General features: G+C 38.4%; 2 protein-coding genes across 3 annotated transcripts; one reads left to right on the top strand and one right to left on the bottom strand.

Annotated features, from left to right (window-relative positions):
- Positions 1-31065: 31065 nt before the first annotated feature.
- LCBK1 (long-chain base (LCB) kinase 1) lies at positions 31066-90028 on the top strand. Of its 2 annotated transcripts, none has more exons than XM_089167506.1 (9): positions 31066-31266; positions 43873-44401; positions 44497-44865; positions 48514-48607; positions 48700-48737; positions 61708-61854; positions 75008-75107; positions 88064-88986; positions 89327-90028. In XM_089167506.1, the coding sequence occupies exons 2-9, from the start codon at positions 43976-43978 to the stop codon at positions 89474-89476; spliced, it is 2247 nt and encodes a 748-aa protein (XP_089023632.1). In that variant the 5' UTR covers positions 31066-31266; positions 43873-43975; the 3' UTR covers positions 89477-90028. The 2 variants fall into 2 exon arrangements, with proteins under 2 accessions (XP_089023632.1, XP_089023631.1); XM_089167505.1 differs by having other exon boundaries at positions 43856-44401.
- Positions 90029-94769: 4741 nt separating this feature from the next.
- LOC149006156 (mechanosensitive ion channel protein 10-like) lies at positions 94770-120435 on the bottom strand. The gene is made up of 6 exons (XM_089164962.1): positions 119403-120435; positions 118973-119307; positions 113570-113693; positions 112975-113268; positions 112652-112854; positions 94770-95135 (listed from the first exon to the last, which is right to left on the bottom strand). The coding sequence occupies exons 1-6, from the start codon at positions 120309-120311 to the stop codon at positions 94862-94864; spliced, it is 2139 nt and encodes a 712-aa protein (XP_089021088.1). The 5' UTR covers positions 120312-120435; the 3' UTR covers positions 94770-94861.
- Positions 120436-144179: the final 23744 nt, after the last annotated feature.

The raw sequence follows: 144179 nt of genomic DNA, 5'->3' as shown, positions 1-144179 counted from the left end.
ATGAAAGAGCCTATGGGTCCGTTCGAGATTATAAAGGAAGGATGATCAACACCATCCAATTAGAAGCGATGATACGAAGGTCATGATTGAAAGTATTATGAGCGGGAAAATCTATATAAAAGGGGAAGGAGGATTCGTAAGGAGGTAAGTGTAAAATCCAGCTTTTACCTAACCTTGACCCGACCCGGTCATTGTTGTGTTTGTAGGTCCGAAGACTTGAAGTGGTGGTAGGAGGGACTTGTGGGCCCTACTGGTTGATGACGTAATGTCGGAACTCCAGTTTATGGACATTGATGATGCTGCTCCTTCCTTGAGTACATTACCAGTGTTAGGTTAGAATCTGCGCACTGATGAAGAGTGAGACAGTTGAGATATCAAACGGACTCCGGTGCAAAATCCAAAGGTACTCCCTAAAACTAGACCTCTTGAATGAACTGTAGGAGAAAACATCATGCAAATTGACCTTGTATAGCCCTCCAAGTCCGCACCTAAAGTTGCTGAACTATTCTGTGAAATTCTGTAGAAACTGTTTTAGTCGATACTATTGGTCGATACTATCGACCAAATGTATCGACCAACAAGCTTGCTGAACCCAGATTTAAAGATTCTTGGAATATTCTTTTCTAATTATTTATTCCTCGAGACTGGAGCCCTATTCTCGCGTTTTTAACATCTAGGAACGTGGGAGAGCCTCCCAAGAACTCCTCCTTGGTAGTGGTGAAGCATCTTCTTCATCAATCATTGCCAACCACTCCTTCCTACTTTCTTGTTCCACTTTAAAGGTATGACACTCTCTCTCCTAATCACTTTCTCACTCATCTTTTCTCTATTTTACTGTTGGGACCATGGCCAAGGTGCTGCAACCTTGCATACACCTTGCCATGAACCTTCTAAACCCCATACAATGATGTTTTCACCGATATGACTATGATTGATTCACCTCATGATCATTAACTACACATTTCCATGATTTATTGCTTACCAACTTGCTTTATTTACCAAAACTGAGATGAAGCTCATGAGTAACCTAATCTATGCCTTGCATATGTGTTCCATGTTACTTCTAAAGGATTCCCTACCTAATCCCCCATGTTTTCCCCTAATTTGCATTGAGATGTAGCCAATGCCATGACCTACAACTCTTAACCTTAATATGTCGATTTGGGGATTTCCAAATGGACCATTGGATTATGAAAGTTTCTTGATAATTAGTGTCCCCATGTTGTGCTTAGACTATCCTCCAAGTTTCGTGTCAATCCGAGACCCGGAAGGCCAAATCCGGGCAAGAATCCAAAAAGCCGCCTTGCTGTCCTCGGAATTGATTTGGTCGATACTATTGGTCAATACTATCGACCAAATGTATCGACCAATAGAGTTGCTGTCAGCAACTTTTGCCTAGTTCTGATTCGTTTGATCTCCAATTGTTCTGATTTCTTCTCTAACCTTTCATATATGCTTGTTTAGGACTTTAGGCTATTTGGGCCACTTGCTTGTGATCTTGGACCATTCTCTTCTCCAATTCAAGGTAAGGATAGTTATCAATATAATCACCTAAGATATGGAATTTTGACTTGGTATCCCTAACTTAGTAAATATAGTTTCTATTTCATATTCGTATCATGTTAGACTTGCTACATATGTCTTTCAACAGTAGCTTTGTGTTTACATCATGTTATTTCAATGTCTTATCATGTTTATCAATTTCAATATATGATGACTTATGTCAATATCATGAATTGAATGTTTATTATGATGTTGTATATTGTGAACTGATATGATGAACTTGGGCATGTGATTGCTTAAGTATAACTTGGGATTGAGGGGTACCCTACTGGTGCTTCTGTCCTTGGACATCGGAGGGAATAGTATGGGATGTTCTCCGAAGGTGTCCATCGACGCTTCCCGGGTTATTGAGTGACATACATAGGACTTGTCTAAATGTATGGCTAGGATGTCCCTATCATATCAGACCCGATTCGGAAGGGCATTGAGACCGAACAACCCGTGGTAGTAGTGTGGATTGTGGGCGCTCAAAACCGGTACCCACTCCATGAGAGGACATAAATTGCATTACGGTTACCCGAAAGGGGCCATGTATTGGTAGGGTTGCAAATGGCTAGACTTGGGATCACGGGCACTCAAGACCGGTGAAATGATCCGTGAGAGGGACGTGAGAGCTTCCCGTTTACCATTTGTGGATGACCAATAGGGTTGATGAGTCCGATGAGTAATATCCGTGACTCTAGTGTGAAGGATACCGGAAAGGATCCCGAGAGGAGAGGAATGGACGTATCTGGAACTGCCGTGATATGATTAGTAGATGACTTGCATTGGGCTAGGCTATACCTTGACATGCGCCAATACTTAGACCAAACGGTGATGTGAGAGAGTGGTGACCAAAACCCCCAACCATGGATTTGTCCGAGAGGGATGCAGGACCCAATTTCCCCCGGTGATGAGTGACTGAGACTACCTAAAGAAGTATGGTGCTATGACTTAAAGCATGTCTACCATAGATGACCAGCATACTTAGAATAAAATCATATTGCATTATATGCTTCATATCATCTGCATCATGTTATGATTATCTTGTGGTTTATGTGTGATGGAATAACTTCCTTGCTGAGTTCTTTTGAACTCATTCCTTTTCTGTTGCAATATTTTATTAGGCTATTCTTCAGGTGATTACTCTGATGGCACCCTCCCTGAGGCGGAGCCGGATACCTCACACTACTATCCGGAGGCTAGCTATATTGAAGACTTCGGTGACCATACCGAAGAAGATCACCCGGCGTACCAAGGTTAGCCCTGGAGTTGTATTGGAGCAGTCATGTTGGATCTCCATGGTCCTCACCTTTGAAGAGGACATATCCATTTTGGAGGAGACTTATGAGTAGTTACCCCTTCTTTTTGTGACAGTTAAACTTAGAAGAATTGTAATAACTTTAACTTATCTTCATAACTTGAGACTTGTACTTAACTAGATTTTGACCTCACTTCCGCATGGTGAAGGAGTGGATTCCGCCCTTTGCCTTCTTAAATTATCCGATTTGATATTTATTTCCGCACTCTGATTATCCATGATATCTTATTCCTGAATTCTATTTTATTGATTGTAGCTTAATATTGATTGGTCATGATTGCGTTATTGTCGATGTGGCTGATGTGGTCTCTGAACTATTGATCTTCGGGGCTGTGGATCACATCCCGGGTATGCCAGATAGGGTACCGGCTGGGTGGATGTGACAGTAAGTCTCTCAGATCAATAAAAACACTAGATTCTTTCTTGGTTTTACTCCATTAAAAACACCTAAAGAGCTCCTTCGAGTACAAGAGAACTGTCTTCATAAATATAACTAGATTGTCGGAGATGCAACGCCGATCAAGATGATCGGCTCCGTTTCTAATTGGTGTTTTATTTTTCCGGAGTGAACGAGAGACCGACAGAGGAATCAAACCAACCAGATCAGTCCCGGATCCGAGGAGTTTGGTGTGAAGGTGGCGGTTCAAGGCCATTGGCAATTTTAGCACCAACATTTTGGCGCCGTACGTGGGAAAAGTAACTTGAACAAGTTCAAAGCGGAGGTTATGGCTCAATCACCTAAGCGAGAGGAGGTATTACCGACTGAAATGGCAGAAACAAGCCAGAGGGAACCAAGGAGAGTAAATCCAAAAAGAGAACAAGAGAAACGGTTCCAGCACTATAAATTTCGACTATGCAGACTCGGCAGAGACAAAGAATGACTGAAGATCGCTCACCTCATCCTACTGAGATGTTCGAAAGACAGGAGAAGCAACTCGCAGATACGTTGATGGCATCTCATTTGGAGCTGGATCAAAATCAAATTACCGAACGATTCGAAAGTATGCAACATCAAATACTTGGAAACTCAAAATCTGATGAGGACGTTCATCAAGCAAATTGGAATTCATCCAGAAGGAAGAGTTCCGATCTCACCAGCTAGAAGACCTCGAACTCTTTCTCGAGCTGAGACGATCTCTATTCCGTATCCTTAGATCCAAAGGTCAAGAGAGGGCCAAAGAAGATCAATTCTCAGAGAAGGATCAGGAGAAAGTGCAGATCCGAATTATATTCCTCTGAAATCTGAAGATCAAGGATCATCCAAGGACCATCGATTAAGCCACATTCAAAGTAAAAAGAGTAGAAGTCTTGGAGATCGGGGAGATAAAAGAGAAACAAGGAGGTCAGAAGGTAGGAGATCTTAAGTTCACGGATTGGAAATCAGTAAAAGATTTCATATCCCGGACGATCAAATTCAACAATTGACGAACAAGGATAATGGAGAAAAAGTGGAAGAAGCGATGAATCAAAATCCATTTTCTAAAGATATCATGTCAGTGCCATTGCCACACAATTTTAAACTTCCGGTATTCACAATGTATGATGGAAGCACAGATCCGATGGAGCATCTGGCTCAATTCAATTCCGTTATGATGCTAGCAGGTAATTCTAATGTTTTAAAGTGTCGATCCTTTCCATCTTCATTGAATGGTCCTACAACAACTTGGTTCTTCAGTTTATTACCAGATTCTATTAGAGATTTCAGAGATCTGACAAAAATATTCTTGTCGAGATTCCAAAGTAGTATGAAGAGTAGTAAAACTGTGGATAATTTGGCTGCAATTCGCCAAAAATCAGGAGAATCAGTTCGAAGTTATAAGAAAAGATTCAATCAAGAATTAATTCAGATAAAGAATTTAAATGAAGCAGTAGCGTACGATGCTATGTTCAGAGGTCTGACGGATGATCATTTGTTAGAATTCCTGATCATGAACAAACCGGCAAACATTGCAGAGTTGACAACTCACTGTAATCATTATGCTAATATGAAAGAAATCCTTCAGGCGAGGAAGGAGACTGATGGCGACGGAGGCAAAAGGAAAGAAGATGGAGTCGTGAGATCTGATTAGAGGGATCGAAGGAATAACAGAAATTTCCTAGGAAATGGCCCTGATTGTCAATTCAAAAGGGATATTCCGAGGCCATTTCAAGAAAATTACACTCCTCTTAATACTAGAAGGTTGGAGATTCTGATGCAAATTCAACATCAAGGAATTGTAAAATGGCCATTACCAATGATAGCAAAGGCAGATGAGGGGAATCCAAATAGATTTTGCAGATATCACAGGGATCATGGTCATGATGCGATGATTGCGAGAATCTTGAAAAATGAGATTGAACGATTAATCAGTCAAGGGAGACTAGATCACTATGTTCAAAGGAGAAATGGAGGTAACCAGAGAAATGTTGCTGATCAACTGAGAAGATGGAATAACCGGCTACCAGCAAGGGAGGATCAGGCAAAAGGAGATTTTCAATCTAACTCTCCAGATGAAAATGCTAAACATCAGGAAAACCAACAGGTTCAACAGAAGCAGTCTCCTGTCATGACCATCCTGGGAAGTTTAGATTTAAATTCAATTTCAAAGTCTAAGGCACATGCCAGGTATGTCAATGTTGTCAAATCTCATGTTATTCCTAAAAGAATCAAAAAGATGAAAGAGATAGTCTTCACAGAGGAGGAGATGGATGGAATTCATGAGCCACATGATGATGCCATTGTAGTAGTTACTGAGGTGGCAAACAGGGATATTCACAGGGTTCTAGTCGATACAGGGTCTTCCGTAGACATTATGTCTTATGAAGCCTTTCAACAATTGAAGATGGATACGGTCAAGATAAAACCTTGTGGGACAAGATTATTTGGATTTTCTGGAGAATCTACTTCGGTGGAGGGAACTGTGGAGTTAACAATCACATTGGGAACGCATCCACAAACAGTAACTATGGTTACTAAATTCTTGTTGATAAAGAATCTGTCGGCCTACAATATAATTTTGGGAAGACCAACACTGAATGTTGTTGGAGCTGTAGTTTCGACGAGGCATCTAAAAGTGAAGCATAATGGCAAACAGCGAATGTGCGTTGATTATACTGATTTGAACAAAGCATGTTCTAAGGATTGTTATCCTTTGCCACGAATTGATCAGTTGATCGATGCCACATCAGGTCAGCAAATGTTAAGCTTTATGGATGCTTATTCTGGTTATAATCAAATTCTTATGAAAAAGGAGGACCAACCCCATACAGCATTCATGACAAATCGGGAAAGCTATTGTTATAAGGTTATGCCTTTCGGATTAAAAAATGCTGGTGCAACATATCAAAGGGCAATGAAAAAATTGTTTGCTGACCAGATTGGAAGAAATATGGAGGTTTATGTAGATGATCTTCTCGTAAAAAGTCAATTTAGATCTGATCATCTCACTAATCTAAGGGAGTGCTTTGATGTACTCAGAAGGAATGGAATGAGACTCAATCTTGAAAAGTGTGCATTTGGAGTTTCATCTGGTAAATTCCTTGGTTATATGGTTACACAGAGGGGTATTGAGGCAAATCTAGAGAAAATCGGGGCCATCTTGAATATGACAACACCCAGCAGTATAAAGGAAATTCAAAGTTTAACAGGAAGAGTTGCGGCATTGAGCAGATTTATATCAAAATTAGGAGATAATGCGCACCATTCTTCAGGGCATTAAAAAATCTAAATGCACTTAAAGAATTCAAATGGTCAGAGGACTGTCAAAGTTCATTTGAAGAATTGAAAAGGAGGCTGACCAGTCCACCAGTTCTGTCTCGACCAAAGCCAGGAGAGGTCTTGCAGATATATTTATCTTCTTCGAAGGCGGCAGTGAGCGCAGTATTAATTCGAGAAGAAGGTACTATCCAAAATCCTATATACTTTGTAAGTCATACATTGTTAGATGCAGAGTCTAGATATCCAGAATTTGAAAAACAGGCTTTAGCTTTGATAATAGTGGCCAGAAAGCTTAGACCCTATTTTCAGGCTCATCCAATTATTGTTCTTACTAACTGGCCTTTAAAGAAAATATTGCATAAACCTGATCTAGCGGGGAGAATGGTATCATGGGCAGTAGAGTTAACAGAACATGATATAGATTATAAACCCAGAACTGCGATAAAGGCACAAGTGTTGGCTGATTTTATTGCTAAGAGTATTTCACCACCAGAGGAAGAAAAAGATTCCAATGAAATATCTACCGAGTGGACTCTACATGTGGATGGATCAAGTCATTCTCAGGGATCAAGAGTAGGCGTGATTTTACAAAGTCCGTTAGGATTTGTAATTCGGAATGCACTTCGATTTAATTTTCACGTTTCAAACAATGAGGCAGAGTATGAAGCTCTCATTGTGGGCTTGCGATCGCCAGATCCTCACGTGTGCAGAACATTGAAGTAAGAAGTGATTCTGAGCTGGTGGTCAGCCAAGTTACAGGAGTATATGATGCGAAAGATGATCGGATGATCAGTTATCTTAAGAAGGTGTTGGAGTGTAAAGGATGGTTTTCACAATTCTCGATCGTGAGAATATCCCGAAATCAAAACAATGAGGCAGATTCTCTGGCGAAATTAGCATCTGCAAAGTCTACTTCTTTACCGCAGGCTGTATATATTGAGTAACTGGATATCCTGACATATTCAGAGCCAGAGATAATGAAAATTGATGGAGAAACATCTTGGATGAATCCTATTATACAGTATCTAATAGAGGGTATTCTCTCTGAGGACAGAGAAAAGGCCAGAACTGTGAAAAGAAGAGCTGCCAAGTTTATTCTAAAGAATGAACTTTTATATAAAAGAACAGTTTCGGGACCACTTTTGAAATGTTTGGGACCATCTGATACACAATATGCTCTAGCAGAGGTCCATGAAGGAATCTGTGGAAGTCATCTAGGCGGGAAGGCTTTGGCTTATAAAGTTCTAAGACAAGGATTTTATTGGCCACGCATGCAGTTTGAAGCAATTGAGTATGTAAGGAGATGTCATCAATGTCAAATTCATGCACCAATTCAGAGCCAGCCGGCGGAACAACTGACATCAATTCTCAATCCCATTCCATTTGCAATGTGGGGGATGGATCTACTTGGTCCATTTCCTGTTACTACCAGAGGAAAGAAATTCGTGGTAGCTGCAATTGATTGCTTCACAAAATGGGTGGAGGCAGAAGCCTTAGCCACGACCACCACAAATCAAATTGAAAAGTTTTTCAGAAACAATGTTATATTTAGATATGGTCTGCCGAAGATTTTACTGACGGATCATGGAACTCAATTTGACAATGAAAGATTCAAGGAATTCTGTGCAGATTATCACATCGAATGCAAGAACTCCTCTATCGCGTATCCTCAATGCAATGGTCAAATCGAAGTAACCAACAGAACACTTTTACAAGGAATAAAGAGGAGACTGGATGAGGCAAACAGCCTATGGATCGATGAATTACCTCATGTACTGTGGGCGTATAGGACTACAGTCAAAACACCAACAGGAGAAACACCTTTTAAGCTGGCATATGGGTCCGAGGCATTGGCTCCAGTGGAGGTTATGGTGGGATCAGACAGATCGGAAAGGTTTGATCCGATGACTAATGAAGAAGGGTTGAGGGCAAATCTTGAATTTTTAGATGAAGTCAAAGAGAGAGCTTTATATCGCAATATAGAATACCAAAGGAGAACAGCGGCGTATTATAACGCTTGTGTCAAACCTAAATCTTTTAGAGCGGGAGATTTGGTCTTGAGAAAGAAATTAGCATCAGATCCAAGGAACTGTGGAAAGCTTTCTGCAAACTGGGAAGGACCATATGTGGTGACAAAAACTGTAAGCAGAAATAAATATTGGCTTAAGGATGCTTATGGGAGTTGTTTGAAACGACCGTGGAATTTAATTCATCTCAAGAAGTATTATCAATAGAAAGGAAACAAGATTTTCTAGTATTCTTGAAGAAATCATTTTATGAATCATTGTCATCAAAAGATTCTTTTTCATTTAGTTCAAAAGGTATTTTTGGTGGACCAGTCTTCTGATCATGCCTTTCAACACTGATCCAGGGTCATTCCTTCCGAGGATCACCGACTTTCCAAAGTCAGGCTCTAGAAAGCCAGCCTAGAGGCAGGATTATGCTAACTGATCACGGATCATTCCTTCCGAGGGTGGTCCCGACTTTTTGTAAGTCAGGCTCAAGTAGCCAGCCTTCCGAGGCCTGGTCATGCTTTCCGAAGCTGATCACAGATCATTCCTTACGAGGGTGGTCCCGACTTTTCGTAAGTCAGGCTCAAGTAGCCAGCCTTCCGAGGCCTGGTCATGCTAGCTTAATCATGGATCATTTCTTCCGAGGATGGTCTCGACTTTCCGAAGTCAGGCTCAAGTAGCCAGTTTTCCAAGGCAGCCTTTCGATCGAGAGCAAAGGAGCTGATCAAGAAAATTTCTCACAAAGCAAATTATGTGGAGGATTTTAATCAAAAATGCAAAGACTTTCTCCAAGCTATTATCTAAGGATATCTGACCAGTTATGAAAGCTTCATCAGCAATTTTTATCTAAGGATATTTGATCATTTATAACAGCTTCATCAGTTGTATTCTCCTCAGGAATATTTCATTGGAAGCTAATTAAGGGTACAGATTTGGTCAGAAGGGTATGTCTGATAAGATATGCAATAGCCTAAAGATGGTGGTCATTTAACGTCTGTGGTCAACATTATAAAGAATCTCTTCAAAGTACTATTTTATCAAAACCACAAGGAGCAAAAGAGAAGAAAAGGAAATTCTATTGATATAAAAGATTGACAAAGTTAGAAATCTTATATATTAAAGAGGTTAACAAAAAGGTAAATTGAAAAGCAAAAGAGAATGTTTTCTTAAATCTTTGAACTTGCAAGTGGATCATCATCTGCGGCAACTTCTTTATCACCTTGAGAAGGTGAGTCATCATCATCATCTTGATCACTGGCAGAGTGATTATTGCCATAATTGGAAGACTCATTATTGTCATCATCATTATCATCTTCTGATGAACTATCTGAGTTCGGGTGTTTCAAATTCCTGAGATCAAAAAAATTTCTAGATGGGAGAAATTCTGGGGGCAGCAGCTTGAAATCTATGTTGGGGTGAATATTGAGGATTTCCGAGAAGATTTGGTCAAACCAATCCTTTACCATACTCTTGCAAAATCCAAGGAAAGCTGGGTTATCTCCAACTTCCTTTATAGATGAGGTAACTAAACTGAGGACAATTTGATTTTCATCTTGCATTCTTTTCTTTTCTACCTCAAATCGTCTTCTTTCTGCTCCATATCTTCAAGCATAAAGGTTTTATCTTTCAGAGTCTCATCTAAAAGAGCATGTAAACTTTCTTTTTCCTGTGAAATCAAACTCAAGGAAACCTTAAGATTATCTTTTTCTGCTGCGACCTCGCAGAGTCTCAATCCCAAACTATCATTTTGATTTTCCAAAGTAGACTTTTTCCTGCAAAATTGAGTTAAAGGCTTTAACATGGTATTCCTGAGCCAACTCCAAATTTGCATTCAATTTTTCAATCTTTTCGAACTTTTCCAAAAGTTCATTCTTCTCTCTTTCAACATCTTTTGACCAGGCAAAGGCTCTGGTTAACTTTTCTTTGAAACCTTCTCTCTCCAAGTGGCAATTACCGGCCCTTTCAAGGGCATTATTCTTTGACATCTCGAGCTGAAGAAGCTCATCCTTATGTTTTAAAACAGCATTCCTTAACATGGAAACCTCTTCATGCAAATCAGTGCATAAATCAGAGCAGAGTTGATAGTCAGTTTGCAAATCATCTAGGTCATTGATCAAATCTATCTCTCTAAATTCAGCAGCTGTCAGTTTTCTCTCTAAAGAGTTCAAACTTTTTCGAAGTTCTTGTACCTCATTAACCAGTTCAAAATTCCTCTTAATCAGGCTGTCATTTTCCTGAGATAAAGTTTTTTCTCTTTCCAGTACTTCAGAAAAAGCATTGAAAGCAGCTCCAAAACATATGTAGGTTAATCAATAAAGACCAAACAGAATAAATACATAAAATCAATAATAAATCAGTTTTAACAAAAAAGATAGAAATTTGTTCCTTACCCCCATCGTGAGAGTAAAGATCAGGGTCAGACATTTGGGGTATATCTCTCTTGTCACGAGGAATCGTGCCCTTGGTTCCCCATTCTCTGGCAACCTCCCAATTATGGTTGGCTGTATGATTCTCTTTCAAAAGCCATCCAAGGTTAAAAGGGTTTCCCGAGTCAGCAACACTCTGGGTATCATCTGGTTGACCAGGGATTGGTTGGAGATCGGCAACTTCAATCATATTTTGGGGATCTACATTCACGGCAGCATCATTTGAATCAGCCTGCATAACAAAATCTTCAACCACAATATTTTCTTGATCTCCAAGACCAATTTGGGGATCAATTGCCATATGGGCTTCTTGGGGAGCAACAATAATTTCTGGAGGGACAACTTCATGGATTTCTTCAGGTGGTTGGGACATTCTGGTTATTTTCTTCAGGAATAGGGGCTATATTGATTTCTAGAATGACATCATCCATAGCAAGATCTGATAAAGGCAAAACAAAAGCAGAATGAACATTCATGGAAATATTTTCTTCAGCAACAATTTCCAAAGGAGGATTGGAAACATCAACATTCACATCAAATAATTGATCAGCAATTTCTTCAATAATATCACCTGCAGCATGAGTGAGTATATCTTCAGCAATTTTCTTCAGAATGATCAAAAGAGTAGTCAAAAATTTCCTTACCTTGACCTTCATTCTCGACCATCTTTTCTGGGAGAATTGAAGTGTCATGGGGTAACTCAACTGATATGTTTGGCAGTATGTGTTCTATGTTTTCTTCAACATTGGTTTCAATGGCAGTAGGGACTTCTTCTGGAGGATTGTTTTCTTCAGTGGGGGCTTCAATGGGAACAGAATTGGATTCTTTTTTCTTCTTTTTCTTGGAACCAGATACCCTTGACCAAAAGCTGGACCTGTAGACCGAAGTCTACATCTCAAGGTGTTGGAAGTTCTGGAAGTCCTCATCTTAGGACCAGGAGTTTTATTGGCTACAGTCTTAACAATTTGAACATCAGGATTTTCTCTAACAAACCTTCTGGTGCCTGGTCAACTTTCTCCTGACCAGGGGAAGATTCCTTCTCATTAGACTTTCTTTTGGAAGAACGGAGGGCATTGTGCTTTCTTTTCTTGGTGGGTTTGGCAAGCTTGGGATCAGTTTTTTCTTCTTCTAAAGCAACTCTTCGAAGTTCAGCAACACTGGGAATTGGATGAGCAATAGTTTCTGTATATGCATAAAACGAAGATAAGGTTTAAAGAAAAAGTAACGATAAAAGGAGGAGAGGTATATCATTGTTATTATCCTTACCTGGGAAGAGACCGTGGTTGACTAGGCCTGCATCTGTTTTTAGGTCAGCCGCATCAATTGGAGTTCCAGCAGGAATTAAGCCCCAGGTCTCTCGGTGATACTCACTAAGTTCTAGACGCTTATTCAGAGGAAATAGAGAGTTCAAGGAATGTAAACACCATCGGGAGCGGAAATTTGGATTTGGAATGGCACAGAAAAAATATTTTTCTTGCCACTGTTTGTTATCATGAGGAATGGAAGAGTCAATGAAAATCTAGGATTCTTTACCCAGTTCATTCACAATACAGGTTCTTCTCGGCAAAATGAATGTATCCGCGTTCATGGATATTTTCAAAGTGTAGTAGTTCCTAAAAAGATCAACGGAGGGGATGCGATTCATTCTAAGAATGAAAGCGAAAAAGCAGTAAACCAACCTCCAACTATTTGGAGTGAGTTGGGAAGGACAAACATGATAATAATCCAACAAAGACTGGACTATGGGGATTAAAGGAATTCTGAAACCTGAATCGAGATGGTCAAGATAAATGGTGATGACTCCTGGATCAACGGTATAGGGACGATCAGAAGGTTCGGGAGCCCATATTCTAGCATCGGAAGGGAAGTGGTAATTTTCTAAGTAAGAAACCAAGTGAGACTTCTTTACCTTGGTAGGATACCACTCTGGACCTGCATATTTCAGGTCCATTTTCTCCTTGGACATGTCCACAGGTGTGTAAGCAACGATAGCTTCGTCATGAGCGTACGGAGAGGGTTTCCAGTCCAAAGGATTCTGATAGGAAGAAGAAGCACCAGACATATCTTTTAGTCATTCGATACTTGGAGGAACAATGGGTTATGTGGAGGTACTAGGTGCTGAAGGGTTGGAAGCAGGATCCATGGTGGAAACAGAAAAGGAAGAGGAAGAGAATTTCAAGGATAAAACTTGAAGAGAAGTGATAGAAAATGGCGGATGAATATATTTGGTATTCTCGAAAGAGGAAGACAGAGTATGGAGGAGAGCAGGTGACAGTTGACAGTTGACAGATAAATATATAAAGAATGAAGAGAGGCAAAAGGAGGTTTCTTGAAAAATGGGGGGAAATATACGATGTTCCAAGATCAATGGTCATTACTTTTCATAACCGACGCGTGGAATCAATCGATGGATTTAGGGGAATTGCGGTTGAGAATACGAGGATGATGTATGAAAAGTGAGGGAGGACATGATAACTATACGTGGGGAAGAGACAAAATTTATGATCAAACGGCACAAGAGGAGATAACGTTAAGGAAGATGAAAAGTTATATAAAAGAATTTATGAAAAGTCTGACAAGAAGGAGATTTCAGCTGGTCTGCAAGATGATTTGGGGGCTAAGCACAGAGATGTAATAATCATGCAAGATGGTTTGATTATTAAGAAAGTTATGATTTTATAAGGAGGGTGAACCATAGATCAGCAGGCTTGGGGGCTTGTGTTGTGACTAAAATATCCACTTCCGGTTGATACTGGTCCAATAGGTTTAACCGGATCCAACTGATGAGATGAAAGAGCCTATGGGTCCGTTCGAGATTATAAAGGAAGGATGATCAACACCATCCAATAAGAAGCGATGATCCAACGGTCATGATTGAAAGTATTATGAGCAGGAAATCTATATAAAAGGGGAAGGAGGATTCGTAAGGAGGTAAGTCTCTCAGATCAATAAAAACACTGGATTCTTTCCTAGTTTTACTCCATTAAAAACACCTAAAGAGCTCCTTCGAGTACAGGAGAACTGTCTTCATAAATCTAACTAGATCGTCAGAGATGCGACGCCGATCAAGACGATCGGCTCCGTTTCTAATTGGTGTTTTATTTTTCCAGTGAACGAGAGACTGACAGAGGAATCAAACCAACCAAATCAATCCAGATATGAGGAGTTCGGTGTGAAGGTGGCGGTTCAAGGCCATCGGCAATTTTAGCACCAACATAGACATGTTATTTGTGATGTGGTCACTTCTTGCCCTAACATCAAATTCATGCCTTGACCACAAACTAGGAGGGCTCTTCATCAGCCACTTATAAGCATCTATGCTTAATTCCTTAATGCAGCCCATCTCTCTCTCAAATTGTCCTTGAGTGTAAGCTCTAGATGCAGCCTAGAAGTGCTGCTTAAGCAATGGGCTTGGGTACATCTTCTTGAAGTTCTTATAAAAATGTTTGCTGCATATTCTTTGGCTAGCATTAGGGAAGACAAGACTGATTGCATCTGATAAGCTCTACATAAACACAGACATTGAAAAAAAGAACCTATCAAATTATATGATAATGCAATGTCAATTGTGAATGTTAACAAATGACTAAAAGAGTCATACCTTTTGTCTGTCAGACATGAAAGTAAGCCCATAGTCACCATTATCCAACTGGAGGGAATGATGCAGACAATCAAGGAAATATAACCAGCTCTCCTTGCATTCAACCTCCATGACTCCAAAAGCAATTGGGAATAAGGCATTGTTCCCATCAAGGGCTATGGCAAAAATGTAGATTCCCCCATACTTCCCCTTTAAATGGCATCCAGCAATGCCAATGAGGGGTCTACATCCATTCTTAAAGCCCAATTTACACTCTGGCAAAAGCACAAACAACCTTTGAAACTCTGTTGGGGCTGACATGTCTACCCTAGGCTCATAATGTAGGAACATATAATTACCCCTAATGTGCTTCAACAGTAGATTGGCATACCTTGGTAATAAAGCATATGATTTTTCATAAGACCCTCGCACCATGTCGGTTCCTATAGTTCTTGCCTGTATAACCTCATGTATGACACATCGTGGACATTCATGCCAGCCAATATAGCCCTGATAGACTTGATAGTCACTTCAAGCACATCTCGAATATGATCCAAGATCCTTTTGGAAATCCACCTAGAACTCACTACCTTGCCACGCCCCTGTCGAATACATGAGTGATTAGGGAAATATCTTTTCACTTCAAAAGTCAAGTCAGTTTGACTCCTCTTGGACCTAGATCCAAGTATCCTCCAAGTACACCCACTGGCCTTGCATACTGCCAAAACTCTGTGCTTCTCATTCTTACATAGAATTCTTTCAAAGCCTTCTAGAATAAAATAATTCTACAGTACAGCCCTAAAATAGTTAACATCATCAAACTTATCACCAACAACAAGCTCCATTCGGCTAGTTAATGTGATTGCATCATCCTCCACCTCATCCTCAAATATGTCATCGCTACTCTTTTCTATATTATTATATTGTGGGAATGCCTGCACACCACCCTCTTCATCACTCTCATCCTCATTACATTCGAATTCATCTTCGTTGTCCTCACTGGAATTGTGTTGTGTCCAATCTTAATCATCACTTGAATTGCGTGAATCATCTCCCAAATTTACCACATCTTAACACCAATGCAAGTAGCCCTCAATACCTCCCTAGTCTACCTCTTACCTAAGCTCGTTGCATCCCCTTGCGCAACACTTAATCCTTTAACAACTTGACCAGCTTGTGCTTGTGGTCTATACAAACCAAAATATGCAAAAGGAGGCACATTTTTCATCCAAAATATTGTGGTGTTGGGGAAGGAGTTCACTTTGTGGTTTCTAGTTGTAGAAGGTAGGTGTTCTAGGTTGATGACCTGCAACCTAAAGATATCCATATGACTTTCGGTGAACAACTTACATAAGCTCTCATCATCCTTCACCTTAACCATTGCTCCAGATGGAAGTTCACACAATACCTTGAACTTTACATCATGGCCAACTGGGACATGGTTAATGATAATATTGTATATGTCAGAAACCATGACTCTATAGCTATAAGTGTACAAATCCACCCACTTCCTATACAGTCTCCTGCTCCAGTCAAACTCAATTGGGTGCCTGATGTCCATTTTCCTACAACCACAAAAAGGATATAAATGACACAAAAATATAACATATGAATTGTAATGGGACAACAAGCATCAGTCATCTATGTCACCCTATTGATCATATGACTAGTGACAAAATAGGTATACAAGAGGGGGGGGGAAGGAAGAAGAGAGAAAAAAGAAGAAGATTGCATGGCAATGAATTTTCATAATATTACAGTAATAGCTAGTCTTTTAATCATATGACAGATTCATGAATGGAGACACTATCAACATAAGATCTTTACTGCTTAAACTAAAAGAAAGATTAAATGGTGAGTGGGGAGCCAAGAGTAGATTAACTATGTCAGTCACATATATAATTAGTTAGCTACTAAGGTGCATTTTCTCCTTAGCTCATGCATATATTTAGATTAGAAACTTCATTAAATTTTATTGATTTCTTTGACAGAATTGGTCAAATATGTTTTATCTTTTGTTAAATAGATAACCTATTTCCTCAGATGCATTTGTCCTAAGGTTATGCATGGGAGCCAGAAATTAGTACATTGATCATTCTTTCAAAATTGTTACTGTAGTATTTTATTTTCATTACCTTATTAGGCTCCCTTTGTTTTAACATTTCATGCTTAGTTTATGTAGGTTTATGCTTAGAGGTAAAATACTACAGGGACAATTCAGTAGAGGTGGGAGGCTGGGTGTAGGGCTTATTGTGACAGTGTGCAAGTGGGCTGCATGTGTACAATAAAGAGGATAAAGAATAATGAAGATAAAACTTGGGGGGAAAGTGGAAGAGAATGGCGTGGGAAGAGAGAGGGCATATATTCAGTAACTTGCAAGGGGAGATAATGAATCACATCAATTGCAAGGGAAGAAGAAGAAGAAGAAAACTGCATGGGATGAAATCATTTAAATTAAACCCCAAACTTCCCCTGTTCCAATGAAGTTGAGTCCAAATTCAGTTTTTTCATGAGCAAACTCATCATCACTGGGGGATTATGGTTCATTGAAACAACAGAAAACACTAGACAAAATTTTCAGTTTTGTGGTTAAGGAATTCTTCCATTGTTGCAAGAATTTTGTAAATATATATTCAAGCATTTGGTTTAAATAAGGCATCGTGGTAACAGTATTCATCCATATATGAAAAACATTCATTTTCCAGAGTTGGTCAAAAAGACAAGGAATGTGAAATGTACAAGAAAAACTAGAATAAAATCAGATCAACAACATTAGACCAACATAAAATCGAATATAAACCTAAGTAAGATTAAAAAGAAACATTTCCTTATTGAAACGTTGCAGGGGAAGGAGGAGAAGAAACCTTGCAGAAGAAGAAAAAAAATGCAGGTGAGGTATGCATTGCTTCTCCTTAAATGTTCCTCCGGTGGTAATCGTGGTCATTGATTGGCAATGGTGATGACGAGGCATGTGAGAGGCATGGTGAGTAACTGTGAGGAGTGAGGTGGTATGGCTTTGAAAATAAGAAGTTCAAACGTTATCATATTTGAGGGTAATATGGTCATATTAAAATTTTTAACACTCCTAAGTAACAGGGTTAACAGTGGAGGGGGAATTTGCAAGGTTTTGATTTTAGAGGGTTGCACCTTGTTTCCCATGAAAATGGAGGGGGCTCATGTAAAAAACTCTTAATTATATATATCAAGGTTTCTAGTATATGTATTAACACATATTCACATATTAAGTAGCACTACTGGATAATTGAAAAAATGAACAAATTACTGTTGAAATAAGCTGGCTAGCTCGAGGTCCAAATCAAGTTGCAAAAGGTTACTCTAGGTTAAATATCAACGGTTTTAGGTTTCATACTCTAGAACGGTCAAAGAGGTTGAAAATCCAAAATTGTGGAGATATGACTATTGCAAATACCTCAAGCTATTCAAGTTCAAGAGACAAACATCCAGTCACTGGAGATGTCATATACTATGGGAAGCTGGTGAAAATCATTGAATTAAATTATTATGATAGTTTCAAAGTTATGTTTTTCAAGTTTAATTGGGTTGATGTTGGCCATGGTAGAGGTATAAAGGAGAATGAACTTGGATTCACGCTTGTCAACTTCTGAAACTCGATACATACTAGTAACCAACCTAGGAATGACCCTTTTGTGCTAGCATCTCAAGTTCAACAAGTACATTATGTGATAAATCCAAAAGAGAAAGTCTGGTCTGTTGTTATAAAGATAAAGCCAAGGGATCTGTTTGATATTGGTGGAGAGGTTTCTGAAGAGATGGATCGATCATATTTAGAAAATGAGTCGCACCATATCCCACTTTTGAGTGATATGAATGAGGCTACTGAAGACAATTTGGGTGTTTGAGGGGATATGTAGTAGGAATAACAATTGATGGGCCATTTATCTCTGGGAACGGGTGATTGAAGAAGATTATAAAGATGAAACAAAGTCAAATGATGTTGAAGCAGATGATAGCAACTAACTTTGATTTTTTTTTTTTTTTTCCCTTTTCAAGTAGTGATTCTAAATAATTTTCAAATTGTGGTTAGTTGATGATTAATTTATCCTCTTTTTTTTTTTTCTTTTTACTTTGTAATCATAGGGGTATAGTACAATTGTTTTATTTGTTTTTTATAGACATTAAATTTTTTATACTAATGAAATATTGTACGAGTAATTAAATGAATGTTTATCATGTCTTTTCCTCATAGTATATAAATCATGGTTAATCTCACGTCTGAGAAAGCAGTGTTCAAGTGGTTCACAAGTTGATCCTCAAACAAATGAACAAAAAACTGATGCTATTAGTATGTCCAATAACAATGTATCAATACACATTTTAATGTATTTCATAACATAGTGGGTTATATTATATCTTTTGATATATTTGTGTTTTTATTTTACTTTTTTTTCTTTTCTTCATTCATGTGTTGACTAGATAAATCTAAGATAGAGAATCATCGAGAGCAAATAGTGTTAACAAGTGTACAGAACTTACATGCTGAGAAAATTATGGTAGACTGGAATGATGAAGGACAACCTATTGATATTAAGGGAGACTTGCTAGGGCGGTTCTTGAGTACTGTAGTTATGAAGGGATCATTATGCCCTCTAAATTTCAATGATTGGAGGGAAATGCCTAAGATCTTAAAGAATACATGTTGAAGTCTGCGAAGGTAATAAAACAATAAATGTTTATAAGTAAATGATTTTTTTTAGTTAAATATAAATGAAACTAGTTTTATTTGTTTTACAAAAATAAAATTTGATTTGGAAAAAGAAGATCACTCAAGATGGATTTTGGACTCCATCAATACAAAGTGGAGAAATTGGAAAAGTGATTTAAAGGCACACTATTTTGATGTTCACAAGTCTCAAAAAGAGATTTTAAGGATGTTCCAAATGCTATGAATGCTGACCAATGGACTAGCCAAGTCCAATTTTGGTATTCAAAAGAAGGGAAGGTATTGTTACTACATTTTATCATCTTATTACATATTTTTTAAGGTCTACATCATTATTGTTGTAGTTGTTGAGGCCCAGTCGTCTGTGAACCTTATCTCTTCTTCTAGATGACATGTTGTTGTGCTTTGCAAGTTATTTACTTACAATTTGAAGTCTGCTTTGTTGTTTGATGTTCTGTTGCTATGAGCGTGCTATCCAAGTTACAGTTTTTAGCCCTACACTTAGTTCTTTTCATAGGGAATTGTTTCTTTTTCCTTTTTCATTGTCCATACAATCTTGTGGTGTTTTAGAGGCCCTTTCACTGGTTTAATATGAGGTGTTATTGGTATATTATCATCTAGAGTTAGTGCATTGGGGGATATGCTCATCTTTCTCATCTTTTTATGGTTGGGTGTAACCCCCAAATCAAGGGCTAATCTTAAGGGTCACTCCAAGTGAACTGGCAATAACATTAGGGTTTTACAACCATGCTGTTTAGGTGTTGGATTAACTTGAGTGGTTCTAGGGCTTGGGAATAGGGCATATAGATCAGGGAAATGGCTGGGGTCTACAGTTCATTTAATTCTATATATGAAGCTTATTGTAAATTGAAATTCAAAACTGATCTTCAGGTCTAAGGTTTAAGAATTTAAGTGTTTTCTTAAAAATTAGAGTTTCTAGTAACCGGGTCTACTGGAGTTTGGCAAGGGCTAAGATTAGGGGTCAAAGGTAAAGTATGGGGAGGGGACGATGGATCTTAGAAATAATTTGGTTTCATTGAGGGATTAGGAGATATAGGTATTAAGGTGTTGCTATGGTTTTCTGGAAAAGAATATGAGTTGCAGAATTTTAGGGGTGGGTGAAAAATTAGGGTTGAAGTTGGAGTAAAGGGTGGGGGAGGGGAGGTGTTCCACTGATAGTGAATTATCACTTAATTTGGAACAATAGTGAATTAGGGTTTGTTTTCTAGGTTTCTTACAAGGCGAAGATGAGGGGAGTCTATGTATTTAAATTTTCAATTGAGGTTGCAACTTGGACTAATTTAAATGAATTATGAGGGTGATACAATCCATTATTGTATTTGGATGGTTGGATTGGTGTATGGAGATTGTTGTGGATGACTTCCTAAGGTGAGTGTGTGGTTTAGAGGATTAGAGGAAATAGAGTTGGGTTCGGAATGATCAATTATCGGTTACCATCTTGACCACAACTTAAATAAATGAAGATGTTTTTGGAGTGGGTTTGTCTTGTTTCCAATGGAAACGAATGGGCCTTATGTAAACGTCCTTAATATATTTATGAATATATAGCCTAATTAGATAATTGCATATGGACAACAGGAAATGAGGGTGGCATGTGCTATAGTAATGGTGCTTATTTGGTTTAAGAATTCTCTTATAATAATTCACTACTTATTTAGTATTTTCGCTTGTAAAGTCATAGTAGAAGAAACAAGGATAATTGCAAAAATGAAGTTCACCACATACATCAAAAGAGTTTTGAACGAATCCGTCATGAGAAGGTAATATTTAAAAACGCTGACTATAGAGTTTTTATATTTTATATATTTATACATATAATAGTATCAAATATTTAGCTGTGATATTTACAATGTTAAAACAACATAAAGAAATTGGGGTACAAGTAGACCATGCTAGTTGGTACATAATCACTCATAAACATGTAGATGAACGTCCAGCTGATGAGATTGCACAAGAAACAATTGTATGTTTTCCTTCGTTTATTATTTAATTTTTTTAATCAAAATTGCAATTCAACCAATTTTTTTTCAGAATAAAATCAAAAATAATAAATGTGTATGATATGTAATTTTATATGTTAATTGTATGAAAAAAGATCAAGGAAAATAAAGCATAAATTTTTGCCTCTCAATACATTGACAAGAGTTTATTATTGGCATACCGACATCTTTTTGTAGGTGTTAAAAAAAGATAAACGTTGATGCATTCAAGGGCTAGGATTGAGAGCTAGGCTTAACTCTAAGGAAAATAGAAGAGAAGATGATATAAACAAGTTACTTTCCTAAAAAATAAATTTAATATGTTAGAAGCTTAAGTCACTAGGATTTAGGCTTAACTCTAAGGAAAATAGAAGAGAAGATGATATAAACAAGTTACTTTCCTAAAAAATAAATTTAATATGTTAGAAGCTTAAGTCACTAGGATTTTATCTAAAATCCATATTATCACATGGAAGATTTTTCATCATAGGAACTACTAATTTTAACGTTTAATGTTACTAAATTTTATCAATCTCTAAAACTTATTTAATTTATCAATCTCTAAAACTTATTTTATTCCTGAAACTTTATGATTTTTATTGTTATTGACTTTTTAAATATTGTATCTGTGTGATAGGGGCTTAATCGCTTTAATAGTCATGAAGGAAATCACTCTTCAAGAAACAATGACTTACGCGCACCATGATTACTTCCTCAAGGGAGATTTTATATATATATATATAATTAATGCCTATGAGATCCCAAGACCTCCCCTAGGGAAGTTGAGCCTTTAACCGCTTTAGTAACCTGTCATTGGCCATTATTAATTGTTATTTATTTAGTTTTGGGAAAATTACAGACTTCACGCTTTAGTGGGGCTTAAACGCTCGGTTGCATGCTTTAGTGCCATAAATTACAAATTGCACACTCTCAAAATTACAAGTTGCACACTCCTAACATTCCATCCAAAATTCTGTTAAGTTATGAATAAAATGACTATATTACCCACATAAAAGTTTGTGAAATGGTTATTGTAGATTATAAATTATAGGCTTTAATTGCAGCAAGATACAGACAAGTGTTTAGAGATTTAGGGTATTCTATTTTGTTTTTCTTCTAAAAATCACAACTAAAGTTAATTTTTTTAACTGAGTTTTGCATGTAGAAATTCGAAAGATGAACATCATAACTACGATCATGGAATCTCCTTCAATTGAACATTGTGAAATGGCTGAAAAGACGAACTTCGTCAGAGAATTTTCATCTTCTTCTGTAAATCCTGTTTGAACTTTGCTCGAACTAAGTTTCACAAAGAGCTGGCGATGACTTGAGCTATCGCTAGAGCTACTTGAAAACGACTAAGAACATTCCATCCCACAATCATTGGAAATTTCCGTCGTTGAGGAAAGCATTAAGAGACAGACAAATAAGGAAAGTGGCAGAGTTAGACAGTCTGTAATGTGGGACCATCTAAGATAAATACAAAAGCCACTAGCCATTAGAGTATATAAAACTTCTTTACTTTGTATGCAAGTGTTAAGAGTTCGTGATTTTGGAAAGCGTATTTGTTATGAATCTTTGAATTAGAAAGTTTTAATTATCGAAGGGTGATGTAGGCGTCAGATCTTCATCACTAACTATTATGCACTGAGTCAGAAGATTAGAATCAGAAGGTTTCCAGAACTCTAATATGTGTCGTTGAAAGGGAAACCTCAGTTTTCTAATTATAATCTAATACCATAAGAAAGCAAAGAAAAAGAAAGAAGAAGAATAAGAAGAAATAGAGAGAGAGAGAGAGAGAGAGAGAGAGAGAGAGAGAGAGAGAGAGAGGCAAGGGAAGGTGAGGCAGTGGTCACTAGCAAGGGAGGGTTGGGGTAGTTTCCAGCAACAACGGTGAGCAATTTCCAGCCAGCTGTAGGTAGAAGATGGGTGACCCTCCTATGGTATGGGAGGGTTTAAATGAGGGTAATACGGTCATTTTACTCATGACTTAACAGAATCTTGGATGGAATGTTAGGAGTGTGCAACTTGTTTTGAGAATGTGTAATCTGTAAATTAGGGCACTAAAGCGTACAACCTAGAGTTTAAGCCACACTAAAGTATGCAATCTGTAAAGCTGATTCATCCACTATAGAATTCTACATAGCATAAAACACAAAGGCTTGGATCAAGTAGTTGATTCTAATATTATTATTTTTTTTAGTACACTTTGACTTTAACACAAACCTTATATCTAGACTTAAGTTTTAATTTGGAGTTATTCTAGTTTGAGTCAGCTAGATGACAAATAACTTCTTCTTTTTTTAATTTATGTGTATGAATTTTCAAATGAATAAATATATATTTTGTTTCCATACATGTTGTGAAGAAATTTATATCTACTAATCCATATCTATATATGTTACTTATAATATCTATAAAGAGATTGCAACTATAGATTTTATAAGGGCCTGTTCGGTTACATGAATCCAGAGATTTCAAATCTCTGGATTCATAAATCTGAGAATTATACCCGTTTGGTTGCAAAAATCTCTAGATTCATGAAATCTAGAAATTCACCATTTTACACTAAAAACGTGAATCTGTAGATTTATGGGTAATGGGTGAAATCCAGAGATTTCAAAAAAGCTATACATTTGCATATTCACAAAAATCACATCGATCAAATAGTTTTTTAGAATGAATCCACAGATTTCATTCCACAACCAAACATCTAATTTTATAAATTATAACTCCATAGATTTGAAATCTATAGATTTCAAATCTCTAGATATTTGAAATCTTCAGACTCGTGTAACCAAACAGGCCCTAAGACAATCCACACTAATATCAATACCAAGGAAAAAAATCATCTGCTGTGCACAGCAGTGCAGTTTCACAAAAGGACACGTGTAATATACCAAATTAAGGATTCAGATTGAAACTCTATTCTAAATGCAAGTTTAAATGGATCTCATCTTCTTCTACCCATTAGAATACCCAATTCAACTCTGACGTTTCCTCTCTCACCTCCTTTTTTCGTTCCTCCGTCAAGAAACCTGAACTGTATCATTCATCCTCGTCAAATGAAAATTGATCTCTGTTGTTCGTTTTTCTTCTCTCCAGCATTGTTGTGAAATGAAAAATCAATAGAATTCCAGGAAGTTGTAGAGGTTATTCTAATGGAATAACTTTATTCTCCCCAAATATATTTTCTCAAAAACAGTTTCCTGCTTAAGATAAATGCTTGTTGCTTGGAGTCTTGAAGCAAATGACATCAGACGAGAATTGCTAGGGGTCCTGTAGCAATTATCATTGAAGGTGGGTTGGGGCTTAAAAGGTAAACCCACCTGTGCTTCTTGCAGGGTTTCCAGATTCAAATCTTTGAGCGGTGAATGCTCATCTAATTCTTGCATAGCTGATTCTTTATCAGTCATGGTTGTAGCAGTTGAGATTGGAAGAACTCAGGTACGAAACTCCTTTGTTGTAACCAGGAAGAATCAGTGAAAGAACGAAGACATCGTCGATCTAGAGTTAAAAACCTTAAGAGTCCTGATCTAGACCGTAAAACATTGTCATTCTCAGAGGTACTAATGACAAAAAGAAAATTAGCACGCTTCCATTCTCAAAATATGTTCTTCAGCTTCTGATGACACTAACATTTTCTTACTCTCTGGATTAACACGATCCTTTGACGGGAAGAACAAGCAGTGGAGCGGTGGTTTTCTTTGCTTTAGTTTCCCTTAACGGTTTTCTCTGCTTTCAGTTTCCCTTGGACGAAAATTAATTTTCTTTGACGGAAGAACGGGAGGAGGAGGAGGTGAGACTTGTGAGAGAAGCAAGAGCGGTGGAGTTGAATCAGGTATTCTAATGGGTAGAAGATGAGATCCATTTAAATTTACATTTAGAATAGGGTTTTAATCTGAATCATTAATTTGGTATATTACACGTGTTCTTTTGTGAAGCTGTGCACTGTTGTGCACAACAGAGAGATGTGCACAGCAAATGATTTTTTTTCCAATACCAATAGATGACCTATGGATAAATTTTGCAAAATAAAACTTGTAGCTACATCTTCATTGATGATGAAATACCTGTAAATAAATTTTCACACCTACAGCGTTGTAGCAAAAACACCCGTAGTTAATATACCGAAGCTATAGAATAACCACGAAAACGTCCATCGCTACGATATGTATACCTAGAAGTGAGATGCAAAAACATCCGCAGCTAAAAGATATATAGCCATAGAAACATCTGTCGCTACAATAAGTGTAGTTAGAAGTTAGCTGCAGAACATTCACAAATTATACTTTTCGTAGCTATAAGGTAGTTGCGATAACATCTGCAGTTATACTTTCCGTAGCTAGAGGATACATAGCTGCAGAATCATTCGTCGTTATAATATGTCCAGGTAGACGTTAGATGCGAAAACATCCACAATTATATTTTTCGTAGCTATAGGGTACTCGTGGAAACATCCGCAATTATATTTTCTGTAGCTATATGATATATAACCGCAAAAAAAATCTGTCACTTCAATATGTATAGCTAGAAGTTAGATGCGAAAACATCTGCAACTAACAATTTGTAGCTATATCTATAGCTACAAAGACATCTGTAACTAAAAAACCATAGCTATGGACAACCTTGTACATGCAGTATTTATGTGAAGCTATTACGTTTGTGACAAAGCCTGTTGCAACGGATAGTAAACTATATGTATTCGCAACTATAGGCTAGTACTGCAGATTTCTTTACATTTCACTGCAGAAAATTCCACGGTTATATGCGCCTTTTGTTGTAGTGAACCCTTCATCTTCATCCCTGTTTTTTTTTTTTTCCCCCCCCCCCCCCCCCCCCCCCCCCCCCCCCCCCCCCCCCCCCCCCCCCCCCCCCCCCCCCCCCCCCCCCCCCCCCCCCCCCCCCCCCCCCCCCCCTCCCCCCCCCTCCCCCCCTCTCTTTTTTTTTTCTCTCTCTCTCTCTCTCTCTCTCTCTCTCTCTCTCTCTCTCTCTCTCTCGCTAATGGGATGTCTAAAGAGAAATGTTGTTTTGCTACATGCATTATGGGGACCAAACCTTATTTATTGAAAATGAGGTACCCTTCAGTTGCCCCATCGTTAAGGCACATTAAATTGCCCCTTTTGGTTATTTCCATTTTAGCCATCATAGAAATGAAAATTACCCCTCATGTTCTATACATCAAAGACTCACACCTTATTAGATACATTAAAATCCAGATTATTGAAACCGTATCTGATCACTTTTAACTAGACTTATATAATTTGACAGTTTTCAATCACACTATTATTTTACATATTAATGCAACATTGAGCTCGTAGGCCATTCATAAGAACTATGTTGGGGTTTCATTACCACTGCTACTCAACCCATATATGTATACATAGTCCTTACGTAATTAAATTACACAAGATGGAATTTTACCTAATGGAACCATCTCATAGGTGCAATTCTTGGAATCTAACTATCCATCTCCAGATTCTCCACATTCAATTTAGGTGCGAGCCACTTATCATATCCTCTTGTATGGTTGCCTAGGATGGATCCTCTATCTCCATATCAATAGGTTGACTTGTGGGATTCATCCTTAGGGCACACATCATGGCAGCACTAGCTCTCCTAGGTCTAGACCTACAATATATATATGATTAGGTGTTTGAAATCCCCTAGAATCTTAACTTGGAAACCTAACACTGCAGGTTTAAGAACCCGAATTGTCGATAGAAGGCAATTGTGGGCCATCCGAGGCGAGATCATAGATTCGGGAGTCAAACCCATTGACGCAGATGACGAATGAGATGGCATGATCACTATAAAAGACTTTGGGAGAAGAGATAAAGCCAACCCAAAAGGTTTTGGAAGTAGATTCGGCACACACAAAAATCGAGGTTGGAAGACTCCAATGCCCAAGTAAATGTTACACTGATTCAAACAAGTTTAGGAGAGTCTACCAGTCGAAGCTTGATGAAAACCCTCTTCAGATGACTAAATTAGAGGGGCAGTCACTCAGAGGCGGTTGATCCAGTTGATCGACTGCCCTTACCTAGAAAAGGGCATTTTTGAGATTTTCACTTTGAAAGCCCTATTTTATTGCTCTTCGCCTCACAAACCAATTATTTATCATTGTTGGAAGTTGAGAGCTCAAGGGGAATGTAGAACATTGGTGTCACACCCCACTCGATAGTATTAGATCCTCCCCCCTGGATGTGATCCATAGCTACAAGATCCAAAAACACTATCAATAATAAATAAAGCACCAATTCCATTATAAGTGCACGAACTAAACAGTTCATCATTTAATAACAATAAAAAGGTTCTAAATTCCCAAAAATGAATGATAAGGAATAATTGAAATAGAGTGAGCAGAAGCAAAGAAAATGCATCCTTATTGTTTATAATTATCCTCAAGCATTTTATTAGTCTTCTTTAATTGTTCTATGAAAGGGGTCATGAAACCCTCCTTCATCACTTTATCCTAATGACACAAGACCAAAGCTCTATCCTTATTAATGGGTGATGTAAGAGCACTACAATCATCCACATGAAGCTTCATGCTCATCGTAATCAACTCCCACTGGCATCTCCAGTATTTCTTCAGTGGCGTTATCCTATGGATACGGGATATCTTCTGCTCTTGCATAATCATTTGAAGAAACAAGAAACTCAACAAGGAATAAGTTCTAAAGAACTCAGTAAGGCAGAGGGAATTTGGTTTACAACCCCTAATGATTGACCTAATTTACCCTTTTGCCCACGTGGTTGATTCCCTAAAATGCCTAACTTCATCTTTCCATGCAATTACATGTGCCACTTTCCATAAATAAATAAAATACATGGAATTACAAATGAGTTTCTTCAACACTCTTGAGTCTTCATTATGTTTTTGCACATGGTGAAGTCCATTTCATGCTCTTCAACACCTTTGGTCCCCATAGATCTTCTTTGTGTTGCTTCAGGACAGCTTCCGTGCAATGCACACTCCCTATTTGAGGATGTAGTGTTTATGTATAGCTATGCTTCTCTTAGTCACAGAAGTATGTTTAGCACATGAATATATGTCTTTGTTATCATCAAAACACCTAAAGGGTAGTGGGTCAATTCCCAAGTGAATATCCTAGGGCTAGTGAGGTCAATTCCCCAATAGATACCTAGGCACTCAGAGAAGATGAATGGCGTAATAAGCGAGAAAAATGCTTTGGGAGTTGTAAATAAGCATAAATCCAAAGAGTCCCAAATAGATTCTTTACTCATTTAAACTAAAAGGATGAATTTAAAGTAAGAAATAAATAAAAGATTAATAAATATGACGAGTACCAAAAAGAAAAAGAAACTCGTCCGTTATATAATTAACCTTTCATTCTATGAAGAAACTTGCATCACTAGTACCATTCTTAATTCCCAAATTACTCACTGTTGTACATATACTGGCTCAACCTTGGACCGATAGTCCAATTGGCTAAACCAGCCGAGTGGATTGGGAAGCTTGACCCCTTGCTTCTTTGGGAAAAGATAGTGCGAGGTCGGGAATGAACCTACACCTTCAAGATGCGAAAGGCCAGAGCTCAGGAACACCGGTGCCGTAATAGGAAAGGACATGTGGGCATAAACCGTGTCCCATAGAATTGAGATTCTCGAGATAAACATGGATGATGCATCCACTAAGGAGAGTGGCAATTAGACAAGGAAATTAAATATTGCGTCGAGACTTACTCCAACAAGGACACTGGCGTGTTGAGTGGGGAAGAGTCGAAGATCCAATGGACGATCTCTAACAGGTTAGTCTCTGTACACCGTAAACCTATTTCAACCAAGGGTAACTAAATCCTTCCCACCCCTATACACATAAATTTATCTTCTTCTTTAGTTTAGAGTCCTTAGCAAGCCAACTGCTGGGGAAGGTATTGCTTTCACATACGAAGTTGATCGTTGAAGGTGGCTGCCTAACCCACATGGTCTGCCCACTTTCACCATTTGACTTATTGAACAAGTGCAAATTCGATATCCAGGGCCAATCCCTTGTTCTTCTATATCCTCAATGAAAGTTACTAGATAAAAATTATAGAATAGTCCAATAAAATAGGTTAGGAAATAATATAGAAGGAATGAGTTTTGTTGTTTTCATATTGTAAATAACATTATTAATTTTTTGGTTGCACTTATTTCAACAGGGTGGAACCAAGGTTTAAAGTATCGGTGTCGAGTATTGTATCGGTCAGCTATTTTAAGAGACGTATCATCCTGTATCGAGTATTGTATCGCTCTAGCTAATGTATTTTAGCGTAATTTAATAGAGAGACGTATCGAGATGTATCGTATCGGTTGGGTCAAATATGGATACGTATCGACTAGTATCGTGAGATACTTTAAACCTTGGGTGGAACAATATATTATGTTATAGTATCGAAAATGAGATCGTATCAAATTTAACAAGAATTGAAGGAAAAAAAAAATCTACCAAGAAACAATTAGGTAATAAATAAATAAATAAATAAATAAATAAATAAATAAATAAATATAGCTAATATGTTTATATTACTAATGATTAGTGAACGTTATCTGATAATATTGTGGGGCCTTCCTTTCTCATTGTAACGAAAATGATGTCTTTTCTTTACCAAAAAAGAAAATGACGTCTTTTGAGTTTTGACCATGGAAGGAAATTGAATCGGGGGGAAATACGGATTCGGCCGTGTGGGCGAAATAAAAAAATGGATCGAAATCGATATCGCAACTTTTCGCCGGAAAATCGCCGATTTTCAGGCAAAAACCTCCTTTCGCCGGAAAATCATTGCCTTTCGGCGGAAAATCGCCGATCGCCGGAAAATCGCCATTTTTGCCGAAACAACCTATGGTGTGCCGTTTAATCTTTTGACTCAGGATTCTTCTGTGGTAGAACAGAAGAGAAGAAGCCGTCTTTAACACTTCGTTATTCATTCATTCTTCTTCTTCTCTCTCTTTCATCTTGGTGCCCCTGAAGCTCTGAGAAGCAACTAAAGATTAGCGGAACAAGTTTGTTTGGTTTCCTATTTTTCATCTCTGATCTCATCGTCGGAACGAAATGCCCTGCCGCAAGGCTCCAGGGGGGGGGGATGGTGGTGGGGGGGGGGGGTGGTGGGGGGGCGTTGTTTCATCTCGTGGGAACTCCCACCCTCCCCCCTTGTGTGTTACACTGTGCTTTAAGAAAAGAGAAGAACTGAAGAAATGAAAGAAAAAGAGGAACACAAGTTGATACGCTGGAAACTCCCTGCTGCTGCTTCGTCTGCAATAGAAGAGAAGAAGTTAAGAAATGAAAGAGAGAGAGGAACGACTACGACCAGCTTTTTAGATTAAAAAAAGATAATAAAAAAATGAAATATAGGATGGGCTTTTGTAACCATCCACGTGGTTGCTCATTCTTCTTTTTGTCAAATCAACATTTAATGCATTTTTCACTTTCCCCAGCCATTTTGCCTTTTCATATTTTGTATTTAATGCATTTTCCCCATCGAGACTTTCACCAAATTTCGCCGAAATTTTCGGCGAAATTCGCCAATTCGTCTTGTTCGCCCATGAGCGAACCACCGAATTCAACCGAAATATCGTTCCTTGGTTTTGACTCAAAAAAGAAGAACAAAAAAATAAAATAAATTCTAGAGCCTTTAATCTACCAAATAATTCCCAACCCTACAAAAAGCTCCACCGGATGAGGTCAAAGGTCAATTCCAATCTGACGGTTGTAACCAAGTCATAAATGTACGATATGATGGTACCGTCAGTGTCTACATTTTTGTTTTTTTGCCGTAATTTTTGGGAAGAGCTGCGGTACGAAAGAAATGGTTTGCGACTTGCGTCGTCTGCAAGACTTCATTTTTTAACCTGGAGACTCGACAGCGAGACAGAAAGAGAGCGCGTGAGAGATTCTCGCAGTACCAGTCGCTGCTCTGGTTTGCGATTTTTCCCAATGGAATCGAAAATCTAGTCGTCGATTGAATTACTCACTTTTGCAGGTACAGTGTATCATCTTCTTTGATTTATTTCCTGGATCTGTTTAGACATTCTCTCCACTGGTTTCTTTTCTTTTCTCCTCGATTGGTTCGCCGTTTATTTAGTTCGAATTCCCCTTGTTTTCCCAATTCATTTCTATTTGTGCGCCACTTAGATCATCGGATCATCGTTATAGTTTTCTTCCCTCTAAAATCTAAACGTTAGTTTATTACGGTAGTGTACAACTCTCTATTCCGATAATCAACATTATTTAGTCGTCCATGAGGACTGAATTGTTTATTAATTTTGTCGAATGGACTATATCTTTCCTTCTGTCGTGGTTGGTGAGCTCTGGTGAGGTGGGGAAAGAGTTCATGTGTAAGGATCCTATTATTAGAGGAACAACCTGATTCAGTCGTCGACAAGCAAGAAATATTATTTCTTTCGAGAAACAATCAGGTATTAGTTGTTGGAGGATTAAGATCAGTCTTGATATATGGATTAGGTTGTCATGGATGTTACCAATCTACCAGTACAAGGGATTATATCACTTGGTTAAATGACAAAGAAAGGAAATACAAATAGAAGATAGAACCATGTGAAGTACTTGAGAGAAGTAAGATAGGATTCGGGTATTAAGTTTGTGGAACTTTGGGATTCCTTTCGTAGTTGGAATTTTTACATTATTAACGAGGATGTGTACTACGTTGAGAAATCCCTGCAGCTTGTTGCATAGTGGACTCTGTAGTGGTCAGAATCTATTATCTTTTTAGAGGGTTGACCAGTAAATATCACCTCACAGATTTTAGTTCCTGAGCAAGATGATTTTTTCTGGGTTTAGTTATGCGTAAGAAACAAGAGAGTCAGCTGAGCTGATTGTTCATGGATTTTATTATCTTAAATAAATTGAATGTTCACTTCTTGAAGTCTTGGTAAATCATAATCAACTGAGTCAATGTCTTGTTGAATTTTTATGCTTAATAAATAAATGTAACTATTTGTAGTCATCTACGGAGATCATTCTGAGCCGTTCTTGTTCTTGTCTGGATGAGAAATTTTAACTGATGTTTCTAAGTTGTCTTGAATAATTTTATTTAATAAGTAAGATCATTGTAGTAGGTTTATTCAGTACTTTGACCTGTAGTAAGTTATAGGTTGTACAGTAAATTGGGGGATTTGTTTTGCAGGGAGTCTCAAGAAGTGAATTACAATCTTTTATGGGTAGGGTCCTAACTCCTAAGGTTTGAGATATGATGGGATGGTTTTGCTGGCGGTAATGATGGAGATGCTTTATGTACAATTGCTTGGAGATTTCAAGTGAGATGGTTAGGTTAGGCTTCAAAGAGATTAGGTTAGGTTTCAAGGGGTGTTCTGGAATACGGGGTTTACTTAGGGAGATATGGGGTAATTCTCTTGAGATTTTTTTTGTTTTGGGATTTGTTGAGCAGGGGTGTCTAACCGATACAGAGTTGGATGAAACATGGATTGAACCTAGAGATTGTTACATAGGTGATGCTCAACATAATTCATCAAATTTGGATGGTTAAATGCCAAGGCTTGAAGATTCTTGATGTTAGGGTTTCAAGTCACTGGAAGAATTAATATTTGGCTGGTCAGAACAGGGTGAAACTGGGATAAAAGGAAGGGGCTTTGATGGTGGTATTGTGGCTGTAATATGAGAGGATGTTGGTTTTTTTTTTTTGGGGGGGGGGGGGGGCTTATGAGATTTAAGGTTTCTTGATAATGAAGGGAAACAAAGTGATTTGAACTGGGGATTGTGGGTGTAAAACATAAAGGGGATTTGAACTAGGGCGGTGGGGCACACTGCCCATACTTGGGTGGGGAGCCTAGGTGCTTGTTTGCGTGGAGATGGAGTCTTAAGGGGTGTCAATTCAGCCACTGTGAGTACCTAGTCTTGATCACACCTTAGAATCATGGGGTCTCTTCGAAATCTTGGGGTCATATTAAACCAAACAAGAAGTTGCAACAGCAAACACTCATAAAAAGCTCCCCAAGCTGAAGGAATTAATTAATAATCTGAACTGTAGGCCTTCCATTGAATTAAGGGGCTATTTATAATTAGATAGGAGAAGTCCTAATTGGATTGGGAGTCCTAAATTGAGTCTGTTTAGGGAATAAAACGAAGGCTACTTAGCTCTTACAATGGGACCTTTTCACGAACTAAATGTTCGAGGCTTGTTGGTTCATTGAGGCTTGCAGGTTCATAGCAGTTGCATGGCTATCTCTGGGTCTTCTGCCAGTTCTGTTGAAGTTCACAGCAGTTTCCACTGCAGTTCTTCTCGACTCCTTTATAAAACTAAAAACGTTGCAGTTGCAGGTTCACGGAAGCCTTGAAGTTCAAGTCCTAATCAGTTCAACAACTTCAACTTTGTTTTTTGTTTTTGTTTTCCACTTAGTTCAAACAATTAATTTTGTTTTTATTAACATACAAAGGTAAAAATAATGTAATTGATTCAATGCGTCTCACTTCAATTAGAATTTAGTACGTCATCTAGTGATAACATTTAGATTAGAATCTCTAGCATCAGCCAGTAAGAACTTTCAATTTAGAACCTCTAGATTACTTTATTAAAAAAAAAAAAGATGGTGGTCACCTACACAGTGTAGGTGTCCAAGGCCTATGCCTTTTGGATGCCTAACAAAGCAATACACGCTCAGCCCCTGACAATTGTAGTACCATTTAGGGGAACACTTGTCTGTCTCTACTTGCTTGAATGAGGGTCATTTCTCCTCAGATCCTTTTTAATAGAACCAACTTATATGGGACGAGGAAAGGGTTTTTTGAAATTTTGGTTATTTGTGTTAGGAAGAAACCCCCTTATACGCGCAACGGATCAAACACAAAATCAAAGACAAGAGGCAGCGATTTATTTGGTTTGGTCAAATGACCTACATCCAAGGAGGAGTCCAGAGGACTCGAGATAATGTGCACAACTAAATCAATGTAAAGTTGGGTACAGAGGAACTCTCAAATAACATATACAATTTCTCTGAGAAAGAACCCTCAAGAGATCAACCAAGAACTCATGGCATCACAACACCGAACACCATAGAATGATCTCACCTTGAAACACACAACACTGACGCATCCACAAGCAGCATGAAGCTCAACTGAAGACAAGATCACCTTTGAAACACAGAGGGAACCAACCACCAAGCCTCAAACCAGAGAGCAAGAGAAGAGAAGAAGAAGAATCACATCTCAGAGAGAACGAACACCCAATGTAGATTACATTTGTATGAAACCCTAAACCCAACATGGGGTTTATATATACAGCACTAGAAAGGACATAAGTGACCTTCTAAAAGACAGAAAATACAAGTAACACCTAATAGAGAATGACAAATATTCCCCTGTTAAGAGAGATATTCCAACAATTTGATATGGGGGTTCTTTGTGATATGGCTGTGACGGGATGATTTTTGAGGGAAAAAGGTTAGGGTGGGCTTTTGTGGTTAAAGATTATACTTTATTAAACGATATTTAGGGTATCAAGGACATTTAGCTTATCCCACGGGAGCTGATAAATTCTTGAGATGCGGAAAGGGAGGGGTGTGTATATTCTAGAATGGTTGAAACTTGGAAGGAATATAGGTAATAATATAAAGTTATAATCCTCCAAGTTGGCTAGACTTAGATGGCGAAATTAGAATATATGAAGAATTTTGTTTAAGGGGTTGTCAGGAGTATGAAAATTCAAGAAACAATCTATATCTTGAAATTTGGTGGTTAGAATGGGGTTAAATTGGAATCTAAGGTCACTGTGTTGGGGGATGATGTGCCTAAAGTTTGGGATAGATCAAACAGTTAGGTTAGCGTAGGTCTGACCTTAAATTTTTGGACTTCTGGGAAATTAGATAAAAGATATGACAATAGAAGGGGATTGATGTAGGCTGTCAGCCATACCTGAATGGAGCCTTGAGGATGGAATACTTGGATGGAGAATGAATGTCAAACTTTGATTTTCCTCCAGTCAAGTGTGTAGGCTTGATGTTGCTTAGAACCTTTCGAAGGTTTGGATCTTCAAACTGATTGATAGAAGCAAAGTAAAGACACACAAGAGTGCTCGAAGGAAACTTATTTTCACTAATTGAAACAGAGTAGCGAGGCTTGCAGACAAAACAGAGAAAATAGTGAACCAAAAAAGGGAAAATACAACCAATAGGAGAGGAAGAAAATCGAATTACTGAAGAAAATTAATAATTAAAAACAAGAAATTATGGTTGAAGCTTGTAGGTTCACGGCGGGAGCGAATTGTGGCTTGTAGGTTCACGGTCTTCACTGGGTCTTCTGCTAGTTCTTTTGAAGTTGACGGCTGTCTTTTTCCACTTCAATTTCCCATGGTTCCTTCAGAAACTAAAAGCCTTTGAGTTGTAGGTTCACGGAGGCCTTGAAGTTCAAGCCCTAATTAGTTCAACCTCCTTGATTTTGTCTTTTGTTTTCTACCTATTTTGTTTTCCATTTAGTTACAAAGGATTCACGTTTAGTACATTATTCAATTTAACATTTAGATTAGAATCTGTAGCTTCAGCTAGTAAGAACTTTGGATTTAGAATCTCTAGATTTCTAATTAAAAAACAAAAAAGAACAAAATGGTGGTTGCCTAGATAGTGTAGGTCTCCCAAGGTGCCCAAGTGGTGACACCTTTTGAGCCAAGGCGCATGCCTTTTGGACACGTAACAAACCGATGCATGCCCAACCCCTTTACAACAAGAGAGTACTGTTTAGGGAACACTTGCCTGTCTCAGTGTGCTTGTCACAATTCAAGACCCTATTGCAGACCTAATTTAATCAGGGCCACTTCTTCTAAGATCTTTTTTAATAGAACCACTCATATGGGACCGAGAAAGGGTTTCTTGAAATTTTGGTTATGGGATATGGGGGGGGGGTTGATATAGCTCTGAAGGGATGATTTTTTAGGAAAAGGTTAAGGCTAGGGTTTTCTGGTTAGAGATAATACATTCTTAAATGATATTTGGTGTATCAATGATATTTGCTCAGCCCACAAGAGATTGGAAAATTCCTTTAGGTGCCAAAATGGGTTGGAACTTGGAAGGAATCTAAGTAATAGTGAAATTAGAAGATATAAAGAATCTTGTATTGGGGGTTCTAGGGAGCATGGTTGTCCAAGCGTCCGCCTAGGCGGCAAGGCGGTTTTTCAACCGCCTTGTTTTGAACCGCTTAATTGACGCCCAAACTTCAAAGGAACTCCAAGCCCCAAAGTGACATAGGACCTATTTTGCCCGTCGGCAACAAAATGTGAAGCATGAGCCATAGTCAACATCAAGAATCAATGAATCAATAAATGCCTAGGTGGACGCTTTGACAACCATGGTTTAATGAAATGAACTTATATTTGTGTTCTTTTTTTGAATAATTTTTCATAATTATGATTCTTGAATGCTTTTTTTTGGGATGAATGTAACTATTGAATATTTTGTTTAGCTTATTATAGAAAGTAGTTGTATTGAAAATTTTTGACCCAACCGCTTTGGTCGCCTTATTGCCGCCTAGGCGTTGCTTTGTCGCCTAATCGTCTAGGCGAAGCCCAATCGCTTTGGTCATCTTGCCACCTTGACAACCTTGCTAGGGAGTACAAAAATTCGAGAAACTATCTACATCTTGAAATTGGGTGGTTAGAATGCGGTCAAACTAGAATCTAAGGTCACTAAGTTTTGGGGGATGATGTACCTAAAGTTTGGGATATATCTAAAATTTATATAGCGTTGATCTGACCTTGAAATTTGGGTTTCTGGAGAAGTCCGTAATTAAAAAAAATACATAAAAGAAATGATACTAAAGGGGTTCGATGTAGACTGCCAGTAATACCTAAATGGAGCCTTGAGGATGGAATACATAGGTGGAGAATGAATGCTGAACTTTAATCTTCAGCCAATTGTAGGTATGTAGGCTTGATTTGACCTAGAACCTTCATAGGTTTTGAATCTTCAAACTTATTGATTGAACTGAAATAAAGACGGACAAAGTGTTCGATTTACTTATTTTTGTTCATTCAAATATGTTCTCAAATTTAATAGATGAAGGGGCTTACTTCGCCTTACATAAGAAGCCCTACTGGAATTAGGACTTAGAAACTGATAGGAAAATAGAATTTAAGGAAAATAGAAACTATGTAGCCTAGACTGATATAGACTCTTAAAACTGAAATAAAACATATGAAAATACTGTTTTTCCCTTGTAAATTAGGCAAAATTTTCATTTATTAAGGCAATTAATTAAACTATCTCGTACTTAGACTAGACACTAAACTCGTGGGTCCATAGAATAGGCCCATGACCACACAAATATATTAAAAAAGGCCCAACATCCGTGTCTATCAACCGTCGGCTGATTTCAAAGGAAAATAGAACAATTGGATTAGATATAGATGAATTTTCGTTTATTGTACCTACAAAAAGCCTCATTAGGACAGAACCGATTTGATTAATGAATTTTCTGGGTTGCGTAGGCCTCAATTAGCTGTGGCATACATCGGGTGGGAGTCCCCAATCTGGGTAGGTTTGTCAACTTCAAGTTCTTCTTTCCCTTCCATTTCCCCTGTTCTTCTGCAATTTCCATACTGTTTTGAGATTATTCGTTTGATTAAGCTTTCTTTGAAATTTATTGTGGATTTCATTAAGGTCAAATGCTCATTGTTTCAATGCCATTCCCCATCATCAGGCAAGTCCAATCCTGGTTTTAGCTAGAATTAACCTAATGTTTCTGACAAACTGATCTATTTTGTTGATGAAATAGACCAGCGTACTCTGAGTTAGTTCTATCAATAGAATAGGGAGTTTCAGAAGTGTCCTAGTGCTTCTGGAACTGTATCAGTCAATAAGAAATTCAGAGACCAATATCAGATCTCAGAGAGTTAAAAAAGAAAATGTGACATAGAACAACTTGAAATACGTAATAATAAGAAGTAGAAATAGTAGCAGAAAGAGAAGAGGGGGAAAGATCTTACTTGAGAAGAAAGATGGAGTGGTACTAGAAGAAGGAGGGATATCAAATAGGGAATACCAATCCCTTATGCCAACTCAATAGCCACAAATTTATTAAGAGCTCAATATTCTTCTCATATCATGCTTAACTAATATGGGTGTTCACATGCATATAGCTCGTAGAATCTCCTGTATAGACTCGTAAAAGAACTTGTATTTACTCTCTTTTGCTGATGGGAATTGATAGACTCAAGATATAACACTAAATAACTATCTGGTATCCTAATTTAACTCAACACTTGTGTCTTAACTACTATCCCTTGTAATAGCTTTTACCAAACTTTATTATAAGTTATTCCAATTACAATTAAACCCATGCATGGTTCCAAATCATGGTTTCACGAGAAATCAGAAACCCAATCGAGACCAATTTGTACTTGGTTGTCATCAGATTTCTGCATGTTCAGTAATTTTACAACTATTGACCTGAACCTGGTTTAACTACTTCCAGTTACTTGAGATAAATTACTTCTAGTGTCTGGGTATGGTCAAATGTACGCCGCCTGTAACAACCTGCCCCACACCAGGCCGGTTCGTACCTATGAGCACTAATGTGGTACCATAATCAATATACAGCTTCGAACACATAAATTAATAGCACAGGAAATCAATCATAATGTCATTGTTACATGATTAGGAGGTCTAATGATAAGTAAAGTATTGACCCGATATTTAATACAAGATAGTTACAAAGTTTGTACGTAAAGTTCATAAGTCTCAAAGTGAAATTCTCTCATAAGTAACTTTACGAAATATGTATATTTCTACGGTCCATAAGTGCAAGTGTAGCAAACACAAAGGGTGTCATGTAAGGCCACAAAATCTCCTGTTTCCTTCCCCCTGACGTTTGCCCCACTGTACCAGCCATTGGCTCTCCCATGGGCTTTATACCTGCATCACCATCTAAAAGAGAGGTTTTCGAAGGAATGAGTTCCACTAAACTCGTGAGGGGAACACAACAAGTCAATGCAAAATGAATGTTGTCTTGTATGCCACCGAATTAACATGTTAATAATATGAATGCTGGTTTACCACATATTATCATGTATCTTCTAGCAACCAACCCCTCATGGATTCGATCATCGCTTTGAGGCTAGCTCTTTATCTTTAACCCTACTCGATTGCCATATGCCCCTTGCAGATTCGGTTGTCTCGTTGGAAACAACGAACACAATCTGGTTAATGGTGCCTTGTCATTGTCATATGGCCCTCACGTATTTGGCCGTCCCTTTGGAAACCAAACATACTACTAGACATGTGTCCTCTATACGACACCACCCTCACAATCACTATGGGTTACCCATCTTTCTATTACCCCGATTAGGTAGGGCCTCGACATGGGACATTCCTAGCCATGCATTGATCATCTACTCTTCATGCTACACTGAGAAAACATGGGACACTAATCCTCACGTACATATTTGTCAAGGCATCGCTTAAGTGTTCGGGCGGTCCTTGCGCAGTCAAAGCAACTGTTGCTTTTTTTTTTTTTTTGAAGTCAATAAAGTGGTCGCTTTGTCGCTTAAAGTGTTGCTTAAGTGTCCGAGCGGGAGCTTTGGTCGCCCATCCACCGCTTTATTGGCCTTTTAATTATATTTTAAATATCTTTTTTTTCTTTCTCCTTTCTGCTTTGAGATTCTGAAATAATACTTCTATGTTAAACCCAATATCAGTATATCACATCTTTGGTTACTAACAATGAACCTAATATCACATCTTTGTGATTCTGAAATAGCATTTCTTCTTTGAGATTCTGATATTGGTTTATTTTTTATTTTTTATTTTTTTATGTTACTCTTCGTGGTTATCAACTGGAAGTGAATGCATGATGCATAAGTTATTTATTCAGCAGATGTTTGAGTTACTTTTTGTCTCCCAGTAGGGTTGTTTAGTTTTGATAATTTGGTTGTCAAACTTTGAAGTTTGATTTGTGACTTTGATGTTGTTATATTTGAAGTTAATGACTACGTTACATTTTCAATCTCATGGACTAATTATATGAATGAACTTTTCATTAAGTAAGCAAAATGCTTCATACTTAAATGCTAGGAATTTTATATAACTTTTGATATTTGGTCAAATATAAAAAAATTAACACTAGAATGCTTAGTCATCGCTTCATTGGCGCTTTGTCGCTTTAGTGCCTAGGAAGTCCTCCATCGCTTTGACGACCTTGCTCATGTATTTGGCTGTTGCTTTAAGTTAGCACCCATAATGACCCTACCTCAGGTTGCCGTTACCGCTACCCCCTCATGGATTCGGCCATTGCTTTGGGAAATTCGCAAGTGACGCTTTTCTCATCTTCACACCTCACTTCATTTTCTCACTCCAACTCTTTTAGCACCTCACACCTCGAGCACAATACAAAAATATAAATAAAATCTGTGCCATAGGCATCCTACAAAATTTGATCGAAACCATCGAATTTCTGATCGAAAATTTGCACTTTGAGAACCTCAAAACGAAACCATGGGGGAGCGAAAAAAGGTTCCAGGTTTTGAATCGGTCGAGACCTGGAAAATTTCGACGAAACCATGCAAAACTGAGAAATTTCCCCAATTGGGTCGAAACTTGGTTCGACCCAGATGGACTAGCCGGTTCAGGAGAAAAAATTAGAGGAGAACTTGGGAAATTTTGGGGAAACCTAGGAAGTTTCGTGGAAACCTGGGACTTTTTCATGCAAGTTCCATGGTTTCCCTAAATTTTCCTTTCTTTTTTTCTTTCTTTTATGGTTCCCCAATTGCCACAACCAATACCCCCTCCATTAGGACTTGCCTATCCAAATTGTGTATTCCCTCACACTGGTTGTCTTAGGCATGTTGATGAGTAGACTTATAGAGCTGCAGTTGTCGATTACCTCGACAACCATAGGCATAATATGTCATGTGATGTCTATGTTCGTTGGTTAAAGAAGAGGATGTTACAAGCACAACACTACTCGCTTCACGGGATGGATCCACGAGACATTCCTCTTGGCACTGAGTTGTACTTTCCTTTTATTGTCAATTACTTTGCAGTTGATGTTTTGAACTTAGAAGTTATTTATTGAATGTTATGTAGTTAAGTAGTTAAGTTTATAGTGTACTCCTCGGACAATTCCACATAGATGTTATGTACATTGAATGACATATCTACATTGATTTTTTTAGCAAAATGCATGTGCCAATGTGTTATGTATACTCTAATTAGCGTAAATGCAGAGTCCTACCCCAAAGTACTCCCTAAAACCTGTGAAAACTTGATGTTGAAACTTGCACGAAAAAGTCCCAAGTTTCTTTGAAATTTCCCAAATTTCCACTTAAGTTTCCCATTTTCACTTGGTCGAAACTTGAGTTTCCCTCGAATTATTTTCTATGGCCACGGGTTACCAAACTCCATTACCTTTGTTGGTCCAGTTGTAGCATGTTATACATTTATACTATCCTAGCTATGCATACTAGTATGATGTCATGCATATATCATGTAAAATAATGTTAAATGGACATTCTCAAATGCATATATGTGTTCATCCTCATAAGTACATTCATAACCCTCTCCTTCATATCATATTTCACATGCTCACAATCAACCCGTACGCAAAATGACTCTTTCACACTAAGAATTATAATCAATAGCTGAATTCAAGAACATGAATGCAATTTTCTCACTAATACCTTGTCTATCTCACATTCTCGAGTCATTCTGTTCATAATACTGCATATAAGCAATTAAGCATGTAATCACAGTAGAAATGCAATTATACTGGAAAAAATGATCTAAATCAAAATTTAAAAACATGAAATAGATTCAGCAAATATCCTAGGATCCTAGCGCACATCCTCTCACCTTGATGTTGGAGTTCAATTTCTTGGTTCAATGTGTGATCCTTCCTGAAGTTCCCCTAATTTGAGGTTCCAGTCCCTAAACATGTTGAATAGTTGTTAGTGTGCATGTTGGAACCCTTCCCTTAACCTAGCCCCCATTTACTCATCCTTTGCACCCCCTGGTCGACTGGCGGTGCCACAGCCCAGATTTGGCTTGGTTGATTGGGGCTTTCCTTCCTAGGGTTCATTTGAGGCCTTTTTCAAGCTCAATGGTCTTATCCCCACTTTTAAACCTGCATAGCACAAAAAAATTGAGTGTGGGGTGGTAGTCTTGTACATTGAATCCACCATGCTTATGCATTAGTTTGCAAACTTGAGGAATGGGGTTCTAGATTATGGTCCCTATGGAGCCTTGACTTCTTTAGGTTCATTTTAGTGGGGTAATCACTCATCCACTCTCATTCCATATAGATTGCATAGGTTTCCCCCCTTTTTGTGTTCTAGACATTGGTCCATTGGGTAGGTTTTACTAAACCATCCAAAATTGGGATAGAAGTATAGAGGGACGTGATGACTGTGAATCCAATTATGTTTGTTGAATTCCAGTAGTTCTTGATAACCTTCCAGCCTTTCGCCACTCTCTTAGCCTCCTTGTCTCTTCTTCTTCCACTTCTCCCTCGCAAGGTGTTTCTAATTAGTAAGTAAGCTTTGAGTAGGGTGTTAGAATAGTCTCTTAAGGGTAATTAGGGTATTCTAGGTTTCGTGATTTCGCCCCATACTCAACTTACCCCCTCGAGTAGGGGTGGTGGTTGATGGAACAGTGGTTATTGTTTCAGGTGTAGCTCTCTCGTTACATGTCCAAATAACTTGATTCTTTTTGCGTTGTCTCCAGGACTTGAAGGGCTACATTTTTTGTAAAGAGCTTGTGGTTTAACTCCCACTCTATCATATCCTAAATTAGTCCGGGACCCGGCTGTAGTGCAGAGCGGTAACTGTTAATGAATTCGTCGAGTTACCTGAGTGTGAGCTTTGGTGATGTTTATGGCCTGGAAATCTGCAATCCATTTCCCAAGCCTAGTACTCCCTTGCACCTCCTTTCTGACTCAATCACCGCTACATGGTGGAGGTCTCCTCCCTGGTCTTCAAGGGTCTCATTATCCGGTCCGACAGTATCCACACCCGTATTGTCCACTGTTGATGTGGGTTTGATTCTCTTGGGCTTGGGTGCCACACATAGTATCTGGTCAGTAATCTGCCTGGATTACTTCACAGCCTTTCCCCTATTTCGAGAACCTGAACTGATGAGGAAATCTTTAGCGCATGCAGGAATGCTTGGAACCTTGCTTGAGTCTTTACTCTACTTGTGGTAATTTTTTTTTTTTGGCAATAAAACTTTGTAGTGCTGGTAATTATACTTGGAATACCTTATCCATTCTCATAGAGATCATTTTTCTGTAAACATTCCTGTTGTGGATTTGAGATTCGTTTGAAGGATGTTACCTTTATTTTTCTCCATTTGCTTCCCCTCTGTGATTCATTACTTGTGGTAGTTAGGGCATTAAATGGTAATTAGGGCAATAAAACTTTGTATCCATCTGGTAATTGTTATACTTGCAATGAGCTACCTTATCCATTCTTTTGGAGATCACTTTTTCTGTAAACATTCATGCTGGGGATTTCATATTTCTTTGAAGGCTGTGTCATCTTTCCTGTTCTCCATTTCCATGTGTGAAATCTTCACTCTGCCCTGAGTCTTCTGCCACGTAATGATTGTACCATGCAGGCTGCACTATTTTGCAGGGTTTTGTGCTGTTGTTAGAGATATCGTCTCTACATCTTGCATGAGGTCCTTCTTTTCACCCTTTATGGTTTATTGCTGTTGAGGTTCCTGTTGGGAACAGAGATGCCAAAGAACGGGAACCTTAGCCAGAATATTAGTACTTTGAGAGTGTCCCCGCAACGGTCTCTTCGTCGTCTGGGAAGTAGGTGTTCTCAATTAGCAACAGGGCAGCAGGCCTCCCCAACCATCTTCCCAGAAAAACGGAGTAAGATTAAGACTTCGAGGCGATGTGAGGCCAATGCTGTCAATGGTGATCCAGAAAAAATGAAGACGCAAGGGCACAGGATTGATATAGGTGACGAGAAGTCTGACTTACTGGGACATATCTTGTTTTCTGGGAAGCTAGTTTTAGACAAGAAGAGGACCAACTCAAGTGCTGATGTGCAAACATCCACAGAGATTACTGATAAGGATCTTGTTGATTCCAAACTTACAAGCAAGGCATTGGTTTGGGGATCAAATATGTTGCGTGTGGAGGATGTGATTTCTGTAAGTCTTTGGACAGGCTGGTTACACTTTCTTTCTGAAGAAATATGTTCTTGCAATAATTTGGCTGAGCCTTGAAATTGTGACTGACCTGGCAGGTAACCTACAGTGTAGGTCTCAGATATTTTACTGTGCATGCATACCCAATCAGAAAGAGATCATGTGGAATTTCATGTTTTATGAAGCCCCAGAGAAGTCGGAAGGACTTCCGTTTCCTAGCTAGTAGTTCAGAGGAAGCTTTTCAGTGGGTTAGTTCGTTTGTGGATCAGCAGTGCTTTGTGAATTGTTTACCACATCCCTTAGTTTCTTCCAAGAAGCAGGCCTCAAACATGATTGCAAGTGATTTTCCCCCTGAACCAAATATCAAATGTAAAAGTCCTCCAAAAGTGCTAGTAATTCTAAATCCACGTTCTGGACGTGGTCGTTCGAGTAAAGTTTTCCATGGCAAAGTTGAACCAGTATTTAAGGTTTGTAGTATTTGCTGTGACTTATTTATTCATGTTCTATTTCTCATGCTAGCATATATTCCTGTATGGCTGCTTTCCCGGATTTACATACAAATGTTCTATGTATACACAACTTTGTAATGATTTCCTGTTACTGCAGGAAAGTTGATGTTACTGTGGTATTCTGCACTTCAAGACTATGGTTTTGAATTTTGAACCTAATTCGGGAATTTTTTTGGTTTTACTGAGGGTTTAGATTGGTGAAGTTGGGTGAAACTTAATCGAAATGTTTGAAAATGCTTAACATATCTTTGGTAGCAAAATATCAGCACCTAATCTGCCCTTCGTCATCATCTTGGAACTTTATTTCCTTGATTTCATTTTTAAAAGGCTGTACTTTTATCTCTAATAATGTTTCAGAAAATGCCCTACAAACATTTATACAGCAAACACTAAATCTCATCTATGTTCTGACAATTGACAACTGTAAACAGGAGTTTTATGACATTTATGTGGAATTCTCAAACAGAAGACCTTTGGGTCTCTACTTGGATGGAAAATAATAGTGAAAGCTTCAGTAGTAATCGCATGCATATTGCCTAAGCATTCTCATGGGTGTTGGTGGATGAAAGAGAATTGCCTGGCCATAATTTTTATTTGAATGTGAGTTCAGGTTTAGTGAAGTAAAAAAAAAAAAAAAAAAAAAAACCCTAGAAAGATGACATCTTCACCGTTTTGTTTGGGTGGATTTCTTTAGTAGGAAGTTTAGAAAGCAGAACCAAAATGAATTTAAATGAAACTTCTATCAAGTAAGGTTGACTAGTAAGGTTGCACGTGCAAATGCACATTATTGATGTTTATTTAAATATAAACTACTTAAAAAGTATTTATATAATTCACTTTTACATTGCATAGTATCCAAATCAAACTTGAACAAGTTCCATCTTTTTAATTGAAATAATTTATTTATTTTGTATGAAAGAAACAATTTATGTTACCCATTAGGTGTACCTTGATTATTGAACCGACAAATTTAATATATAACTATTTTATTAGTGTATTACTGTAATAAGCATTTATCTAGGTACAAGTGTACAACTAGGAGAACAAATAGAGAGTAATATGAAGGGTAAAGAAGTATATTAAAATTTACTGAGAAGCATAAGAGTCAAAAGGTAAATAAGGAAATTAGTAACAATATTTGAGGGTATTTTAGGTAATAAAAATGTAGTCATGTTCTTTGAGCTCATGCTTTTACAATAGTAGTATGATGTGATGATGTGCAGTGCAACTGGAATGGGCTGCAACTTAATAGAACTATGAATGTTTGTCTTAATAATGACTAGTACTATAAAGGTTGATGGAGTGGATGTCTTTAAAGGGTATGCTTGTAAATAAGCTGAGTTGACAGAGAATTAGTTGACTGAAAACAGGTTTAGAAACTTTTTGATAGTTTAAGTTGTGTTCATATTTCCTGTAATTGATCAGTTGTAATTGATCAAATCAAGATCTGTAGTACTGTTAAGTGTAAATATGTAAAAAGCAAAACAAAAAGGAGAAACACCACTGTTTGACCTTAGTCATGGCGGAGAGAGCTGTTCTCTTCACTGTATCCTGACCATACAATAATATTATTAGGAATTAAAAATAGAATAACTTTTAGAAAGCATTTCAGGGACAGACCCAAACTACCACCCAACTAATTGTCCTATGACTCGAGTGTTTTTCTAAGTAAGACTGAGATTAACACTTCAATTGGTAAATCAAATGCATCCTATTCCTAATCCAACTTTGACAAATGAGTCGGACATGGCCTAGGTTATGAATATATCACAGAGAGTAAAAAAGAATAATGGAATTGGACTAATAAATGAAGGAATTTAAGTGAATTAGGAGAGACTTAGGTTCTCTTTAAAGCAAAGTTTGAAGTCACAGTAGTGGAATGAGTTCTAAAATCTCGTTTATGGGTTTGGCTTGTTGGGCTGGAATTCTATGGAGAAACAGATATGTTTTGTTTTCTGTTTGGCTCTAGTAGGGTTGCAGTAGGTTGCTTGGATGTCAAAAATCAGTCATTGGGTGAGGTTCAACGGAAAATTGGTCTTTGATAATCATGAGGTTGGCTGATTAAGCGATAGGTTGATTGATATAAAAAAAACTGAAGAAGAATAAAGGGAGGAAATTAAAAGAAAATCCAAGGACCCTCCACATTCGATTACGCCTTCTCTCTGAAACCAAATGTTTAAAAGGACATGGAAATATGGTCCATTTCAATGGGAAAAAACACCTATTTGAGGAGCCTTAGATTTATACACTGTATTTAGGGCACTGAAATTTTGTTGGGCTTCTTTGCTTGGGAATTGGTCTAGGGTTAGTTACAATGTTACATACACGTTGGGCCTTTGATTGCATGGGTTTTTTTTTTGTGTAATAAGCCACTCTTGGTTGTGAAATAGAAAAAATTATATTTTTCTCATAAATCACAAATTTGTTGGAAGAATTGAAGTAGAAAGAAATCTTACAGCAGAATTTTATTTTCCTGTTTAAATTTTCCTTGGTTACACCTTTTTTGTGTGAATTTCTCAGTCACTTCTCTTCAGACGACCAATCAATTTCTACTGATAAAAATGAATTAGGCTACAGCATCATGTGATAATCAAGAAGACACACAAAGGACCACACCCGATAAATATGAAAGGATCCAGTCATAAGGGAATGGTACTTCCAGAGGACTCAGTCAAGGACAAAAAACCCTCTGGTCTGCCAAAGAATCAGCCACCTCATTAGTGCTTCTTGGATTCCATTGGAACATGAAGTCAAATTGGGAAGCTAAACCTTTTATGGTTTTGGTACCACTAGCAGAGTTCCAAGGCACATTTTATGGTTTCCTCATCCACCTATAAAACTAGCTTAAAATGACATGAGAACGTCCTTAAATTAAAAGCCATCAACTCTGATCCTGTTGCGCATCCTTCTCCTACTGGATCAGAGTACACCACTTACTGTGCCATTATAATCTGATAATGCCACCAGCGCCGATGTTGGTTTGCTTGAAAGTTCATATCCACGTTTCTGCTTAATGAACGCCTTCTGTGGCCCCCCCCCCAAACCAAACCAAAAAAAAAAAAAAAAAAGAAGAGAGAGAAATCAACTCCTTGATAAAGCTGCCAGACTCATCTTACCTGACAGCTTCAGCTTACACTGCCTAGGGAGTGGTCAGCAAGTATAGCCCTAAACAGATTTTTTTTTTGCCCCTACTCAGTGCACCACGGTAACCTTGATTCTATCAAGAACTCTTGTTGAATCTTATCTGTGTAAGTCTGCGGGCTTAAAAAATTGGTTGTACCTACCTTTTATTGAATCTAATTATATTTCATTAATGAGATGTATGATTTAGATTCCTGTACCTGTTTTTGTATTTTCTTTTTAATTTCTTATTGTACTGAGGTTTAATCAATCCCTGCAGAACAATGCCACTGGCATCATTCTTTGACTCAATATTTAGGAACTGTCCATAAGTTTAAACAATGGTGGTGGTATGAAGATCTATGCAATATGCGATTGTCAAGTAATTTTTATTGGGACAAAATTCAGTTGCACACGGAATCTTTCAAACACGGAATCTTTCAAACAATTTTTAAAATGTAATTTAGGGGTGCAAACTGGTGACAGCTTGCAGGATTCAAGATGGAGGTGATAAAAACAACATATGCCGGTCATGCTAGACATCTTGCCTCAACTGTTGATTTCAGTACCTGCCCTGACGGTAATACTTATGCATGCCTCTAATTAAATTCATATTATACTTTTTGGTGCTTTATGCTTACATATTTAGACTTGGTTGGTGAGATTCCACAGGAATCATATGCGTTGGAGGTGATGGAATTGTGAATGAGGTCAGTTATCTGGTTCTGATATTTTGGTTCTAATTCATTTTTTCTTTCGTGTAATTAATTACCCTACACAATTACTCTTACTCGTGGTAGTATTTATGTCTTCCTCTTATCTCTTCGCTTCTTATTGCTGACCTGTTGGAAGTCAGTAATTCATTATCCTTCTCTTTTTGTGTTTGGAAATGAAACAATGTGAAATTTGCTGTTGTTTTGTTCCCTTCTCTTTTAAATTTATTAGTTTTGTCTTCACTAGGATCCATGTAGCCAACCCCATTTTATTTGGAAATCTTGGGATAAGGTTGAGTTGTTTTTTGGGCTCCCAATCTTTTGCAAAGCTTGCATGCAACCAGTTTCAAAATTCTGTTGTTATATAACTTATACCTAATTTTTCATCTAGGTAATGTGATTTCAGATTTCTTTTGGTTTGCTGAAAACACACAGAATTCCAACACGAAACTACATGCCTAATGGTAGTCTACTATTTCCAGATTGACATGTCCAGTTCATGATCAGCTATTGTGAATTATTTGAAGACATACAGGTTTAGGGCCCGTTTGGTTACATGAATCTAGAGATTTCAAATCTTTGGATTCATGAATCTGAGAATTATACCCGTTTGGTTGTAAAAATCTCTAGATTCATGAAATCTAGAGATTCACCTTTTTACACTAAAAACGTGAATCTGTAGATTTATGGGTAAGGGGTGAAATCCAGAGATTTAAAAAAAACTATACATTTGCACATTCACAAAAATCACGTCGATCAAATAGTCTTTTAGGATGAATCCATAGATTTCATTCCACAACAAAAAATTTAATTTTATAAATTATGACTCCATAGATTTGAAATCTCTAGATATTTGAAATCTCCAGACTCATGTAACCAAACAGGCCCTTAGGCAATGGTTGGAAGTTTAATGGGAACATTGATTGACAACTTTTAGTTTTCTGTCTCTTTTGGCTTTTGATTGATTGATCCTTGTTTAATGAAATATCTTAAGCATGACACTTTGGCCTTTTATTTGTGTGAATGTACACCTGAATACATGATTTTACAATAACAACAACAACAAGCCTTGTCCTAACTAGATGAGGTTGGCTATATGGATTCTTGCCTTCCAATCAGCTTTATTGGAGGCCATACTAGATACAAGGCCTAAGCTATGCATAGCTTATCTCACTTCTCTTAAGGTTATCTTAGGTCTGTTCCTAGTTCTTCTAATTCTTTTAATTTGGATTAGATCACTTCTTCGTATTGAGGCATTTAAGTGCATTCGTTGAACGTGGTCATGCAACCATAATTGACTTTCTTGTAGCTTATCATTTATTGGGGCTACTCCCATACTAGCTCTATTATGATCATTCATTACTTTATCCTTCCTAGTTTTGCCGCTTATAAATCTTAGCATTCTCATTTTTGCTACACTAAGTTTATTAATTTGATATTTCTTAATAGCCCAACACTATGCACTTTATATCATAGCTGGTTCTGCGGCGAACCTATAGAATTTTCCTTTGAGTACGTCGATCACATGAGACCCTGGACACACCTCTCCACTTCATCCACCCTATTTTAATCCTTTAGAAAACATCAACTTCTATATATATATATATATATATATATATATATATATATCATCTTTTTATATTTTTTATATTTTATTTTTGATTGAGCCAAGGTACCTAAAATAATCACTTTGTGGAATCTTCTTCTCTCTTTAAGTTCCACCACCCCTATTATCTATCCGATCACAACCACAGTTATACATTAGATATTTTGTCTTCATTCTATTTTAGTTTAAAGCCTTTTGATTCTAAAGTTGCTCCCATGATTCTAACTTAGTATTTAATCCCAACTTGTGTCTCATCTACCAAAATGTTATAATGTAGTACTGTATTTGATTGATCAAAACAGTAGCCAAATAGGACATTTCACAGGGAATCAATTTCAGATTTGATAAACTTAAGATGAAACATAATTCAGATGTTGTGAAAGGGGGCTGAAACTAGAGTGGTATTATAAGGATAATAGCATAACAATACGGGCTGAAAAACAGAGGGCAGAACTATGATGAAGAAATTGAAAGGACAATATGAAGGAATTGAGAATAACAATGTAACACCTGGGCTTCACACCGCAAGGTGGATCGATTGGAGAACACCAACCTACCTTGATCAAACACGAGGATTCTCCATTGAGAAGGAATGCTAAGAAAGCAAATTGATTTCAATTGATGAGTTGTGTCCTCACCTCTTACATAGGTCTTTTTATATAGCATTCTAAAGAGACATAAACATTAATGGTAACATCCAACTATTAGCTAACACCATCTACCTATTAATAACTCAACTACTACCTAACTCTTGACAAAGGAAAACTCCTTTGACAATGAGTTCTTTTATTGACTTTTCAAGAACTAGACTTGGGCTTAGGTCTAGACCAATGAGATCAAAATATGTGGGCCAACTTTAACCTACTAAAACAATCCTAGTCCATGAAAGCCATGTGTTGTTTTGGATCATATCTTTAGGCTTTGATGGGCTTGACCATTGGGCTTTTCTCTTCCTTGTATATGTTGTCGATTCTACATCACGTTATCTTCAACAAAAAGCATTCACCAAGGAACCTTATCTTGAATGTCTTTGGTTAAATCTTATAATAAGTTAAATAGCTTTTGTTGGATCTTCTTGGCATTATTAATAGTGATTTCTTGTATCAAACGAGTTTTAATTGCTCTCCTTATAACTTCGTAGTATGACTTATCAATTTTATGCCTCTATAATTATTGTTGTTTTGAATATCTCCTTTATTTTTGTAAATTGGGATCATAATGCTTCTCCATTCATCAAACATTTTTCCTATGCTCAAATTCTTATTAAACAACTTAGTTAGCCAAGCTAAACCATGGGTTCCTATGCTCTTCTATACTTCTGTTTGGGATTTCATCAGGACCTTGTGCCTTACCTAATTTCATCCTCTTTAGAGTTTCTTTTAGTTCAGACATTGTAATTCTCTATATATATGTTCAACAATTGGTGCCGTGACGAATGGTGTAATCATCCAAGTCATAGATACCTTAAGTATTTCCTTTTAGTAGGCTAAAGAAATAAACTTTCCATCTCTTGTTGGTGTCCTTGTCACGTACTCGTACTTTACCGTCCTCACTCTTGACAATCTTATGGTCTAGACCTCTAGTCTTCCTATCCCTTATTTGAGTTGTCTTATAAATAAAATTTCCCCTTATTTTGTGCGTAGCTTATCTTATAAATCTTCATACTTCTCCTTGGTTTTCCTTCAATTTTCTTAACTTCATTTATAGCCAACTTACCCTTGTAGATCGTCTACATCTTTTGTCCTTTGCCATGTCTTAAAACTGGCTTTTTTATTTTTAATGGCTGCTTGAATCTCACCATCCTAGCACCAAGTCCCTCTATAGGAATGGTGCTTTTCTTTTGATTCACTAGTAACATCTTCAGCCACCTCCCCAACGAATGTAGCGTCCTCATTCCATAAAGTACTAGTGTCCCCTCAAATTCCCCCAATCCTACTTAAGGTGCATATGTGCTGATTATTTTTATGATCTCTATCTCCAGTATAAGCTTGAAAATTGTAACTTTAGTCTTTCATCTAGTTTCCACTTGAGGTGCATATGAGCTAATTATATTTACGACCTCTTTCTCCAGTATAAGCTTGATAACAATAATCTTATTGCCTAATTTTTTTATGATCCACCACATCATTCTTTAGATCTTTATACACTATTATGTCTGCTCCACTTTTATCGCTTTTATACCTAGTATACCAAAATTTAAAGTCATCTAACGGCTTAGGTTTTTTTTACCATTCATCTAGTCTCTTGGGTGTAAGCTATATAAATTGTTCTTTTCCTTATAACATCTATTAATTCTAAGCCTTTATCTGTTAAAAGATCTCATATTCCAAGATTCCATTATGATCCTACATTTTTGGATTAACTTCTTTATCTGTAGTCCTCCAAAACATAGGAGCCTACTTATCACTACATTCGGGCGTTGACGCGAAACATCGCTAATGAGGATACCCTAACTAAACCTTGCCTACTAATCACTACACCTAGGCCATAAGGTAGCGTGACACATACTTTGTTGGGAAATGCTCTAGCATAGCATTTATCATGTTATGTTGTAGAATTCATATATAACGGGTTTGCTTGGACTTTTTTGAGTGCCAACTACCGATCAGACGCACCAGGCCTCATTCTTCACCCGGGCTTCAGATTGGCAAGAAACACTCGCTGCATGGATCTTGCCTTCCATGAGCTCTATTTTAGGATAATATTAGATACAAGGCCTACTATGCATATCCTTTGTCACCACCCCTGAGGTTATCTTATTTCTACGCATAGCTCTTCTACTTCCTTCGATTTGGATTAAATCACTTCTCTGTACAGAGACTTTTAAAGTCCTTCATCAAATGTGACAATGTCACCTCAATTGACCTTCTCATGGCTTATCATTTATTAGAATTACTTCCGGACCAACTCTAATATGATCATTTGTATTTTTTTTTAATTTTTATTTATTTATTTATTTTTTCACTCATCCATAATGGCATGCTCATTTTTGCTACATTAAGTTTATCTATGATGTTTCTTAATAGCTCAACACTCTGCGCCATACATCATTGCTAGTCGTATGACAGTTTTATTAGAAATTTCTGTTGACCTTTAAAAGAATACGTCGATTACCAAGACCTTGATGCTTCTCCACTTCATCCACCCTATTTTAATTCTTTGGTAAACTCCATCCTCTAATCTTTTAATTTGAATAGCCGACTAGTTAATTTTGCAGGTTAAGTGCTTGAAATCCATCAATATTTCTTTTGAAAGTCCTAAGATACCCTCCCTCAAGACGCTTTTTTTAGTTGAAACCCCAAAATGCCCTCTCTTATTTATAGAGGTGGGGGAAGTTATACCCCTTTTACCCATCTTGTTCCTTCATCCAAAAAGCAACTTCCCACTTCTGCTCCCTCCCAGCTCCATGTGCTAATATGTCATCAGGTTGAGATCTCCGATGGAGGACCTCTCTGTCTACTTCACAATCTCCGTCATAGTCACCAATACCTGCCTCCTAAGCTCAGATTTTCTTCTGGCAGTGGTTCTCCAGTATTCTTCTGTTGTTGCCAGTGTTCATGTCAACAATGGTGCTTTTGGACCATTCGTTTCAGTTACATTAAATTTAACTCTGGCCTGACCATTGCTGAAATACATTAATTTCTGCACTTAATTTTATCTACAAGGTTCATTACTGGAGTAGAAAAGAGAAATTTCTCAATTGAGCTTTCATCTGAGAAACACCTTCCAGAGCTGCTCATCTAATGGGAGCAATTGAGTGGGTTTTGTCAAAAAGCAATGGAGTTAGCATTGAAGCTGGAATGGAAAAGCAATGCAAAGTAGCATGTGGAGAGAACACCCTAAGTTGCAATTACAAATTTTTCTGTGAAATGGAACAAATATAACGGAGGTATTATAAAGGGGAACCAAAGAAACTCTAAAATAGTGCATCTATTAGAAATGACACACAAAACCTGAACATGACAAACCATAATCATGAATAGATGTCAAAATCCTAAATCTGTTGGCAAAAATGAAGTGAATCAATTAAAGAAATGTGAAGGTGAGTCTCTCTTTTTGCAGTGGTGATGAAGTTATAAAAGAAGGGGAACAGGTCTTGAGGTCTTCTACAGGTAGGTGGAAGTGTTTCCAGAGATGACGTCCACATCTTGTATCCACAAAAAAATAAAAGAAAACAGGATTTAAAGTGTCTTTTAGGTAGTATTATATTAAGGGGTAATATAATGTTTTACAATTAACAGGGGTAAAATTATCATCTCACACCACTTGACATCTAAAACTAATGGTATGGGTGTCCTCATTAAGTTTTCAAACTAAGAGGGGAGGTACTTGTCACTCACCCTTTTATTTTTCCTAAGTAATGAAGTTTTAGGATACCTGATGTAACGCAGGGCCTGGGTTAGACCTTCCAGGACCTTCTTTAATTAGAACCACCAAAGAAGGGGTATCAAAGGATTAGGATTTGTTCTTTGGGTTGATATGGAGACATTATTTTTTGAGATCTTCGGAGTCTATGGGTATCTGATGAAACCCTAATAATATTTCCCAAAAATTCATACAAGAATGCCAGAAATAACAAGATAATACTGGTTTCTATGGTGCCAGTCACCCCCCACACCTCACGGTGTTCCCTCAGCCTACGGCTGCCCACAAGACTCTCCAAAATTCGATCATCTTCCTTCCCTCTTTCCCTCTATTTATTATTTCAAATAACCCTAACTAACCCTCATTCCACAAGGCCTCTCATCCTAGGGTCCTAACACTATCGGCCCCTCGAAAATCACCTTGTCCTCAAGGTGATGGAATTGTTGAAGTTTAGTCGTGTGATGGTGCCGCATGACTGTAGTAAATCAAAATCATCCTCCCAGGCTGAATAACACACCCACTGCTCAAAATCAGACTTGGAGTGTTTTGTTTTTTGTTTTTTTGTTTTTTTGTTTTTTTTTTTCTACAACGAAATTAATCCCCATCGCACCGCTGCATCTCAAGGAGCTTGCGTGCAGCTGTTGGAAGACAATGGGTTTTCCTCAGTCGCTGCAGCCCCAACCTTGCCGCCTCCCTTTCTATTCTGAAGTTCATAGGTTGAAGAAAATGGTTCCCCAACTTGTTGGTTCGGTTGGACCATTTTCTGGCAAGTTCTTGGTTCATGCTTGGTTTGGGTTTGGGTTTTGACCCGTTTGAGTTATTTGGGTTTAAAGTAATGCTGAAAAGGCTTGGATTTTGGGTATACGAAATGGGCCAGGCCCATGAGTGATGATGAAAAGGAGTAAGGTCCAAATATTTAAACCCATGGTGAAGAGTAATGGGCTGATCGTTGGTTTGATTGTAAGGATTAGGTTTTGGGTTATGAAACTGTAATGGGCCCAAAATAATTCTATTAAATGGGCTATACATGAACACTTAAAATCATGGGTTAACAAATATGGGTTGGATATTGAGTTAATGAAATACGATGGGCTGGGGATCAATGGGCTGGCCCCAAGGGGGTTTCTTAGGAAAACGTACGGCCCAATATTTGAACTTGGATCTCTTGGGCTCTAAATCTGATTCTAAGCATACCTGAATTGGGCCCGAATTAGAAGCTCCTTGGCCCTTAATGTTTGAACCAAACTGATTGACCGGGTTGGGTTGAGCCGAACCAACCTCAAAAACCCTAAAACTCCACCGTCTTCTTCCTTTCCTGCGAATAGAATTTTTGGCCACTTGCAACTTGCCGTCGATTGTACCTGGCCTCCTTTTATGCTTCTTCACTTCACTGCATCTCGATTTTATAGCAGAATATTGCTCCTCCACTCTGGTCCGGTAGGTATCTTCACTTAATCCTATCTTCATCTTTTTGCTCCACGTTTGGTGATGTGTGACTTCCGTAGCCGGCAGTACTTCATCCTTCATTCGATACTTCTCAACCTGGTTGTTGTCTATCTCCAAATTTGATGTCGGTTATCTCCCGTCGCTAAACTCACACCTCAGGGCTTCTTTGAATCCCGTCCAAGAAAATACCGTCCAATTCTTGTGATAGATCCAGTCAAGTGCTTCTCCTTCCAAATGCTGGATCGCAACCACCAACCACTGCTCTTCCTCGATTTGGTTCTCCCAGCTGAAGAGAAGAACCTCTAAAATACATCTCTGAATTCCTCCTTCACCAGAAAACGAAGGCAGTGTCATCACCTCCCTGGATCGTTACAGCTTTGATGCCAATTGATGAAACCCTAATAATATTTCTCAAACATTCATACAAGAATGCCAGAAATAACAAGATAACACTGGTTTCTATGGTGTCAGTCACCCCCCCCCACCTCACGGTGTTCCCTCAGCCTACGGCTGCCCACAAGACTCTCCAAAATTCGATCATCTTCCTTCCCTCTATTTATTATTTCAAATAACCCTAACTAACCCTCATTCCACAAGGCCTCTCATCCTAGGGTCCTAACAATATCCTATGGTAGAGTTAAAAATTATGGGATGCCCTATGGGATGACTTGAGTGGGAGAAAAGGTCTCTAGTTTATGTATCTTGGGTTGTGGGAATATCCCAACGCCCTATGGGATGACTTATGGTTGATTAGAAAGGGATGGTTAAGAAATTGGTATGGGTAGGGATTTTAGAAGTTAAGAAAACCAAGATTTAACAATTTAGGGAGAGGGAAAAGATGTGGGAGACGCTTTGGAGTAACAAAAGGGGAGATTAGGGTTCCCCCCAACTAAGATAGGATAAGGAAATAAAAGACTTGATCAGATGGATGGGATGAATTAGGGATTTAACAATCTAGGATGGGGTGGGAAACGTGTGGAAAGTCTACGGTTGGGAGGGTGGTAGTTTGCGATTAGGGAGGGAAGGGGGTATGGGGGTCTTGTGGTAGAGCCTAGGGGTGCAAGTTTGGCCCTGGCAGCCCTGACCCGCCCTAGGCCCGCCCTGAGCCCGAATAGGGCTTGGGCTGAAGATTTTGGCCCTAAGGGCGGGTTAGGGCCAAAATATTTTGGCCCTGAGCTAGGGCCAAGGGCGCGCCTGGGATTACTCTTTGGCCGGCCCAGCCCATCCCGGCCCGTCCCTGATTTTTGGCCTTGACCCAGGCCCTAATTTTGGCCCTGACCCAGGCCCTGATTTTGGCCATGATCTTGGCCCTGATTTTGGCCCTGACCCAGGCCCTGATTTTGGCCCTGACCCAGGCCCTGATCCTGGCCCTGATCTTGGCCCTGATTCTGGCCCTGATCTTGGCCTTGATCTTAGCCTTAATCTTGGCCTTGATCTTGGCCCTGATCTTGGCCCTGATATTAGCCCTGATTTTGACCCTGATCCTGGCCCTGATTTGAGTCTAAAGACTCTGGACCCTCCACCCACATGGAGAGGAATTAATTGTAATACATATGGGTGGATACTTGACACGTGTCAAATTTTAGAAACATGATCATGTTTTGTAGAAAATTAATAAAAATAAATTATAATCTCATTACCAATGTAATAAGCATCTATTTGATTTTGGCCCTGATCCTGACCCTAATTTTGGCTCTAATCTTAATATTAATTTGACGATGATCATGTACTACAATACTAGATTTTTACCTTGATCTCTTCATACTAACATTGATATGAGTCTTGATTTTGGCATTTAGTCACTTTGATCATATTAGACTATAAATTCACTTTTTATATTATTTTTAAGGTAATTTTTATTTTTCCAACAAAGTCATTTTTAGTTCAATAAAATATTGATTTTGTTTTTTGACTAAGGCGAGATAATATATTATAAATAATAAAAATTATTGCATAAAGAATTAATATCTAACAAATCTATACCCCAACTTCTCATCATGAATATCTAACAAATCTACTGTGATATTTCAAAAAAATTTATTAAAAACATATAGCTATGTTTGTAACTAAAACATCATTTTCTTTAACTATGAAAAAAATAAATTTTTTTTTGTTGAATACTAAATTATCGTCGATTTACTTGTTAACAAGGTTTTGAATATGAATTTTTTTGTATTGAATAAAAGATATCAATTTATTGAACAGTTTTGAATGAAAACATACCTACCTACGGCTTAAGTTCTTAACTTTGAAGATAAAATTTTCATTTATCAGATTCCTTTTGAATTATGAATCTCTGATGTTTCTAAGTTTACAAAAAGAATTCGTGTGACATTCTCTATAATTGACTTGACTTTCAAATATGCCTAAATTTGAGTGAGTGAGTGAGAGAGACTTGGGGGAAAGACAAATTGGAAATTTGGAATGAAGTTTGACCATTGTCTTAGAAGTTAGAAATTAATTGAGAATTGAGATAAATCTTTTTCTTTTTCCCTTCGAGCTTACATATAATAACCATAATTTTCATCGAATAGCAAATTAAAAAACCCTAGAAATTTGGATTTCTCTATTTCTCTAAAATCTAAATGGGTATAAATAGTTAAATACATATTGAATATAAGTTTTGGATTATTTGTTGACATCTTTACTATTTTATTTTCCAGAATTGAGTTTCGAATTTAAGAATTTAATTACTTTAATATGTATTTTAATTACTACCTATCTTACATTTGATATTTACGACCAAAGATATGGCCAATTAAAGCTAGGGACAAGGCCAATTAGGGCCTGGGCCAATCAGGGCCAGGGACAGGGCCAATCAGGGGGCCAGGGACAAGGCCAATCAGGGTCAGGGCCAGGGCCAATCAGGGTGAGGGTTAATCAAGGCTAATTAGGGCCAATCAGGGCCAACCCATCCCAACCCGGCCCAATTAGGGCCAATTAGGGCGGGAATGGGCTTGGCTTGGCCCTGTAGGGCTTAGGTCAGGGACAATAATCATTGGCCCTGAACTAGGGCCAGGGCGGGAATGGACTCAAATTATACCATATAGGGCTGGGCTTGGGATTGCAAAAGCCCGGCCCAGCCCGGCCCAGTTGCAGCCCTAGGCAGAGGGGGAAGGGTGTTTTGATTTTCTCTTCTTCTTTCTTTTCTTTTCTTTTCTTTTCTTTCTTTCTCGCTTTGTCCTCTCTTTTCTTTTCTGTTTCAGATCTGCCGCAGAGTTCAAGAAAGGGAAAAAAGGGGGAAACAAGGCTGCCACAAGGGGAAAGGGAAAGGGGAGGGAAGGGTTGCTGCTGCTGGGTCTGGGAAGGGAAAGGGAGGGTTTCTTGCTGCCACAAGAGGGAAAAGGGGGCTGGGTTGTTGTGCAAATGAGGGGAAGGTCTGGGGGTGCTATGCAATGAAGGGGAGGGGGCTGTACTTAGTTGGGATCAGTGTGGGACTGCTGGACCTTCAAGTTGTATGTCGGGATTTGATTTTAATTGGCTGCTGAGAGCTTCAGGAAGCAGATGACTGCTGGAACTTGCTGAATTTGCACAAGAATCACTCTTCATCCCATGCTGCAGGCTGTCCTCCCCCAAGGTCCAAGCCTCGGATTTTTCTTAAAATCGAGACTGATTTCAGTATGAACTCCATGGGCTATGAATAGCCTTACCTAAGTAATTTGACTAAGACTCAAATTGGGGAACTTTATGCATAAAAGGACTCCCCTAACAAAGATTCAATTAATTAAATAAAAAGACTCTTAAAAGAAACCCCTAATTGGACTCTTACGTAAACTGGGACTTCGTCATAACTTGCAAAATACTAATCCAAATAAATACACTAAAGATAGATCCAGGACCTAGAAGAGCCAGGGTAGACCTAAGATAAACTTAAGAGAAGTGGTGAGAAAGGATATGCATGTCTTAGGCCTTGTATCTAGCATGGCCTCAAACAGAACTTGATTGGAATGCAAGAATCCATGTAGTAGACCCCATTTAGTTGGGACAAGGCTTATTGTTATTGTATAGATTCAGGACCCTTGGTTCAAGAGGATTCCAACCAGACCCCTCTTGAGCCCTAAAAGGGCTGGGAAAATGACAAAAATACCTTAGGGTATTCAGCTACCTGTAAAGTGGGCCCTTTGGGTCTGATTTTTGGGGTCCAATTATAGGGGCCTCAACCCTGGTTACATCAATATCTAGGAGCAATTGATAGCAGATGAAGGCTCTATTGCAGAAGCAAAGTATGGCTGGCTGGCTGGTACCAGAAAGTTTCTTTTAGCATCCACAATATGGCCAACAGATAGGTTCTAAGCTTCGAAATTTAGATTTTGACATGCCACAAAAATCCAAAAAACTGAAATGCTCATTTTGGTGTTCAAATGGTTGAATTTTGCCTTGAAATTTTAGGGTAAGCCGAAGTAAGCATGGTTAGCATGGCTACACATTTCCAATCCAATTGATTGAAGGATGACAGACCAAAAAGATATTTTGGCTTCAGGCCCTAGGTTGTCTATGTTGTAGCCTATTTTATCCTCATAATTTAGTATTTGAAAGTCAACCTTCAATAAAAATAGTTGATATTTGTATTAAGAATGAAACAACCATTAAATAGTACATCAATGTCCAAAGGCGGAAAATCATGAACAAGTTGATGTGTATAGGCTCCACTTTTGACACCCCTAGTACTGTTATGTCAGTTTAAACTGTGTAGAGTTTTGAGTAAGTTCAATAACATCGGGAAATATGTGCAGACAGTGGAAATGTTCTTCTGACTATCACAACTGCCAGCCATGTCATGGTGTGCCTGGGAACACTCGAAGTCGAACACAGCAACCTTGAATGTGTAATCATTAACATAAGATAGGTATCCCAACTTTGGATATAAATTACTGGTCCAGGAAAATGTAAATGTGGACTCACCATGGCTACTTAGACTAGGCTGATGTGGTGAGGGGCTGCGTATAAGAATCAGTTCTCCACAAAAGAGTGACTCACTTTATCTGAAGGACTAAGGCCAGTTACAGGATCTAAAGTTAAACCAGCATTAATTTGGGGAAAAAGAGGCGGGGGTTAGCCCAAAATTGGTTTGAGAGTTATGGTTTTGGTCTCCGATTAACGAGCTGCTGTTGTGGGTTGGTATGGATTGATGCAGAATTATGTTGATGGAAATTGACATTGTTATCCCCAACTGGTTAGGGTTGTTTCGTGTTTATGCAACTACTCTTTTCTTATTATGGTTGTTTGGTTAAAGGAATTGACAGATCCGCTTAATAAGAAAGGAAAAATAAAATTCCTAGAATTATGTTGATGGAATGTGACATCGTTATCCCCAACTGGTTAGGGTTGTTTCCTGTTTATGCAACTACTCTTTTCTTATTATGGTTGTTTGGTTGAAGGAATTGACAGATCCCCTTAATAAGAAAGGAAAAATAAAATTCCTGTGAGACTTGTGTTGCTGTTTGTACTGCCTTTCTGTTGCTAGTCATAATTAGCAAGTTTTAACCTTGTGTTGTCTGATAATGTTTTTTAAGTTGTCTCATGCATATGCTTAATCTTTCTGATATATAGGTTCTGAATGGTCTACTTAGTAGAAGCAACCAGAAAGAGGCAATTTCAATTCCAATTGGAATCATTCCTGCTGGTTCTGATAATTCTCTAGTTTGGACTGTTTTGGGTGTTCGAGATCCTGTCTCTGCTGCAATTGCAATTGTAAAGGTAACATAACTTCTCTTTTTTTTTTTTTTTTTTTTTTTTTTTTTTTTTTTTTAATTTTTATATAAAAAGTTAACTTTATTAAGAAATAATAAAAGAAAATAAAGAATATTAGGAACGAACACTCAACCTTTCAATATTAGTTGCCCCAATACACCCAAGCTCACTAGTTTGAGGGCATTGCTCACTGCCTTCTTCTTCATACCCCTTATATACAAAAAAAATCTTCCTAGAAGATTAATGCAAGTTGGTACCTTTGCTCAAGCCTCATAAGACTTGCCAGCTTGCTTTAAAGCCTCCTTCACTAGTTCTTGATCCACCCTCTCCAAAATTTCAAAGGCATTCTGCAAGGAAGTTAAGGAACCACCATCCATCTGAAAGGGTTGGGAAGACTGACGATGTCCACGCCCACGATTGCAACCCCTCTTCCTGACTTGGGTGCATAGCCAACTCCTTTCCTTTTGGGGCTGGCTGCAGGGCCCAATCGAGAAAGGTGGTCACTCCTTGTTCTTGGGAATTTGCAGTTACCTCCCTTGAGTAATTAATCACCACATTTTCCTTTGATGGACGTAGAACAACCAATTCACCCTTTTTACTTCAGGTGGGCCTAGAGTGGGACACATCTGCAAGTTAATCCTCATCTAGTGGATGAGATTTATATGAAAGTGACAACTCATCCGAATTTTGAGATTGAGGGTCTACATCCTTATCCTTATTGGCTTGGATCACATTCAAAAATTGAATTTGTGGTAGAGATTGTTTAATCACCTCCCTTGATCAAGTTGATCCCACATTTTCCTCCTTTGAATGTAGATTAGCTTCTACCAAAAAAGAATGTAGATTAACTACTTCACCCCTTTTACCCTAGATGGGCCTCGAGTGGGACCCATCCACAAGTCTATCTACATCACAGTGATGAGAATCGGATGAGAATGGAACTCATTCTTATATGAATTACCCGCATATAAATTTTGAATTTGTAATTGACAATATTCCTGATCTCCACTAGGCCTGTGGGGCCCAATGTCATCCAATGGTACTTGAGCATCAAAAGAATGAGAGATCAAAGGAGTCTTAACCACCTTTGACACCTCTGAACTGAGAGTCCTTGCTTGACTAAAGTTTCACCAATTGAATCCTCTCTCTCCTCCAAATTGCATGAGTCCGCTGCTTTTAGTGTCCTTCCTGGACTAAAGTCTCCCTCACCCGAATCCTCTCTCTCCTCTAGATTGCCAGAGTCCGCCACCCTCTTTTCTTGGTCCAACAACGTGATTGCCTGTGCTTCGCCGAAGCTGACTCCCTGACTTGCATTGATTGGCTTGGTGTCTAATTCTTTTGCAGCAGAAGCATTCAGGTAACATAATTTATAATGAAATCCAATAAAATTTCTATTCAAACGTGATGAAGCAATTTCCACTCTGCCCATATTTTTGAGATGGTTATGAGATTTCTTTACTTGTTGGAATTTTTGTTATATTTTGAGCTGTTGGTGTTATCTCTCTCAATGATGGGGGATTTTATCTTTAATTTGTCCCATAGCGATGACTATATGACAACAAAGAATATAATCCTTTGATCTCTAGGTGGTAATACCACTGGTTTTGTCTTATTTATTATTATTATTATTATTCTTAATATTTTTGCAATAGAGGGCATTATAATATAAGAATTGATTAGAGAGCTCATTATTTCTGTACGTGTTGAAATTAAATGTAACCAAAGTTGGTTATTTGAGAAGTTGTGGCCTTCTTTCAACTTTCCTAAACTTATTCCATGAAAATTGGGGTAAAGAAGGTTTTCAAATCAATTTGTAAGTTATTTGCCATTATAGCAGGTGTAAAAAGGTATTAGGTACTTGACCAATGCACTAAAGGCTCCATAGTTGATTGAATGAATTGAGTCAAGCCCCCTTTAACCTATTCCATACTAGGCTGGTTAAATCTAGCGCCCATATACTAGAGTGGGCCCCATCAGGCACATATTTAGCACCACACTTCCGTAGGTGTCGTCCTCGACCGCTCTTACCCTAGGCAGGTCACACTTCGGCAGTAGGCAGCCCTCTTCAAGTGGCTATACTCTGCTCCTTCAATTATTATTATTTGGTGGCAGGTAGCACTTTCTTGGCAGCTTTCACTTTATTCTAGGTAGGCCTTTTTGGGATCTGAATACTTGATGTGGTGCCATCTCTGACACCAAATGCTAGATACTTGACCAATGTGCCAAAAGCTCTGAAGATGATGGAACGAATTGAGTCAAACCCTTTAACCCATCCCATACTAGGCTGGCCCAATCTAGCCAATCTAGCGCTTACACGCTAGAATGGGCCCCATTAGGCACATAACATTAACTCATCCTGTACACGAAGTGTCACACTCTACAAAGCACCGGCTAGGGATTAAGTACGTAGCATTCCTAAAGAAAATATTAATGTAGCATTGTTGTGATAATGACTGACTAGACATAATTAAGCTACTGAATATGTAATTAAAACAGTCAAAACATACACTAGGTCATGGAAATACAATACGCACTGCTCAATACCGCACGGAATTTCTGGGCAGGTCCGATCCATGGGCTATGTGCCGAAGATCTTGTTGATATTCCTCTGGATGCAACACATTTGCATCGTCACATATTTTGTGCTCGGTTGTTCTATTAGTAACTTAAAGATACCACAGGTATCCCAACCTAATGAATTGCTGATTGAGATCAGAACCAAGTGGGTTGGCACAAATGATTGGGCTGTATATGGAAGATGTCAACAAAAGTTAACCTTGCAGACCCACCTTGATGCTCACTGCTGTGTTGTGAAGCACAAGATCCACATTCCACAATAGCCTTATACCGTCCAAATGCTGAACCAATGCTCTTGAAGGATGGTCCACCGGCATATCTCTTAATGCGCATTAACTTGAAGTCCTGCGATCATTAAGTTTAGATTTTCTTCTTTCCCGAATTTTATTGCTGATCAAAACTTTAAATGAGAAAATTCAATAAATAAATCAACAGTCAAAAAAAATAAATTGAAACGGCAATATTACCTACATATGAATTCTTCCAAGAATCAGATTGTTTTTTATTTTTTTTATTTTGTTTGTTTGGGGGGGGGGGTGTTGGGGAACTATTACCTCCAAGCTCTAATCATACAAACCTAAGTTGTAGAAGGGCCCAACAAATAGAAGAGTAGGCAAAATCTCAAGGAGCTGCACCGACAGCTGTGGCAGGAGATGGCCTTAGTTACAAACTTGGATTGCACTAGTACCACCCCTTGGATTCATTTCAGTTGGTGTTGGAAGTTAGAACTGATTTAATTAAAACTTGGGTAATTAGTATGTAAATAGATTTAGTTAGAATAGTCTATCGGTAATTAGTATGAAAATAGATTTAGTTAGAATGGGTTGACTAACAGTGTGATTGTTTTAGCCTTTTAGGTACCTTGAAATTGGATTCCAATTAGGACTCCTAATTACATCTGGTTTCTAACTGCTAACTTCATTAAGAAAACAAAAATAGATCCCAACTCCTGACAGCATGGGGCAACTAGCTAGACCACTTTGGTCTCAAGGGAAAGGTGATAAAATGACCAAAATACCCCTTAGGGAATTTGGCCAGCTTTGGTGCTGCACTGCTGCGTGAATTCTTGACTATTTTGTGCCCAAATTATGGGGGTGCCCTATACTTGCCAATCCTGGTTACATCAGGGCCTTGGTGCAATGGTCAGTGGATCACAGTTGTCGCTTGAGATCAAGGTATTGAAACAGCCTCTCAGCAGAATTTGTTTGGGTAAGGCTGCATTGGAAAAATGCCCCCCCTCCCTTGGGACTTTGCTTGTGAGGAAGCCTTCGGCATTGGTTTTGCCTTTTTTTGTTAATTAAAAAGACCTAATTAAAATGGAAGTTGCTTGTTTATAGAACCCCCCTCCTTTTTGGCCTCTCCTCCCCACCCGCCGCCCCCCCCCCCCCCCCCCCGCCCCGGCGCGAGCCAAAAAGCCCCCCCCCCCCCCCCCCCCCCCCCTAGTCCCACATCGACCGATGTGGGAATATGGAGAGGAAGAGGCTATAAAGAAGCCTCTTCCTCTTCTTTAATCATCCCAAATATCTTCTCTCTTGGATATTTCTTTATTTATAGGGAGTTTTCTCTCTGCCCATATATTATTGTGTCTTTCTTTTCTCTTAGTTGTTATTATTGTGTTCTTCTTTTCTCTTATTTGCTGATTGTTCATTCGGTGGGTTCTTCATAACCCGACAGGGATCGGAGCGAGGTTTTTCCAAGTATGCCGGGGCGATAGTCCGAGCTTCCACATCGAAAAGGAAAATTCCTGGGGGGTTTGTTTGTTTGGTTTAGGGTGTGAGTGTCACTATAGTATGCTCGTGATTGCCACTTAGGTGGATCCTTCACATCGAAAAATAAGTAAGATATTGTTTTTCATCCACGGAGGTGCCGCAGAGTCGCATCACGTGGTTTCTTTTCGGGTATCCTGAAAGGTGATGGGTGATTAAGTGCATGTCTAGGAAAATTTTGTCTAAGGAGTCTGGTTTTAGCGGACCGCTGTGTCCCTCCGGCTTTCCCGGAAATTTTCCCGGTGCATTTTGGTTCAACCATATACCGGTGGAGATAACTCGAGAAGACAAGTTTCACGGAAATAGTGGGAGTTATCTCAGCCAACAACAGAGCGTGATGAAGCAATGGCGAAAAATTGACATCGGCAAGTTTGACCACGAAATTCTCATTATGGAAAATGAAGATGAAGGCATTATTGATAAAGATAACGCCGGAAGCCATCGTGTTCGGCCGGCGGAGTTCACGACAACGAAAGTGGAATAGAATAGATGCGATCGCTCTTTCGATTTGCATCTAGCATTATCGGATGATATTTTAGCGGGCGAGAAGAGAAGAAAACCGCAAAGGAGGTGGGATCACCTCACAAAGTAGAAGCCAAACACTCACAACAAAACCGAAGAGAAAGTTGAACCACGGAGTCGAACACACGACGAGCAACAACACCGATTCGTATGCTCAACCAACGGGGACAAAGCACCACGAAGGGAAATTCTACCCAAAGTCCGACAAATGACCAACATTACAAAACCAAGAAACCCCCGATAGGAGATGATGTCGCACAATCGAAGAAGAAAGTAGACGAAAAGGAGAGAAGATAGACAGCAAGCCACAACAAGCGAAGCTGCATGACGAGGAAGGTCAACGGAACGGATTCCAATGGGAGTCACAACAAGGGAGGTCAAAACCAGGGGTAAGAAGAATTTCAAGGCACAATTGGGCAAAAGGGGACACAAAAAGAGTGCGACAAAAAGGGGTAGATAAGGAGAGACACCAGGGGCATGCGAAGGAGATACACAGGAATCAAGAAGGCACCAAGGATAGATTGGAACATAGGATGCGGACTTGGACGAGCAACAGGCACAGACCTCCGCAGAGATTGGTCAAACAGAACCACTCACGGGCCGGACAGGGAAATGATCATGCCGGAGATTGTTGGAGTGGCACCACAAGTGAAGATGTACGATGGAGGACGCACACAAAATGGCGGCAGTGAAGGGCAAAGAAGAACTATGCTGGGACAAAGATGAAATGGTGCAAGACACGATCCAAAATGGAATGATGAGGATCGCAAAGGAGCGCTAGTTGTAATGAAAGGAAAGGGGCGCGCAAATTTGTACGAATAATGGGAGAAACAGCCGGAGGCGAAGCATCGCTGCACAACCGAATCAGAAGAGATGACAAAAGTGTGGCACGAAAATTGGCCCACATGTCGAGCAAGGGTGAAGGTTCCGCAGAACGAAATACCCGGGCCACAAAGGTTATTACCCGGAGCACCGTGTTACAAGCAAGCAGATAGATTGAAGTTCAAGACCGACGGAGTAAAGTATTCGAATTAGTTCACTCGATGTATGGCAAGCACCGTACATCTCCGGGAGGAGCAAGGTACTATGATCTTTCATCGATGATTATCCGAAGATGTTGGGTGTCCTATCAAGAAGAAGTCAGATGTGTTTCAGCAAAACATTCAAAGCGCAAGGAACGAGAAACCGAGAAGAAAACAAGTGCCTCGAGACGACAATGGCGGTGAATATACAGGGGATGACTCTGAGTTGTAATCAAGAAGGCACAAGAGACAACTCACGGTGGCACACTCCTCAACGAATGGAGTAGCAGAGCGGTTGAATAGAACTCACTCGAAAGAACGAGAGCCAGCGAGAACGCAAGATGGCTAAGCCGGGCGGGAAACACGCCATGGATTAATCGACACCAACAAGATCGATTGATTTGAAGACACCGATGGAGATGTGGACGGCAAGCCGGATTATCACGCCGCACACAGGGAGTCCCGTGTACGTGATGTATATCCCCAAGAAATTTCGAAGTTGGATCCAAAATCCAGAAAATGCAACGGGAAATGCCGAGGAGCAAGGGGTATCGAGGGGATCCCACCGCCACAAAGTCGCATCAGCAGAGATGTCACCGCAGAAGATAAGCCGCAAATGGAAGATGTGAGTAGCATTCAATAGAAACCGGAGAGTACAACAGTCAGGAGGAAGAGAAGTCCAATCCACGGTAGAAAATTCTCCGGAGAGAATCGAAAATGAGGAACAAGACACTGAGTCTACAACGAGAAGTTCAACGGTCACCTCGTGAAAGACAACACCAACCGGCAACGATATAATGGAGAGCAACATTGCATACCGCTTCTAACAGAAGATGGTGAGCCATCAACATGAGAAGCGAGATAGCCGAAGCGCCACTGGATGGCACATGCGAGAAGAACTAGAAGCTCTTCATAAGAATAAGACGGGGAGCTGACCTACCGCAGGAAGGAAGCCCATTGGTAACAAATGGGTTTACAAGATCAAACGAAAAAAGGATGATCAAGAGAGCGGATCGCAAGAATGGTGATCAAAGGATATGCTCGAAGAAGGTGTCGATCACGAAATCCTCCGGGTCGACTTACACCGCCGGATAGTTCAGCACTGGCACGTGATCACATCGAGCAGCTAGATGAAAACTGCACTTCATGGAGATCTTGAAGAAGAAATCAATGCCCAACCGAAGGTTGAAGAACCAAAAGGGGAACGGTTGAGTGAACAAATCTCAACGGCAAAACAGCGCCAAGATGGTATAAGAGATTGATTCCATATTGAGCCTTGGATACAAAGACTGCAGACCCGGCGAACAAGAGGTTTGGAATGATGATTTCATCATTTACGGTATGTCGATGATATGTTGGTGCGGCCCCAACAAAGATCGATCGTAGAATTAAAGGCTCGATGGCTAGGGAATTGAAATGAAGGATCGGGACCCGAAACAAGATCAGGGATGCAAATTCACAGAGACGAAATAACAGAAGATTTGGCTATCACGAAGAGTTACAAGGAAAGTCTTCGCCGCTCAATATGCAAGACGAAGCCAAACTCCTCTCCGTAATCAAGTATCCTCAAGTATGTGTCCTAGCAATGAAGAGAGAGGATGGAGATGTCTCGAGCACCGTATGCACAGCGAAGTGGGAAGTCCGATGTTCGCATGATATGTACAAGACCGGACATTGCACAGCAAGGGGAGTGATTAGTCGGCATATGGCGAATCCAGGACAAGAGCATTGGATTATAGTGAAGAGGATCCTAAGATACATTAAAGGAACCGGATGCCGCCCATGTTATGGAGGATCTGAATATCGCGAGGATATGTGATCTGATTTCGGGGATCGATAAAAGGAAATCCACACCGGCATGTGTACAATTGCGAAGGAGCCGTGAGCCGGGTATCTAAACACAGACGGCGAGCACGCACAATAGAAGCCGAGATATGGCAGCACACAAGCTTGTAAAGAAGCAACGGATAAGAAGATTCATGGAAGAACTGGGCACAAACACGAGAAGATTCTCTTGTACGTGACGACGAGTGCCTTGCACATTGCAAGGAATCTAGCTCATTCCAGGACAAAACACATAGAAGTACAATATCATTTTGTTCGTGAAGTGGTGGAAGACGGAAGGTTGGATATGCAGAAAATCCACACGAAAGAGAACCTAGCAGATGCATTGACAAAAGCAATCAATACCGACAAGTCATTTGGTGCAGATCCTGATGGCTTGAAGAGACATAGACAAGACATGGTGGTGGCAAGATAGAGAGACGGTGTGGAGATTGATTGGTTCTCAATCTAATCCCAAGTGGGAGATGTTGTAATATTAGTCCCACATCGACCGATGTGGGAATAGGGAGAGGAAGAGGCATAAAGAATGCCTTCCTTCTTCTTTAATCATCCCAAATATCTTCTCTCTTGGATATTTCTTTATTTATAGTGGAGTTTTCTCTCTTGCCCATATATTATTGTGTCTTTCTTTTCTCTTAGTTGTTATTATTGTGTTCTTCTTTTCTCTTATTTGCTGATTGTTCTATTCGGTGGGTTCTTCATAACCCGACAGGTGTTTCATAACGTCTGCAGCCTTAACGCCATTTTGTGAAGCTGATGTAGGCTCTATTGAATTAGGGCAATTCTTTCCAAGATCAAGCAGATTTTTGACTTGGCTGTAGAGGGATATTTTGTGTTTATGAATGATTTGATTTAACAAAAAAACTTTTAAGGAATTGGTATGCTGGACCCAAAGTGCATATGGTATGAAAAGTGACCAAGTTTGATGGCTGGTTTGAGCATCATAGTGGACTTCTATGGTTAATGATTCCGGAGGGCTTGAATGGAGCTTTACTTGGGGTGAATGTTGGCCTGGTATGGGGGAAAGGTTTGTCCAAATTTGAGTTAATATCAGTGCTCAGATTGGTGTAGATTTGACTTGGGAAATTTGGTGTCTAAGGGAATCAAAAAAAAAAATTCAAGAAAAAAAAAAAAAAAAAGGTTAGATTGAAGGAGGATGGCATATTTTGGCTGCCACTTACATGGATCTAGGATCTTTGTTTAATGTTATGGAGATGGTTGACTGATCTTAATGCAGGCTGAGTCCACAATCATATAGGAATTTAGCATGTCTTCAGTAGAGACCCTCGCACTCGGGCACCTGAAGGTACCTTACCACTGCTGGAGCGTGTTCTTTCCTCAGAAGGACAAACTCATAGACTGCAATAGCTGATTTTCTTAATAATCCAAACTCTGTAGCTATTACATGTGCCGGCTATTGATTGCCTTAACACTACTAATTTAGTAGAAAATAGGAATCATAGCCGTACTCTTAACAACTTAATTGGATTTGAAGCAAACTATAATTGGACTTGCGTATTTATAGTTCAACCGTACAATGACTCTCCATCAACTATAATAGGACTATTAAATAACATGCGTTCACCTTAATAAGGTCTAGTTAAATAAAATACATCAATAGTACCCGTCCAATGAAGGCCTAACACTTATATGACCCAACCCTGGGCTTATTCTTAGGACAAAGGAACTAATTTGGAGCTGGATCTGCAATAGTAGAGGCTGCTTCCTGAGACTCAGGAGCATCCTCGTTGATGCACCAAGGTTCACCCTGTGATTCTTTGACCTGCTCCACCCATTTGTTGATGTTGAGTTATGTTGCTGCGCAATTCTGTTCGTCCCTTCAGCCGGTTGAATCTGCAAGAATGAGCTTGACCATGGAGGTCGAGTTTTCACCTCCGACGATCTAGTTAGGAATCCGACTAAGGAAGTCAAGAAAGTAATGAACAATAATAATACGAATAGTGAGAATTCTATTCAGCGTACCTTTCTCTTGTGTTCTCATACCCTTTTATAACTTTTCTATATCTGAGTTTGACTGGGACTCAACATCAGTCATTCTGCGATATGAATCTCAGTAATTGAATCCTACTCAAATGCGAGTAGTTAAATTCTTATTGAATACTGTTTCCTTGGCTTCAAGCCCTCTTGGAATTTACCTTGCTATTCCGCCGACCTTATCTTGGCCGATTCGGATTGGTCCGCCCTGGTCGGTTATCTTTTCCGGTTCGGATTGGTCCGGCCTGGTCGGTCTGACCGAACTGATTCAGGTTCAACCAAACTGGTCTTGGCTAGCTTTATTTTCCTTTATCAAGTTAGATCCCAATGTAAGGTATGGATGGGAGAAAAAGCTTTGGTAGCAGTCAAATCAATTGAGAACATGTACAGATCTTGTAATAACAGAATGGGAGCTCCAATGAATCTACTGCTGCTCTGAAAATTTTACTGAGAGCACATTGTTTCGTACTGTATTAAACCCCAAAGAAGAGATGTAAGATGCTTTCATGGAATGTGTGCATGTTAGGGTGCTATACTTCACGGAATTGTCTTGCACACCTTTGACATCATTTGGAAATGCTACTTTTAAATTTTTAAAATTAATGGTTAAAACAAAACAACCAAGATGAGGTCCCTTCATGTATGCTTTTCATTGAGAATATTATTTGATAAATGAGACAGTGGATGGAAATATTGTCAAACTGGAGTTGATGAAAATCGAGCTTGGAATCAGGAGCCTTTTAGATAAGTCGAAAAAAGATAGAATGTATGATGTATTAACCGAAAAAAAAAAAAAAAAAAAGAAAAAAAGAAGACGATTATTTATATGATGCATAACTTCAGATAAGCTAATAGAGGGGATAAGTGGTGGAAATTGAGAACTTAGAACTACCGTAAGAAGGACATTTTAGATACATGGGGTCAACCTTGGTGAGAGGTGATGTTGCCCACAGAATTAAAGTAGGATGAAGGGTCAGGAGAAGTGGTTTGAGCGTTATATGTGACAAATGTGTGCCTTTTAAAACTTTTGGAAAATATATGGGACTATAATTAGACCAGCTATGGCATATGGGGGGAATGTTTGGCAGTTAAGATGAGTAATATAAATAAGATGAGTGTGGCAGAGATGAAAATGCACTGTAATATTAGAGGGGAATTTTTGGCAGTTAAGAAGAGAGTTATTTGAATAAGATGAGTGTGGTAGAGATGGGGATGTGTAGTAAGACCGCGAGAGGTAAAGTAAGGAATGATTATGTCAAAACCAATTTGGGTTGCACCAATCCAAGCCAAACTCCATGAGAGCTGCTTGAGGTGGCATGGTGATGTGAACGAGATTCTAGGGTTGTTGGAATAATGCCCTAGAATCAGGCTCACTCCAGGACCTCTCTCTCTTGAGAACCAGCAGTCTTCTAGAGCTGGAAATACCTTTAATTCATGTTTTGATGGTTTTAGGGTTCATGAGGGTTAGGTATAGGTCTAGAAGGATTGGCCCGGGCTTAGGATTAAAGGGTTTAGGTTTTAAAGCTTAAACCTTGCTGTAACGTATAATTTCAGATCTGGAATTTATGGTTTTAATGGATTATAGGTTCAGTTAGGTTAGGAATTGGATTACTTGCATTTTGTGATTTCAGATTAGGATCTATAGGTGTAGGGTTTAAATTGAGGTTTCCTAATTGTAGTAGGACTCTTAGAAGGTGTTGGCTAGGCCTAGGATTGAATGGGGAAGTAGAGTGGAATAGGAGATGATAATCGTAGGGGTTTAGGGGTTTGGCTGAGAGTATGGGTGGGTTCTAGGTTTTAGGTGTAGAGGTTGAAGATTTATTGCAGAGTTTTCCAAGGAAGAAGATCAAGTGCAGGAATTTTTCAAACCTAGGAAAATAGGGTTTAATTAAAAAACTAATAGTAGGACTGTGGCCTAGAGGTTGGTGTGATCCTTTAGGGGGAAGAAGGGATGTTTAGGGGCTGGGAGACAGGGAATTGAAGGGGTTGGAGTTTGCTGCCGCCGCAGAGAAGGGGTGGGAAGGGTTGTGGATTGTAGGGAAGGTGAAGAAGGGGGCTGGGAAGGGGCTGGGATGTATTGTACTTACTTTGGGAAGGGTTTAATGCTGCTGGAGTTGAAGAAGCTTGCTGTTATTGGAAGGCAGCTGCAGGAAATTCTCTCTTGGAATTGCTGCAAGCCCCCTCTAGGAGACCACAACTTCTCTAGCTTGCCTGCAAACTCAATCTCAATTTTTATTTAATTTAACTTGTCAATTACAGAGAATGGAGGCTTTATTTATTGTCTCAAAGAAAACAAACTAAGACTCAATGTGGGAAACCCACTTGGATTCTAACTTGCAATCCAAGTTTAATTTAGACTTCTACTTGACTCGAGACACTAAATTAGAGTAGATATGGAATCCTAACAAGAAACAGATTGAAACTAGGGGATTCCTTCTCGACATAGGAATTATACCTAGACAAGGACTCTTCAATATCTCACAAAATAATGACTCAAATTGGAAAAGAAAAGTAGATTTAGGGTCCTAATAGCATGCTGGACCCAATGACCCTAACCTTGGACTCCACGAAAGTACTAAAATGACCAAAATACCACTGCTATGATTAGGGGGGCCGTAAGGTTTTTGAAAAAGTAACCCTAGGCCTATGCTGCCACTGGAAACACTTTGCATCACAGGGTCATGATCAAAGGGGCAGGCAATAAATGACTAATAGTAGTGTTAAAAAAGGATATGCATATGGTAGGGCTCGGTCCCAGTTTGATCACAAATAGTTTGTTCGGAGGACGAAGACCCATGTTACTGACCCTGTAAGGAGATTTTCCTAGGATTCTACTATGACTATAATTTTGATTTCTTTTTCACTTTCATCTTACCTTCCTTTTCTATTATTGTTGTTAGCTTCTATTAGATCCATGTAGCTGAACCCATTTTAGATAAATAAATAAAAGCTTTCACATTTGCAAAAAGAGTTGCTTATGCGACATGCTTAATTTTCTTGATTGTTTTTTGGAACTTCTTGTGGTTTGGTGATTACATGTGCAACCTGGGAGCTTGCAACCCCAAGGGGTAGCTCAGTTTGCAAGGACCAACACCTGACAATAAATAGGCTTATCAATTTAACTCCCCATTGGGGCTTTTCCCCAAAACGAAAGAAGAGGCAGCTGACCCTTATTTAAGTTTTACCCCAATAAAGGTGGACTTATCTCTCACCAAAAGAATACTTAATACTTGATAGTAGGAAGAAATTGGTCATTTATCTTAAAAAGCAACAACCCCTCCCAATTTGGATGCTTCTAAAATCAATTACAGGATAACATACCATACTTTCAAGATATCAGAACTTAAGATTGTCATATTCAGCTTTGGAATGTATTGATGATGAACATTACATCAAGTTGGGCACTTTCTAACTTTCTTTTGGTGGTAGCAGGGTGGTTTGACAGCCACAGATGTCTTTGCTGTTGAGTGGATAGAAACTGGTACCATTCACTTTGGCATGACAGTCTCATATTATGGTTTTGTCAGTGATGGTAAATCACTATTCTTATGTTTAAAGTCTTCCAGTTACTTTAATATTTTGTTTTGCATATGGACTATTTATGGATTCATGTTCTTATTTGGCCCAACTAGCCAACTATTTACCTGATTCTTTTCTGGGCAAGAAGTTTTACTTGATTCTACTGTTTATACTTGTACATATAAAATAGATATACATAATACTTAGCAATAAGAATAATAAAGTCTATAATGGAGATAAAATTAAGATGAATCTCTAGATTCTACACCATCAGAAGTGATATAATTTTGAGATACGATTAGTATGGTCCATGCATACTAGCTTCTTTGTATTCATGGGGACATGGAGAGGTGGGAAATTGAGTGTACTATCCAACACCCTTTAATCTTATATAATGTAGCCTCAAGTGAACGAGGCCCATAATCTAAGATCTTTAGATGGTTAGCAATATGAATAATTAGGGTTTCAAGAGATTTAGGCCAGAACTGATTCAAGCTTCTATTTAGGGTCAAAACGGTGTTCTAGATCAGTTGCTGAGTCCTCTTTTATTGTGAGTCTATAATTAACCAAATGCTGCACCAGTTCCCTACTGTTCTGGAATTAGGTTGAGGGTTTTGAAGGTCTCGGTTTAGGGTTTTAAAGGGTCTAGGATTAGGGTTTTAAGGAATTGTAGGGTCTCGGTTTGGGTTTTAAGGATATACGGTTGGGGTTTTAAGAATTTAGGGCAGCAAGAAATTAGGCTTTTGGATGGATGGAAGGGGCTACAATTGGGATCAAGTGTTAATCGAGTTGTAGGGATGATGGATCTGCAATGTGGTAAAACTCTGATGGTAGAATTGGTTAGTAGGGAAATAGGGTTTATGTTGATGAAGAAGGGATTGGATGGGTAGGGTTTAGAATTTGTAACTTGCTATCTTCTTGGCTAGCCAACAAAGAGTTACCTCCATGGGAGGCTGATTTTTTGATAGACTTTAATGTCCAACTACATTGTATTGCCAGAATCCATGTTGTATATTTGAAACATGTTGATCTCCTTGCTTCTCTCATGGCACAATCTTCCTCCCATTGACCCCCCCCCCCTTTTCCTTTTCTATAAACTTAAGAGAGTGGAAGGTGGGATTTGAAGCTGCTGACTTACTACTTACCTGGAGTACAAGCCTGGTAATGAACTGACTGATGTAGAGGCAAGCTGCAAGCACAGCCAAAGGAGAACCATCAAGTTGAAAGCCTAGAAGTTGCTAACTCGATCACTTGGAAGTACTTACAACCAATGGAGCAGTTCTAACCTCACAATCACATTTAGGTAGTAATAGATAACTTTTTATTAATCTGAAATCTGAATTTTGAATTCTGTTACATGTGCAGGGGTTGTACATTTGACCTCTCATTTACATTCTTAGTTGTACTCAACGTAGAAACTAAATTTGAAATACGACTCTTAATACTAAATACTAACCTAATAGTACTGTTTACTCGTGTACCTTCCTGATAAGGCTTATCTAATGAAGGTGTATCAGGGCCTGATAAGATCTATTTGATCAAGTTACATTACTCTTAATAGACCTGATCTAATTTAAACGAAATAAATAACCTATTTTTATATTTGGCCTAAACACTAAATGGGTCCATAGAATGGGCCCATGACTACATAACCTGCTGAAGGCTTAACACCCATATATATCAACCCTAAGTTGATTTCAAAGGGAAATAGGCCAATTTGGTGTTGGACGGGGATTATTATGTGTATGTGACATGTCTGCTTATTTATAAAATTTGTGAAGAGTGCAAGAGAAAAAAATTCCCTTACAGCAACATAAATAAAAACCTATGGACAATTTACCACTTGTACCCATATTATGACACTCCCCCTCAATTTATTATATAGATATTGATCATACTCAGCTTTCCAACATTAGAAGTAAAAACCATAGTATTTGACCCTTTAGTAAAGGCATCTGATAACTTAGAATCAGTTGGAACGTAGGAAATGCTATAAGACCTTGTTCAATCTTTTCTTTGGTAAAGAGACAGTCAGTCTCTACATGGTTATATTATGCTGAACTAGATATGAGCAATGCTTATTACAGACTTCAGTATAGGTGCATAAGAATTTCCACAGTAATACAAAGATCTAGTAGTAAGTCTTTCAGCCATAATAACTCACAGATTCCATGGGCCATTCCTTGCAATTCAGCTTTAGCACCTGACCTTGCAAACACTATTTGTTTCTTGCTTTTCCATGTGGCCAGATTGCCACCATTGTATGTGCAAATTTAATGTTGTTCTTGATTATCTGGACTTTTTGCATCTGTATAGGATTTAATTTGGACATGGTCATGAGGAGAAACTTCCTTTTCCTAGAGCTGCCTTCACGTATTGCAAGTTTCTATATATATATATATATGTGTGTGTGTGTGTGTGTGTGTGTGTGTACAACCTCAACGTGTGAGGAGTAAGAATTATGCATATACAAACTAACCAGGCTGACAGCATATGCCATATACGGTCTAGTATGGGAAAGGTTAATAAGTCTCCTAACTAACTGCTGGTAATTGCTTTCATCTAGGAGATGACGTAGCCTCAACTGAACGAGGACCAATGCTTCCAAAATCCAGAAGGGCCGTGGACAGAACAGAGATCAAACGGACAGAACGAAAATACCCGTGGGAAAAACTCTAGATTCAGAAACCGATCACGTTAGTGAAAAGGGAACGGATTAGGGAGGGGTGAAATCCGAGATTTCAAAAAGCTACAATGCATCCAAAATCGCGATCAAATAAATTTAGGATGAATCACGATTTCTTCCCAACCAAACACAATTTTATAAATTATAACTCCATAGATTTGAAGTCTATAGATTTGAAATCTCTAGATATTTGAAATCTCCAGACTCATGTAACCAAACCGGCCCTAAGAGAACCAACTCAAACAGAACCAAGAAAGGGTTTCTTGAAATTTCAGTTATGGGCTAATGGGGTTCTTTGTGATTTGGGCTGTGATGGGATGATGTTGCTAGAAAGGATGGATGTGCTTAATGTAGAATGGCTCAATAATCACACAGGATGGTTAGGTTTGATTTCATGTGAAAACGGTTAGGTTTCAACAGGTCTCAATGTTTACTTGGCCCATGAGAGGTATGTGATAAATTCCTTAAGATGGGGAATTGGGGTCTATAAGCGTTAGAATAGATTGAATGGTATAGGGATATCCTCCCAAGTTTAGTGAGGTTTGGACGGTTAAATTGGAAGATATAAGGGTATGACGGTTTGTTTTGGGGTTTTTAAAGAATACGAAAATCCAAGAAAATCTGTAAATCTTGAAATTAGATGGTCAAAATGGGATTAAGTGTACCTTAAGTGTGAGACAGATTTGACGACTAGATTGGCGCAAATTTGACCTTGAATTTTTTGTGTCTTGTGAAGTTCGAAAATTATAGAAAAATCAACATAATAACAAAAAGGGTGATGTGAACCTGGATCTAGGGTTTGGTTTATTGAGCTAATGCCCTAGATCTATGTCCACTTCAGGTGCCTCTTCCTAAGAATCATCAGTCTTCTAGGATTGTAGCACCCTACAAGTGCAAGCAATTGGCTGGTTTACTGGTTCTAGGGTTTAGAAAGAGTAAGGTTAGATTCTGCTAGGGTTTGGGGCTAGGGTTTTGCTGAACCAAGATTGCAACCTTGCTGCCTTCTTATTTTCAGAATTGGATGTTCAACTTTAGGTTTTGGAATTTAGGGTTTCTAGGGTTTGGATAGAGCCTAAGATATGATCAAGTATTCAAGGAGGGATGGAGATGCTAATCCTGAAAGGGTTTAAGATTTGGTTAATTCATTTGCCAGTTTTAGGCTTTTGAAGCTTCTAGCATCTAGGGTTTTCTAATGGAGAAGATGAATTTTTGGAATTTCTAGGTTTTAGAGGGACTGGAAGGCCTGAATCCTTGGGTTAAAGGTAAGGGCTGTGATGGGATTCTAACTCCTAAAGGGGAGGGGTCTAGGTCAAGGGGATGGGGTAGTCTTAGGTTTAGGAAGGTGCTGTCTTAATTTCTTGAACTACAAGAAGTTGTCGTTTGTAGAAAAGGAAGAACAAGAAGAAGAAAAGAAAGAATAAAGGCTGGGATTGGTAGTGTAAGTTTATGGGATTGAGGTTTAGGGTTGGGGAGGGTTTTTAAGGCTGCTGCAGGGTTTTGAGAGAGGTGGGGGAATTACCTTATGATGGTAGGGGGGTGGGGCTGTAATGCAGAGTAGGGTTGGGCGGAATAGGGGAAGGCTTCGGATGGGAGAGGAGTAGAGGGAAGGTGTGTGAATCTGCTTTTAGGGTTTAGTTATTAGATTATTGCCCTAGGATCAAGCTCATTCTGGGCTCTCTTTCCTGAGAATCAGCAGTCTCCTAAGGCTGTAATGGCCTTCGGTTGAAGGGTTTTAGGTGGGTTTAGGGTTTCCAAGGGTTAGTCAAGGGTCTAGAAGGGTTTGGCCAGGCTTAGGGTAGATGGACCTTAGGGGTTTCAGCTTGAAACCTTGCTGTATCTTTGAATTCAGGTCTGGAACTGCAAATAGGGTAAGTATTAAAGGGATTTAGGGATGAATGAAAGACTGCTGTTGTTATTTGATGCATTTAGATTAGGTTCTATGGGTTTAAGGCTCAATGTTGGGTTTCCTACTTGGAGTAGGACTCTTGGGAAGTCAACTAGGGTTAGGATTTGGAAGGGGAAGTAGAGTAGGTGTAGGAGTTGTATTCCTGTATTCCTAAGTGGTTTTGGGTTTTAATTGAGGGTTTATGCTGGATTAGGCTTTGGTCCAGGGGTTGAGCATGAAAGCAGAATTTTATTGAAAAAGATGAAGTGCAGGAAAAATTTCAGAATAAGGAACTATGGTTTATACAAGGAAATAACAGCAGGACTGAGGCCCTAGTGTTGGGGTGTTTGTTTCTATTAGTAAGTAAATGGGGGCTAAGGGGTGGGGATTAAGGAGTTAAGAGGGGAGAGGTGATGCTGCTGCCGCTGGGAATGGGGGTGGTTTTGTAGACTTAAGAGGTAGTGGAAGTGTCGGTTTATACTTATATGGGAGGACTTTAGGCTGCTGTGATGCTTAAGTATAGCTGCTGCGTAGGCTTGAAAGGGATGAAGAAGATGAAGATTTGCAGAAATTATTCACACACTGCGGTGGGATTCCTCTTAGGAGCCCATGACTCCACTCCTTCCTTCAAATTCTGATTTTATTCAATATTTCAAGATTGATTGTAAATTCTATCATCGCTTAATTATAGTCTACATGAAGGAAAACACAAAAGGAGTCAACTTCCTAAAATAAAAGCATACTAGACCCTTACCTATAATTTAAATCAAACTCCCACTTGACTCAGGACTCCAACTCAAACAAAATTTTTATCGTATCTCACTCTAGAAATATTCAATTTGGATCCTAGATTAGATACGGAATCCTAACAAGAAACATATTGAAACTAGGGGATTCCTTCACAACTTAGGAATCCCACCTAGACAGGGACTCTTCAATTACTTGCAAAATATTGACTTGAATAAAAAAAGAAAAGTAGATCTAGGGTCCTAATAACATGTTGGACCCAAGGACACTCTAACCTTGTACTCCACGAAAATTGTCAAAATGGCCAAAATACCCTGGTATGACTAGGGGCCGTAGGTTTTGGGGAAAGTAACCCTAGGCCCTATATTCCTCCTAGGTACAATTTACATCAGAAGGGGACTTGGATTGGTGTGGGGCTTGTACTTACTTGAGAGTGCAGGAATTCAGGGTTATTCTTCAAATTCTGCTAGAAAATTCTTCTTCTAGGACTGCTGCAAGTTCCCCCTTAGGGAACCCACGACTCCAGCATGATGGTCCTTCAAAAGCCTTTAGAAGGAACTCACACAAGGACTCTAACTTGCAAGACAAACTCAAACTAGAATCCTATTTGACTAAAAACTCCTACTCACAGAAGGAACCTTCATGTCTTACTCCCACAAAGTCCAAATTGAATTCTAAAGCGTAGATATGGAATCCTTGTAAGTAGGACAAAACTAAAGGATTCCTCCACAACTTACGAATCCTAACCTAACTATGGTTATATAATACTTAACAAAATCCCCCCCCCCCCAAAAAAAAAAAAAAAAAAGAAAAGAAAAAAAAAAGTAGACCTAGGGTCCCCCAATCATTCTGGACCCAATAAAATCCTAGTTGACTCAGCCGAAAAAACCCGTGCTTGGCTGAAATTGCTTGGGATGCGGGTAACTAGTAACTTCCTTGGGCTCTCTTTGGGTGGTCCTGGACTTGGTTCACATCAATTCTCACCTTGGAAAAAATTCGACCTCGAATTTTGTAATGTTGTGTGGGAGTAACATGTGTGCTGCAGCTTGTACCATCCTAGTCAAAATGTAGGAATGAGAGGAAGGAAGTGTTCGAGTCTGGGGGCCTTCTCTTTGGAGAGCCATGGGGGTAGGGACAGAGTCATTATACTCATGCTTGAAGTTAGCCATTATGCTCCTTGAGTCTTTTTTATGGTTAGCTTCCACTTATACAGCATCATGTTGTCATGGACATCTCTAGTACCATCTTCTACCTTGTGATTCTTCATGTCAAAAGTCAGTGTTGCATACTCTAGGACTTTGATTGTTTTACAAGAGAGTGCTCTCAATATCTTCCTTACCTTGTAACATGTCTGCCTTGATTGCCTTGGTCTCTTCTTCTAGAGGAATCTCCTCTACATGTATAGTCTCCCATCGTTGGGGTTTTAGATAGTACCTCTTCTTTGGATAGAACAGGATCAGGAGCTAGGTCAGAGGTTTGATGAACTTCAGAGAGGGAAGGCAATTCTTCAGGCACATCTCCAGATGGTGTTATTGTTCCTACCATATCCTTTTAAGCTTTCATAGCACCATCATCAGTCTACATGACCTCTTCATTAAGGGCTTAAGTCTCCTCTTCATCTTAAACTGTCCCTGTCCTGAAGTCTGTCTCAAGCTCTTCTGATATTACTTTAGTAGGCATGGGCAGCAGCTCTTTATCTTCCACTATTCCATTATGATCCTGGTTGTTGTCCAAGTGTTCTTTGTCAAGGAAGTCTTCTGGGGCTGCTTGTAGACATGGGCAAAGTACTTCAAGAGTTTGTTGGTGGGTGTAGCCTACCCTTGTAGTCTACCCTAGGAGATCCTGGGGAAATTATGGAGATGACCAAATGTGAATGAATTGGTGGAAGGTGGATCCCTCCTGTGGACAGAATCTTGATTGTAGTATTTCATCTGCTCATGACTACTGAGGTAGCAAGATTTTTTGAGCTCTTCCAGGGTGGTGGTGAGTGATGATGGGTTTTTCTTTGTGTGGCTGATGTAACCAGGGTCAGTTAGTATAGGTCACTACATAGCCCCCAGACCATGCAGCATCTAGAGCTGGCCGAGTGCCCTAAGGGTATTTTGGTCATTCCCTTGGGGTCAGAGTGGTCCAGTTAGTTTCCCCTGCTGTTAGGAGTTAGATCTACTTCTGTTTTCTTAATTAAGTTAGTTGTGAGATTCCTTATAGGACTCCTTGTTGGAAGTTGGAACCAAATTTCAACTAGGATTCCTTGTTAAAGTTGATCTCTAATTTTGCAAGTCGTATTTGTCTAGGAATTTTTACTTAAAGGGTCCCACTGCTGAGTGTTGAATTTTAGCAAATTTCTTCATCTTCTTCTACTTCTTAACCCTGCGGTGCGGCAGCCTTGTGACACTACAACAACCTTGAGAGAACCAGTCCACTCTCCAGCAAGTAAGTTCAATTCCCTACCTCATACCCAATTCAATTCCACCCCTCCCGCCCATCTCCCCCCCCCGGCGCACGCCCCCTTTCTTCTTTCCCCTTTGCAGACCTCGCTCCCCCTCTTCCTTTCATACAGCAGTGGCCCCACATCCTCTTCAATAAACTCTAAACCCTCCATCCCCCTTCCCCCTATTATCCCTCCTTTAGGAACCCACCTGTCTTCCCACTCTTTTCCTTCCTCTAAAACTCTATACTACCCCATCCTGAGTTCGTTGCAGAAATTCCTTCACCTAATCCCTAAATCCCTAATTCCTAGAATTAGTACCTCACAATCACTTTATCTTTGACTCCCGCCTCAACCCTAACCCTAACTGTAGAAATCCTACAATCTCAAAACCCCAAAAAACTACAAACCCTAACTTGGGAAATTCCCCGCATTTACAGAGTTGCTTAGAACAGAATAAATTTTTTTCCCTGACCAATACTCTTTATCATCCAAACATAATAATAGTCTATCATCCCAACATATGCAGAATAATACATAATAATAGTCTATCATCCCAACATTTGTAGAATAATACTCTTATCATCCCAACATAAAATGGAATTAGCTCATACTAATGCTCAATGACAAAGAGGTAATTACAGATATCATTGGAATACAACCACCAGAGATAAAATTGAAAAGATAAACCAAGTTTGGAGAGCCAGATGAAGTTTCCACGCTGCTGTAATCCTCTCCAGCTGTTCCTCCCTGTGTTTCTAGCTGTTTCCTTCTTAGTGCTGTCACCTCTTCCCTAAGCTCTCATCTATTTCTTCTTTTTGTGCTAGGGTAAAAACAAGGAGTTGTACAATTGTCCTTTAAATTAATGGCTGAGATCCTTTACATAGTAAGACAAAAATGTCTGCCACGTCAGCTTAAGTGAGCAATTCTGGAGAAATTATGCTGGGTTGCTGTTGCTTCTCTGCCGCAAACTTGAATTTTCTGATCTCTGTCTACATCCCCATCTCTTGCCCCCCCCCCCCCTTTTTTCTCAGCATAGTGCTTCACTTCCTACAAGGCCAAAAAGTAAAGATTCAGCAATTTCATGGAAAAACTAATTCCTACAGAAACAAAATAAAAGAACTAAATTAACCTGAAGATTAGGACAATCTAAATTACAATTTAAGTAATAGCATGCACAAAAGAAAAAATAAGAGTGAATAGAAATCACTCTTAAATCAAGCTATGTCTTGCATAAAAGCATTTGAAATAATTCTATTTCCTATAGTTATCACAACCCCAAACTTAAGATATTGCTTGACCTTGAGCGATGAAAAGAAAACCGCTTAACATGACAAAACAATAGAAAACTCTAAGACAATAAAAGAAAGAACAAAGAATTTGGTTTAGCAATGCACTTGGATAGTAGTTGTTCAGAAGTTGCCTTCTGATCTTGATTTTCATTTCAAACACATGGCCAATTAAACTCAGCTGCCATAAATTTACTCATAGGGGTGCCCTTTAGTGTGTGTGTAAAAAAGTTAAGGATCTCCACCCTAGATTACCTTAGTCTAGCTAAACTATGAGCATCAAGCTTAGTTCATTGATTTTTTTAGGTTGACCAAATGATTGCCTCTCCACTAATACAGGGACTGACACTCTTTTGCCCTATTGCATCCAAGAACTTGTTTTGCCATCTTTTGAGCTTTTGACCCCCACTTTATTTCAATTTATATACACTTTCTCTTTGTTTTTGATTTTTTGATTTATTAATTTTTTTTTTTTTTGAACTACTTATGATGTCATTCATTTATTTTTATATGAAAACCAACATTTGATGAAGACATTTGGTTTCTTAGTACAATTGCAGACAAAAGCATGCATGCATTGATGTAGGATGTCCCAAGGGCTGCAAGAGGACCTATGGCTGTCCTGCATCTTGCGGCCCCACAGGAGTTTGATCCAAATCAAGGGCAGTTTTGTAAGCATGGGCTGTCCTAGTCAAGTCTAGTTAGGTCCAGTTAAGATCAGAATTCTGTTAGGGGTTTAGTCCTTTTATTTTATTATTTGAGTCAGCCTAGGTTGAGATAAGTAAGTGTCCTACTTGACGCAAGAGTCATATTTAGGATTGAAGTCCTATGTTGTTTCTATTTCTAAGTTGAATGCTAGTAGTTGTCTAATAAAGGCTATAAATATATAGCTACGCTTGTGACCTAATCAATTTTTGATGAATAAAATTATTGAAGGAGAATTATAGCAGAGATCAAGGGATCGAGTGGATTACTAGGGTTTCCAGCATAGGAAGGCCTGTGGCAGCTTGTTTGATCAGTTTTTCTTCCCCTCCGCCCCCCTCTTTGCTCCATCACCAGCCTCCTAAAATTGGTAAGCATTAACCCTTGACCCTGCCCCCATCTCCTACCCCATCATACCTCCTAATTCTTCCCTCTTTCTCTTGTGGCCTCCCTATTTTCTTCCTAAACCCTAAAAATCCCTCTCTCCCAATTCCCTCCACCAAATTCCCCTCCCTTTCCAGAATCACAACCCCCTCTCACCATCTAACACTTGACCCCAACCGTAGCCCTAATTGCCCTGTAAAAATCCTACAATCTGAAACCCCAATGTGTATTACTCCCAATCCCACTTAACAAATCCCTTCCCTTCTAGGATCATTATCTTCTCACCTCCGCTAGCAGTTGACCCTAAGTATCAGCCCTGAACCTTCTACATGAACCCTAGAAATTGAAACTTTAGTTCTCCCAAAACCCTAACCCTAGGAATTTTTAATCTGAAGCTGAAAACAATCAGGATCAAATGTAAGTTCAAACACCCTATCCCTTTAGTCCTTTGGCCGAACCCTATATATACCTGAATATATGCACAGAAAATTATGATTTGAGTTTTGGAGGCAACCAAAGGAGGTCGAGGGTTCCTAGAGTAGCCTGCGGCTACTTCAGAGGAGTGTTCTTACTGCAGTGTTTATGAAATTACAACAACCTTCTTCAAGCCCAGCAGCCATGTTCCATCTTCAAGTAATCACAAGCCATCCTCAACTCCATCCTTGCCCTTCTTCTCTGCCCCCCACAGCTCTCCCCCATTCCCTTAAACCCTAGTTTCTACAATTCCAGCAATTCCCCCCCATCGTAGACATTCTCCAACCCCTACCCAACCCTGCGGAGATTTAGGATCCCTCCCCCTTCAATATTTGTTAAACCCCTACTGTCCCCTCGCCCAAAAGCTTAGTTACAGCCCCTCCGCCTTACTGTTTCTTTTTCTTTTCTTCTCTAACTGGTGGCAGTTTAGTATTTTTCCAGAAAATCCAGAATCAGAAAATAAACTTATTCTAAAACCTTAGGATACCCTACCCCCTTTCCTACCTCTAATAGGAACTAGAATCCCTTCCCCATACCCTACCTTTGACCTAAAGTACCAGCCCATCCCTCTTCAAACTCTAGACTTTTCTGCAATTTACATCCTCTTCATTAGAAAACCCTAAACCCTAGAAACTTCAAAACCCTAAAACTACTTAACCAATTAGCCAAATTTTAAACCCCTTTGGGATTAGCATCCCCATCCTTCAAAACACACAACCTAACCCTAACCCTTATCCAATCCCTAGAAACCCTAGGATCTTAAAAAACCCTAATTCTCAATACCCTAGCTTTGAATTCAATTCTGAGCTCAAAATTACAGCAAGGTTTCAGACTTGGTTCAGCAGACCCTAGGCTAAAAACACTAGCCAATCCTAACCCTAGAACCCCATAACCAACCCAATCCTTCAACCATAGGGTATTCTAAAGCCTAGAGTCAATCAGCCAGACCCTATATCCTGGTTCATATTACATGAGCATGTTTCACTTTTAAAAGTTCAACACATCAATAATCAAGCTAATGAACCAGAAGCATAAAAACAGCCAAAGTTAGTCTCTCAAGAATGTCCAGGGGTTGCTGATACCTGCAATAAAATATGAATCATTACTCAGCTGCCCTGAGGCATTCCCTGAGAGATGGGCTGCATTTGTCTGTCAGTTGAGGTGAAACCTTGTGCCTTGAATTGTGTCATGCTGGGGGGCATGCCTCACCCCTCGAAAACTTTCTTGGCAGGTAAGCACCCTCAGCTTGTCATGAACCTAGGCTGTCTTTGGGTGATGAGTCCCGACCAAGCTGGCAAAGCTCATCTCAGGTCAGTTTGATTACTACCCTAGCATTGGAAGCCTGACCAGCTCCACCAATAAAAATTAGAGCATTTGTCCTTTTGAATACCTAAGAAGAGGAAATAGCAATACATATGCTTTTAGATTTATTGAGGCAGAAATGATGTGGGAGTATTATTTTGGCATGTTCAAAGTTCAGTCAGCCAAGGGCCCTGAAAGCATGTTTCTGTATTTGGCTTGGTATCCTGCAAAAGAGGATAGGGTTCTTGAATCCCCTATCCATATGCTGTGTTGGAAGGCTTATGGAAAGAATTAAATAGAAGAATATTTGAAAACCACTCAAGATCTGTCCCGGAAATTGGTGCTGAGGGAGTCTTTCTTCTCCAATTGTTTTTCCTTGGTTCAAGACTAATTTTGTAAAAAGGGGAGTGCATTTTCAGATTTAGAACTTTTTGTTTTTGTTGAGATTCCTTTTTGTAGAGTTAAAAATATAATTTGTTATGAACAAAGGCATTTTTTAAGTTGCTGATAAAGAATGGGGGTGTTTTGTTGAAGTTAGCAGTCAGTTGCTTGGACATAATGGCCTTCCTTCTCCAATGTTTTAAGCTTCAGTACATGTCCATGTTACCCCATTAATGAAATTATGAATAACATGCATGGTTTCTAGACTTCTTATCATGCAAGCCATGTAACAACACTTAACTCTCTGTTTGGATCACTTTAACCACTTTGTGTTTGGATCATTTGGTGCTGAGTTGGTTTAAAAGGTTTATGCATATATCCATTACACAGCTGACACACAGAAGCCATGCAGCTTCAATGCATTGACCCTTTCTTTTCTCTGATTTGTTAGTTTTCAATTGTTGTGATTATAATTTTTTATCCCATAAGATGATTGATACTGCAATCTTTATGGTTTGTCAAATTAAGACTTGTAATTGAACTTGGGAAGTTGCTGCAATCTAGCCAAAAATTGCATGAATGAACAAAATTTTATGTGTTTGTGTATGTGTGTTTGTTTGTTTTGAGTGTCTTGGCATGTAGTGGAAGACTCACTGGCTTTTGTTTTTTTGTTTCCCCTCCTTTGTCACAGTTCTTGAACTCTCGGAGAAATATCAGAAGCGGTTTGGTCCCCTACGCTATTTTGTAGCTGGTTTCCTCAAGTTCTTATGCTTGCCTAAGTACAGCTTTGAAGTAGAATATCTTCCTGCAGCACAAGAGGCATCCAACCCTGAAGGAGCAGTTTCAGGTGCTCATGATACAGTTGATGTTTCTGACCTGTACAGAGACATGGTGAGGAAATCAAATGCGGAAGGCATTCCCAGGGCATCCAGTCTATCAAGTATTGATTCACTAATGACCCCTAATCGGACGTCTGGAGACATGGATATGCCTGGCAGCACAGAACCATCTGAGTATGTCCGTGGTCTTGATCCAAAATCTAAGCGTCAATCATCCGGGAGGAGTAATGCAATTGCAGAACCAGAAGAAGTTCTGCATCCCCAGCTGCCACTGTCAGCAACTCCTAACTGGCCGAGAACAAGGTCAAAGTCAAGGACTGATAAAGGATGGACTGGATTGACTACAACCCATGATAACACTCGTTCTTCTTGGGGCAACAATGACAAGGAGGATATTTCATCAACAATGTCCGATCCAGGTCCCATATGGGATACTGAACCAAAGTGGGATACTGAGCCAAACTGGGATGTAGAGAACCCTATTGAGCTCCCAGGGCCATCAGATGATGTTGAAACAGAGTTCACAAAAGAAAATTTCCCAAAATATGAAGAGAAGTGGGTTCTTAAGAAAGGGCAATTCCTTGGTGTTCTGGTATGCAATCATGCCTGCAAGACTGTTCAAACTGTTCAAGTGGTGGCGCCAAAAGCAGAGCACGATGATAAGACTTTGGACTTACTGTTGGTTCATGGGAGTGGACGTATGAAGCTACTGAGATTTTTTCTGTGTCTACAGTTAGGGCGACATCTGTCATTGCCCTATGTAGAGTATGTCAAGGTATGAATACAACCTTCAGGTTAAACTCCAATGATGGGGGCAGTTGCCCCAGAAATAGCTTGTCACTTGAGTGATTTGACATATCATAGTTGATGCAATAAATCCCATGATTTTCATAAGACACCTTAGATTCACAGGGTGTTCCAGTCCCTGCAGCCGCAGGTTCTGTGGTAATATAATTAGCTTTTCAATTCTCAGTTGGCATTTTATTCCACCCATAGGAGTCATGGCCTTGTGGGTTCACTCTCTCGTTGAGCTGGCTGCATGTTGATAGCACTTCTTTTTAGCTTTGATAGAACTGATATTCCCAGACATCTGATTCAGATCTATTTGAATGCAGGTAAAGTCGGTGAAGATTATTCCTGGTAAAAACACAAATGGTGGTTGTGGTATTGATGGTGAACTTATGTCAGTCAATGGGCAGGTCGTCTCTTCCTTGCTTCCTGAACAGTGCAGACTTATCGGTCATCCCCCCAGCCATTGCATATAGAGGCCCAACACCTGGTTCTTGGTGATCTTTCTAGTTTGTTTCGTCTGAGAGTATGCTCTGATTCATTTCTAACAGCAGTACAGTGTGTTGTACTGGAACATTCTGAGCATTCACATGCCGATGGCCACCCTTTTTTGGCCATTTCTTCTGTATCGTATAGAGCCTCTCTACCTGTGGGGTGTATGAGGTCCTTGTAAATTTATGAGCCATCATGCAGTACCGTAATAAGTGAGTCTTCTTCCCTTCCTCCCGGCCCCCATTTTCTTCTTTGTCCTTGTTTTGGCCTTCTGAGAAAACCCATCATTTCAGCTGTTTTGTCTGGTTTGTTTATTGCCCTGAACATTACATGGTCTTGAGCATTTTTCTCTTTTGGTCTGACAGAAAGTGGGTTGTATAAATTTGGGAATAGAGAATTGTGAGTGGAAATACATTTTACGTCTCTGGACAGATTTTTGTTGATTTATTCTAGTGTGAGCTCTCTCACTTATGTGGTAAACATACTGACTAGTGGTCAAGAACTTGAAAGATCAGGCCAGTGTCTTGCTTTCCTGACGACTTATGTAAGGTACTCTTTTATCATGAACTGGAGAGATTCGTGAAGTTTGTCTTTAGGCAAAGCATCGGATAAAGTAAGTTCTAGTTGCTGATCGGAGGTCAGACATTGGCCTGGAGGTAATTATCGCCTGTTACAGGCAACGTGTCAGTATTTTTTATTGTTTTTAATTTGAAAAAAACGAAGACCTTACTGTTAGAAGCATGTTGTATCCGGGCTCAGTGTGCCTTGGGGTAGGTGACTGAATCGGTTTCAGTGCAGTTAGGGTAGCAGTTCCTCTGCAGTTGAACAGGACAATTGGGCAAGTTATTCCAGGAGAAAAGAATTAGCAGACCAGTTACTGGAGTTGTTCCTGCACTTGAGGCAAGGTAGCTAGGGAGTATAAAAATCGTAGGGAAACCAATAGTGGTTGTGGTAACCCTCTTGTCTTCCTCGTGGCATACATAATACATGTAAAACAACAATACTAACATGACTACAAGTGCAGATTATCTTTCGGTCATGACTGATAGAAGGACTTTCAATCTACTCTCAAAAGATGTTACGAGTTTTTGTCTTCTTACAAAAGGCTTACAAGCTTCGATTTTCTCTCAAAGGATCTTACAATTTTGTTTAGCCTTTTTTAAAAAGAAGTCCCTGATACTTAGGCAAAGGGGAGGACCCACAAACCGAATAATTAAGTGGCTCTTCCTTAAGGATTCATCCTGAGAAACATTTTTCACGACGTCTGGTGGGACCTTTGTGAACAAGCATGATGACCAAGCGAGGAGCAAGAGCGAAGCAAGGTCAACATCCCTCCCTTGTAAGATCAGATAGGGCCAGCCTATAAAGAGGCTCTATGATGTGCCCGTCATGAGTTAAATTTCCACTTAGGAGATGTTTTAAGGCTATATTGTAGGCCTTGATAAGGGTTCCAAAGTGCCAGATGACCATGCGTGGGTGCCAAGAGACCATGCATGAGGGCCGGCAGATCCTAGGGACATGATGCAGCGCAAAGAGGCAGCAGTGACATCCAATCGGCCAACGGGCGAGTCCATAGGAACCAGGGCACAATTTTGGTTGGAGCATTGGGTACCTTCGGAGCCTCACTCGGCACTGTCAACCCTCTCTAGGATGAAAAAGATCAGTGGCACAAGAGACCTACTGACCTTCCAACCAAATAAGATTTCTAATTCTCCTGCACAAGTGGGTATAGAAGACCAACAATGTCCGTATTGGGGTAGTCAATATTAGTATGACCACAATACTTCTGGTTGAACTGTTAGTATAGGAATACCCATTAATACATGGCGCACCCAAAACTACTGGCCAAACCAACTCAACCCATACGAGCGTTCATGGGCATTGGTTGAAGAAAACATGTTTTGCCAAAGGGTGGCGCTTTCGAGGGGCAACCTGACTAACTAGAGAGAGTGAGACCTATAACCCAGCCATGGTTGATGATGAGGACCGTACCCCTTACCCGAGATCTTAGTAAAGGTAACCAGTCCGTTAGTGATCAAAGTGATGAGACTAACTCAAAGGAGGACTTATATTATATCTTAAAACGTGTTTGCCTGGTTAGCAACTCACGTAGTTAGTTTATTAGATTCATCCATAACTCACATTTCACTATTTCATCTTTGCTTATGGTGTGATTGTGGTATATATATGGATTATTGAGTTCATTAGAATTCATCTTTGTGGATTATCTTTGTTTTCTTCAGATGCCTTTGCAAAAACTGAAGAAGTTCCCTATGCGTGGGAGAACACCTCTGAAGAGGTATTGGAGATGCCAATGGGATCTGATTTTGATCAACATGAAGTTTCCTGCAAGTGCATAGAGTGTTCTTATGGCACCTATTAATGGGAAGATGGTCCAAGTTGTTCATCACTTAGACAAGCCTATAAATGAGGGTCTCATAACTCTATTTAGTGAGTGGGAGATGTATATTAATATTATTTGAAGTACAATTAGATCGGTTGGAGATAAGATCAATCGAAGATAGAGTTAGTAACGGTGGATTTGAATTTGAATTTGAATTTGAATTAAGAGGCTTATCCTTTACATTGAGACAATGTAAGTGACAGATTACACACAACGCCCTCATAGAGCATGGTTTCGCCACCACTGGCCATGACAAGGATAGGAGCTACTATTTCGATGAAGAAGACATCCAGTTGATGATGCTATGCAAAGCTCTTATTCTTTCCACTTCTAAGTGAGGTAACAATTACAATACATTTTGTAATCCCCTACAAGTGTGGAAAACTTCATATTTTACCTCTCATGTAGTACTCTTCTCCCTATCAAGTGAGGCAAGATTAACTTTACTCCTTACTTAGTAAGCAACATTGTTAGGAGCTAAGTTGTAGGGAAGGGAATTCGGGCTATTTTCAAGGATAGCTTCTCTTAAAGAAGAAGAGGGAATAATTTCAGTCATGCTCTCTTTCTCAATTACATCCCTATTTATCATTTGGAGGATGATCGGTCCTCTATCATTTGCACAGAATACCATAACTGAATTCCAAAAACCATTCCCTTCCCATTAACGGTACTGCACTTAGTCTTGCAAAGAGGTGGGAATCCTTTTTGTCCTTGTCAAGGATGACTAATTCTTCACACGTCCCTACCAACGTGGAGCCTCTTGTCTCATCTAGAGGCCGGTTCGCATGAAATACACACTAGTTACAATTGTCTCATATGTTAAAATGAGGAATGTACATTGCAAATTTCTTCTTTCCTTTCCTTTTCTTACATTTGAGGCATGCATTTAAGTTCATGAAAAAAACATGATATTTTCATACCATTAGGGAATTTAGTCACTATGATGGTATTCGAGCATTCCTTTCTTTAACATTCTTCGATACAATGTTGTTGGTGTAAGAAATATGATCTTAGCTCCATGGTCCACTCTTGATCCAGCCCTTGCTCCTGAGACCAAAACAAAGTGAAAGTGGGCCGCCTCTGAGGACGGGAAGCCACCTCCGATGATCGAGTTAGTCCAGGCCAGCAAATCAAAGACTCCATTGAAGAGTGAAAATCCAAAGAGATGATGAAGATCAAGCTCTTTAAGAGTTAGAAAGCTAAAGAGAGCGGTGGCTAGAATGTTCAGAGCTTATCCCGTTCAAGTTTGGTGAGGGATTATACAATTAAGCCATACCTAAAAAGTTAGTATGCTTCACAGCCCTTGGATGCTCATGTGATGAGATGGAGGGTGGAAATGATTTCATGGAATGGCTTTCTTGACAAGTTAGCTTGCTTAAGTGATCTTTACATCAGCTAGAGATTTGTTGGTGGATTGAGAAGTCAACATCAACTTTAGCCTTGATGTGACACATGCCCATAATTGAGGGGACAAGAAGATGGATGCAATGTCCAAGGTAAGCTTGGGCCACGTGAAAGACTCATTTGTCAACAAGAGCATTTAATGCCTCTTGGGACCTTCAAGGCTGAGTTGAGAGCTTTACCAGGCCATTTAATGCTGAGTGGACAACTTTGGACATGGATTTGTTAAGTATCACTTTTGTCCCATTCTCTGCTGAGAAGTCATATAAAACCAGTTGTAGTGGCAAGTTCGAGAAGTGGCAAGTCTAAGAAGTGCCGGACGGGTCCTCTTGGCCCATATTTTAGCCTTGGTTTTAGCCCAATAATCTGGTCTGGTTCCTTGGCTTGAACCATAATTTTTTACTATAACAAATATATTTATGCATCTGTACAAAATTCATCTCAAACTTGGATGAGATCCCAATAAATATAATGAAGGTCGCAAGAGTATATATTGGGTATCTTGGTTAACTAGGTATTTCCGACAAGATTATGATCAAAATGTAAATGCCTGATGATTGGTGGAGATGCATTATATATATATATATGGTTTAAGAAAAACAAGGTAATATCCAGAGTTGCTTCAATTGTAGAAGCATAAAACTAATGAGTCGTAGTCGTATTATGGAACTTCAGGAAAATGTTGTTGAAACATGTCTAAGAAGATGGAGTTATATCTCCAAAAGTAACTTGATTTTACATAAATATTCTAATGTTTAAGTATTTGATGAATTAATGAACATGGAATTTTAATCCTTGTGTTTGGGTTATAGCAATAGTTCTTTCATTCTATGACTTCTCTCTGCATGCTTAGCTTTTATCTTGTATTGAATGTTATTAACAAGGTTTATTTTCATCAACTCCTTCATTAATCTCCTTTAACTAGAATTTATCTGTGTCAAAGTTGGAGTCCAGATCCTCTTACCCGACGGTGGAGGATTGTGCTCAGAGGTGGGTCTCCCTTCAAAGTATGCGGCGAAAGGATGTGAAGGGAGCACAATCCTCTACCCTGGCAGTTAAGATGATCCCACCCCCACTGATTTGGGCATCATAGAGTCCCCATGCTCCAAAGAGTCCTCTCCACGTCTCCTCTACGCTTCTTTTTCTCGCAGGAAATCAGCCCTAGCAGAAGAATTACCAACTACAACAAGTATCATAACTAAGTCATGAGATTAATTTTAACAAGTCATACAATCATGTCAACTGCATAATGAATACAAAGGGAAGGTTCACTTTATCCTCACCTTTCAACCAACCCAAACCATCAATCAATCAAAATGAAAACCAATTAGTGAACTGACACACACATGTCTCTCCATAGAACAGAAGATATCTTATAAACAATATGACCATCAAGAAGATTTGCATCACACCATAACTCATCAAATCCTTTTCTTGTAGGAAAAGCAAAGAAAAAGAAAACAAAAGAAGGCAGAAAGAAATGAATGAATGTGGAAATTCATCCATTTCTGATTAAAAAGCCTTGGATGGTTAGATTGATTTATACAACCACGTACATGATCGTTCAAGAATGCATTGGCATCCGTCCAGCATTGGCCATTTGGAATTGAGTGAGATGAACCTCTTGAGGGAGAAGGTGGTATTTTATCCCGAGGTTTTCAAAGATCTTCTTCAATTCTAATATAAGCTCCGTTCTCCGAAAATTGCGTTCGCCATAATTCTGGTGATTCATTGTGTGCAGGACACACAAACACATCTTCATCTTGTCCACGTTCTCAATCTCTTTAACTATCACCGAGTGCTTTGGGTTCCAATACTTTGGCTTGCTCTCTATGTATCTGCATTCAACAACAGTTTTCTTGAACAAATAAACAAACAAAATATACTAATGCTGTGTTGTATTTGCATTCAGTATCAATTTTACATTCACAAGCAGTAAATGTATCTGTTTTTATCATCTAAGATTGACTTAGAATGCATGACAAGTGATGCCTTAAAAATCAACCCAGAGATTTACGAATGCAGGTTTGTTTCAGGGAGAGAGAGTTTATTAGACAAAATTCCCACAAATGAAGGACATATGTGTGTGGAACTAAAGGTAGAAATCGGCAAAATAAGTCAAAGTAATGCTGATAAACTCCTTTAATTAGTTCTATGTTGGTATAGAATGTGATCAAAAATTTCCAATCCATGGTAGCAAAACTTGTGGTCATCCAAAATTAGGGTTAGACTAGAGAGGAAGAAGACGTGAGAGAAAGAGAGACATGACTATGTTAGATTCATTTATTTAAATAAATAAAATTAAATATTTTAACTTCTCATAATTATGATGTGGCCCAAACATTATTGATAATACAACTTTATTCAAGGTCACCGCCTTAATAACTGTTTGACGGTTACCTAGAGGTGTTTGATGAGAACACTGTTTCTACAGGACTCATCTAAACATGTATTTTGTGAAGAAAACGTTATGGCAATTTTTTGTAAACTCTGGTCCCCGGTTTTTTTAGCAAGAAAAATTTCTTGTCTCTCCATCATTCGATTTCTTAGGAAAAATTGGAAGAACTAGATTTCTTCAAAATTGAAGATGACGACCTTCTCGGAGAAGAACTCACAAACGATTTCCAGAAAAAAGTTTTCATGTCTAGAGGTAAGTACCTTATCCTATGTGAAATTCCTCACAACCCTAACTTGGAAATCTATATTGTAGGTCTCAAAACCCAAAGTGAAGGAAGAAGATAGCTGTGGGCCATTCAAATTGAACCCATTTGATATGACTTGGAACCAATGGAAGTAGATGGTGATGATGCTAAGATAGAAACCTTGTCGGAGTTCGGAAGAAGATCTAGGTTGAATGATGACGAACTTGGTAGATGGACCAAGAGCACAGTGATGACACAATTGGAAGGTCCCATAAAACTAGTTAAGACCCTTCTATAACTTGGAAAAGGACCCAAGAGGAGGATAGAGCTTTCAGGGACCAAAATCCAATTTTTGACCAAAGTGGTACAGGTTGGCAGCCTGCCTTTGTCGCCCCAAGTGACCAACCAGTATTGGGGCAAATTTGTCACTTTTTGGGAATTAGGTTTCTGAAGGCCTATTTAATAATTTTCGTTCTAATTTGTGTCACTATGTCATAAGGCTATCAGAGACCCTCCAGAGCTCTCTCTCCAAGGCTAAGGAAAATTTACAAGTATCCGTGAAGTTTTCCTCTCGATGAATCCTCTTCTTCAAGGTTAGCGATCACTCTCTTTCTTTTAGTTCTACATTCTCTTATTGATTCTACCTATTGTTGAGAGTTTGAAGAAGGTCTTAAGCTACTGTAATGGCTTACTCTTCATTCTCTTAGTTCTATAGGGAATCTCTATTCACTCAGTTCTTCCTTGAACTTCATGGTGTGAATCTGATAAAAGCCTAGCATGAATCTATATGATTGTTGTCGTCTTTGATTAGTTTGATTTCCAATCCATGCTAGACAATATTCTAGGTTGTTTTTAGACCTTATTCTATTTTTCTTAGTCCTAGAGTGAATCCCCATTCACTTTAGTCTATCCGTGAATATGTGGTTTGATTTTGGATGAAACCTAAGTTGGGACTCGTTAGGTTTTCATTCCTTTGGCCATGATTGATGCCTAAATCATTCTAACTAATGTCTTACTATTATTTCAGAGTTTTATAGTTAATTTCGGAGTGAGTTGGAACCCAAATGATGAGTTTCTAATTGATTTTAGGTTTTGTTGTCCGTACATAGCAGCATTGGCAGCTTGCTTTGGCAGCCCTGGGTGACCAAAGGGTACCGAGACAACAAGTTGTCCTATTTTGACTCTGTTCATCTTCAAACCTTTAGGGTTTGTTCCTAACATTGAATCATCGTACTAGGGTTTCCTTGGCAAGTGTGAATCTACCTTTTGGTCTACTTTTCGAAGGTTACAAGACAATAACAAGGTGAGAACTTTCACTTAAAAATAACATAAGTTACTTTCTATTTTTAAATGCATGATCTATATTACTATTTTTGGACTTATTCACGATAGATATATAATTTCAGAATGTTATTCGTTATGATGCTATGCATATTTGTAAGAATGTGAATGGATTATGATATGATTTTATATTTGAAATCATATTTTAATGTGATTGCCTAGGTTGTGATTGTGGAATGGGGAATGCCAATTGGGTGTTTTTGTCTCGGGATATCAGTGGAGGTGGTATGGGACGCTTTCCTATGATGCCCTTTGACGCTTTCCATGGTTACTAAATGATGTACCTAGGACTTGTCTAGATTTTTTTGGTTAGAAACCCCATCACATCTCACCCTATTGGCATGGGTATTGAGGCCGAGTGACCCATGGCAGCAATGGGATTGTGGGTTCTCAAGACCGGCATCCAACCCGTGAAAGGACATAATCACATTGTGGGGCATTCATTGGTAGGGTCGCATAATAATAAGCATGGGTTCATGGACGCTCAAGACTGGTAGACAACCCATAAGAAGACATAAGAGCTTCCCATTTATTATATGTGGATGACCAATAGGGTTAAGAGTTTGTAGTCCGAATTGGTTGGAGCCATAGGATACAACGACTCTAGGGGGAAAGGTACCGGAACGGATTGCGAGAGGCAAGGATGGGAAGTATCCGACCCCAAGATTGATATAATTCAATAGATGGCGTGCATTGGGCAGGTATAACCCTGACACGTGCCAATACTTATACCAATGGTGAAGTGAGAGAGTGGTGACCTAAACCCCAGCCATGGTGATTGTCTGAGATGGATGCCTTGACCCAACTATCACGGAGAACCCAAAAACATGCTTAAGAGTCATGAAGGAGAGTGACTGAGATTGCTCCAGAGGAGTATGGTGTTCTATATCAATGTGTGTTTGCCATTAGAGACTAGCATATGTTAGATTTAGATGCGTACTTGCGCATTGTCTTATATCATATTGCATCATGCTTTGTTCTTGAATATTGATTGTAATGGTTATTTGTATTTGAACTACTTGCGGAGTTCTTTTGAGCTCACTCTTCAGGGACAATGTTTGTTTAGATGACTATGCAAGTACGGAAGGGATCCCGAGCTCCTATGTGGAGGACCCTTCCCTATATTATATAGCTGAGGAAGCAATGGGATATGATAGTGACCTGTGGTACAACTCGAGTGCCAGTATGGAATACTATCATGGCGCCAATCAACACTAATAGACATTGTCTTGCTAGCAGATGGGAGTATGAGCTTGATATGGACCCCAAGCTTCAAGAACACAAGCCCACTGAGAAGAAGACTAGAATCGAAGAAGAAGAATAAGAACTTCTAGAGGATATAGATTAGATTGATAGACATTTTTTAATTCTTCCAGTTGTAATAATTTAGTTGACTATTCTTCCGCATTTGATATTAAAGTTTATTTCCACATTTATCTTACTCTGATTACTTTGGTATCATTTTTCCACACGCTGGTTATGATTTGAGATCCTTCTAAGATTCATTTTTTGTTTATTCTTTTATATACATTAATACAATGACTATTTCTTGCTTATAATTATACTATTGTGCTATATGGGAGGATGATTGTTAAGACTTGATCTTCGGGGGCTGTGGATCACACTTTTGGGTATTGTAGTTAGGGCACCGGCTGGGGGGATGTGACATCTTGTCTTTTGTATGATTGAATTAAGAACATGACTAGTTAGGTTCTTGAGTTCAATATTTAGTAAATTGATTATTCTATTGTAGTTCTCACATTTGGCATTAGAGCCATGGTTTTTCCTCTGCCTGGAATTATTTATGAAATTTCTATGGATGATGTGATGATTCATGATGCTATTGATCTTAGGATTTTGATGTTTGATTTATTAATCCATAATAGAAGTTGTTTTAAAAATTTTTGGGAAATTTTTCGTATCCATTAGAAGTGTTGGATGTTGAAAATTCAAAATCAGAGAACTTTTGGATTCTGTTTACGGTGACAGAAGGCAATTTTCCGTTAAGAAGGCGCACCGTTCGGTAGCAGGACGGTGCACCTTCTAAACCAGACGGCGCCCCTTGTAACTGTGAGTACATCACAAAGAGCAGACGGACCCCAGAAGGTGGCCATCTAGGTCAGACGGTGAGCCGTTTGGTGGCTGGTTTTGCCCTTTATAAGCTCAAAGACATGCATTTTTTTTGCCCTTTTTGGGATTGAAATGTCATAATAAAAAACATATTTGAATAATTTTGATTAACCACAACATCTTCAATATGAAAAATATGTTTATATGTAGTGATTATTTTTTAGATCACATGAATGAAAATGACATTGAATTCTAGTTGTGCATGGGGACATGATACATTGACCAAGGGAAATATTGTTTCTTCATGTACGATTAGGATGAACTAGGAAGTTGTTGTAATTTCTTAAGTAGCCCACATGTATTGAGAAATTTCAATAATTTTTTATTTTCATCAATTTTTAGATAAAATCATTATATGTAAGATCTTTGCCACAGGGGAGGTTTTATGATATGCAATTTTATGTATTTGTATTAGTGTACATTAGTAGACTAATATTATGTTTGATGGGTTGTGCTTCTAAATTTGTTATAGTAAGCATGCTTGTTGATTCCTTTGTAGTAGAACAAAAGGTTGTATCCTCTGATCATGATGTTCTTCTACTTACTGGAGACAACTATACTAGTTGGAAAGAGTTTGTTCAACTGAACTTGGGCTATGCCATTCGCAAGGCAATGCCTATGGTACATACTGAATCTAGTACTAATGCAGATATTGAACTGTATGAATGATGGGAGTGATCCAATCATTTGAGTATGATGTTCATCAAGTCTCACATTATTCTTAGTATTTGTAGGTCCATTCCTAAATGTGAGAAGGTCAATAACTTCCTGGATGCCGTTGAGGCTCAATTCTTGACCTCTAACAAGGCATTGGGTGGTATGCTCATTAGTAGGTTGGCTTCAGCCAAACTCATGACTTGAGAGGGGTGCGTGAGCACATTATGTAGATCATAGATATTTTTGTCCAACTCAAGCACTGAAGATGGTGATTTCTGATGACTTTATTGTGCACTTCATCTTGCAAACTCTTTCCTATCATTATGCCCCATTTAAGATCTTACATGACACACTTAAGGAGATATGGTCAATCAATGAGTGTCTGACCATGTGTGTTCAAGAGGAGGGGCATTTATTGCAAGAGATGGGAGAGTCCAAATTTGGCTGATGGTCCCATTTCGAACCAACCGACTTCCAGTAAGAAATGGAAGGGAAAAGGAAAGTTGCATGGTGTCATGCCGACCATGAAGGACAATCTTAAGTGTTTCTTTTGTAAGAAGAAGGGGTACATGAGGAAGGATTGTCCTAAGAGGCAAGCATGGATGGAGAAACATGATAATCACCTTTCTCTTGTGTATTCTGAATCTAATTTTTGTGTTTTACATAATGACTGGTGGATTGATTCTGATTCTACAATCCATGAGTCTAATACCTTGCAAGTTTTTCTCAATCGAAGGAAACCAGTGGGAAGTGAATATTGTGTCTATTCTGGAAACCAAATGCCTTTTAGAGTTGAATTTATTGGAACAATTAAATTAATGTTAAATTCATGACACATTTTATTTTTAGACCAGACCTTTTATTTATTAAAACAGTTAGAAATGTTGAATTCAGGACATATTTTGTTTTTAGACCAGACCTTTTATATTTCTAATTTTTCCAGGAATTTAATTTTTGTATCTAAACTAGTTCCTTTGAGATACAATTTCAACTTCACTATGAATTCATTTATGTTATTTAAGAATTCTAATGTTGTTGGTTGTGGTACTATAGTTGATGGTCCATTTAAAATTATGTTGAATGATGTTCCATGTAGTTTAACTACTTCCCATGATACAATATGTATTAAACGTAGCATTGTGAGTGTAACATCTTCAATCTTATGGCATAGGAGACTAGGTCATGTCTCCATTAATAGAGTTAAAAGATTAGTAACTTTGGAGTTCTTGAAACTCTTGATTTTACTGATTTTGAGATTTGCTTATGCTACATCAAAGGAAAGTAGACTAATAAGTCTAAGAAGAGTGCCAATAGGAGTTCATAAACATTAGAAATTATACACATCGATATTTGTTGCACTAACAATGATCTTAAGTAGTGAGAAATATTTTATTACATTTATTGATGATCACACTAGATTTATGTATCTTTATTTGCTTCATAATAAGAACGAAGCATTTGACGCTTTTAAGATATACAAAGCGGACGTAAAGAAACAATGTAGTAAACAAATCAAAGTAATGAGATTAAATAGGGGTGGTGAATATTATGGTAGATACATGAGTGATAGACAAACACTTGGTCCTTTTGCTAAATTTCTCCAAGAGCAGGGTATAGTTGCACAATACACTTTCCCTGGCACACCATCACAGAATGATGTTGCAGAAAGGAGAAATATGACATTGTTAGATATGGTGAGGTGTATGATGAGTAACTCCAAACTATTTCCTTCTTTATGGACGGAAGCTCTTAAACAACCGCGTATATTTTAAACAGAGTTTCAACCAAAGCGGTTCCTAAAATGACATTTAAGTTATGGAAATGTTAGAAACCGAGTTTAAGACATTTATGCATTTGGGGTTGTCCAGCTGAAGTAAGAGTATATAATCCACATGAAAAGAAGCTAGATCCAATAACCATAAGTGCATTTTTTGTTGGATATGCTGAAAAATCTAAGGGTTAAAGGTTTTACTGTCTGAATTATTCAAGTAGGTTTGTTGAGTCAAGAAATGCAAAATTTCTTGAGAATGATGTGATTACTGAGAGTGATCGCCTCATAGACTTGGGCTCCGATAAAAGAAATAATGCAGTTGGTGCTCCTTCATCAAGTGGAATGCTGGTTGTTCACCTTAGTTGGATGGACATAGAGAGACCAATGACTTGAGACCCACGTCTTGCTGAAATTGCTATGGAGAATCAGTTGATTCTGCAACAACCTCCACAAGAGGTTGGTGATATGGCGACTGAAGTGGTCATAGAAGATCATGGTGAAGATCTTTCACATCAGGAGCATCCTGTTGAGGAGCAACTTGTTGTTCAGCAATCCCAAGAAGTGGATGTTGAAACACCATCAAGGAGATCAACTAAAGTCAGAAAATCAACAATACCTACTGATTATGTTGTATATCTGCAAGAGTTTGACTATGATATCACTATTGAATTAGATCCTGAACGTTTTCACAATCAATGAATAGTGATAAATCTAGTTGTGGTATGAAGCTATGAAGGATGAGATTACTCTATGGCACATAATGATGTTTGGGACCTTGTTGAGTTGCCTGAAGGAAAGAAACTAGTAGGTTGTAAGGTCTTTAAAACTAAGAAAGATTCACTAGGCAACATTGAGCAATACAAGGCATGACTAGTTGCCAAGGGATTCACACGAAGGGAAGGCATTGACTATAAGGAGACATTCTCTCCCGTGTCAAAGAAGGATTCATAAAACAATCTGATGGGTTTATTTCAAGTAATGGTGAACAATTGATTGTAAACTTAAGAGATCCATTTATGGACTTGAGCAGGCACCCCAACAGTGGTATTTGAGATTACATGATGTGATCTCTTCATTTGGTTTCGAAGAAAATGTTATGGATTAGTGAATATACCACAAGGTCAGTGGGAGCAAAATCATATTTCTTATGTTATATGTAGATGATATTTTGCTTGCAACCAACGACTTAGGGTTGCTACATGAGGTGAAAAGCTTTCTATCTCAAGACTTTGATATGAAGGATATGGGTGAGGCATCTTATATCATCGGGATTAAGATCCATAGGGATAGGTCTCAGCGTGTTTTGGACTATCTAAAAAAGCCTATATAAACAAAGTTCTTAAGAGATTTAGGATGAAAGACTGTTCACCAAGAGTTGCACCCATTGTTAAGGGTGATAGGTTCCATTTCAATCAGTGTCCAAAGTTGGAATATTGAAAACAATCAAAAACCATTCCATATGCTTCTGCAGTGAGAAGCTTGATGTATGCACAGGTTTGTAAGAAACTTGACATTGCTTTCGCCATTGGAATGTTAGGGAGATATCAGAGTAATCCCGACTTGGATCATTGGAGAGTTGCAAAGAAGGTCATGAGGTACCTTTAAGGAACAAAAGAGTTGATACTTACATACAGATATTTTGATACTTTAGAAGTTATCGGATGTTAGACTCAAATTTTGCAGGTTGTGTTGATTCTCGTAAATCAACATCTGGCTATGTCTTTATGCTAGCTGGTGGGGCCATATCTTGGAGAAGTGTTAAGAAAACCTTGGTTACTACTTCTACCATGGAAGCTGAGTTTCTATCTTGTTTTGAGGCTACTATGTAGGGAATATGGTTGAAAAACTTTATTTCTTAGAGTTATTGAGTCTATCTTTAGGCCAATGAAGTTATACTGTGATAAACTGCTACAATGTTCTTTGGTAAGAATAATAAAAGTGGAAGTTGAAGTAAACATAACGACATTAAGTATTTAGTAATAAGAGAGCACATTAAGCTAAGGAAGTGCTCATAGAACACATAAAGACTAAGCAGATAATTATTGATCCGTTAACAAAGGGCCTCCTATTAGTCAAAAAGGTAGTTTTACTTTTACCGCATTTCCCACTCCTAGGAAAGAACTCCCCTTTCTATTCTCAATTTCATATAAGAGTGAACATCTAAGGGAAAGACGATCATGTTGTCCGTTTGGGACTTCGAGAAGATTTATCTTCATGAAAGGTAATTATTACACATTTTGGTGTAATGATTATTGTGTAGTTTGTTTCTCATTTCCGTTATATACATTTTTGTTAAGATAACAAACATGTTCTTGGACTAGGAATAAAAATTTGAGGTTTATTCATAAAGTTGGGTTTATGGAGGAAAAGAAAAATTGTATTATGATACATGGAAGGTACCGCCTGAGTCAAAGGGGTCTACAACTATGATTCTTACAGTTCTATTTTTTTGTTTGAACATTAAGAATTAAGGTGTAATGTTGTTTGGGCCAAGTGGGAGAATGTTATATTCCATTTATTTAAATAAATAAAATTAAAGGTTTTTACTTCTCATAATTATGATGTGGCCCAAACATTATTGATAATTACATCTTAGTTCAAGGTAACCACCGCCTTGATAATTGTTTGGTGATTACCTAGAGGTGTTTAATGGGAACATCGTTTCTACAGGGCTCATCTGAACCCGGATTCTGTGAAGAAAACTTTACAGTAGTTTTCTATGAACTCTAGTCCCCAATTTTGTTAGTAAGAAAAATTCTCTGTCTCTCCATCATTCTGTTGCTAAGGAAAATTTGGAAGAACTGGATTTCTTCGACATCGAAGATGACACCTTCTCGGAGAGGAACTCGCAAATGACTTCCAAAGACAAGTTTCCATGGCTGGAGGTAAGTACCTTATCATGTCATTTGAATGATTGAACTAAGAACATGACTAGGTAGGTTCTTGAGTTCAATATTTAGTAAATTGAATACTCTATTGTAGTTCTCACAAACGAGGGTTGAATTGGTTCAGTTGTAGTGTCCAAGCCTACATCCACTGGATGAAGGATTATTTTCACTATTTAATCCTTTGAGCTCAAGTCCTGTTGTACACTATTACTATGACTCGAGTTTGTTATCGCATGAGTCCTTTTTCACTAAGTTACTAAGTCTCATGTGATTAGGATTACATGTAGGATTTTGAATTTGAATTTTACAACTCCTACATGTTGGATTACATTGAAGAGCTCGAGTTAGAGTTGAACTACCCATTCATGTACACTGTTGATGTGTTTCGTAAACCCAAAAAAATTGTTGATGTGTTTCAATCAGAGTAGGTATTCTCTATTGTGATAGCAAGGTTTTCACATTTTCTTGCATGCATATAACCCATATGGTTATGGATGAGAGACAATGGCTTGAGTTTCCTTGCTTACGTTAGAGTCCTTGTGGCATTCAACTAAGGTTTTGGAAGTTGCAGCGTGGGTTTTTTTGGTAATTTCTCCAATATCCCACCTCAAACTCAAGGGCCGCAATGAGACTAGAGGTCTTAGGAGACTGTTAAAACGTTGAGTGGGGAGATGTTTTGGGGAATAGATTTGTAAATCGGTCCCTTTGTAGAGATGTATCAAACCTCAAATCACCTTCAGCCACCTTGTCCTTGATAAAGTGAAAGTCTATTTCCACATGCTTAGTACAGGCATCAAATACTACATTTGTGATTAAGCATGCGGCCCCCACGTTATCACACCAAAGGATAGGTGCATTGGGCAAAAATATCCAAAGCTTTGGTGGTAGGGCTTGTAACCAAGTAAGCTCTGCACAGTGTCCACTAGAGAACGATAATCTGATTCAGTGCTTAAGGGGGGCATAATGGCATGTTTCTTCGGGTTCCAAGAGATTAAATTGCTTCCCAGAAAGATTGCCTTACCATCTTTGGATTTACGATTATCAAGGCAACTAGTCTAGTCCACATTTGAGATGGCTGAGAGGCCAGAAATCTTGTATTTGCAATGGAAGGTAAACCTATGTGAGAGGGTGCCTTTTAGATAGTTAAGATGGATTCTACAATGTCCCAATGGGCTACGGTTGGGCTTAGCATACACTCGCACACTTTATTTACTATGAACTAAATGTCTAGCTGAATCAAAGTAGCATATGTAGGGCTCCGACTATGCTTCTATAAGGAGTTGGATCTTTCAAGGGCTCTCTTCTAGTCTTGCTTAATTGAGTTGAAGTAAGACATGAGTGGACACCGGTTTGTTATCTGCCATTTATGCCCTTTGTATAAGATCTTTGATAAGTTACAATTGATTTATACAAATTCCCTCATTGAATCGAGTGACTGACATGCCTAAGAAGTAGGGAGCTTTAACTGCAAAAGTGGATCCCAGATTTTGCAAAAATTCAATCAAGATCTTATTGTTACTTCCCTTGAGGATTGTTGAGGAGATGCCATGTCAGCATTACCACATCAATTTGATGACAACAAACACAAGGTACTAATGTGTACTTTGAGTTGTGTATGCCTAGATCAAGCCAAGTACAACTCCCCGACACTACTATGCAAAATTTATGAAGAAGCAAAAAGGACCACTCAAGAGCAACAATGTCCATAGATATCTATGATGATTGGGACAAAGATAAAATCCAAAGAGAAGTTATATGTCCGGAGCTACACACCACATCTTCTTTCAATCCCGAACTGGCATCTAGATTCTAAAGCTACACACCATATTGCCTCTGATCTTGATAGTATGTCTATCAACACTCTATATACTAGCACAGACCAAGTTCGGGTTGGAAATGGTACAAGTTTGGCTATCAAAAATATTGGTTCCACTCATTTAATTTATACTCATCATACCTTCAATTTGAATGATGTGTTGTATGTTCATATAATTGCCAAAAATTTATTGTCAGTAAGTTCACATATGATATAATGTCATACTTGAGTTTCACTGAAATTTTTGTTCTGTGAAGGATCCACATAGAGGGACCAAACTGCTACAAGGAACCATTAAAGATGGGTTATACCGTCTTCCCATTTCAAATTCAATAAAGCCAAAGCCTATGATGCACATTGGTGAAAGAGTTTCCAAGATGGTATGGCATGATGGACTCGAACACCCCTCTTCCAAGTGTATGGCAGGCATCATAAAAATTTCAGCTCTTCCAATAAATGAGTCCACCCAAACATCATCAATTTGTACTCCATGTCAATAAGGCAAAGCTCATAAGCTACCTTTTCCAATTCATAAACAAGCAGTTGCATCATCATTTGAACTCATCCATTTTGACATATGGGGTGCAACACTAGTAATATCAACTCAAGAATCTAACTATTATATCTCTTTTGTTGACGACCACAATAGATTCACATGGATATTCCTCATCGTTCATCAATTAGAAACATTTACTAAGTTCATGCAAAACAAAACAAATTTGCTGAGAGAAAACACCGCCACATTTTGAAATGCGGTTAAGTCTTATGGCCCGATCTTCTGTACCAATGGCCTTTTGGAAATCAACTTTTGAAACTGCATCATTTCTCATCAATAAACTACCAACTCTATTTTTACATGGTCAATCGCCATACCAGGTTCTTTTTTAAAAGGAACTCAACTACATGCTTCTTCACACTTTTGGAAGTGCTTGCTATTCATGGCTAAGGCCATATAATAAAACATAAAATGCAATACAAATCCCCTCAATGCATTTTTATAGGTTATAGTGCTACCCACAAAGGCTTCAATTGCTATGAACCAACTCTTGGAAGAACCTACATATCTCGTCATGTTATTTTCGATGAAGAGTGCCTCCCTTTGCCAACAAATTACAAGTCCACTAGCCCAGTTTCAAAACACCAAAATCCAAGCCCACTAGTGGTTATAAATGACCAAATTAGTTCTCATTTCCCAACCTTGAACCCCTTCCCACACCCACCACCTAGTCAACCTTTACACCCCAATCCAACTTCACCTCATAATCCAACAAACTATCATCAACAGCTAAATCCCACCACAATCGTGTCTCCTGTATCCACCTCAACAATACCCAATTTACCTACTTCAAATCCACCTCATAACTGAATCACCTAGTCCTTCAAATCCGCCACATGTAAACCCATCTGAACCTCAACTACCATTGCCTCAACATGTTATGACCACTAGATATTGATCTGGCATCGTTAAACTGGTCCAAAAATTAAATCTCATGACCACTAGACATCCTATGCCATCAGCCTACATAACCCAAATAGGCACCAATGAAATTAAACCAACTTCATCTCCATGGCCAACAAGGATAAAAAATGGAGAGAAGCCATGTGTGAAGAATTTCAAGCATTTCTTTGAAATGGAACTTGGCAATTAGTTCTATGTCACCCATTGATGAATTTACCTGGCAACAAGTGGGTATATTGGATCAAAATAAATGTCGACATCTGTTCATAATACAAAGCTCGTCCTATGGCAAAAGGATTCCATCAATGTGAAGGCATTGATTATTTTGATACATTCAGCCCAACTATCAAAACCACCACCACTAGAATGGTCCTATCTATTGCAATGGCCAACGGTTGGGTACTTCGACAACTTGACATCCAAAATGTTTTTATCAATGGGAATTTAACTAAAGATGTTTATATGACTCAACCATAGGGGTTCATCGATCCAATAATTCCATCTTATGTGTGTCATCTAAAGCGTGCTTTGTATGACCTAAAACAAGCACCATAGGCTTGGTCAACTCGGCTGCGTTCATTCTTAGCAAAAATTGGGTTTCAAGCTTCCTCATCTAACACAGCTCTTTATGTACACAAAAACAATTCAAAAATCATTTATTTGTTGGTGTACGTAGACGACATCCTAATTGCAGGAATTGACTCCAAGGATGTCCAAGCTCTATGTTAAAGCAACCTATAGCGGGTGAATAGGTTGCAACTAGTGGAATTTCCCAATTTTTCGGTTTGATTGCAAGTTCAAGGAAAAATTGAAAATTCAAATGAAATTAAACAATAACAAACAACCACAACACAATAATTTATAGTGGTTCGACTTTACAAGTCTACGTCCACTCTTCTCTTGGCCTCAAAAGAGATTTCTACTAGTGATTTTCTTTCAATACGGTGGTTACAATTTTTGTTTATCCTAGGGAAAGAGCACCCTCTTTAATATTTGTTCACATGAAAGAATACCCAAAATCAATTCTAATCTACTTAGACTAGAATAGAACAAATACAAGAGAATGATATTACCTAACAAGAGGTGTGACACTTTACCTTTTGTGTGAGTGTGATGCAATGAGAGTGTATACTTAAATGGAGATGAATGCACCACCAACACCTTCAATCACCTTAAGCTTGACTTCCACAAGCTTGATTAACACCTTAGTATGTTCTTCAAGGTTGAATGAGGATATGAGGCAAAACACAATTGATTTCTCGTTATCTGAGAATTTGAGAGTTGTAGAGTGATAATCACTCAACACGCAAGGTTCAAGTTCTCAAATGGGGTTGGCTGGGCTTATATAGATAGCATTCAATTGCTTGGCCCAACCTCCCAATGGATAGAAATTTCTATGAAATTTCAGTCCAGACGAACATTTATTTGAATCAGACGGAACTCCGTCTTAGAAAAAATAGCCGTTGGGCTTAAATCAGAACCAGACGGACGTCCGCCTGGTCAAACAATCATCCGTCTAACTTTTCATAGCCAGATGGATTTCCATTTGTCCAAACGAAAATACCGTCTAGCACTCTGTGACCAAACGAAAATACCGTCTGGCATCTGTGACTAGATGGATGACCGTCTGGCTCAGACGGACGTCCATCTGAGTACAAAGTGCAAAGTAATGTGCACTCGGGGACTTGATTGTGTTTTTGGTATTTTTAGCCAACCCTAAGCCTTATACACTCTCCTATTATGTCCTAGATTAGTCTAATAACATGAAATGTGTACAATTGAGTGCAATTACATATGAGTGTACATGAAGTGACTTAAGTCCTAATTTGCTAAGTCTTCTTGCTTAAGCCTGAGTTGTTGATCATTGATGTTCTTGAGTCTTCTTGCATTCCATCATTCATGCTCATCTTGATTTATACTTCATGCCCATCTTGGCCTTGACTTGGGCTTAAGCATTTGGCATTGAGTTGGATTAGGTCCACTTCCTCTCATATTGAACTAAACAAACACAACTCAATATAGCCATTAGTAATTCATGTTTGTTATTATCTAAACAAATGGAGGATGATGTGGCAATGCTGACATGACATTTTCCAACACTCTCATTATTAGTCTTGGCAATAAATTTGCCATCAAGGACTTAGGTGATTTGCATTTTTTCCTTGGAATAGAAGTCCATCAAGACACTACTAGGTTGCACTTGTCCCAAACAAAGTATATTTTGGACATTTTGCAAAAGACAAAGATGGAAGGAGCAACACCAATATCAACACCGAGTGCAACAACCAACCATGACCAAGGAAATGGTTTAGCATTTGAAGATTCAATTTTATACAAAAGTATTGTTGGAGCCTTACAATACTTAACACTAACATGGCCGGATATATCATTCTCTATGAACCGAGTTGTCCAATTTATGCACTCACCAACAAATGAGCACTGGTCTGCAATAAAATGAATCTTATGGTATTTAAAATATTTAATTGATCTAGGCCTTAAAATTTAGCCCATGGGGTCAATACAATTAATTGCATACACCAATGCAGACTGAGCTGGATGTCCATATGATAGAAGATCCACCAGTGGGTGTTGTCTTTATTTGGGTGACAATTTGATCTCTTGGAGTTCGAAGAAACAACATATGCTAGCACAATCCTCAACAGAGTTAGAATATAAGGGGGTTGCCAATGCGGTAGCTGAGTCAATTTGGCTATGCCAATTGTTACAAGAACTAGGGTTGAATGGACCCCACTAATTCTCTATAGTGATGATATTGGGGCCACTTACTTTGTAGCTAATCTTCTATTCCATGCATGGACCAAACACATCGAGATCGACTACCATTTTGTCAGGGAATAAGTCGCATCAAATCAACTCTATGTCCGTTTTGTACCCAGTCAAGACCAATTAACTGATATTTTGACAAAATGTTTACCTAGCCAAAGGTTCAAGACTCTCAGGACAAGCTTGTTGTCAATCCACGACCGCTACACTTGAGGGGGCGTATAGAGGATGTTCAAAATTTGAATCAGTCAATCAATCAAATAGACTTACCAAGAGCGGAGACACTAATCAATCAGCAAGGTTTACCTAAAGTGGTGATGTCAATCAATCAACAAGAGTCACCTAAAGTAGTGACGTCAACCAATCAACAAGGTTTACCTTAAGTGACGTTAATCAATAAGCATGACTTACCTAAAGCGGTGATGTCAATCAATCAGCAAGAGTTACCTAAACTAGAAACATCAATCAATCAACAAAACTTACCTAAGGTGAAGATGTCAACCAATCACTTACCAATAGTGGATATGGCAAAAAGCAATGATAAAGTATTGTCATATGTGAAAGAACCTTCCCTCACAAAACAATGTATCCCATCTATAAATAATGTTCCTATTTAAAGGAAATAATAAGGGGGAAAATAGTTTGTCGTGGACGTAGGTGATGCGTCCAAAATCTGCTTAGCCCTTAGATCTCCTGAGAATGACCTGCAAAAACGAACGTCAGATGTTGCTCGACCGCTGGGATCGGGAGTCCACCTCCGAAGGCTAAGTCAGTTGATGAACTTAATCACAAACGGCTCTGCTAGAGCACAGAGCTAAGGAATGAATAACGAGAATACGATTCAGATTGTATTCGTCCTCCACCTTATGAGTAGGTGAAGTCTTATATAGAGTGTACCTTCGAATCTCCTTTGTTGGATGTATTTAAGCCTTCTTCGGATAGTCGTCAGATCTTAATAAATAGATCCGTTGAGTGATAGATCTCTACTAGGCTGGACTAGTAGATGACTCCTTTGATAATACGATCGTTATATGGTAGTTATTCATATAATAGCGATGAGTGACAGCCGCCAAATGCTGCTAGCCGTCTCTAGGTTGATTAAGCTATTCCGATCGTATCGGATTAGGGCGTGCTTGTGACTGAGTTACTTTTCTTCCTCAGCAAGCTATCTCCCGAACCCGGCTCGCTTGGAAGCGAGTTGATTCCTTTGGTCCCAACCGGAGTCGAGGATCGAACCAAGTTTGAACCAGGTTCGGTTATATTTTCTCCATATCAGTAGGTTTATCCTAAACCGAACCATGTTAAATTGCAGTGTGTTCTTATTCTTCTCTTCCTTCCTATTTCTCTCTTTATTATAGAAATTCTAATTTTATCTAATGACATTGTGCTAACAAGCACAACTTCTACAAGTTCTGATAACTAAAGTGCCCAAATGGGAAGGCATCTAAGATAGATTGAGAAGTGGAAAGATTAAGACTAAGACGACACCCAACCTAAAGGGTTACCAGGCCATGTTCCAAGAGACTGAGACTGAGACTGAGGTGGAAAACTACATTTTGGTACATTATAAGATAAGAGATTGAGACTGAAATCACTTCTATTGCATGGACTAAAGGTAAACCTCAACTAGTTATTGAACTAAGCCAAAGGAGACTAAAAATGGAAATGAAACGAAGGGTTCTCTCAAAATTTATTGTTAATATGTTTTGTTGAAATAAGATGACTACTTTGAAGTGGTAATTATGTGTCAAACATTAAGTGTTGTATGATTGTTCAATATTTGCCCATATGAGCTTTGCGGCTTTTATTGTATGTTTTCTTAATCAATGAAAAATAAAATAAAATAGCATCAGAAAGGTTGCTTACCCATGTATAGCTTTCTTAAGTGCTGTTATCGTCTCAATAGAGGTAGCGACATCAATAGTAAAATCAATGGTGTCTGCCATTTCTGGACTTCTATAAAAATTGCTGATAGGCTTCGTCAGCAGAACAGAGTTGGGATAGTATATCTTTTCATTGTCATAGCGAAGAAACACCGTTGTCAATATATTCATCTCCTCAACAATCATCTGTGGCAACAAAATATGCCAATAATTTAGTTTATAAAAGAAAAAAAAAACAAAGTTACAGCAAGAAAGAGAGATGGAAAAATTAAATAAATAAATGGCAGCAACCGATATAACACTTACCTGAATATTATCGACAACACAACGATCGCCAACATCAAAAGGGTGCATGACAAAGACAAAAATTATGGATTCAAAGATAGTCTTGCATGTGTTCTTGAACATGAAACCAACTAGTAGCAGTTGAGATGTAACCACCAGGATGACCTTGGTTGTTGCTAATCCAATCACCAGAATGGAGACAACAATTATGATTACACTAACAATGACGCTAGCTAACTTATGAAGCTGCTGCACTGCTGTTTTAGTGTCATTAAGTGAATGTGCTAGAGATTTCCTTTCAATGTAAGCTCGTACCTGCAACATGTAGGTAATTACTGAATAAAAATACTATCTATATATAAGAAAATCTAATAGTAGTGACTGAAACAAGGCAAACATGAAACAACCCAGATTTATGAATGTATTTGTTGATTTTGCTGACTTATCTGAAAGAGATCAATCAGTTTGTCACTTATAATCTTCTACTTAAGCAAGGTAATCCTTTGAGAGCTTTTCAATGAAATCATGTGCACATATCCAAGACAATAGAGTTGTCATCAACTCTTTAATTGTGGTAGATTGTATTCTGTGTATGGAATTGGTAGTTGTGGCTTACCACCCAATTCCTGAAAGAAGATTTTCTGATTTGTCCAGTCTCCAATGCACCTTCAAATAGAGGAAATATGGTATGAACCTCATCTCTCCCTAGGAACCTCATCAGATCCTCTTCTTCGATATACCTGCAATTACAATTTTCAAAACAGGATTGTTAAGTTCAATATTTTCTGAATTGTTTGCATATTATTGATGATCCAATATAAAATATATGGCAATTGAGCTCAATATGCTTAGTTTGCTCTTCAAAACGGGCTAGCAGCTATATGATGCTAGAGGATGGTGTAAGTCTGCCCCCAATGGGCATGTACGAGAAAGGTAAGTGGAACTCATCATGATCTGACATAGGCAAAGCAAGCCAATGGGCGCTTGATCAAATCTTTGGCTGATAGAAGTATTACTGCCTAAAACAAAGGCAACCAAACACTCTAAGGTGTTAAAGAGGGAGGGGGTGATTTGTTGAATAAAATTTCATACATAAAATACCAGCAGGGTTAATCTACTAATAAATAACTAAGTATTGAAGTCCCAATCGCCCAAAGGAGAGAGGTAAGCCGCCCTAAAAGCTAAGTATGCGTTTGGTAACGTTTCTGTTCTGAGAAATTAATTCTTATGCAAAACCGTTTTTTAATGTTTCTGTGCTAAAAGACCGTTCTTTGCTCTTTTTTTTTTTTTTTGGTAAAGAAAAGACCGTTCTTTGCTTGAAAATGGCGTTTGATAAATCCATTCTTTAAATATTTTCAAACAACTAATAATGGAATAAGTTGGGTTTTTTTCTTTTTCTTTTTTGGGTTGAAAAATAAAGTTGGTGTTTGATAAACTTGTTTTAAAGCTTCAATTTGAACCAATTTTATCACGTTCGTTTCTGTTCTTTGGTAAAAACATCTTTTTATGTTCTGCAAAAAGCGTTTTTTAGAACACTTTTCTGACCGGTTCGTTCTTAAAGAACAGAAGAACAAACCGTTTTATCAAACGTCTCTAATCACATTCTTCCGTTCCCAAAGAACAGAAGAATGCCAAAAACATTTTTTAAGAATTTTATCAAACGCACCCTAAGTAAACAAACCATGATGTAAAGACGACGGTTTTTGTTCTCCCCAACACCATTTGACTTTGTTAAAATATTCATGGAATCATCAAGCAGTACTTAGACAAATCAAGGTCCCAAATTGGGTTTTAATAGAAGGAAAGAAGGATCGAGTGATGAAATCAGCCTCTTGCATAAGATAGACCCAAGTCTTGTAAGAAAGGTCAACCACAATAATTAAAAAATATAAAAAATAAATGTGTGCCAAAAAAGGTTGGGTTATCATAACGACCCAAATAATTCAAAACAGTGAGTAGTAGATATCAAACTTAAGAAACAGGCAACAAGAAAAGAGCAGGTGGAGATCTAGTTTGATGTAACTTAGTTCAAAAAGGTAGACCAGCTTGGATCCTACAAGTCAAACATGATCAAATTTATCAATGTGCAGAATTTGAACCAGACCAGCTTGGATCCTACAAGTTAAATCTAATTAATTTATCAATGTGTGGAATGAGATGGAGATTGAAGGACACATTTGACTTATATCTTTTATAAATTTGACACATTAGACTTATATTTTTTACATCTCTCCATCGGAATAACCACCCTGATCCAGCTCGTAGCTAGGGCCAAGATTTGGACTTAAATCTCACCGTATGTACCCCACAAGAAAAGGCTATTGGAAAAATTACGTGATTAGCTGCTTTTAAATTTTTCCTTACAAAATAATCACTCAATATTTCAATTTACAAAATTAGTTAAAACTGAGTTTGCATTTATAAAACTAGTCAAAATATTGACTTTTCACCTTTTTGGACATTTTTTACCCTTAAAATTGACATATCAAGTGGAAAAATCACTATTTTATCCAAAAGGGAAAAATCATTATTTTTTCATATATTTTGAAAATTTTCACCAATATGTCTGTATGGTCAATTTTAAGGATAAAAATGTTCAAAGAGGTGAAAAAAAATACTATTTTGCCTAGTTTTGCAAATGTAAACTCACATTTAGCTAGTTTAATAAAGTGAAACATCGACTGACTATTTCCGTAAGAAAAACCTAAAAGCAGCTTAATCATGTAATTTTCCTGATCTACAGTGATGTATGAAAAAACTGAGAAACACTAAAAACGCTTGGTTTGGTTGTTGTTGACGTCTGATGGCTACTTTTGGTGATGTTGGCCCTTTTGTCAGATAACACCACACACACATTGTCCACTCCACTGACCACTCTCGGATGAAACTGGGCCCACTACATCCCACTTTAGGTGACTTATTGTCATTCTTCTTTGTTTTCGTGACCAGTCGTTTTCAATTTCCGAGTGCAATAACGGATCATTTCAGCACGTGCGCATACATTGAAAAAGTAGTTACCACGTCAGAACCCTTTTAACGCGTCATAACTAAGTCATAACCCGACCGACCTACATGATTCTGGCAGTTTCCTAAAAAATAATTCCATCTTTTCGTTTGAGTTAAATTGAAAAATACATCCGAAAAAAAATATCTAAAATTTTTATTTTATTTTTCCAAACTCTGGTCAAAGTCCAAATTTTAAAGATTCATCATTGCCTTATCTCTATTACTTTCACCCATTCATGTCATGTGGAGACTTTCTTTCACATCAATCAATAAAGAGGAACTAACCTAAGTTTTTACCTACCCATTGCCCTATTGGGGAATGGGGACTCGTTAATTCAAGCTTTCCCCTACCCAAGTCTATGTCAACAATTGCTTGAGGTCACTAAAGAGGAACTAATTCAAGCTCTCGCCTTTACCAAACTTTATTTGATCTATGGTGGTGAATTACACCATCAAAAGCTTTGGCATTTATGAATTTATCAAATATCTCAAAAAGCTAATTATTGACACTAATTTTTCTAGCAATTGTCATATCATTAAAAATTTTCTCCATTAAGTAAGACCAAATCTTAAAACTTCATACACTGAAAAAGGCCCAAGAGGGTTTTTCTAAGAAAATTTAATTTTTTTAAAAATAAAAAAAAAAAATGTCAAGTGTTAGTAATTCACATGTAGAAAAAAGGGACAAAGTAGTATCTATGAAGAAATTTTTAAAATTAGGTGTGGCCATGGCCCTCTAGCATTAAGGAAGTTCCACCCTACCTATGATAACTGACTAAATTGACCCGTATTAACACGTCATGTATTCATTACCTTACAATTGGATCTCCGGAAATTTTTCCAAATGTACTAATCCAACCTTTAATTTTGTCTATAATTACTATTGCCCACTAAAGTGAGAGTTAAGAAGGTTAGTTTGCATTGACGCATGTGAAAAAAAATGATAGTTTGGATATTTTGCTCAAAAACAGAAATAGTGAAAACCTTAATGCACAGTCTTGACAACTTTATCTTAGTAATAATAAAACTGAATTTGAAAGATAAGAGATATGAATGTATAGAATAGTTTTTAAAAATTTAACTAAGGGATTTCAAAAAAGTTAATTATAATCCCTGGATCAACCAAAAAAAAAAATACCAAGGGATAATAGTAAGAATCAATTGAATCAACTTTTCAAATTACTAATCCAACCACGCACAATTCATGCCCCCTACCATTAAGTTCCGTTAGTTTATTGACGATGTGACATCTTATATTTTCTCAAAATCCACAAAATACCTTTATACTTACCTCTTTATTTATTTACCCTTTTGTCAAGTTATAGTAGTACCCTTAATTAACTGTGGAGAAAAAAGTTACTATAATCCATTTTATTCAAAAAAAAAAAAAAAACACCAAATAAAGTAAGAATGATTGAATAAAACTCAAATAGAAACCAATGAGGAAGACAAATCGAATTCAACTCAAATTGAAAACTGAATATCACTTAAAATATTTTCAAAATAAATGAAGTTTAGTGAAGGTGGAAAATCAAATTGGATTTGGATTTTGCTCATTTTTTTAATTCAAAATAAATGAAGTTTAGTGAAGGTGGGGAACCAAATCGGATTTGGATTTTGCCCATTTCTTTAATTCAAAATAAATGAAGTTTAGTGAAGGCGGGAAACCAAATCGGAATAAATGAATTTAAAATAAATGAAGTTTAGTGAAGATGGGAAACCAAATCGAATTTGGATTTTGCCCATTTCATTAATTCAAAATAAATAAAATTTAGGATAAAATTGGCATTTAAAATGGTTTTTATAAATGGGTAGCATCGTCTTTTGATTTCTTAATTTTAATGAAGGGCAAATTAGACATTACATATTCAAACTTAACGACTACTTAATACCGTTATAAGGAAGGGGGCAATAGTAATTTTGTAAAGAACAGGGTTATATTAGTAATAAAATCAAACTACAGGGGCAACAGTAATTATCCCAAATATAAATGTAATAATTTGAAAACCCCAAGGGAATTATTTATAACTTACCCTTTTATTAATTTATTCATGTCAAATTGTCAAGTATTATTACTTGTTAGGGCCATAGACAAAGTTTGAGTCACCTTCCCATTGGAAGAGAACAATATTCTCTCTTACCTTAAAAAAAAAAAAACAATATTTTCCCGTTATGATTTTTAACCGTATAATTAAAAGTGGGAACCAACGGGGTTGGTCCAAGTGGTAAGCAGTTTGTTTCGCTTAGGCAAGGTTCCGGTATCGAATCATTGTGGATGCAAAAAATCCCCGTTGAGAGATTCACCCACCACAGCCAGGTGTGCAACATGGGTCGAACACCGGTTTATAAACCGGGGTTGGCAAACCAAAAAAAAAAAAAAAAGTGGGACCATGTGATTGGGGTTTTATTTTTTAATATTTTATAAGTGAATCCTACCATTATTTATGTGGTTAAAATAATGACGTGTCACCTTTCCGTCGAAAAAGAAAAAAAAAAAAAAACAATGTCCTCCCCCTTAGGATTTTTAACCGTAAAATTGGGAGTGGGGTTATTCTGGGGATGTTCTTTTCATTAATTTTGAATATCTTATAAGTAGATTAGATGTCCTATCCATTATTTTTGAATATCTTATAAGTAGATCCCACCACTAATATGTGGTTAAAATCAATGTGGTGATCGAAACTCCCACCGCGGATGTTTATACTTTATAGTTAGTTAGAAATTAGAATCCATAATGGATACGGGTCGGATCACCATGTCCTCCTTCCTGGCCCGATCCATGACTCGCACCAAAGGGCAAAGGGAGACAATAATGGTCAATTGAGTAAGTGGACTTCGCTTTCAACCTAACAAAGTAATAGTGCACATAGCACCGTACCATAAAGTGACGCACAATGCGCGCCACCTCTATGGCAGCGCGCACTCGCAGCGGTTACTGACCACAACAGTGCAGAACAGAACAGAACAGAACAGAACAGAACATCAGCGAAGTGTAATGAGTGAGTGAACTTACTTGGCTTCCGGTTTCGCAACGTTTCTGAAGACCCGTTGTGCGCAGGCCCTTGCTTCCCACTCACTAGTGATCTCGGACTCGGCGTTTGCAAAATCGTCAATCGTTCTCGAAATCGTCGACAGTCCTGAAGATCTCACGTAGCTCACCAGTCTCTTCACGTTAAACGGCGATGCAGTGCTAGTTAATTTCCTCAGTTTCTCTATATCAATCCTCCCTTCTCCAAACTTCTTCGACCTCGTCGTTGCCATCGTCGCTGCCTTCTTCGTCCCCCTCCTCAACCTTGCCGGTAATGATTTCGCATGTGTCAATCTTATCTTCTTCTCCTGTTCCTTCAACTGTTACAGAACAGAACAGAACAGAACAATTGTAAATTGCAGCAGAAGTCAGAACCAGAGAGATAAATAGTTGGATTTTTTTTTAAATTGCTTACCTCTTCCTCATCGAGGGGAGGTCCAGATAGTGTCTCGAGTATGTAATGGTGGAAGACGCTCTCCTTGATCCGGTCGAAGAAGGTGGTGACATGGAACGAAGATGCCAACCACTTGACGAAGATGATCTTTAACAACCAAATAGTTGCTCCGACTAGTACCGCAACCAAGGCTTTGAAAACCATCTTCAAGATCTTCTTGTCCTTCTCAACTTCTGGGTTGAACATGAACGTCCATGCAAACAAAACCAAACCCAACCACACACACTTCTGAACGCTCCTCCGGAGTCCGTACACAAAATAAAGAACCCTCTCGCGAAGTAAGAAGTTGCGTTCTATGAAGAATACAACAACACCGACGAGCCATGTGGAGACAAGGCGGCCAGAGAAGATTACCATCACCATCAAACACCATTTCCATATCACCAATCCCCACTTCACTTGATGCTTGAGAGACTTCGTCGTCAGAGAACATATCAAGGAAGTCAAAATGACCAAAAATAGAACCCATTCGATTACGAGTCTCATACCGATCTTTCGCTTCTTCTTCCGATACTTACCCGAATAATTGTCTTCTCCATCTTCTTCACCTTCCGTCAACAGATCGTCGTCATCGTCATCAGTGGAGGAAAGGTCGTTTCTGTCGGGGAGAAGGGGTTCTTGTAGGTCTGATTCAGGGATAGGTTTTGAAGCTGGGGGTGGATAATTAATCTCCACGAAGCGAGATTTTGGTTTGGAGACATTGAGGCGACGGAAGGTGCGGGTTCGTGTTGGGTTTGGGGACTTGTCGTCTTTGCCGGTGACTGTCTCCTTAACCTGCACTGTGTCGAAGGTGACCTTGGGTTTTGGGTCTGGTTGTTCAAGCTGAAGCACCACTTCCGTGGTGGGTTTCTCTGTCTCGAGGCTCTGCATCTCTGTAAACGCTCACACAGGTAGGGAGAAAGAAAAGGTTTTGGGATTTAAAACCATTGGATGCCAATCTTATTTGAAGGTGACGCCCTTGACTTAACCCCTACAATTTAGGTATCGCCTGCATTATCTGATCTCATGATGAAAATATCTACCATCATCCTCTCCTTTTTTGTTGAGATGTCTCCACATATACTTAGATTAGATCTAATGGTTGAGAGAGAAGAATTTGGGTTATTTATGTAAATATGAGTTATTTTCTTTACATTCAAAGGTTTAGTGTTTTGTGAATTTATAAAATAAAACTCTAACGTCCACAATTACATGGTTTACACCCTCACAAAGGAACCTTCCGAAAGCACGGGAACCCAAATTTTCCTTGCAAAATCACTCCATTTCATCTCCTAAATGGATTTTGATCACATCGGTTATGAATGTTAAAATAGAATTCATCACTCAAGTAGAGAAAATGTGTGAATTTCTCTAGTTTTCGGATTTCTGAAATCTCTCAGTCGGAGGAGAGTGCGACCACAGTCACCCATACTCTATAACTACATTTCAACATTTGAGACTGATTTGTCATCTGAGAGTGATCGTTCATCAGATCTATCCACTTGATCGATGAAGCCAAACACCCTCAAATGGATACTTGGATTTAAATTCTCGCACAAGACTGCTAATCCATAACGGAAGCAAGATTGTCTAGATTAGAAGGACCTCAAAATTTTCTTATAAGTGTGCGATTTGGAGCAACAGAAAACCCTAAAAACTTGTTCTTTGAGGGCAAAACAACATATTTGAAATGGAAGAAATTTTAAATAGGGTTATGTTAGATGATGCGATCGTTATTTCTCTCCCCTCATCTTCTACAAGTCTCGTCAATTTTCCTCTCTCGAATCAATTGAGAATCTACAACTAAACCTTTGAAACAGTTTGAGAACTAATCTGGAATCTCTTAGAATTTTTGATTTTAGTTCACGATCCGTAGCTAGGCTTTCCTTTTAATCTCCACAACAATATCCACAACCATGAAATCTTTCCCCAAGTCTCGATTTTCTTCCTCATACAACAGTGTTACTTAATAAAGTTAATCCCTTGAGAGAATAAACGACACCAGAGTTGAAAGAAGAAGTAGATCATGGGAGGATGTTCTTCCTTGGGTAGAGAATCGTTGATTCTTAGAGTCAGGTGATTTAGGGATTTGGTTTTGCAAATTTATAAAATAAGAAATCATTTTCTGTAAATAAAAATCCTTTAAATGTTAAAAACAAAAGTTTATTTACACCTATATCCTATTTATTTGACTTAACACCATTGGATGCTTTTTTATACATGTAGCGCAATCTTGACCTTTAGCTACAGGCATCAGAGCTGCTGCAAATAAAAATCCACAGGTGGGCCTTTGGAATTTCGCATAAACCATCTTAAAACCCATTTATGCATTTATCTTTGTATTGTTCTGAAATGAAACTTCCCAGACCATAAATTGGTTCTTTAACATCATCTTCATTACATGCTGCTTTATTTGGAAATTTAAGGAATATATGCATCAATTTCCTCTCCAATCCCAATCTCAGAAAATTGGTGATAATTGTTAATCAATGGATTACACAACTATTACTCAATGACTGAGGCGTTGTTTGGCAACGCTCTTTTGGAGCTAATTCTTGTATTCATAGCCATTTGGGCACATAATCGGGAATATCTTGTTTGGTAAAGTGTGCCAAAAAATATATGCTGGTCAAGAGAAATGGGCTAAACTAAACATGAACTAGGTGTTTTGACACGCTTTAGCTTGTTCCCAAGAAGCCCCAAATTGAAGCTTCTTGGGCATGGGCACAAATCTTGTGAGAAATGCGAGGCACAAATGACCCAAAATGCTGGCCAAAACAATAATTGAGGGTATCAATGTAAACTCACATTATAAACAAATGCACTAAAAACCAAAGAAACACGCTCTTGTTGACACTCACTCTCGTTCGATTGCAACTCTTTGCTTTTTCTCTGAACAAAAGCCCTAAAAAACGAACGACACCATCTTTGCACCTCTATAAATCACACTTTTGACACCATCTCCATGCCTCTACTGTAAATTAAAATCATAAAAGGGTGAGTTCTAAATTATTTAGCTTAGTGATCTTGAGCAATGGATCTAGACACAGGAGTTGCCTCATTCCGTTCCCTTTCCCTTGTACTCTGTAGGTTATTTCCATGTTTTCAAATCAACGAACCACAATGATGGAGGTCCGGGATTAGCTTCTTTCTTTGGAGATATCACAGAGCAAAGGAGAGTATTTTTTTTCCGTCATCTATTTGGTATTCCATTCCTATATTTATAATATTTTCTCTCAACCCTAATTTCTTAATTAGAGTTTTACTTAGACTCAAGTAAATGAGGGAAAGCAATATTAGAGTCCTACTTAGACATAACTAAATAGAGGGGTAGTCATCTTGGACTACGTAACCGTTTTGCTGCCACCTATGGGGAAAATTGTAGTGGGAGCCACCCACTACGATTAACATCTACAAATCGAAAAACAGTACGCTCGCAACTCGATTCAGGTACTTAACCCAATTGTGTTCACCATTGAGTGCAATTGCATGGACCTCCTCTAATGGTTACATGCAATCATTAGCCTAAGATTTATTTCTTCAAGTACCCTTTGGATGCTCTTCTAGTTGAGGTGAATGGTAAGTAGCTAATGGGGCCATGCTAGATTGGGATAATCACCTTTTTGGTTAATCAGAATTCCTTGTCTACTCTTTCTCTTTTATCCTTTTCCCATCACTGCTTATTTTGATTTGATTTCTAATGAAAGAGATGTGCTACATGAATCTCCACTACCTCATTGTCCACTGAAGATGTGAAGCAATCCAATGTAAGATTCAACATAAATTAAGAAGAATCTTCATCTTGACCAGAATGGTATGTATTGAAGTTATTGCATACATATGTTCACATGCTACTATATTGTTTTTGGTTCTTTTGGTCTTTTAAGTTCAAGTAACCCCGCTCTCCTCTTGTGATAAAATGATTTTTTTCTCTCTTACATATGGAACTATTTTATCACTCCTCAATGATATACTCTCAATGCAACCTAGCTATACCAGACAACCTTTTTATGCTCTCAATGCAACCTACTGAAGAAACATTTTCCCTTGATTTTATTAAGCATTCCCGCAATTTAGGACTTGCTTCAACCTTCTAGTCTGGTTGTGACAAGGTTCTACCACCAAAGATTCAAGTTTCTGAGCAGCCAAGCTGATTTACCTGGTCTGATCATCACTCCCCAATCTTGCATTGATTGGGTTGAGTTGGAATTGATAGAATGACCGTTGGAAAGATGTTTTTTTTTTTTTTTTTTTGATCATGTCATCTTTTTTTTTTTGGTAGAAAAACCTTCATTAAGTAACTGACCGTTGGAAAGATGTTAGTTGTTTGTTTTCAAACTAGAAAATGATTCAAAATTTTATCTGATGAGCAATTCAATTCAAATAAATAAGCAATTCAAATCATTCTAATAATATACAATACCGAAAGATTAAGCTGCCTAATGAATAACCACTAGTCTGATATGGACATTTTAAACACTAAATATATATGGGAGTTAACTAATCCAAGGACCTGTAATAGTGCTCTTGGTTGGCCGAAGCCGCAACTCATCATTCAGAGTTTTTGTTTGTTTCTTCTGATTGTTGTTTTACAGATTTGTGTCTAAAAATGTGAAATCCCACCTAACCCTACCTGGACACCCTATTTGTTTTGGATGAAGAAAAGCTTGTTCGATGTTTGACTTTGAAGTTGGACCTTGAATACAGTGTTGCTATCTTTGGAATGTCCTAGGAAGTCAAGTCAGACCTCTCCCTTAGTGTGAAATCCAACCCTTTCTAACCCTGACCCTGACCCTGACCCGGATCCATTGGTGTTTATAGGTCCGAAGACCCGGAGTAGTGGAAGAAGAGACTTGTGGGCCCTCATAGTCGAAGATTCCTTGTATGACTCAGAGCCTATGGATATTGACAGTGATGCCCCTTACTTGGATACACTGTCAGTGTTCAGTGAGAAGCTGCACCTAGAAGGGGGGAGCGTAGTTGAAGTATGTGATGCACTTCCGATCTCGTTCCGAAGGTATTTATCTAATCTAGACTTGTTGATTTACTTGTAGGAGAAAACCCAACTCAATTTGGATCAGTCTGGCCTTCTATTTTCCTGACTAAAGTTGTTGTTCAGGCTTGGTTGACTGGCCAGTCGACTAGTTAATCGACCAACAAATTAATAAATCCGAAAATCACAAAATTCCTTATTATTTTAACCCTACTTTATGGGAACTCGTGAATAGAAGCCTAACCTAATCATTGGCACGTCAGAGCACGAGGAGTGAGCTTCCCTAGGGCATTCCTTGAAGTTAGTGAAGGATCTTGGTCTCAATCATTGCATTCCATCTCCATTGCTTCCTCAAGGTATGATTTCTCTCTCTCATTCTCTAATTTACTCTTTCCTCCACTCTTTCTTACTATTTAGACTATAGCTAAAGTGCTGCAACCTTGCAAACACTTGGCCATATGTTTCCCCTTTCATCTCCATTAATTTCTTTTCATTCTTGCTATGCTATGCATTCAATACAATCAATAGCATTGCATTTCTACGATTCTTGTCATTCCAACCTGTCTTATTGATCTAAATTGATGTGTAGATGTATGCTAGGTCTGATTTACTATTGGTTTATGACTCTCTTTTAGTTTTTATCACTTCCTTAGCTGATTCCCCATCATTCCTTGCCATTGCAACAAATTCCATTTCAATTCTTGATGTTTAGCATATAAAACATAGGGTTTCAATTTGGGTATTCTTAATTGGACCATTGGATCATGATAATATTCATTGTATAGTGTTCTTATACTGCTATGATCATTCCCTCCAAGTTTCTGATCGATCCGGGACCCAGAAGATAGGTTTCGGGCCAAATTTCCCTATGCTGCCCGTTACTGTTCCTCTTGGTCGACTGGTCAGTTGACCAGTCAGTCGACCAAAGGAAAACATCAACTCAACATTTTTTCGTTTCACTCCGTTTGATTGTTTCCTTCTCTAATGTTGCATATATGTTGTCTAGGGTTCAAGCTCTAAGTTGGGGACTATTCTAAGTGGTATTTGCTATTATTCCCAGTTTGATTAAGGTAAGGACGGTTATACCCATATGACATGGACTATGTGTTTATTCAATGATGACTGGCAACTTGATATGCTTTGCTTATAAATTCTATTTAGACATCATATGACTACTGTAGTTGTCTTTTAAAAGTAGTAACATGTTTAATTACTCTTGTATATCATGTCTATTAAATTGTTGTTATTTACATTACACTTGAATCATGCGATGTTATGATATGACTTTCAATATGATGATGTATCATGTATGTGTGATATGATGAATTGAGATGTGATTGGATAAGTATAATTTGGGATTGAGGAATGTCCTATTGACATTTCTGTCCTTGGACATCGGAGGGAATAGTACGGGATGTTCTCCGAAGGTGTCCATCGACGCTTTCCCGAATTATTGGGTTACATACATAGGACTTGTCTAGATGTATGGCTAGGATGTCCTTGTCATACAGACTCGAATTGGAAGGGTATTGAGACCGAACGACCCGTGGTGGTAGTATGGTTTGATGGGCGCTCAAGACCGGTAACCAATCTATGAGAGGACATACTTGAAAGGGGCCATTGTTGGTAGGGTTGCAAATAGTTAGACTTGGGCTCACGGAAGCTCGAAGATCGGTGAGTCATATCTGTGAGAGGACGTGAGAGCTTCCTATCTACTATTTGTGGATGACCAATGGGGTTGATGAGTCCGGTGAGTAATATCCGTGACTCTAGTGTGAAGGATACAGTGTCACATCCACCTAGCCGGTACCTTACTTGGCATACCCGGGTATGTGATCCACAGCCTAGATCAAGCATCGAGGGACCATGCCTCCCACATACGCGATAACACAATCATGAACAATGATAATCAAGGTAAAAGCAATAAATAACAGACATCATGAATAAGATACGAACAAATAATCATAGTGCGAAAATAAATGATACGAAGTCTATAAGTATGATTATAAGAAAAAGAGAATGAGCGGAAGTCTCTCTCTCAGTGGCAGCGGAAAAGTAGCACAAAATTAAGTTAAGTTACAATCCAACACCTAAAGAGTAACTCAATGAAAGTTAATTACATATCCTAGTGTCTAACAAAATCCAGGGGGTGGGGAATTAAGCAAGGGTTTCCTCTACTCTAATAAGCACATCCTCATAAGTGTGGACGAAGAATGCCCAACACGGTCGCTCCCTCACCACTATGGGGCTAACCCTGGTACGCAGTGTAATCCTCCTCGGCACCATAACCCTGATCTTTATGGTAGCTACCACTCGTAGGGTAGTATGTGGAATCGTAGTTCGTCTCGTAGGGTGCACCATCGGAGTCTTCAACACCTGCGGGATAATCTAACAAATATTTGCACAAAAGGAATGAGTTCAAAAGAACTCAGCAAGGTAGTTATTCCATAATTCATAACCATATAAATACAAATCATAACATGATGCAATATGATATGAAACACATGATGCAATTATGATTCTAACTCTATGTATGCTAGTCTCTATGGTAGACATGCTTTAAGTCATAGCACCATACTTCTTTAGGTAAGTCGCAGTCACTCAATACCGGGGCGAATTGGGTCCTGCATCCCTCTCGGACAATCCATGGCTGGGGTTTCGGTCACCGCTCTCTCACATCACCATTTGGTCTAAGTATTGGCACATGTCAAGGTAAAGCCTAGCCCAATGCAAGTCAACTACTCAGTCGTATCAAGTCAGATCCGGATACTTCCATTCCTCCAATCCTGGGATCCTTTCCGGTATCCTTCACACTAGAGTCACGGATATTACCCACCTGACACACCAACCCTATTGGTGTAACAACCCCCGTATTTCTAACTCGAGATCCGTATTTCAGGTCCGAGAACCCGAAGGTCTAGTTGGGTAAATTTGTGGAGTGTCCAGATTGAAGTCCATGATCCTACTTGAACCCATGGATCTGGATCCTTTGTCTGAAGAGCCTGCCTTGCTTGGGTTTTGGATTTCTGGAAGTCAAGTGTTGTTTGGAGATGTCCGGAATGAAGGTAAGATCTCCCCCATCTCTTCTTTAGGGCTAGGTTGGCCTTGGGTATCAACCCCCTAGCAAAAGCACCCTTGTATGGCAAATTACATGGGGGCGGTTGCTAGTGGCGGTCGATTAAACCAAGCGACCGCCTGGAGCGACCGCCCGGTTTGTTTTTGGGAATTTTGCCCTATTTTGCCCCCTGACTTCTATAAAAGGCAACCCTCGTCTAAGTAACAAATATTTTATTCGGGATTGCTAATTTTGGATGTTAGACGGCTGTGGGGAAGTTCCGAAAGTGGATCTGGAGGCCTGGCAGTGACTTGGAGATCAGTCCTTTCCTTTTTCTGGCTTTCTGACGTGAGGTAATGAATTTATCCTTTGTTCTTTACTCTCTTTGTCTGTTAATTTAGTGCTAAACCATCCCCTCGTCATGGTGGTTACCCCCTTTGATCATTGTGACTCTCTTTCCAATCTACTTAAGATGAATTACCCGTAAACGAAACCCTGTTTTCGTGAGAAGGATAATCCAGTCAAGGGGAGAGTTCTGGGTAACCCAATGATGGTAATTACTATGATTTCCTTCACCCTTTGGCTTAGGGAGTATTAGATTTGAGACTTAGGTCATGATTACTCGAAATCCAGATTGAAAAAGAGTAATCAGAAGCCTGAGTTTCGGATTGAAACTCTTTGTTTTCGGGGCAGTCACTAGTTTTGGTCGCTCAACCTAAGCGACCGGCCCAAGTGACCGGCTGGTAAACAGAGACCAAATGACTTTTGGTTCTGATTCTCTTGATTCATTAACTTATATAATATTGTAACACTGTGTTTAGGTATACTCTGTTTGAAAAGAAAGACTTGTAATAGTTAACGGATCTTTTTTTACGGACGATTTTACTTATATGCAGGTAAGGACAATTCATCCTATCTTTTGAATAGACTTGTAATATGTTAATCTAATGTCTATTTGAAATTGTATTTCTTTATATATGCTATTGTATTCATGTCTTAAATATAAATAATGTTATTTTACTGCTATTTGTTTTACTTACATACATACGGTGTTGATTATGAATGTTATGTATTGATGATAGTTGGTATATGGTTCTGATGGATGAGGTATCTATTTTTGGGATATCTTAGCTAGGGATATCAGAAGGCTGTGGAATGGGACACATGCCTGCTGATGTCTCCAGCACTGTCTTTACTATTTGATGGCATTATTAGGTAGAGTCTAGAATTGCATGGCTAGGTACCCCACATGCTACTACCCTTTAAGTAGGGGGATTGAAACCGAGTGACCCGTGATGACAGTGAGGTGACAGTTAGGGTACCGGCTGGGAGGATGTGACACATTCAGTCCCAATGGCCTTGTGATTCAGGTCTGATACAACAAGGACATCCTAGCCAACACCACTAGACAAGTCCTAAGTATGTCATCCAATACTCCGGGAAAGCGTCGATGGGCATCTTTTGAGAACATCCCATACTATTCCCTCCAATGTCTAAGGACAGAAATGTCAAAAGGACATTCCCCAATACCAAATCATACTTATCCAATCAAATCTATTGATTTTGAAAAAGATCTACATCATAAGATGTTTTCAAAAGGTTTCCCATATCTATTTTTGTATCTTTTTTCTTTCTAATTTAATGTTTCTCTAATTTTAGTATAAAATATTATAATGATAATTTATGTCGTTTGGAATAAAATATTGGTTGAGCAAGAAAATTAGCACTAGATTAGGGATTTGATAATTCTTTTCAAAAATAAAATCTAGTAGCTTTAAACTTTTATAAAAACATTTTTTTAGGTAAATCTTTTTGAAATTTATATATCTAGCAAATTTTTAATTGCAATGATTTTATAAAATTTTTAGTGAATACAAATTGTCACATATAAAATGTTTTGTTTTAGATCCTAGGATTTGTTACTCTGTGGCCAAAAGGGCACTAGCTATCAATTAGCCTCTTAAAGAGAGTCTGTCATGATGGAGTATGTTTCCTCAAAATACTCTTTGAATTAATAGACTCTCCTACTATCATTACCCCTGTTTTCGGAGAATGTATTCCATTATTAGTGTCACACCAACTTGACAGTATCGAGTTCGCCCCAACTATCTGTGGATGTGATCCACAGTCACAAGATCAAGTTATAGTCTCAATAATAAATAAAGTACACAAAATCACAATCAAAAGCAAGAAATAATTAGTCCATCAATAAGTAAATGTCCAAAATCCCAAATTGAATCTTGAGGAATATCTGAAATGTAGTCTGTAAGCGGAAGCAAAGGAATACTTTAATTAAGGTTTACAATTGTTTTTAGACATTTCATAGGTCTGCTACTCTAATCGTTCGACAAAAGGTGTCATGAGACCATTCTCCATCTCATATTTCTAGCAGCGAGCTATCATGACCCTATCTTTATTGGTAGGCACCGTAAGAACACTCTAGACATCCACACGAAAGGTTGTGCATAATGTAATTAACTCCCGCTCATCACTAGTATCTCTTCAGTGGCAATCTCCCCTGAAAACAGGGTTTCTTCTATATCTGCATAGCCATATAAGAAAAATAAGGAAAATCGACAAGGATGAGGTCTACACAACTTAGTAAGGCAAGAATCCATGTATAGCACAATTGAATAATTGAATCATAAAGAGACGTGCAAGAATTAGCGGTTATGAGTGTTGGAGTGTGGGTTAACTAATATTGATCTATTACTGAAGTCCATGTTCACTCACAATATTTTGGCTAAGGGCATTACTATCACATCCCATCTAAAAGTATTGGATTCGCCCTGACAACCTATGAATGTGATCCATAGTCACAAGATCAAATTACACTATTAGTAATAAATAAAGCACACAATCCCACAATCAAGGGCAAAAAATAAATAGTTCAATGAATACTAAGATGTATAAGAAAAAGAGTATGTAAGCGGAAGAAAATAGTTTAATTATGGTTTACATTCATTCTTAAGCATCTAATGAGTGTTTTCCCACAAATTGCTCTAAAAAGGTGTCATGAGTCCACCTTTAATCTCTTTATCCCAGCGAAGAATAATCATAGCTATGTCTTTATTAATAGGTATCGTAAAAGCACTCCAGGCTTCCACACGAAACTTTGTATTCATTGTAACCAGTGCCCATTGGCATCTCTAGGATAACTGTAGTGGAGTTTTCCAATGGATACTGGTTTTCCTCTACACCTGCATAGTCAACCAAGAAAAATAATGAAATCCACAAGGATGAGTTTTACAGAACTCAGTAAGGCAACAATTCACATATATACTATGATAACAATAATGTAAATTTAAGAAGAATGCAATGAAATGCTAAGTGTGCAGCTAATGAACAAACCATACTAGTCTCTACTAGGCAAACCTGCATTAGGATCAACACCAACCCTCCTCTGGGAAGGTCTCATCACTCTGATCCTTCACGGACTACCTATGAAGATCAAATTGATGACTTATACAGTACCCTAGGTACTTGCTACAGGGACTACGACGGTGAAGACTACTAGTACGAGACTGGAACTTAGTATTAGTCCAACTCTTTCAATTGAGTGCCAGTGACAGGGCATCGTTTCTTTATCTTTTGGTTACATTGTTCATAGTTTCGAAGTGACTTTAGTTTAGACTTAGTTGGCTTTTGTTATTTTCCCTTTCATTTTGGGAACTGGTTGTAATCTTTCTTTTACTGTTGATCTACCTTCCGTGTATGTTTGTGGGGTATATTTCCGCTATACTCTACAATTATCTTTTGATTGGTATCCTTTTCCACACTCTGATGTTCTTTTTTGATCCTTCTGAGATCCTTTCTTGATTTTTATTATTAAATTACTTGAATACAATGATTTGTTCCTTCTTTTGATTATGTTATTAAGTTAAGTGGATATGATCATTCCTAAACTTGATCTTCGGTGCTGTGTGGATCAGTCTTCCGGGTATTCCAGATAGGTTACCGGCTGGTTGGTTGTATCAACTAATATTCCAATACATAGAAGTTAATCATATATACATGATCAATTTAAACAAGAGAATTTCATGAATAAGACCTAATGTATTTATACCACTTATAGCAGTAATAGAATTATAAAGAATTGTAAAAATAGCAGTAATCTCATGCAATTCCCAAATTATAAACTAAGATCATGCAATCTAGGTTATTATGGAAACAACCGTCCTTACCTTAATTAACTTCGAAGAATATTCCAGAGGAACAAGTGATTAGGTCCAAGGTAGGCAAACAAACCCTAAAAAAACATAAATAAAACATTAGGAATAAGCCCTAGAAGAATAGAGGTCAAACGGATCAAGAGGGACAACAAAAACAACTACTGTTAGCTTTGGCAGCCTGGCTGGGTCGATTGGCTCAGTCGACTAGGTAGTCGATCCAATGAACAGTACATAGCAGAAATCAAAATTTCGATCCAAAACTCATCTTCCGAGATTCAAAACACTCTGAAAATTCAAGGGGAACTCTAGAATAGTGGTCTAAGATCAGGTAGCATAGCTAGACATCAACAATGATCATAAACATGACTTTCTAAATGAATCAAAAATAAGGTTTTCATAGAAAACAATCCATGGATTCAATGGAGAGGCTAGACTCAAATAAGGATTCACTATAGATGAATATTAGTAGTAGATCAAAGATAAGAACTAGCATGAGAATGGATCTAACATGCTAAAGAAATCAAAACAAAGGTATGATCATACATTCATGAAGATATCGCATGATCTCTTCTTAAAATCAACTATGTAAATCATAGAAATGTTGGAATGAATGGAGATTCTTCACAACTACAAAGATTGAAGAAGTGGTGTTTGCAAGGATGCAAAACTATCATCATAATCACAGAGATGAGGAACAATCAATAAAGAATTGACCAATGAGAGAATATGATACCTTAATGAGGAACAATGGATGAAGAACTTGAGAATTTACAAGTAGATCTTCCACAACACCAAGAGAGGCTTTAAGAGAGGCTTCCCATGTTCTCCAGAGGTTTTAGAAACAAAAGAGGATGAAAATCACGTAGTATCATTAAATAGAGCATGAAAACCCTAAACAGAAGATCTTACACAGATCCTATCAGCAGTGGGTCGATTGGCTCAGTAGACCCACCAGTCGACTCAAGCTGACAGCAAGCCCAAGTTAGGGACTTCAAGGTCCAAACCTCATAATTTTCAAAGGGGCTTCTCCCAACTCAACAAATAGCTCACCTAGCATAGAGGAATGCCTTCAAACCATGTCCAACTAGGCTTTAAGTCTATCAACCAAGATGTTCTTCATCAAGGTGAAGTTTCTTCTCCAACTCTAACAAAGCTTCCAAGTATGGAACACCACCATCTATTTCCATGGGTTCTGGGTCAAACACCATGTCTTCCATTGAGATGGCCCATATTTGCCTTCTTCCTTCACTTCGGGTCTTCGGGCCTACAAACAACAGAGTTTCCGGGTTAGTGTTAGGGCTAGATTTCTCATTCAACTTTAACTATCAGCAAAGTAACAGAGTGGTTGCGGGAATGGAACGAGACGCTTTGGTTATCAGAGAACACTTCCAAAGGTGACCCTCTCAAGTTTCTGGCTCTTTCATCATTGAAGTAGCCTTTCGTCACCCTACCCCCCCCCCCAAAAGGTTGTTGAACTCATTATCAACCCTACTGAAGTACCAAAGGTGCGCTCTGCCCGGTGACTAATAAATTGGTACTCCTTTCATGTTGTCCTATGGCACTGATGCCTTGGTAGTTGTTGAGGTCTTGGCAAGCTCTTTAAGGTTATCTCAGTATAATGAAGGTGCAAATGGTGAAGGTATTAGGCTTAAATTGGAATTTCGAGATGAAGTCCAAGAAGGAGGGGTATTATTATCTTTTACCTCAAGGCATAACTTTTTAATTTGAAACCTTCAAAATTCAAATTTTTTTTGTCTTCTTTCTCATTTATTTTTTTATAGATTTCTTTTAACCTATATAACCATACATGATTTCAAAACTCAAAAATAATACGTGAGAATGCATAAAAATTGTATCTTAACTAAAAGCAAGGGGAAAAATAAAAATGAGACCATACAACCCTAATATGATAGAGGTAATATGGTTTCCCACCATAACTGTACTCTACCACATTCATATCACCACCTAATAATTTGTGATGTGCTATTGGTAACGGTTTAAGTGTTCTATCTTTCACCTTAAAACAGTTTGATCAGTTATAAACAACTCTCAACGTAATGTTTTTCTTCCTATTAATATCTCACCAACACTTATATTAGTTCTTCAAAAAACAAAACCTAAAAGACAGTAGAAGAAAGGAATGCAAGCAATGGAGGTCAAGCGCAGTATGCTCACCCTTTTGTTCCTATTCTTCATCTTGGCACTTCCCAATTCATCACAAGGTTTGCAATTACACCATATGTAGTTTTATATAACACGTTTTGATCAGTTATGTTGCTAACGTTCTCGCTCCCTCTCTCTTTCTTTGACTCTCACTCTCATAGCTAGACTTGATTCTGCAACTGTTGAACGAGAGGTTTATGAAGTTGACTACCATGGCCCCAGAACCCATCCAAATCCTCCTCCACATCTATCTAACAAAGGTGCTAAACGAGAGGTTTATGAAACTGACTACCATGGCCCTAGAACCCACACAAATCCTCCTCCACATCAATCAAGCAAAGGTGATAATGGAAGAACTTTTGCACACCTCCATGGTTGAGGAAAAAATCCCCATAGAGGAAGGGATGGTAATGTAAGATATATTCTTTCTTCAAATTTTGTTTTTCAGGATACTCTTTGTTTGTTGATATGCTTTATCATTAATTTGACTTAAAGTCTTTTCTTTACCGATAGAATTTATAAGATAGACCATAAAGAGATATAGAAGGCTTTTTAATTGCTTGGACTATCTAGTAGTATTAGAAAATTAGAAAAATAGTACGGATGCAGAAGAAATCAAATTTCATCTATGATTCTATGTAATATTTAGTCTTATTGTTCTTGTATTGATAAATAAAGAAGAATATTTGTTTAATTCTTTATGATGCCCCTTTAATCATTAGTTAATTTGTCACATTTCAGTTAATAGAATAATAGCGACAACATTTAGACATAGTTAAAATTTTCAAATGATTATGCATTAACATAGTAAAAAAAATAAAAAAAAATTGTAATAATTAACAATAATAAACTCAAAATGTGGATTTAAGCAAAAAAAAATATTGAAAAACTCTATTTGAAGGATTTTAATTTTCATAATGGGTATAGTGTTATACATTACTCTTATGTCCTTCCTTACGTTTAGGAAGGAGGTTCATTCCTAAACACTGACAAGATGGCCCCCCACTTCAAGTGTACATTGACGAGATATAAAGGAAAGCATTATATGTTATACTCAAAGGTATAGAAGTACCACACTCATTGATGTCTAAGTAAATTTTCTTTGTAATGGTCCCATATTAAATCTAAAAAAATAAGAAAACACATTCAACAAAATACCTTAATTGAAATTTTTTATCCCCATTGGATTGATCTAAATTTTTTTCCTCAACTGGCCCGATTCCAAGTTCAAACTCCAAAGTTCGGCTATCAAATGTCAACTGTCTCACTTTTCAATAGAAATCTAAAAGTTACAAATTCTTGAAACCAAAACATACGTTGAGTATTATTTGGGTATAATTTCATTTTTTGCTATTTCTCATTTTTTGCTCTTTGGTTGCTTGATTCCACAAAGTCTACGTTTATGGAATGATAAATTTAAGATTTTAAACATTTGTTTTGCAAAGATGTTGATGATCTCACTTAGTTATAAGAAAAACCTTTTTACCCTATATATTGATTCATTGGTGAAATCAGCACAGTAAATATATAATCACATTTAAGTGATTCCAATAGGAAGGAAGAAAGTACATTTTCCTTTTTCCATCAACGAGGAGAAAAAAAAATAAAAAAATATTAGTATTGTTTTGTATTATTTCTCATTCTCTATTTTCCAATAAAAAAGAAAGGAAGTTTTCTAAAATCTATTGATTTTGAAAAAGATCTACATCATAAGATGTTTTCAAAAGGTTTCCCAAATCTATTTTTGCATCTTTTTTCTTTCTAATTTAATGTTTTTCTAATTTAAGTATAAAACATTAGAATGATAATTTATGTCGTTTAGAATAAAATATTGGTCGAGCGAGAAAATTAGCACTAGATTAGGGATTTGATAATTCTTTGCAAAAATAAAATCTAGTAGATTTAAACTTTTATAAAAACATTTTGTTAGGTAAATCTTTTTAAAATTTATAGATCTAGCAAATTTCTACTTGCAATGATTTTATAAATTTTTTAGCGAATTCAAATTGTCACCATATAAAATGTTTTGTTTTAGATCCTAGGATTCGTTACTCTGTGGCCCGAAGGGCACTAGCTATCAATCAGCCACTTAAAGAGAGTGTTTCATGATGGAGTATGTTTCCTCAAAATAATCTTTGAATTAATAGACTCTCCTATTATTGTTACCCTGTTTTGAGGAGAACATATTCCATTGTTAGTGTCACACCAACTTGACAGTATCGAGTTCGCCCCGACTATCTGTGGATGTGATCCACAATCACAAGATGAAGTTATAGTCTCAATAATAAATTAAGTACACAAAATCACAATCTAAAGCAAGAAATAATTAGTCCATCAATAAGTAAATGTCCAAAATCCCAAATTGAATCTTGAGGAATATCTGTAATGGAGTCTGTAAGCGGAAGCAAAGGAATACTCTAATTAAGGTATACAATTGTTTTTAGATATTTCATAGGTCTACTACGCTAATCATTCTACGAAAGGTGTCATGAGACCATTCTCCATCTCATATTTCTAGCAGTGAGCTATCATGATCCTATCTTTATTGGTAGGCACCGTAAGAACACTCTACACATCCACACGAAAGGTTGTGCATATTGTAACTAACTCCCGCTAGCATCACTAGTATCTCTTCAGTGGCAATCTCCCCAAAAAACAGGGTTTCTTTTATATCTGCATAGCCGTATGAGAAAAATAAGGAAAATCCACAAGGATGAGTTCTACAAAACTCAGTAAGGCAAGAATCCATGTATACCACAATAACATGAGTTGTAGAGACGTAAATGATGCAATGATATTATAGGTATATAGCTAATAAACTAACCATGCTAGTCTCCACCTAGGTAGACACACATTAAGATGAACACTAACCTCCTCTGATAAGTCTCATGACTCTGATCCCTCACAAATTTGGTACCTCTGTTGGGATCCCGCAATATATGGGTACGGTCCACATCACACCACGGTTGGGGTTATAGAGCCACATTCTCTCATCATAACCATTGGTATAAGTACTTGCATCTGCGGGGGTATCCAAACCAATGTAAGGACATAGAGTAACACATTACATGTGACCCAAATTCCTTTCATCATACATAGTATCATTTTGGTCTAATATCCTTACCCATCTAGGAATGTTATTCCTCACAGACTAGTTACCCTTGTTGGATTAACATTCAAAAACCATATAGTCTTCCATATATGCTTTAACGAACGCTCTGGTATCTCCTCATATAGTCTTCCATTTATGAGTTTGTAAAATACTAGGAAAAATTCCGTCGTAACTCACCATTATCGGCATTTACATTTAATGCCCCTGTTGTAATATGACACAACTTTTGCTGGCTTTTTTGAAGCACCGGGAAATGTTTATGGCGGCATTTTCAAAACGCCACTATAGGCCCATTTTCTTGTAGTGGTCATTTTTTCTGTATTGTTGCTTTAATTTACCTATTTTTTAAAAATATGTGTGGGTCCCACATAATATATTTGGGTCTTATAATGGCTCGCACAATATGTTTGGCGAAAAGACATTAGTGTTTCCCCAACGAGAAGGTTATCTGGACTTTCATTCTTCGGCCCCCCATAATGTTGAATCCTATTTCCGTCCCAGCCTACAAGAACAACTTAGATGCAAACTTAGGGCAAGTGGAGGAATTAATATGTTCCTCACCTCATTGGAATCATATTTAACAATAAGATATTGAGCCACTATTTTTTTAGCTTGGAGAAGACCTACATATATACATCAACTTACTCCAATAATTGAATCATAAAGAGACGTTCAAGAATAGGCGGTTATGAGTGTTGGAGAGTGGGCTTAACTAATATTGATCTATTACTCAAGTCCGTGTTCACTCACAATATTTTGGCTAAGGGCATTACTATCACATCCCACCTAATAGTATTGAATTCGCCCTGACAACCTGTGGATGTGATCCATAGTCACAAGACCAAATTACACTATTAGTAATAAATAAAGCACACAATCCCACAATCAAGAGCCAAAAATAGATAGTTCAATGAATACTAAGATGTATGTGAAAAAGAGTATGTAAGCGGAAGAAAGTAGTTTAATTATGGTTTACATTCATTCTTAAGCATCTAATGAGTGTTTTCCACAAATTGCTCTAAAAAGGTGTCATGAGTCCACCATTAATCTCTTTATCCCAGCGATGAATGATAATAGCTCTGTCTTTATTAATAGGAGTCGTAAGAGCACTCCAGACTTCCACATGAAACTTTGTATTCATTGTAACCAGTGCCCATTGGCGTCTCTAGGATAACTTTAGTGGAGTTTTCCAATGGATACTGGTTTTCCTCTACACCTGCATAGTCAACCAAGAAAAATAAGGAAATCCACAATGATGAGTTTTACAGAACTCAGTAAGGCAACAATTCACATATATACTACGATAACAATAATGTAAATATAAGAAGAATGCAATGACATGCTAACTGTGCAGCTAATGAACTAACCATACTAGTCTCTACTAGGCAAACATGCATTAAGATGAACACCAACCCTCCTCTGGGAAGGTCTCATCACTCTGATCCTTCACGGACTGGTTACCTCTATTGGGATCTCGTGTGTATGGGTATGGTCCACATGCTGTCACCATAACCATTGGTATGAGTACTAACGAATGCTGGGGAGTCCTAACCCAATGCAAGATCATATAGTAACACACTATATGTGGTCCAGATACCTTTCCTCATTTCTAGTGCCTTTTTGGTCCAGTATCCTTCTCCACCTAGGAATCTATTCCTCATGGACTGATTACCTATGTTGGATTAACATTCTAGAACCCTATGCTCATCCACATATGCTAAGGTGCATGCCTCTCATGTCTCCTCACTACACCCAAGCCGTATTTTGGATGCCCATGAGCCCAACCTTCAACATATGCAACTCTAATAGTGCATGATAACTATGAACTTGTGTCTCCTCATAGATTCATTACCTGTTTTAGTCACCCATAGGACCCACCCACTGTCATCATGGGTCACTCGACTTCAATTCTGTTTGCAAAAGGGTAGTAGCATATGACTGGTAACCTAACCATGTATATAGACTTCCCAAATATGCATACACAATAGCTAAGAAATGCACTAAGGGTATCAAAGACAATGGCCAGACCATAGCCCTTAATATTTAAGGCTAGGATTGCGAATCATTATGTCACATCATGGAATAAAGTAAAGAGTGATCATAATTATTCATGATTCACATAAAGTAAATAATCATGCATAAACAATAATTACAACATACCAATATAATATATATGCTTGGAATATTAATGAAATCTGCATATCAAAAAATCTAGTATAATGTAATTGTTTCCTTACCTGTCTTTATGGATAAAATTTGATAAATGACCTAGTTCCACACAACCTAGCACTCTAGCAGATCCCAACAAGTCCTATGATCATGCCTACATAGTTACATTTATGCTTAGAAATAAAATAAAAAAAAAAAGTACCAAATCCAACTTCAATACATACTTTGGGAAAGGAGTAGTTGCCTAAGCCAGTTGCTTGTTGGTTCAATCAATCGCTTGAAGCAATTGCTTGGCTTGAAGCAATTGCTTGGCTTGATAGACAAGTCAAAAAGTCCAATCTTTGATGTCCCATTCTTAATAGGCTTTGGGATGACCCTAGGCTAAAATTACATCCTTGAATCCCAAAAATAATTTTCCCAACTTCGAAAGCACAAAAAGCTAAGCAAAACTCATATCTAAAAATTAAAACTCTCTTCGAAAGTATTCACCATTAAAATAGATATATGACCTATTCAAACAAATAAGTATTTTCCCATATCAAATACTCTTCCAACAGAGGCTTTGCAAGAATAACTACTCTCAAAATAATAGAATAATGAAGGGAGAGAGAGTAGTTAGTCTTGTGAAATCCCACAAAATCCCAATCGGGAAATCCATAGTGTAAATTCAAAGACCCAAAGTCAAGGAAGAAGACAGCTGTGGATTATTCAAATTTGAACCCATTAGGTCTAACCTAGAACCAGTGAAGGTTGTTAATGAAGATTCTAGTGCGGAAACCCCGTATGGATTGGAAGAAGAGGTGACTTGAATGAAGTTGGAGATGGGAAGTGGACTTGGAGTACAGTGTTGGGCAACTTAGGAATGTCCTATGAAATCAGGTAAGACCCTTCTTTAAGTTGGTGAAGAACCCAGGTGAAGCCCGGGGCTATTGGATACCAAAATTCAGAATTTTTGCACCTTGGCATTGCTTGGTCAATCCAATCGACCAAGGCATTTGACCACAACATCCTTCGGGGCAGAATTGTTTATTTTTTGAAGTTTAAGGTTTTGAAGTCCTATATATATGTAACTTCGGACTAAACCTAAACACTTTCCCTCTTAACTTTTGGAGAATGTGAGAAGAACCCTAGAGCCTCCTCTTCAAGCCCAAGGTTGATTCTTCTTCTACAAGGTTAGTATTCTTCAAAATACTTCATTGATTTATTCTCTTTACTATTTTTACTATTTGTATTGATCGTGAGGAAGGTCCTACACTAATGTAGTGATCTAGTCTCTGATCCTAATAGTCTTAGAGTGAATTCCCATTCACTCTACTCTTTCCTTAGACAATAAGGAGTATTTTCAATGTTTTGAACTAGCATGAAACCATGATCTATTCTTAATGCAACATGGGAAGGTGATAGCTTATGCTTCAAGGCAATTGAAAGAATATGAGTGGAATTATCCCACTCATGATCTAGAACTTGCAGCCGTTGTTTTTGCCCTAAAGATTTGGAGACATTACTTGTATGGTGAGAAGATTGCTATTTTCACAGATCATAAAAGCTTAAAGTACTTCTTTACTCAAAAGGAGTTAAATATGAGACAAAGAAGATGGTTGGAATTAGTCTCTGATTATGACTGTGATATTCAGTATCATCCTGGTAAAGCAAATGTTGTTGCGGATGCTCTTAGTAGAAAAAGTAACAAGAAGGAACTAGATTTGAATGCTTTGAGCAAGTCATTGTTGAAGTCAATCTAAGATTTTGAACTAGAAGTTGTCCCACAAAGTTCAGATGTTGTGCTTTCAGCCATGATAGCAAGATCCACCCTTAGGGATCAAATTGTTGCCTTGCAAGATTCGGATCCGGAATTGAAAGAGAAGATAGAGAAGATTTCTTTAAATTCTGATTTGGACCCTGATTTTAGTATATCTATGGATAAGTTAGCTAGGCTTTATGTGGACAATGTTGTTCGTCTGCATGGAGTGCCTGTGAGTATTGTGTCTGATCGTGACCGTAGGTTTACTTAAAGATTTTGGAATAGTTTGCAGAAAGCTTTGGAAATCCAATTGAATTTGAGTACTGCTCATCACCCACAGTTCGATGGACAGTGTGAGCGGACAATTCAGATTTTGGAAGATATGCTTAGATCTTGTGTTGTTGATATGAGTGGTAATTGGGATGAACATTTAGCTTTGGTTGAGTTTGCCTATAATAACAGTTATCAGTCGACGATAGGCATGGCTCCATTTAAAACTTTGAATGGAAACACTTGTAGGTTACCTCTGTATTGGACCAAAACTGGAGAAAGGAAAGTGTTAGGCCCAGAAATGATAGAAGCTACAAGTGCGATGGTAGATATGATAAGAGAAAGGATTAAGACTACTTAATCAAGACAAAAATCTTATGCTGATAGAAGAAGGTCAGATTTGGAATTTCAAGTTGGCGAGAACGTTTTCCTAAAGGTATCGCCTATGAAGGGTGTAACGAGGTTTAATGTTAAAGGAAAGCTTAGTCCTCGTTACATTGGACCTTATGAGATTCTTGAAAGGATTGGATCAGTTGCTAACCATTTGGCCTTACCTCCGTCACTCGCTGAGACTCATAATGTATTTCATGTTTTGATGCTTCGAAAGTATGTTGAGAACCCGGATCACATACTACAGCAAGAACCTGAAGGACTTTGTGGTGATCTATCTTATAAGGAAGAACTGACTAAAATCTTGGATAGAAAGGACAAGCAGTTAAGGAATCGAACTATCCCTTTGGTGAAGATTCAGTGGAAGAACCATACCCCTGAAGAAGGGTCTTGGGAGAAGGAAGAAGAAATTAAGGAGAAGTTTCCTCATCTTTTTGGAAGTTCAGATATGCTTTCAATTTCGAGGACGAAATTTCTTTTAAGGAGGGGGGAATGTGAAACCCGACCCTAACCTTAACCCGGATACTCTTTTGTCTGTAGGTCCAAAGACCCGAAGTAGAAGTGAAAGTCAACTATGGGCCATATTGGTAGAAGACATAGTGTTCGACTCCGAATCTATGGAGATTGAAGATGATGCCCCATACTTGAAGATAGTGTTGGATATAGAGAAGAGACTACGCCTTGATGAAGAGAAGATTGGTTGATGACCTTAGAGCTTGGTGGGATATGATTTAAAGCCACTTTTCCATGCTAGGTAAGTTATAGTATTTGTGTTTAAAGTTTTGTTTGATTCCGAGTAGTGGAAGACCCTCAAATCCCTGTCTTTGGATTTGCTGTCTGCCTGGGTCGACTGCTTAGGTCGACTGGGCCAGGCAACCCAACCAATCGACCCAGAGATGTTGAACTTGAGCAAAATATTTTGTTTACGTTATGTTGCTATATATACCCCATGACTTCATGATTTTAGTATCCCTAGCCTCCAAAACACTTAGAGAACGAAGGGAAACCATCTCCAAGCCTTCAAAAGTGTAGATGAAGATCTAATCTTGCAAACTTGCTAGTTCTCTCTCTTGTTCTTCAATCAAAGGTTAGTATTCAATCTTTTGTATTCTTGATTCATTCTTTCAATCATCACTCTCATCTTTGAACTGAGATTATGATGAAGATGCTGCAACCTTGTAGTCATATCTTTACAATCTCTTTTCATTCTCTTATGCCATGATCATCTCATTCATTCTTAACATGATTTTTATGATTTCTTCTTAAACTATGATCATATTCTTATTTCGATTTATTCTAGCATTATAGATGCTTCTCTATGATTATTCATACCTCTGATTTACTGTGTTCTTGTACTAGAATGAGATCTTATCATCTCTAGTTCATCTCTTTCATTCATAGCATGTTTCCAATGAAAACCATGATTTTTACCAAAATAGAAACTATGATTTCAAATTAGTAAGTAATGGTTTTAATGGTTGCTTGATGTCTAAATCATGCTTTTTAGTCTTAGACTATTGTGTTAGACATTCTCTCCAAGTTTCGTCGCATTCCGGATTGTGTAGCATAGGTTTCGGATTAATATTCTCTTTTTGGATTCGGATTTGCTCTTGGGCAAAGTGCCTAGGTCGACTGACTCAGTCAACCCAGCCAATCAACCTGCAAGAACAGAATTGGATTTCTTCGTCCGTTTCGATTCGATTGATGTTTATTCTTTTAGGACTACTTCCTAATGATTGTGTGATGCTATTCTAGGGTTTATTTGCAAACTTTGGATTCATCCTCTTGTTCGTCCGGAATATATTCGAATCTATTTAAGGTAAGGAAAGTTGTTACCATATTAACATAGATTGCATAGATTTAGTTTCTAATTTGGGAACTACTTAGATTTGCTACTATTATGTTAGTTTCTATTGTGATATGAATGCTGCAGTACATTAGGATCTTATTTCCTTATTTACTTTATTTACTTGATCATGTATGAATACCTATTCATGTATGTTTCTTATTTATTTGATCTTGTCTTATTATACTCTTTCATATGATGAGATATCTGTCGTGGATGATATGACTGAATTATGAATGTGATTGTTTAGGTATGATTTGGGATTGGGGAATGTCCTTTTGACATTTCTTTCCTTGGACCTCATTGGGAGTAGTATGGGATATTTCCAATGTTGCCCTTTGACACTTTCCCGAATTATTGGTTTTCATACCAAGGACTCGTCTAGTAGTGTTTGGCTAGGTTATACCCTTGTTATATCATACCTGATTCGGAAGGGTATTGAGACTGAATGACCCGTGGTAGCAATGGGGATTCATGGGTGCTCAAGACCAGTGAGTTATCTCCGTGAGGGGACATGAATCACATTGTGGGGACCATTTATGGGTAGAGTTGCATATGGATAGACTTGGGCTCATGGGCGTTCAAGACCAGTAACCAACCCGTGAGAGGACATGAGAGCTTTACATTTACTATATGTGGATGACCTATAGGGTTGATGAGTCCGTATTTGAGAGAGTCGGATACACTGACTCTAGTGTGAAGGATACCGGAAAGGATCCCGAGAGGGGAGGAATGGACGTATCTGGATCTGAGTTGATGTAACTAAGTAGAAGACTTGCACTGGGCTAGGCTTTACCCTGACATGCGCCAATACTTAGACCAAACGGTGATGTGAGAGAGAGGTGACT

Source organism: Hakea prostrata, chromosome 8, assembly GCF_041222555.1.
Source record: "Hakea prostrata isolate BN-2017 chromosome 8, UWA_Hpros_2, whole genome shotgun sequence".
Lineage (NCBI taxonomy): Eukaryota > Viridiplantae > Streptophyta > Magnoliopsida > Proteales > Proteaceae > Hakea > Hakea prostrata.
The sequence above is the reverse complement of the archived record's forward strand: the minus strand, read 5'-3'. Positions and strand labels throughout refer to the sequence as shown.

What these genes read in the sequence shown, in the direction of transcription:
- LCBK1 (XM_089167506.1), top strand. Translation starts at nt 43,976, where the DNA reads ATGCCAAAGAACGGGAACCTTAGCCAGAATATTAGTACTTTGAGAGTG. An exon ending in CTGCAATTGCAATTGTAAAG is followed by an intron (nt 61,855 to 75,007) that starts GTAACATAACTT and finishes TGGTGGTAGCAG; the next exon opens with GGTGGTTTGACAGCCACAGA. An exon ending in TTATGGTTTTGTCAGTGATG is followed by an intron (nt 75,108 to 88,063) that starts GTAAATCACTAT and finishes CCTTTGTCACAG; the next exon opens with TTCTTGAACTCTCGGAGAAA.
- LOC149006156 (XM_089164962.1), bottom strand. Translation starts at nt 120,311, where the DNA reads ATGCAGAGCCTCGAGACAGAGAAACCCACCACGGAAGTGGTGCTTCAG. An exon ending in CTTCTTTCAGGAATTGGGTG is followed by an intron (nt 113,269 to 113,569) that starts GTAAGCCACAAC and finishes TACATGTTGCAG; the next exon opens with GTACGAGCTTACATTGAAAG. An exon ending in CTTAAGAAAGCTATACATGG is followed by an intron (nt 95,136 to 112,651) that starts GTAAGCAACCTT and finishes TGTTGAATGCAG; the next exon opens with ATACATAGAGAGCAAGCCAA.